General features: G+C 42.7%; 3 protein-coding genes across 4 annotated transcripts; 2 read left to right on the top strand and 1 right to left on the bottom strand.

Moving 5' to 3' along the window:
• Positions 1-6,691: 6,691 nt before the first annotated feature.
• On the top strand, positions 6,692-57,731 carry LOC311132064 (phosphatidylinositol-binding clathrin assembly protein). The gene is made up of 19 exons (XM_084165231.1): positions 6,692-7,954; positions 22,833-22,975; positions 33,740-33,815; positions 34,021-34,123; positions 35,476-35,569; positions 35,749-35,860; positions 36,286-36,392; positions 37,850-37,891; positions 39,978-40,063; positions 40,278-40,401; positions 46,176-46,312; positions 46,990-47,090; positions 47,708-47,812; positions 52,736-52,909; positions 53,438-53,468; positions 54,339-54,474; positions 55,714-55,770; positions 56,078-56,194; positions 56,457-57,731. Exons 1-19 carry the CDS (start codon positions 7,825-7,827, stop codon positions 56,469-56,471), a joined length of 1,890 nt encoding a protein of 629 aa, XP_084021357.1. The 5' UTR covers positions 6,692-7,824; the 3' UTR covers positions 56,472-57,731.
• Positions 57,732-62,508: 4,777 nt separating this feature from the next.
• On the top strand, positions 62,509-70,681 carry LOC311132298 (cysteine and histidine-rich domain-containing protein 1). The gene is made up of 12 exons (XM_084165536.1): positions 62,509-62,861; positions 63,516-63,565; positions 63,669-63,725; positions 65,456-65,607; positions 65,695-65,798; positions 66,075-66,127; positions 66,777-66,847; positions 68,671-68,773; positions 68,945-69,064; positions 69,286-69,348; positions 69,572-69,713; positions 70,019-70,681. Exons 1-12 carry the CDS (start codon positions 62,798-62,800, stop codon positions 70,162-70,164), a joined length of 1,125 nt encoding a protein of 374 aa, XP_084021662.1. The 5' UTR covers positions 62,509-62,797; the 3' UTR covers positions 70,165-70,681.
• Positions 70,682-73,261: 2,580 nt separating this feature from the next.
• On the bottom strand, positions 73,262-127,123 carry LOC311132388 (diacylglycerol kinase delta). 2 transcript variants are annotated; one of them, XM_084165652.1, is made up of 30 exons: positions 126,597-127,102; positions 118,702-118,812; positions 118,338-118,418; positions 117,982-118,086; positions 109,366-109,498; positions 108,996-109,102; positions 108,515-108,640; positions 108,188-108,290; positions 107,335-107,494; positions 106,723-106,831; positions 106,343-106,482; positions 105,942-106,026; positions 102,057-102,148; positions 101,148-101,247; positions 99,890-100,044; positions 99,693-99,769; positions 98,758-98,856; positions 98,449-98,530; positions 96,581-96,688; positions 96,280-96,376; positions 94,485-94,592; positions 94,180-94,293; positions 93,765-93,899; positions 93,353-93,516; positions 79,021-79,135; positions 78,604-78,693; positions 78,031-78,150; positions 75,935-76,043; positions 75,224-75,354; positions 73,262-73,845 (listed from the first exon to the last, which is right to left on the bottom strand). In XM_084165652.1, exons 1-30 carry the CDS (start codon positions 126,747-126,749, stop codon positions 73,771-73,773), a joined length of 3,384 nt encoding a protein of 1,127 aa, XP_084021778.1. In that variant the 5' UTR covers positions 126,750-127,102; the 3' UTR covers positions 73,262-73,770. The 2 variants fall into 2 exon arrangements, with proteins under 2 accessions (XP_084021778.1, XP_084021779.1); XM_084165653.1 differs by lacking the exon at positions 75,224-75,354 and having other exon boundaries at positions 126,597-127,123.
• Positions 127,124-144,179: the final 17,056 nt, after the last annotated feature.

The raw sequence follows: 144,179 nt of genomic DNA, 5'->3' as shown, positions 1-144,179 counted from the left end.
GAAGCAAACGAACATGAAACATACAACGGTGGCAGCTAGTACTCCGGAGACAACGAACGCCGAAGCCTGCCCGAACAAGGGAGAGAGGCAGCCTCGGCCGAAACCGTGACACCTAGAGCTGTCCTAGACCTGTGAAATGTCAAAGGGTGTAGGCGGATCGCTGCCCTAAAAGAGTTCCAGACTGTAAACTTGTTATTGAAAGTTAACTTGAAATGCTTTGGTATGGTATTTGTTTGATATGTTGAGATGTCATTGCTACAGTGAAAAGCTGAGTTGCTGAGAAATATTTGTTCTAAAAGTAACAGTATGCTGAATCATTGTTTGTCTGTTATGTTGATGCAGTTGGTGCAGTTTAAATGGTTACTTACCTCGAGTTCAAACTACAGAGCATATATTCAAAAGAAACGCTTTATTGTTCTACATATTTTTTCTTTTTTTAAAAGAAGGGGGATGTAATATTCATATGTGTCAGCATACTGAATTGTAATTGGATGCATTATACTGTGCTATGATTGGTTAAGACCACCCAGGTTGTGAGATCATTCTATGATGATCATGGCCAGAGACACATGGACATGCAAGTTATAGCTAGTTAATAAAGAGCTACGTTTATATAGATCCTGTCGTCCTGCATTTTATTATTTTGTACAAAGCATACAAAACAAGACAATCTCTTGCCCACATTCGTTTAACACTGAGCGCCTGCTCCCTCTGACCAGCAGAAACACAAACAATTATCACAAGACCACTTCTAGTTACCCTCACCGATTCCACAGCACTCAAATCTGTTGTCACCCACCCTGAAACCACAAATGGATCAGCCAAAAGGCAACTGAGAACTTTTCCAAAATCTTCACTCATCTTTATCCTGACCCTCAGTGCAAGCCTTGGGCTCTGAGAACTTCACCACACCTCCGATACTTCGCCCTCATTCACTTCCATTTCTCCTCCTGTCAACTCACTCTGCTTACACTTTCTACCATTCTTCTTTAACAAACCTTTTTTCAGCCATTTTTAACCAACTCAAGCTCACCCTTTTCCTCCCTCTCTCTCAGACCTCCTCTGCCTCTCTTTTTCCCTCCATTCGTCCTCCGTATTCCAAGTATAACTCTCCTTATGATAATACTACACTTCTCCTGACATACATCTTGTTCTTGCCTTGTCAAGGGACGCCATTAAATCGGCTGTCACAATCTCTGTACAATCTGCACAAACCCCTCGGGATGAAATGCTCAACAGAGCATCCCACTTGTAACTCAGCTGCTTCATCTTAATGTTCTTTATCAATATCTACCGGGACGCTTTTCCATTTCAAACAAGCGCGCTCTCTTTCTCCCGGATTCCGACGTGCTCAATAAACGTTGGAAGTTCTTCTCGCTTCCCAGTAGGACAGTTCACGTGCTTCCAGTTGTTTTGAGTTTTTTGCGGGGTTAGATTAAATAACTCGTCAATGGGTGTTGCTAAATCCCTTGTTCTTTGACACGTTCATTGTAAACCAACGACGCAATTAACGAGATCATTGAAATAGTTGAGGGTATCTCGCATACAACAGAGATTATTCTTGAACTGTTTCTTGTTCAAGCTTCCATTTACGCAAACATACGCCAGGACTGAACATTCCCCTGCCGAAATGAGGTAATCGGCTCGGCCTGCCCGTATATATTCGTATGCCCATATATGGTAGTAAGTCGCACCAAAGATTTTGAAGGTACCGATCAATAGCCAAGATACTCAGCTTTCCGCAGACACCCTGCTTTCAGACTGAATTGAATAAAAATAATAATAATAATAGGGTCCCCAAATATGGGAACTTTACATTTTAACAGAATGTGACAGGCAGGGTGTTGTATGTGGAGGATGCGGGCTGCGGTAGGTATCGCAGATAGGGGGGAGTGAGGCCTAAGAGGGTTTTATAAATAAGCATCAACCAGTGGGTCTTGCGACGGGTATACAGAGATGACCAGTTTACAGTGGAGAATAGAGTGCAGTGATGTGTCCTATAAGGAGCATTGGTGGCAAATCTGATGGCCGAATGATAAAGAACATCTTGCTACTCGAGAGCACCCTTACCTGCCGATCTATAAATTACGTCTCCGTAATCTAGCATGGGTAGGATGGTCAGCTGAATCAGGGTTAGTTTGGCAGCTGGGGTGAAAGAGGAGCGATTACGATAGAGGAAACCAAGTCTAGATGTAACCTTAACCTGCAGCTTTGATATGGGCTGAGAGAAGGACAGTGTACCATCTAGCCATACTCCCAAGTAGCTCTAAAACCTCAGAGTTGGTAATCAAATGAAATTGTATTTGCCACATGCGCCGAATTCAACAGGTGTAGACCTTACAGTGAAATGCTTACTTACAAGCCCTTAACCAACAATGCAGTTTTAAGAAAAATAAGTCTTAAGTAAAAAATAGACAAGTAAAAAATACATTAAAATTAAAATGAAAGAACAGCAGTAAAATAAAATAACAGTAGGGAGGCTATATACAGGGGGTACCGGTACAGAGTCAATGTGCAGGGGCACAGGTTAGTCGAAGTAATTGAGGTAATATGTACATGTGGGTAGAGTTAAAGTGACTATGCATAGATAATAAACAGAGAGTAGCAGCAGTGTAAAAGAGGGGGTGGGGTGGGGTGGGGGGACAATGCAAATAGTCTGGGTAGCCATGATTAGCTGTTCAGGAGTCTTATGGCTTGGGGGTAGAAGCTGTTAAGAAGCCTTTTGGACCTAGAATTGGCGCTCCGGTACCGCTTGCCGTGCGGTAGGAGAGAGAACAGTCTATGACTAGGGTGGCTGGAGTCTTTGGCCATTTTTAGGGCCTTCCTCTGACACTGCCTGGTATAGAGGTCCTGGATGGCAGGAAGCTTGGCCCCAGTGATGTGCTGGGCTGTATGCATTACCCCCTGTAGTGCCTTGCGGTCGGAGGCCGAGCAGTTGCCATACCAGGCAGTGATGCAACCAGTCTAGATGCTCTCGATGGTGCAGCTGTAGAACTTTTTGAGGATCTGAGGACCCATGCAAAATCTTTTCAGTCTCCTGAGGGGGAATAGGCTTTGTCGTGCCCTCTTCACGACTGTCTTGGTGTGTTTAGACCATGATAGTTTGTTGGTGATGTGGACACCAAGGAACTTGAAGCTCTCAACCTGTTCCACTACAGCCCCGTCGATGAGAATGGGGGCGTGTTGATTATTGACAAGTTTTTCCAACACTTTTGATAAACAGGGCAAAATAGAAATTGGCCTATAACAGTTAGGATCTACTTGATCTCCCCCGTTAAATAAAGGACACACCGTGGCTGCCTTCCAAGCAATGGGAACCTCCCCAGAGAGGAGAGACAGGTTTAAAAGGTCAGAGATAGGCTTGGCGATGACAGGGGCTGCAACCTTAAAGAAGAAAGGATCTAAACCATCTGACCCAGATGTTTTTTTGGGGTCAAGTTCAGTGGCGGCTCCTGAAAAAATTCTCAGGGGGGGCAATTTTTCTGATGATTTAGGTGACCTACACACATTTTAAAAAAGATATGTCCAGCAACAACATGAAGACAGGGGCAGCATATAAGTCAATACCAGAAGCATTTATTGACTGATCTCAAAAGTGTTGGCTTACCAGGGTTGGTGGAGCCCTCAGTTTCATCTTTGCCTCGCAAAGCTAACTCAAACACTCCGCAAAACTTCACACACTGGATTAGCCGGCTGAGGATGTGGCGGTTCTTGCTAATGTCGTAGTAAATATATTTGTTATAGTGAATATGGAATATGATATGTTGAGTAAAATGTTGTGCTAAGATCTATTTAGGTCAGGAGCTGGTTATAAGTTCTGTTCCTATCCAATAACAATGGACAAAAGGGTCCTATCTTGTCAGCCTTGTCAGTTTCAGTTCTCCAGTAAACTTGTGATTATCAACACTAACCTCATCGTTGTGGCGGCGGACAGCTAGCCTGTATCCCTCATCCAGTTGAGTGGGAATGTTCACTCTCCCCAAAGCAGACAATCTCAAACAGCTATCCATGTGGGTCTTTGACAGCTCATGTTTCTTAATCTTTCCTGAAAGATGGTGCATGTCCGTTACACACCAGTCGCTGTCCAAGCGGTGCTGTCTGCCGTGCCGCCTTCAGGGTGAAAGAGTAAGCAGGGGGTAGCAGAAGACTGCATTAGCTACATCGCAGCCTGCTAGCCAGGTTTTTCGTTCGTACCAATTTTTGGAAAATCCTCGGGTGTAGGACTTCCCCCCTTTAGTAGAAACCTGTTGAATTATTAAATTTGGTCTGGGAGGTCCTAATTGTTTCGTTGCCAATTTATCTTCATTTGTTCGCCGACAAAAAGGAACTTCTTTCAAAGACACAATCGAGTTGCACTGAAGCCTAGCCATTTTGATAGAAGTAGTGAATTGATTGACGCTGCTACCCGCTCTTTTCTTAGTTACGTTCATGGTTATATGTTACGTATGACGAAAGCGCGTAAGTGCAAGCCCTCAGAAACCCATAGAGATTGTATTGAAAGCTCTGATATTTGAAAAAAATAGATTTTACATGGGAGTCTATGACAGACTTCTGGGCGATTTTCAACCTGACTGAAATCGCCCCAAAAGGGGGGGGGGGGGCATTTGAAGCACGACTTTAGCCTGATTGGACATTTAGTGGCACTGTGGCAGATCAGACGTCTAGATTACAACACTGATAACTACTGTTGCCGTGATATAATTGATTAGAAAAAAAATCCCTTCCTTTTCCCGTTTGGCAGTGCGTCGCCCATATCGCCCTATTGAACACACCGCCCCTGGTCAAGTTTAAGGAGCTCCTTTAGCACCTCAGACTCAGTGACTGCCTGCAGGGAGAAACTTTGTAGCGGGGCATGGGAAAAAGAGGGAGGAGCATCGGGGCTAGTCACATTAGAAGGGGTGGGAGATTAGGTAATGTTGGATGGGCAATGAGGCATGGCTGAGTCAAATAGGAATCCTGACTTAATGAAGTGGTGATTAAAGAGCTCAGGCATGTGCTCCTTGTCAGTAACAACCACATCATCAACATTAAGGGACACGGGCAGCTGTGAGGAGGAGGGTTTATTCTCCAGGTCTTTAACCATTTTCCAGAGCTTCTTGGGGTTAGACCCACAGAGAAAGAACTGCTCCTTAAAGGTCCCCAAAGCACACACATCCCTGAGTCGCTCCTCTTTTCAGTTCGCTGCAGCTAGCGATTGGAACAAGCTGTAAAAAACACTCAAACTGGACAGTTTTAAATCCATCTCTTCATTCAAAGACTCAATCATGGACACTCCTACTGACAGTTGTGGCTGCTTCGTGTGATGTATTGTTGTCTCTACCTTCTTGCCTTTGTGCTGTTTTCTGTGCCCAATAATGTTTGTACCATGTTTTGTGCTGCTACCATGTTGTCATGTGGTGTTGCTACCACGCTGTGTTGTCATGTGTTGCTGTCATGCTATGTTGTTGTCTTAGGTCTCTCTTTATGTAGTGTTGTGGTCTCTCTTGTCGTGATGTATGTTTTGTCCTATATTTTAATTTTAATCCCAGTCCCCACAGAAGGTCTTTTGCCTTTTGGTAGGCCGTCATTGTAAATAAGAATTTGTTCTTAACTGACTTGCCTAGTTAAATAAAGGTTCAATCAAAATAAAAAGTAGGGCCTTGTAAACAAAAAGGGAGTAATGTAGAGATACTGGTCTTTAGCGAAGTCCAGCCAACCTTTTGATGATAAAGGATGCAGTGATGAGTATCAAAACTGTCACCTGTAACAAAACGAAGGGCACTATGGTAGATGGCATCCAAAGGTTTAAGAGTAGTAGCAGCTGCAGTTTGATAAATCATATCACCATAATCAAGAACAGACAAACAGGTTTACTGAATAATCTGCTTCCTACTGCTTAGAGAAACGCACGATCTGTTTCTGTAGAAAAAGCCTACTTTAAATCTTAGCTTCTTAACCAGCTCATCTATATGTTTTTTTAAACGTCAAATCCATACCAGACGTCAATGCCTAAGTATTTATATGCGTGAACACGTTCAATTGGATTACCAAATAAAATTACTTGAACCAACGTGGAATATACGTTAAATTGAAGTCAGTGGGGAGATTTGGTGCCAACGTCATTAACTGAATGCCTTTACAGATGGCACTGGCAGGCAGGATAATAATAATGCACATCATTTTGTTTCTCACGATTTTAAGGCATAGGATGTGCCATATTTAGAGCTCACGAGTCAATCAAGGACAAAGTCTAAGAAATAATTGAAACCTTACATTTGTAAAGATGACTTTGTAAAGATGATATTTACAGCGCATATATTTCCTCGAATGAAAATGTCAGATTTTGATTTGGTAAAAACACTATACAAAAAAAATTGTCCAATAAAACTTGCTACATTTCTGTATTTGTCTCAGACATTCCACAACTATCGTCACATTTCCACCTTAAATTTCAGACACATTGGGCGAGTTCGTTTTGCATGGCCCGGTGCCCCGGCTGAGTGGAGATTACACTTAAGGACCAATGGAAGTAAGGGTATACTCTAAAACGTGTAAAGGCATTCAGCTGGGTCACTTGGCCATGCAAAACGAATTCGCCCACTCTCCAAGTCCCATCCAATCAAGTATTTCTTAGATCAGCTGATTCCTACGCTGCCATTTTGTCTGCCGGACATAGGCAGCGAGAAAAGCCAAGCACCAGCCACTACACATCCAAGAACCAGAATAAAGAAAAAGCAGACGATGTGAGTTGGATGTCAAGACGCGTCGGTTAACGTTACTGAGATTTGGGGTTTGAAAGAAAATTGAAGCCAATTTTATGGATATATCGGACTAATTACGTAACACAAAGGGGTGTTCCACTCCTGGCACCAAACTCGAAGGAAGCAGGTTGAGAAAGCACCCCGAACCAACGTTCTCCGCCGTCAGCTAGCTAGATTTGAGCGGTAGTGCTAGGAGGAAGGCTAGACAGCGGGCTACTGTATTGTCTCCCTTGGGTCCGTCTGCTTCTAGTCTGAAGTTCAAGACAAGTTGGCAAGTTTGACAGTTTAATTTTGGTTCCCCTTCGTCGTTATGTGTCGCTCGAAGCCGAGGGTCTGCTCTGTTCAAGGTAGCCTAAACACACAAAACGTCAGTGGAAGTTGAAGTCAAGAACTCAGAAGAAGGATTTGATGTTAGCTAGATAACTGTTACTAGCGAGTAAGCTATCTAGCTAATGTTGCTAAATTAGCTAAACTTTGATTTGAATTCCGGGCACATAGGTAGCTCGCCAGGCAGTGGACTGCTCTAACGTTAGCTATTTCGCCAATTTAACGTTGGCATCTAGGCTGCTAGTTAGCTAGTTATGTTTATTTGTAGCCATCGAGCTGACATTTATGTTTACAAATTGCACAGTGAGACTCTTTCCTGGATTGAATGCTCCAACGGAAATATAAGTTAACACAAGCTAGCCCATATTTGTTAGCTAGATGTTTTATTATACAGAATAGCTACCTTGCTAATTATAGAGAGTTAGTTAACTGCTCACTGATTTGCCTTTTCAGGAGTACCAGGGCAGTTAGTTAGTTTAAAATTATTATTGTGCGCTGGATTTGAACTAAGTTACCGTAGTTAGGTAACGTTAGTTAGCTAATACACATGTTGCAACAAATACATTTTTCAACGACAATGGACTAGACGTCATACCACATTTTTTTGTCAAGGAAACGATTGACGTGGCCTGAAACCTCCACACACTTGTCATCACTGGTGTTACGCGCGTCAGCTAATATCCAATCGTTGGACCGTGTGTGTGTGTTGATCATCTAGCTAATTATTGTGGGGGTTGTAGCGAAACATTGAAACACAATGTCAGGACAGTCTATAACGGATCGGATCGCCGCGGCACAGCACAGCATGACCGGGTCGGCTATCAGCAAAGCCGTGTGCAAGGCCACGACGCACGAAGTCAGCGCCCCCAAGAAGAAACACCTTGATTGTGAGTATCGTGTGTGTGTGTGTGTGTGTGTGTGTGGGGGGGAGGGGTCTGTGTCTGTGTGTGTGTGTGTGTGTGTGGGGGGGGGGGGGGGGGGTGGTGTATCTCTGTCTCTGCCTGCTTGCATATTTCTGTTGTGTGTGAGTGGTGTCTCGGTCTGTCTGTTTCTCTGTGTGTGTGTGTGCACATAGTGTTTTGATCAAAACCAGACATACCAATAATGTAGCTAGCTCGCTAGATAGTTGCATTCCATCACAGTGTAGGCACTTCCCTAGCTAGAATTTCGCTGTAGCAAGCAGACACTATCTTAACTGACATTTGTCAAACATTTCTGTGGATGATTGATTATCCTCCGCTGTCCATGTTTGGACAGTAGACACTGGTCGTTAATTTTGTTAGCATGGTGGGTGGTGGTAGCTTATACCTGTCTCCCGTGTTGCCTTTGCCATTCCTTCCTGGTCATAATATTTACATTTTTTGTCTTATCCAGAGCGACTTACAGGAGCAGTTAGGGTTAATTACCTTGCTCAAGCGCACGTCGACAGATTTTTCACCTAGTCGGTTCGGGGATTCGGACCAGCAACCTTTTGGTTACTGGCCCAAAACTTTAACTGCTAGGCTACCTGCCATATGATGTGGTATGGTTGTTGTTGCATCTGCCTTTCTTACTGCAAAACCAATTTCCCTCAGGGACAATCAAGTTTCATTTGAGCTTGAGGTCTAGTCGTGTTCCAGTGGCTATTGTGCCATTATTTGTTGCTGTAATGTCACCACTGTCTATGTGAAGAGACTGAAGGTCATTGAGGAAGCAGGATCAATGAAAGCGAAGTTCAAGTATAAAAAAAGAGTTGATGAGTCAAGCCTCTGGAACAGATGTTACAGGAAGCAGAGGAGGAGACATCTTTGCAGCTGTTACAATGCTAAGGATTGCTTTATAGTTTTGTCATAACTGGTATCCATATTATAAGGGGTGTCCCCATGCTACTCTGCTATAGCAATACAGGATGTTGCGCTGTTAAAATGCTTAGTATAACTCTAGACTGGTGTAGAATGCTTAGTACAATGCTAGACTGGTGTATAAGAACTGGTGTCTCCACTCTACTCTGCTGTCAAAATGTTTAGTAGTTAGCTGTAGCTAGGCTATATTACATTGTATCATAACTGTTGTATCATAACTGGTGTTGTGTCATGGTGTTTTATTGTAACTGGTGTCCCCACAGTTGCAGGCAGCAGCCCTATCATCAGCCTAGCCTGATATATACACGTCATTGGAGAAAATAAATTGTGTTTTGAAGCCATTTCCTAGAGAGGGGGTTGGCACAATTACCATATAACAGTTTAACTGACAGTTGTTGATGAAGACAGTCACGAAAATTAAATCAGTCATTACCCAAAAACCTTTTTTTGGTGTGTGTGGAACGCACAGCTGGCTGAAGACAGGACGGCCAGGCATTCGTGTGGTTGAGTCTGTTTCTGCGGGAACATGGAATGTTCTGGCCATTTTTGACCTCAAAATCGTTGTCCAGATCATGTTACCAACTAAGGATTTTGCTGCCGACTAACCGACCCTCATTAACTGGTCAAGAAACGTAAAAAAAAAAAATCTAACAGTAAAATGGGGTGACCTATAGAAAATACAAGATGGATGCGCTTTCCATTCAGCACCACAGAGCTCCGCTGACTATACCTGTTTCGGATGAGCTTTGGCGCTGCATTTGAGGCGCTGTCCATTCAAAGGTGATGAATCCAGGCCCAGGCGCGGCATTGCATTCGCTGATGTCTGCATTCGAAGTCGGCCTTGTTGTGACTTGATGATAACTTATATTTAGAGCAGGGATCATCAACTAAATCAAATCAAATTGTATTTGTCACATGCGCTGAATACAACAGGTGTAGACCTTACAGTGACATGCTTACAAGCCCTTAACCAACAATGCAGTTAAGAAAAATAAGTGTTAAGTAAACAATAGATAAGTAAAATAACAGTAAAAATAACAGTAGCGAGGCTATATTCAGGGGGTACCGGTACAGAGTCAATGTACCGTTTAGTCAAGGTAATTGAGGTAATATGTACAGATAATAAACAGAGAGTAGTAGCAGCGTAAAAGAGGGGGTGGTGTCCGGGTAGCCATTTGATTAGCTGTTCAGGAGTCTTATGGCTTGGGGGTAGAAGCTGTTAAGAATCCTTTTGGACCTAGACTTGGCGCTCTGGTACCGCTTGCTGTGCGGTAGCAGAGAGAGCAGTCTATGAACTAGGGTGGCTGGAGTCTTTGTCAATTTTTAGGGCCTTCCTCTGACACCGCTTGGTATAGAGGTCCTGGATGGCAGGAAGCTTGGCCCCAGTAATGTACTGGGCCGTACGCACTACCCTCTGTAGTGCCTTGCGGTCGGAGGCCGAGCAGTTGCGATACCAGGCAGTGATGCACCCAGTCAGGATACTCTTGTTGGTGCAGCTGTAGAACGTTTTGAGGAACTGAGGACCCATGCCAAATATTTTCAGTCTCCTGAGGGGGAATAGGCTTTGTCGTGCCCTCTTCATGACTGTCTTGGTATGTTTGGACCAAGATAGTTTGTTGGTTATGTGGACACCAATGAACTTGAAGCTCTCAACCTGCTCCACTACAGCCCTGTCGATGAGACTAGGGGTGTGCTCGGTCCTCTTTTTCCTGTAATCCACAATCATCTCCTTTGTCTTGATCATGTTGAGGGAGAGGTTGTTATCCTGGCACCACACGGCCAGGTCTCTGACCTCCTCCCTATAGGCTGAGCCCCCATTGCAAAGAGAAACTGTCTGCAGAATCCCTGTCCTCACCTTAACCTGTGTGTGAGCCAGCACAAGGTTCACTGTGGAGCCAGCTAGGTTTTAGCAAGCAGCCAAGTGCTGGGCCCTAGACAGTGGAAAACCCCTTTTCAAACATAGGCCGGAAATAGGATAGTGCTCTGTAGTAGAGTGTGTGTATAAGGTGCGGGGGCGTGTGTGTTAGTTTCTTTGTAGTGGACTGCTGGCTAACTGTCTAGGAGCTGTGTGTGTGTGGAACATTTCAGTGCGCCTGTCCTCTACACGTGCTCACATTAGGGTATTTTTAGCCTGTCTAGCTGGGTCCTTTGGCTGTGTCTGTCTGTCGGCTTGTTGTGTACCTTCAGACTACCTTCCTCCCCTCCCCTGGCTCTCTCGCTCGCGCGCTCGTCTCACTTGCCTCGCACGAGCTCTCGCTCTCTCTGTCTGTGGCTGTCCTCAACAGTCGTAGAGAGTGGGAGTAGTAGGACTGGACGATATATCAAATTAAAGTTTTTTTTATTCCAAATGCCTATCGCAACAATCAAGGTTTTGTTATGGTCTCGTCTCTTTCGCTCCTCTGTGCTGTGTGCACCTTTTGATTTACACCAGATATCTTTATATAATGACGAGATGTATGTCTTCGCCCTAACAATGTGAGTCGTTGTCCCAAAGGCGGGAAGGCTGGCGACAAGCTTAGATCCAAAATAAGCCCATAGAAACGCATTGGCTTTTTTTTTTTGGACAGATTTTAGCGAGAGTGAAACCTCTCGCTTCGCCTCTTCCTTTATGGTTTACACACACACCAAGCTCTCCCCCACAATAATGAGACAGATATTTCACCGGAAGCATCCGGTTGGCGTTTCCTCTCACTACCAAATATGGTGGTGAGAGGAAGCCCAGTGGCCAGCAGTGGGATAATTTTCTCATCAATTAAACATTTGATCTCCATACAGTTTTCTGTTTCCAAAACTAGAATCTGTAACAGAGTGCACTAAGTTTGGTAGACTTGACTTACATAATTGTTTATAGAGATTACTTTGGTTTGGACGAGTGCACTACGTAGTGGGTGTTTTCCTAATGAACAACGTCATGCATATTCAGTAAGGCACAAATGGTACTCGTCCTCTTCTTGGCGGTAGCTAGCTAGCTTGTCCCAAGTAGATCAATTGGGTTTGTTTAAAAAAATATTTGTCTTCCCCATGCCTCTCATGCCAACAAAGTTGAGAGATCACATATTCCTCTCTGACAAGCGGTTTCAACTCTCTATTTGCATTTGAAGTTTGGTCCTACAGAATTGGTCATATGGACACGAACACATTGAGACATTGTTTTACTGTAATAGAGAAGTTCACTTTTCTAACGATACCCTTTTTATGTCTGAACTAACTCAAATTTCCCGCAGAGCAGACACTACTAAAACGAGAGTATCAAAATGAATGCTCAGTTCTTTGCGCGCGGCATTGGGGTACCGCTAGCAGCATTTTATCCAAAGACCGTTATACTAGCTGTCTAATCTGTGTTTTATAGATGTGCAATAATCATAAAACACAATTTGTATAAGGAATTGGCAACTCGTTCTCATTCTGAGAAATAAGGTAGGCCACTTGATTTCAACATCTGAACAAAGTGGGCAGGCTAACTTGCTTTTCAAGCAGTTGAAGACAGACAGAAGGGTGTGTTCATAACAATTCAACTGTTCAACCTTGTTAGCTAAAAAATAGATTCAAGTTGGCTAAACTTAAAAATATAAAGCTTAGCTGGCTAATCACCTACACGTGGGCTTGAGATTGTTGGTGAGACCTGTGTTAATTTTCTATAGCCTAATGCCTGCTACAAGAAGTTAGTCATTATTTCTGAATGTACATTATGCATGGTTCTGGTTACATTTGTAACAAAGGGCATTTCCATAGACAGACTTGAAAGCCAGATCAGTGATTATTGCATAAAAAAAACAGATTTTGATAAAATAATTACATTCTTAGTGGGTCTTATGGTTGTGGAAGGCTTACATTTAGCCTAGGTGTAACTTCACAAGCCCTGAATTCATTAAAGTATTGCTGACTGTTTGAAATGCAGTGTATTTGACCTTTAATTGTACAACAATGCTTATTTAGAGAAAACAAAATGTGAGATATATATATCGTGAAACGCCCATAAGTTTGAAAAAAATCTAGATATGATTTTTATGCCATATCGCCCAGCCCTAGGGAGGAGGTGGTGGTTTAGGGGCGGAAATGGAGAGGGGATGAGAGCACGGGAGAGCAAAGGACTGAAATGGTGAGAGAGGTGGCGATAGAGGGAATGAGAGGGGTGAATACGCCAAACTGACCTTAGATCAGTGTCTTATAAGGACTCCTTACCAGACTTCTACAGAGAGGGAGTCAGTATTCATAAAGTTTCTGAGTAGGAGTCCTGATCTAGGATCAGGTCCTCCCTGTCAATATAACCGTATTCATTATGATCTAAAAGGGAAAACTGATCTTAGATCAGCACTCCTACTCCCCTGGACTGAAGTGGTATCTCTTGGTTTGGCCTAAAGTCTGCAGCAATTGTAACCTGCTGAAGAGATTCAATAGAAGTAATGTAGATTTAGTCACATCATAGGCATAATTCGATTTGAATACATGATTCAGTTGGATTGTTAGGAAGGCAGTACAGAACAGCAGTGGCTCCAGTTCAGAATGGATTTGGCTTCTTTTTCAGCAGCTCCATGCTCTGGTTTCCTTTTCTTTCTCTCTCTCGCTGTCTCTCGCACACACACAACCCCCACCCCCCTTGATGTATCAGAGCTGAAAATAGATGATTTACTTCAATGAGCAATTGATCATTTCACCAGCGCCTGTGGTAGCATAATTATTGTTTTGGAATAAAAGGAATTATGGAATGTTCTTCCATGTTTCATCCTTCTACACAGACAGACACATTCCATTGTTGTGGAGGAATCTAGAATCTTCTCCACGCAGACGTAGTTCTTAACTCAATCACAATCATGCCTGGGTCGTCATAAGAACAGAACTGGGGAATCTAAAACGGGGAAAGACAGTCACGGAGGAGATAAAAGTGAGAGGATTAACTTTATAAACTCAAGCTATTTCTAAACCATCTGCTGTCTTTCCCTCCTCCATCTCTCTCTCTGAGGGATATGTGTATTCAAGCAGGGGAATCCTCTTTTTGGTGTGTGTTTGAGGCAGGGAGGCAGCAGGAGATTATAAGATATGCAAAGTGCTCCTCTTTAATAGTCTTCCCACTAGATAGCATAGATAGCTGACCAGATGTAGTCTGCCTTCCACCTGGTACCCTCCTCCTCTTTCTCCCACCTGCCCCGCTGTTATTAAAGAGGAGCACTTTGCATTAGGAAGGCAGTACAGAAGGCGGGGGGGGGGGGGGTGGTCCATGTTATCATGTATGCTATTAGCAATAAGCATTATCACCTGTAGCCCAACTGATGCAGCATAGTGGCTATAAATAAATATGCTTAAGCATGGGGTTGCTTATCTGCATTAGCTAGATCTCAAATCTGATCTTTTAACTAGTTAGGGACAGATTGATGAATTGTATGTCCCAAAAAACTTGCATAAGCAGTGAATATAATGTAGGCCTACCTGTTAGGGTGACTTGGTGTAACCCACCACCCGGGACAACACTTCTCACAGAAACCACTTTATGTCTCCCTCAACACTTTCCCTGCTTGCCACTACTCTTGCTCAATTAAAAATGTCATCTGTCTCATCACAAATTATTTTGAGTTAGGGTGGCATTTTACCGGAGGGAGGGATTTTGTCTCACTCCTCTTTGCATATCTTCTCCAAGTCATTAAGGTTTCGAGGCTGACGTTTGGCATCTCAAACCTTCAGCTCCCTCCACAGATTTTCTATGGGATTAAGGTCTGGAGACTGGCTAGGCCACTCCAGGACCTTAATGTGCTTCTTCTTGAGCCACTCCTTTGTTGCCTTGGCCGTGTGTTTTGGGTCATTGTCATGCTGGAATACCCATCCACGACCCATTTTCAATGCCCTGGCTGAGGGAAGGAGGTTCTCACCAAAGATTTGACGGTACATGACCCCGTCCATCGTCCCTTTGATGCGGTGAGGTTGTCCTGTGCCCTTAGCAGAAAAACACCCCCAAAGCATAATGTTTTCACCTCCATGTTTGACGGTGGGGATGGTGTTCTTGGGGTCATAGGCAGCATTCCTCCTCCTCCAAACACGGCGAGTTGAGTTGATGCCAAAGAGCTCAATTTTGGTCTCATCTGACCACAACACTTTCACCCAGTTCTCCTCTGAATCATTCAGATGTTCATTGGCAAACTTCAGACGAGCATGTATATGTGCTTTCTTGAGCAGGGGGACCTTGCGGGCGCTGCAGGATTTCAGTCCTTCACGGCGTAGTGTGTTACCAATTGTTTTCTTGGTGACTATGGTCCCAGCTGCCTTGAGATCATTGACAAGATCCTCCCGTGTAGTTCTGGGCTGATTCCTCACCGTTCTCATGATCATTGCAACTCCACGAGATGAGAGCTTGCATGGAGCCCCAGACCGAGGGAGATTGACATTTATTTTGTGTTTCTTCCATTTGCGAATAATCGCACCAACTGTTGTCACCTTCTCACCAAGTTGCTTGGCGATGGTCTTGTAGCCCATTCCAGCCTTGTGTAGGTCTACAATCTTGTCCCTGACATCCTTGGAGAGCTCTTTGGTCTTGGCCATGGTGGAGAGTTTGGAATCTGATTGATTGCTTCTGTGGACAGGTGTCTTTTATACAGGTAACAAGCTGAGATTAGGAGCACTCCCTTTAAGAGTGTGCTCCTAATCTCAGCTTGTTACCTGTATAAAAGACACCTGGGAGCCAGAAATCTTTCTGATTGAGAGGGGGTCAAATACTTATTTCCCTCATTAAAATGCAAATAAATGTATAACATTTTTGACATGCGTTTTTCTGGATTTTGTTGTTGTTATTCTGTCTCACTGTTCAAATAAACCTACCATTAAAATTATAGACTGATAATTTCTTTGTCAGTGGGCAAACGTACAAAATCAGCAGGGGATCAAATACTTTTTTCCCTCACTGTAAACGATTGCAAGAATTGTTGTACATTGACTGGTTGTCAGAATGTTTCCATCTCTATGGCACTTGTAAACTTGAATGCACCTCGAGCAGAATATTTATCTTGCATAGAACACACAACAACAAGCCGACTAGGTAAATAGATAAACTATTCTACTTTGGGGTGGTCCGATTGTTCTATTCATTACTCGTTTTCTTTGCAGAGGAAAGGTAATTCTGGACTGTTCTAGTATCTTCAAAGTGCACAATGTTTTCATGTCCCTTAATTTTTTTGGCGTGGTGGCAATGATTTTGAATTGGCGCAGCGCCACAGCAAAATGACTGCAGCGGAAACACTGGTTTGACCACAGGTCAGGGTAGCTACCAGGTCCGAAAATTAACACCCGCTACCTGCCAAATGTGGGTAGATTTTGGCATTGGCGGGTAAGAATGTCTAATTCATCAGCCACATTGGAGAGTGGTCACACTCAGGGCTCTACAGTGCGAGCATTTCATAAAAATCTGAATCGTAACGTTATAGCTATCTCACCTTGCGCAACAACACTGCCTGTCTGGGGGGCTGTGAGCATTGTGAGTGAGGTGCTGAAAGATAATTTTTTAGAAGCAATGCGCACAAGCATAAAAGTTAGTCTAATTTACTTAAAAGTCTACTAAAGCGAGACTTCGTCCTTGTGTTTTTTGGCTATTTACATTGTTTTGTTCACATGCTAGGTTGCTTTTCAATGTTTGTTTGCTTCCACTGCTAGCAAAAAGAGACATTGTCGGCCTCTACTAGTGAGATTCTCACAGGCACAGGGGATGACTGGAGTCATTAAATCGAGCAATATACCACATATTTCTTATTAGTAATACATTTCTTGCTTTAGAAACATTATTAAGTAGTTCGTTTTCTTTTTGTGTGTAATTATGGTGAAGAAAATACATATTTGGGCTGGTAAAACAATCTGATTGGCTAGTAAATTTTTTCAATCTACCTGACACAGTGGTTGGTAAACAAAAACGTTAGTTTTAGGCACTGCTAGCTACCGTGTGCTACAATTCACTACCTCTTCCTCTCCTCAACTCTTACACTAGGGCTGCATCTCAATAGTCTGAAACAGCTTCCTCCCCTACTAGGTCAGGCAGGCTAGCTACCGTGTGCTACAACTCACTTCACCTAACCTCTCCCCTCAACTCACACACTAGAGATGCATCTCAATAGTCTACAACAGCTTCCTGTCCTCGGCCCCTGACTGTACTTCATTGTTGATTTGAGCAGGATTTTTGTTATGTACACTTAGCTAGAGGCTTTAAAAATAGGCTTCAAATGCTTCCTTTGAAAGAGGATCACTTGACTGACTTCATGTCCGTTGATAGGCCTAGCTATCCTTCCTCTCTAGTTTGCGCTGTCTCTCACCCCACCACAGTCCTTTGCCTCTCCCGCTCCCAGCCTATTGTCCTTTACCCTGTGTGTGTGTGATGATGAGGTAAGAGCCTGAAGTTCAGGCCTGTACCAGGAGCTGCCCGTTACGTGTACTGACCAGTGCTATCCAGAGGGCAAAGGTCATGCCAGCCCTGTTGAACCATGCTGGAAGGAACAATACAGCTGTGTACAGACACACGCACACTCCCCTCTTTGTCTCGCACTGTCAATCTCTCCGCATTTTCGCTGTTGTGGAATCTCTCTAGTGTTCTAAAATGTCTTAGGCGTTCTAGAACAATGATTCTCAAACTGGGGTCCGCGGGTGTGCTGCAGGGGGTCCGCTGCCAGATCAGTTTTTATATGTAGTATTTATAAATATTTTATTTATTTATTGCTAGAAACAATTTGGCCAAGGGGTCTGTGAAAAGTTTAGAGCGTGCAATACAATTCAATACAATATAATATTATTCATCTAATATACCCTTAGATGCACAATAGCACCTGGGAGGCTCACAGGGATCCACAGTAAGCCAATGAGAGTTTTCAACTCAGTACTTTTTGTATTCCCTAAAAATGTGGTTTTGAACATAATTGCACTGTAATTTAATCTTTAACTGCAAAATTGTCTCTATGCCCCATGGGAAAATGTGTAGTTGCAGGAAATTAGCTTTAAAACTGCAACATTTTCTCACCGATGCGAAAAGTGGGGCCTTTAAAACGTTCTTTCACCGGGCCCGAGACGTTGTTGGTCTGCCCATGCACTGCAGCAGTCATAGTAAAACTCCTTGTATGCTATTTGTGTCACACTTTAAAGTCTGAGTTATGTTCTGATTTTGAGGGGGTACAAAAGGGGTCCCCATCCCCAAAAAGTTTGGAAACACCTGTTGTCTTTGGTGTTCTACGGTCTAGAATGTATTTGGTGTTTTAGAATGTCTATGGTGTTCTAAAATATCTGTGTAGATTTGTGACATGATGTATGATATTCAGTGTGATTGTTACACATTGCCGCCATATGTAGAGAGCCACAGAATGCGCATACACGCTACTGAGTCTAGTTGGCATGTGGATTTTCACAGTAGCTCTTGAATACTGGCTGGTGGCTGGCCAGAGGGGGGGGGGAGAGAAGAGAGGGGGGGGGAAGAGAAGAGAGGGGGGGGGGGGGGGGGGAAGAGAAGAGAGGGGGGGGGGGAAGAGAAGAGAGGGGGGGAAGAAAAGAGAAGATGAGAGGGAAAAATAGGAATTGTTCAGCCATGCATGGGCAGGGTTTCTGCAGATTGCAGGCTGTATAAGATGAGATCCACCACGCCCCAGATGGAACTAGCCAGTCTGGCCCGCTCTGCTCACCATGCAGACACTCTATATGCTGTACTCTATTCTCTCTCACTTTCACTTGAATAGGGTTCCATTTGAAATGTGCTGTTTTCACATACAGTTGGATCCCTTGATAAAGACGAGCAATACAATTGCTAAGAAAAATAAATTTTGAGTATGAATAAATGTATGCACTCACTAAAACTAAGTCGCTCTGGATAAGAGCGTCTGCTAAATGACTTAAATGTAAAATGTAATTTTGGTTAACAAGTAAAAAATAACAATTAAAAGATGAGGGTCAACATTGGATGTGTGCTTGGGGTTATTGTCTTGCTGGAAGATCCACTTGCGGCCAAGTTTCATCGTTCTGGCAGAGGCAACCAGGTTTTTGGCTAAAATGTCCTGGTACTTGGTAAAGTTCACAATGCTGTTGACCTTAACAAGGGCCCCAGGACCAGTGGAAGCAAAATAGCCCCTAAATCAAAGATCCACCACCATATTTTACATTGGGGACCAGGTATTTTCTGTGTTGTTCTTTTGAAGGCCAAACCCACCATTGATGTGCGTAGTCAAAGAGCTCTAGTTTCATGTCATCTGACCATAGCACTGCTTAGGGGAAACGCTGTATATGAAATGATTTATTTTTTATTCTATAGTGTGTGTGTGTGTGTGTGTCTCAGTAGCTAGGTTTCTATCCTATTTGCGACAGATTTTCATGCAAATATTCAAAAATCTGCATAAAATAACATGCGCATTTTTACACCAGAGATGTTTCCATCAAACTGACTTATTACGGATAAAAGTCTGTGCGTGATGACGTAGTGCACATAAAAATGTTTGCGGTTAAATTCCCATGTATCGGATGAAAAATACAAGTTAAATGGGTTTCCATTGCATTTTCAGCTCTACTGATGGGGTTGTCACAAAAACTGTTGTGCCAACAGCTTGCCGATACAGTGGGGGTAGGCTACCTACATTAGGAGATTATTATAAGAGCGATATTATTTTTATTTGTCAAACAGCAGCCAACCATCAATCATCATGTCACCAGAATAAGACCTCAATATTTATCACAAAAGAGCATCAAGCTCATCAGGCGCACTTTCACCACCCTGTGAAGTTCATCATAACTTATTTAATCTGTAGCTAATAAACTGCATGGTTTCCCGAGTCATAGTGGGAGGATCTCACAACATGTAGTCGGTTATTTGAAGAACGCAGGTAGAGAGGCCAAGAATACCGGGAAAAATGAGTTTCGTTCTTAAAGTTGTCTAATTCAAAGATGTTACTGTAACTAATCTGATGTACATATGATGTGTGCTGTACCTGCCAGACCGTTTTTTTTGTGTGTTCTGCAATAAAAATGTATTTAAAATAAACTGGCCAAACTGAGCAATCGGTGGAGAAGGGCCTTGGTCAGGGAGGTGACCAAGAACCCGATGGTCACTTTAACAGAGCTCCAGAGTTCCTCTGAGGAGATGGGAGAACCTTCCAGAAGGACAACCATCTCTGCAGCACACATAAAATGCCTTTATTTTAGAGTGGCCAGACGGAAGCCACTCCTCAGTAAAAGGCACATGATATCCCGCTTGGAGTTTGCCAAAAGGTGCCTAAAGACTCTCAGACCATGAGAAACAAGATTCTCTGGTCTGATGAAATCAAGAGTGAACTCTTTGGCCTGAATGCCAAGCGTCACATCTGGAGGAAACCTGGCACCATCCCTACGGTGAAACATGGTGGTGGCAGCATCATGCTGTGGGGATGTTTTTCAGCGGCAGGGACTGGGAGACTAGTCAGGATCGAGGGAAAGATGAACGGAGCAAAGTACAGAGAGATCCTTGATGAAAACCTGCTCCAGAGTGCTAAGGACCTCAGACTGGGGCGAAGGTTCACCTTCCAACAGGACAATGACCCTAAACACACAGCCAAGACAACACAGGAGTGGCTTTGGGACATGCCTCTGAATGTCCTTGAGTGGCCCAGCCAGAGGCCGGACTGGAACCAGATCAAACATCTCTAGAAAGACCTGGAAATGGGAAGAATGGGAGAAACTCCCCAAATACATGTGTGCCGAGCTTGTAGCGTCATATCCAAGAAGACACAGTACTGAGGAAAGGGTCTGAATAATTATGTAAATGTATTGTTTTTATATACAATTGCAAAAAAATCGAACAATCGGTTTTTGCTTTGTCATTATGGGGTACTGTGTGTAGATTGATGAGGGGGAAAAAAACAATTTTAATCAATTTTAGAATAAGGCTGGAATGTAACAAAATGTGAAGGGGTCTGAATACTTTCCGAATGCACTGTATATCAATATTTGGGAATAAAGGCGTTTCCATCGCCATTTCTCGCATAGTTAATTTTACAGACACAAAAGGATCCCACCATGTCGAATGAACAAATTGTCTGTTTCCATCAGCACGGTCGTGTCATGCGTCAGGTAATTCATCCACAGGAAATTGTTGGATTGAAACCTGGTTAGTGAGTGATTTACTTTACCTATGTTTGTCATGTTCAGAGATAGACGCCCATCTTATATACAAACCCCACATCTACATTAAGAAGATTGTGTGTCCAAGCCCAATGGGGCAGACTTACTATAGTTTAACAAGGCGTAACCAGGTGTGTGAGTAGTGTGTACCCCATAGTGTCCCACAGCATGGAACAAAACAGATGAAAGAGAGGGAGAACCGAGGGAGGAAGGAAGGATGGTTTACCATCGAAATAGAATGGAAATAGCCTTATTATAAAATCCACATTATTGACACGCACAGAATGAGTTGGTGGCAATAAAAGTTGTTGAAAAATGTAGGCGCGCACACAGAAATGTAGGAGCACAAAAAAGATGAGGTAATAAAGCTAGAATTTTGCTATGCGTGCACTGGTGCTTGTTACGGATACAGGTATCCTGTGTCTTTTTGTGTTTTTCCTCTCCTTCTGCCCTAATCACAGGTGTCCTGTATGTTCCTGATTGGTGGTCGTTGGGGTGTCTGCTGATTGCTGAGGTGGACCAATCAGTGGACATTCCTCTGCATTGCACCACCTGTTTCTGGTTTTTCAATCACACATCCCATTGTTTAAAAGCCAGTCAGTTGTGTTTGTAGAGAGAGACTATTTTCTGTATGTGAGTATGGATACTGTGGTGTCCTGTGTTTTGTGTACTCACTCATTTGCTGGTTACTCTGTTTGGTAACTTTGTTGTGTGTTTCTGGGAAAAGGGGGATTTAAGCAAGTTGCCCTTGGGCATACATTACCCGTAGGAAGAAAACTGTCTAAAAACACTAGTTAGACCTGAGCGGACCACCCACTGTAATTTTTGTATGCTTAGCGGTTCTTGAGGCAGGCAAGATCAGTTTAGGAGTTTTTTACACTATTGTTTCATTTCTTGGGTCCTGCTCAGCCCTTTTTCCCAAACCTTTTACAGTGTGTTCAAAATAAACATTTTATGTTTGACGGTAGTTTATGGTTCTCGTGTAGTTTTTGTTCTCACTGTTCCATGTCACGATTCTAATTTGCATGATTTATGTTACGGGTCTCTTTTCCATCCACCCTAGACATTTAAAGCCACGGGGTTCGTAACAGTGCTCCTAAATTAAAAAATCCATGTTACACAGCAGAATATTTAGGCCCATACAGTGAGGGAAAAAAGTATTTGATCCCCTGCTGATTTTGTACGTTTGCCCACTGACAAAGACATGATCAGTCTATCATTTTAATGGTAGGTTTCTTTCCATGGATATGATACTATTGTTGTTTATGTAGAGTTCTGTTTCATTGATCAGGCTAGCTCTACATCAAACAACATTTTCTCATCATTGGACATCGTTGTCCTTATAGCACACACACTGTGGAGCAATACTATGATACTACTTCTGCCCTTTAGGCCTATAGGCTTATGTTTAGCCACTGTCCATTGTACTGTATGTGTTTGTCTCTGGACTGTGCTGTGTGTGTCCGACAACACGCTTGTGTGTGTGTTCCTTGTCCTGTGAAATCCCCTATTACCGCCTTTGTCCTTAATTCTTAACTATCATACAGTTTCACGGTCACACTACTGTGTGTGTGTCTGAGCAGGTTAGTGTGAGAGCGTTTTTGTCCTTGATTTCTAATCTGCATACTGTCCCTGATCTCACCACCTCTCTCTTTGTGTGTGTGTGTGTCTGTGTACAGTATCTTACTCTGTGTCTGGGTTTATGTGTGCCTTTCCACTCTGTCTCTCCCTCCTCCAGACCTGACCTGAATGAGATGAACATGACGTGTGTGTGTGTTTGTCTGACTGTGTGTCCCTATACTGTGTCTAACCGCCTCTGTGTGTGTTTCAGACCTGATCTACTGCACCAATGAGATGAATGTCTCTGTCCCCCAGCTGGCAGACACACTGTTTGAGAGAACAGCTAATAGTAGCTGGGTGGTGGTTTTCAAAGCCCTCATCACTACACACCACCTCATGATGTACGGCAATGAGGTGAGTGGAGCACACACATACACACAAGGTGGCAGGTAGCCTAGTGGTTAGAGCATTGGGCCAGTATAGAGCATATACAGTGCCTTGCAAAAGTATTCATCCCCCTTGGCGTTTTTCCTATTTTGTTGCATTACAACCTGTAATTTAAATTGATTTTTATTTGGATTCCATGTAATGGACATACACAAAATAGTCCAAATTGGTGAAGTGAAAATGAAAAAAACTAGTTGTTTCAAAAAATTCAAAAGAAATAAATAACAGAAAAGTGGTGCATGCATATGTATTCACCCCTTTTGCTATGAAGCCCCTAAATAAGATCCGGTGCAACCAATTACCTTCAGAAGTCACATAATTAGTTATATAAAGTCCACCTGTGTGCAATCTAATTGTCACATGATCTCAGTATATATACACCTGTTCTGAAAGGCTCCAGAGTCTGCAACACCACTAAGCAAGGGGCACCACCAAGCAAGTGGCACCATGAAGACCAAGGAGCTCTCCAAACAGGTCAGGGACAAAGTTGTGGAGAAGTACAGATCAGGGTTGGGTTATAAAAAAAATATCGGAAACTTTGAACATCCCATTGTAAATCCATTATAAAAAAATTGAAAGAATATGGCACCACAACAAATCTGCCAAGTGAGGGCCGCCCACCAAAACTCACGAACCAGGCAGGGAGGGCATTAATCAGAGAGGCAACAAAGAGACCAAAGATAACCCTGAAGGAGCTGCAAAGCTCCACAGCGGAGATTGGAGTATCTGTCCATAGGACCACTTTAAGCCGTACACTCCACAGAGCTGGGCTTTATGGAAGAGTGGCCAGAAAAAAGCTATTGCTTAAAGAAAAAAATAAGCAAACATGTTTGGTGTTCACCAAAAGCCATGTGGGAGACCCCCCAAACATATGGAAGAAGGTACTCTGGTCAGATGAGACTAAAATTGAGCTTTTTGGCCATCAAGGAAAATGATATGTCTGGCGCAAACCCAACACCTCTCATCACCCCGAGAACACCATCCCCACAGTGAAGCATGGTGGTGGCAGCATCATGCTGTGGGGATGTTTTTCATTAGCAGGGACTAGGAAACTGGTCAGAATTGAAAGAATGATAGATGGCGCTAAATACAGGGAAATTCTTGAGGGAAACCTGTTTCAGTCTTCCAGAGATTTGAGACTGGGACGGAGGTTCACCTTCCAGCAGGACAATGACCCTAAGCATACTGCTAAAGCAACACTTGAGTGGTTTAAGGGGAAACATTTAAATGTCTTGGAATGGCCTAGTCAAAGCCCAGACCTCAATCCAATTGAGAATCTGTGGTATAAAGATTGCTGTACACCAGCGGAACCCATCCAACTTGAAGGAGCTGGAGCAGTTTTGCCTTGAAGAATGGGCGTGGCTTGATATGCCAAGCTTAAAGAGACATACCCCAAGAGACTTGCAGCTGTAATTGCTGCAAAAGGTGGCTCTACAAAGTATTGACTTTGGGGGGTTGAATAGTTATGCACGCTCAAGTTTTCTGTTTTATTTTCTTGTTTGTTTCGCAATAAAAAATATTTTGCATCTTCAAAGTGGTAGGCATGTTGTGTAAATCAAATGATACACACCCCTCAAAAATCCATTTTAATTCCAGGTTGTAAGGCAACAAAATAGGAAAAATGCCAAGGGGGTGAATACTTTCGCAAGCCACTGTAGGCCTAGGCTGTTGTAAAAAAAAAAAAAAAAAAAAAATATATATATATATATATACAGTGAGGGAAAAAAGTATTTGATCCCCTGCTGATTTTGTACGTTTTCCCACTGACAAAGAAATGATCAGTCTATAATTTTAATGGTAGGTTTATTTGAACAGTGAGAGACAGAATAACAATAAAAAAATCCAGAAAAACGCATGCCAAAAATGTTATACATTTATTTGCATTTTAATGAGGGAAATAAGTATTTGACCCCCTCTCAATCAGAAAGATTTCTGGCTCCCAGGTGTCTTTTTATACAGGTAACGAGCTGAGATTAGGAGCACACTCTTAAAGGGAGTGCTCCTAATCTCAGTTTGTTACCTGTATAAAAGACACTTGGGAGCCAGAAATCTTCAATCAATCAGATTCCAAACTCTCCACCATGGCCAAGACCAAAGAGCTCTCCAAGGATGTCAGGGACAAGATTGTAGACCTACACAAGGCTGGAATGGGCTACAAGACCATCGCCAAGCAGCTCGGTGAGAAGGTGACAACAGTTGGTGCGATTTATTCGCAAATGGAAGAAACACAAAATAACTGTCAATCTCCCTCGGCCTGGGGCTCATTGCATGATCTCACCTCATGGAGTTGCAATGATCATGAGAACGGTGAGTAATCAGCCCAGAACTACACAGGAGGATCTTATCAATGATCTCAAGGCAGCTGGGACCATAGTCACCAAGAAAACAATTGGTAACACACTACGCCGTGAAGGACTGAAATCCTGCAGCGCCCGCAAGGTCCCCCTGCTCAAGAAAGCACATATACAGGGCCGTCTGAAGTTTGCCCATGAACATCTGAATGATTCAGAGGAGAACTGGGTGAAAGTGTTGTGGTCAGATGAGACCAAAATGGAGCTCTTTGGCATCAACTCAACTCGCCGTGTTTGGAGGAGGAGGAATGCTGCCTATGACCCCAAGAACACCATTCCCACCGTCAAACATGGAGGTGGAAACATTATGCTTTTGGGTGTTTTTCTGCTAAGGGGACAGGACAACTTCACCGCATCAAAGGGACGTTGGACGGGGCCATGTACCATAAAATCTTGGGTGAGAACCTCCTTCCCTCAGCCAGGGCATTGGAAATGGGTCGTGGATGGGTATTCCAGCATGACAATTACCCAAAACACACGGCCAAGGCAACAAAGGAGTGGCTCAAGAAGAAGCACATTAAGGTCCTGGAGTGGCCTAGCCAGTCTCCAGACCTTAATCCCATAGAAAATCTGTGGAGGGAGCTGAAGGTTCGAGTTGCCAAACGTCAGCCTCAAAACCTTAATGACTTGGAGAAGATCTACAAAGAGGAGTGGGACAAAATCCCTCCTGAGATGTGTGCAAACCTGGTGGCCAACTACAAGAAACGTCTGACCTCTGTGATTGCCAACAAGGGTTTTGCCACCAAGTACTAAGTCATGTTTTGCAGAGGGGTCAAATACTTATTTCCCTAATTAAAATGCAAATAAATTTATAACATTTTTGACAGTATTTTGTTGTTATTCTGTCTCTCATTGTTCAAATAAACCTACCATTAAAAGTATAGACTGATCCTGTCTTTGTCAGTGGGCGAACGTACAAAATCAGCAGGGGATCAAATACTTTTTTCCCTCACTGTATCTCAATCAATCAATCAATCATTGGGCAATATAAATTTGTAACAGTGCAAAATGGGTCTATCAACTGTAAAATGTGAGCACAACAGAGCCACAGTTACAACTGAAGTATCTGATCATCAATAGAAAAAGCAAGTTAGTTTTTTAACACAGCGGCCACATATCATCAGGTAGGTCCTTCTTAAATAGCCTACGACATGTTGTTGAAATGTTAAAGCTTCTTACAATAGCCTGCTGATTTATTTTATTTTAATTATTATTATTATTTTGTTAATTTTTTTTGGAGCGGGCAGAGCGTTTCGCAAAGACCGCTCAGTGAGCGATGGAAGGGGTTTCCGACCACTCAACTCCGATCACATATTCTGTTGCAGGTGGTTCGTTTGAATTGACTAAATGCTCTGGTATTAAATAAAATTAAATGTTTTACTCCATGAAGTAATCCAACAATGTGTACGCCGCCATCTTTTCTATTTCAAATCTTCTCATTGATTGAGACAGGTGGCCACCCCAAAGTGCCGCATGTCATGAGCGCGACTCAGAAATCAAGCTTTGGGTTGAGTGACACTCTGGCCTGGGGACGTTTTGGAAACCCTCTGGGCCAGTTGATCATCCCCGTCAATGGCCCCCACCAAACAGCTGATTTGTTGCGTGGAGCAGTTTACCGAAGGTCGACAGCGGTAGGGGTAGGAAGGCAGGAGGAAAGATGTTCCAAGTTAAGATATCTACCAGTAAATGCTAAGGCAAGAATGGGTATGCAACCAGGTATTTAAAAAGTTTTGGTTGAATATTTGTGATATGCAATTCAGTCATGAAATAACCTACCTTAAAATTCTGACATTTCCTCTAGGCTATTTGTTCATTGAAAGGGCATTGATGTTATGGTAGCCGATTTAGAAGTTCTACTGCTCTTTTCTCTAACCTGCCAAGTTTTTCTCTTTCTTCATCTCGCTCTCTTTTTTTCTTTCCCTCTATCTCTCACGTTCTGTCTCTCTGTCTCTCTCCCCCCCCCCTGAGGTTTTCTCTATAAAGCTCAGCCAAGAAACAGTCCCCATGCATTCTTTGGGGAATGTGTTGTCATGCCGAATTAAGGTGCAGTCAATATCTTATTAGATCAAGGGTGTTTTCCTGTTGTGCACGGAAATGTATGTACACACGTGCACACACTGCTACCAAGGCTAGTGGGGTGTGTATACAGTCCCCTGAGAGTGTTTGTCCCAGTCGTCTCCTGTGTGTGTGGCGAGTGTAGACAGACCCCTTTGTACCAAAACAAACATATTACAGGAAGCCTATGACAATGAGCAGGACAGAGTCAGACCCAGAGACCGAGAACCATGGCTGGCTGTGCAGGAGGGAGGACACTAATAAAGTGCTGATGCTAAGCACATGCTCCTGTCTCCCACCTTGAGAGAGGGGGGCGTTGTGAATGTGCGTATTTACTGAGGGAAAGATAAAGTAGTGTGCGCATGTTATATACTAACACTATATGAGTCACCTCCCTGCTGTCCCAGATACTGAATGGACCAATCTGCCTCAGTGACGGCACTGGAAGAGTGTTGTCAATACTACTAATAACCCTCGGAGTGATTGGGGGAGGGAGTGAATGGAGGAGAAATGGAGAAAAGGATGGGATAGAACTGAAGGAGGGAGGTGGAAAGAGATGAGGGAATGAATGGAGGAGAGAGAAAGGGACATATTGTGAGGGAATTGATTGAAGGGGAGAGATCGAAAAGAGTGAGACAGAGGAACAGTGAGTGAGGAAGGTAGAGATGGTGAGAGAGAGGAAGAGATAGGAGGGAGAGTGTAAAAAAAGTGCTGTAGAAAAGTGCTGACAGTGAGTGTTGTCAGAGGGAAGATGGAGGAGAGCTCTGAGAATCTGTTATTGTGTGTGTAGGGTCAGACTGACTCTAATGGAGGTCACCAAGCACAATCATCTAGTGACCTTGCGCATATTGCATACTGAATGGTAGGGTGGACACAAAGTGGTGTGGGGTGTACAGGAATGATTAGTCAACAGGATATCCTTATCTGTGTAGCACAAATATGTCTCTTAAGGCATCAGCATGCTTCAGTTCGGTTAAGATACACTATATATGCAAAAGTATGTGGACACCCCTTCATGTTAGTGGATTCGGCTATTTCGGCCACACCCGTTGCTGACAGGTGTATATAATCAAGCACACAGCCATGCAATCTCCAGAGACCAACATTGGCAGTAGAATTGCCTTACTGAAGAGCTCAGTGACTTTCAACGTGGCACCGTCATAGGATGCCACCTTTCCAACAGGTCAGTTCGGCATATTTCTACCCTGTTAGAGCTGCCACGGTCAACTGTAAGTGCTGTTATTGTGAAGTGAAAACGTTTAGGAGCAGCAACGGCTCAGCCGCGAAGTGGTAGGCCCCACAAGCACACAGATCGGGACCACCGAGTGCTGAAGCGCGTAGTGCATAAAAATGGTCTATCCTCGGTTGCAACACTCACTACCGAGTTCCAAACTGCCTCTGGAAGCAACGTCAGCACAATAACTGTTCGTCGGGAGCTTCATGAAACTGATATCCATGGCCGAGAATGCCAAGCGTCAGCTGGAGTGGTGTAAAGCTCGCCGCCATTAGACTCTGGAGCATTGGAAACGCGTTCTCTGGGGGTGATGAATCACGCTTCACTATCTGGCAGTTTGACGGACGAATCTGGGTTTGGCGGATGCCAGGAGAACGCTACCTGTCCCAATGCCTAGTGCCAACTGTACAGTTTGGTGAAGGAGGAATAATGTTCTGGGGCTGTTTTTCGTGGTTCTGGCTAGGCCCCTTAGTTCCAGTGAAGGGAAATCTTAACGCTACAGCATACAATGACATTCTAGACAATTCTGTGCTTCCAACTTTGTGGCAACAGTTTGGGGAAGGCCCTTTCCTGTTTCAGCATGACAATCCCCCCCGTGCACAATGCGATGTCCATACAGAAATGGTTTGTCGAGATCGGTGTGGAAGAACTTGACTGGCCTGCACAGAACCCTGACCTCAACCCCATCGAACACCTTTGGGATGAATTGGAACGCCGTCTGCTAGCCTGGCCTAATCGCCCAACATCAGTGCCCGACCTCACTAATGCTCTTGTGGCTGAATGGAAGCAAGTCCATGCAGCAATTTTCCAACATCTAGTGGAATGCCTTCCCAGAAGCGTTGATGCTGTTCTAGCAGCAAAAGGGGGACCAACTCCATATTAATGCCCATGATTTTGGAATTTGATGTTCGACGAGCAGGTATCCACATACTTTTGGTCATGTAGTGTAACCAAAGAAATCTGTAATTTATTTAAATGTTTTTGCTGAAGAGATCTGAAGAAAGCGTAATTTTACATTGTGGTCCTCTGTAGCTCAATTGGTAGAGCATGGCACTTGTAATGCCAGGGTAGTGGGTTTGATCCCCGGGACCACCCATACCTAAAAAAATATGCACGCATGACTGTAAGTCGCTTTGGATAAAAGCGTCTGCTAAATGGCATAATATTATCATTATTATATAAGATGTTTGGTGCAGTATATTTTTTAATCAAAAAAATTGCATGAAAACGAGTCGTGACAAAGACTTTATTGAAGAATCTTTACTGTTGACCAATCACTGACCTTCGGCTCCGAACTTCAGCTTGCCTCCAGAAAAGAAATGTTGTGCCCGAACAGCCGAAAAAACCCTCACCGAAGTCCAAAACGAACAAAAACGTCACAATGTCACTATAATATATGCACAAACTCTACCAAACTGTTTCTGCTGGGAAGCATGTGGATGCCTTTAGGCTCCAGGCTAGCTCGGCCCAGCAGGAGGTCCACGCACATACAGTGGAGACGTTTGATTAGTGTTGTTCTGCAAGTTGTAGAAGTCAAAAGTGCAGCGCTGTATTCCAGCACTAGGTTCCTGCATACAGATATTTCGATTAGTTATGTGAGGGGAGTACATTTGGTTTCCCCACACACTCACAGCACTTTCACTAGTGATGGGGGGGCCCACATTTATTTTGCTAGGTAGTTAATGTTAGCTAGCGCTAGTCGTCTGTACCTGCGCCATAACTCCAGTATTTCTCCTTCTCTAGCTTGTTCTCTATCTTCTTTTTAAATGGTGAGCCAACATTCTTTCAGCACTTATTTCCATGACTGATCAAAACTTTTCTCATGGCTCTCTCTTGTCCCTCTGCAGCAGACATGGTGAGCAATATGTTTGGAACATCGAATCGCAATAAAATCACAGTATCGAATCGCAATACATCGAGAATCGTGAGAATTGCACTACATATCCTATCGGCACGGTTTGCTCCCTCTCACCATTTCTATAGGTGGCTCTCTTTGCTACAGAGTAATTATTCAAGAGTAAATGGGCCGTTGCTTGGTATTCTATAGGGGGGTAGATAAAGGTGTGTAGTGGTGTAAATCAGCATCACAAACGGTGAGTCATAATGTTTGGCTGCATCATTTACCCTCTTGTACAGATCCATCTACCAACGTGTGAGTGGCTGTTTGTCGTCGTACAGATCAACGGTAGTTCTGCTTTGTGACAGCAGGAGCCCACGCACCATTACTCCCCTGTCACTACTACACACACACACACACACCTTGTCGCACCGTCCGGTGAACAAATTATTTATAAAAGCTGTCCATCTCTTTCCCTACCCGCACCCTCCGTCTCACTCTCTACCACCACTCTGTTTCCCTCTTTTTTCTTTAGATCTACCCCACTCTTTTTTCCTCCATCTCTTTTACACTATCTCTGGGGCGGCGCACAATTGGCCCAGCGTCGTCTAGGGTAGGGGAGGGAATGGCCGGCAGGGAGGTAGCTCAGTTGTTAAAGCATTGCGTTTGCAACGCCAGGGTTGTGGGTTCGTTTCCCACGGGGGGCCAGTATAAAAAACAACAAAAAAAAAACATGTATGCACTAACTGTAAGTCGCTCTGGATAAGAGCGTCTGCTAAATGACGTAAATGTAAGCAGCCAATGCAATGCCTTTTGAGTCTCACTAACTTGTATGTGTAGGGGTGTGAAAAGGACACAGGGGTAGGGAGGAAGCAAAGAAGACCCTCAAGTTTGGGGATTTACCCCAAGAGACAAACAGTGGGAGATAGACAGAGTGAGAGTGTGGTTGGAGGAGAGCTAGAGAAAGACAGTTTGGAGGAGCTTTAGAGCTTTCTCAGTGAAGATTCAGTAGATTTATTAATAATAGATGGGGTTTTTCTCTGACATAGTCGACCGTTATGCTAACATTAATTATTTGATGGGCTAGCAGACTGCTGCTCAGCTTGTTTCTCCTCTCCTCTGAATCCATCTTTATCTGCAGTCTATGGCAGTACATGCATGTTCTCATGTCTCAACTTTACTCTGATTTCCTATATTCAAGTCGTCTTGATTTAATTTGGAACTATTCAACCCATTTGATATGAGTAAATGAATGCTCTCATGGTCTGGCCTATTGTGTGTAATAAGCAAGTCTGTGTGGTCCTGCTGTACTCTGTCTCTCTTTCCTCTTGCTCTCTCTCTCTGAGCCCAATTGATGTTTTTTGGGAGCAGCAAATCCAGGTGAAAGCTATAATCCCTTACTGATGTCACCTGTTAAATCCACTTAAATCCGTGTAAATGAAGGGGAGGAGACTGGGTAAAGAATAATTTTTAAGCCTTGAGATAATTGAGACATGGACTGTGTATGTGTGCCATTCAGAGGGTGAATGGGCAAGACAAAAGATTGAAGTGCCTTTGAACAGGGGTATGGTAGTAGGTGCAAGGCACACCGGTTTGTGTCAAGAACTGGAACGCTGCTGGGATTTTTGCACTTAACAGTTTCCCATGTGTATCAAGAATGGTCCACCAACCAAAGGACATCCCAGCCAACTTGACTCAACTGTGGGAAGCGTTGGAGTCAATATGGGCCAGCATCCTTGTGGAACGCTTTCGACACTGTAGAGTTCATGCTCCGACAAATTGAGGTTGGTCTGAGGGCAAAAGGGGGGGGAAGGTGTTCTTAATGTTTTGTACACTCTGTGCTCTTACAGCGGTAAATGAGTGTCATTTTTCCACACTGAATTCTCAGAAATTGCCATCCAAAAGCAATTGTCCAATAACTATTCATACATTGTGACAATAATGACACATCATGAGAATGGCTGCAAGAGTTCAGATAAGCATGAGATTCCCTTTTTATATCGGTAGAGTTATCGGCTGATACGATATAGCATTAGAAGGCCAATATCGACCGATTTAGTATCGGTGAGCCGACAATATCGGTCGGGCTCTACTCTCGATCTATCTTGCTCTCGCTCTTTTTCTCGCTCACTCGCTCGCTCTCTCTCTCTGCCTGTTTGTCTGTGTGAACTGACCTGTTTTAGCCTTGTTTGACACACGCCACATTCTCCACTGCAATATAGAGACCAAATGTCCCCAAAAACAACCACTCAGGTGTACGTCCCAAATGGCACCCTATGAGCTCTGGTCAAAAGTATTGCACTTAATAGGGAATAGGGTGCCATTTGGGATGCAGAAGGGGGTTAAGAAGTTGAACTGCCTGGCCCAATACTTTAAAAGTTAACTTTGCCGCTGGCCAAATGCTTAGCCAGCCACACACACACACACACATACAATCTGCAGAGCACATTTTATTGGCTCTTAAACCAGTCCTTAAAAAAATAATCATGACAACTGCTCTTCCTCCCTACCCTGAGAAATGCTGAAGAGAGAATATGATGGATGTTAGTTTTCCTTCCTTCATTTAATGTTTTCTTCGGAGAGTTCCAAATCACCAAGACATTGTTTCCCCCTTCCTCTTTCTAAAAGTAAATTGAGTTTTTCTCTCTCGATTTCTTCTCTTGACTCCTAAGTGGGAGAACACAAGAAAGCCTGCTAGTTGTGTGTGTGTGTGGGGTGTCTGTTTTTTTTTAGTATGTGTGCTCTCTCTGTCACGGCAGTGTGACAGATAATGGAAAGCGTGTCAGCTAGCGTAGCGTGAATCCCCCGCATTCTGAGATGCTCCGTTAGAACTGGGAACACCAGCCTAGATGGGGATCGTCAGCCAGGAATGTCCACGTTCAGGCCTGCTGATGTCTCAGCAGAACGCTCCTCTTTCTGGGAATTCCCATCACTGAGGAAGAGGCCAGACAGAGTGTTTGTGTGTGGGTCCCTCATCCCTGCCAATTGAATCTAGACCATGTTGATATTACACAAGATGGGATTTATCCCAAATTGTACCCTGTTCCCTATATAGTGCACTACTTTTAGCAAGAGCCCTATGGGGCCCTGGTCAAAATTAGCGCACTACATGGGGAATAGGGTGCCATTTGGGGCAGTGTATGGGATTATTCCGACCCTGTTTAGTCAGGAATTGCTTATTTATCTGACCTGAGACTTATGGCTTATCTTTTAATTTTTTCTTCCATTCTTTCTCTCTGTTTTTCTCTCCTCAGCGTCTCATCCAGTACCTGGCCTCTAGAAACACCCTCTTCAACTTGAACAACTTCTTGGACAAAGGTGCTTTGCAAGGTATGGTATATCTTAAAACAAACTCATACAATACTAGCGCATGATTAGACACACACTGCTTTGGTCTCAGATTCTCTCCTTTTGTTTTTAGTGGGGTGGGGGAAGGTTTTACTGGGGGGGGGGGGTTCTGTGGTGTTTTTTGTCAAATGAGGATGGTTCAAAGTCTCGTCTCTCTCTCTCTCTCCTTCCTTTCTCTCCCTCCCAGGTTATGACATGTCTACATTCATCCGTCGGTACAGCCGCTATCTGAATGAGAAGGCCATGTCTTACAGGCTGGTGGCTGTGGACTTTACCAAGATGAAGAGAGGGTAGGATGCACAATATTTCATACATCTAGTCTACAGTACCAGTCAAAGGTTTTCTTTATTTGTACTATTTTTTTACATTGTAGAATAATAGTGAACACATCAAAACTTTCCTTCTTGGTAAAATAAGCCTTACACAGCCTGGAGGTGTTGGGTCATTGTCCTGTTGAAAAACAAATTATAGTCCCACTAAGCCCAAACCAGATGGGATGGCGTATCGCTGCAGAATGCTGTGGTAGCCATGCTGGTTAAGTGTGCCTTGAATTCGAAATAAATCACTGACAGTGTCACCAGCAAAGTACACCCACACCATCACACCACCTCCTCGATTCTTTATGGTGGGAAATACACATGCGGGGATCATCCGTTCACCCACACCGCATCTCACAAAGACACGGCGGTTGGAACCAAAAATCTCACATTTGGACAAATTTCCATCGGTCTAATGTCCATTGCTCGTGTTTCTTGGCCCAAGCAAGTCTCTTCTTCTTATTGGTGTCCTTTAGTAGTGGTTTCTTTGCAGCAATTCGACCATGAAGGCCTGATTCACACAGTCCCCTCTGAACAGTTGATGTTGAGATGTCTGTTAGTTGAACTCTGTGAAGCATTTATTTGGGCTGCAATTTCTGAGGCTGGTAACTCTAATGAACTTATCCTCTGCAGCTGAGGTAACTCTGGGTCTTCCATTCCTGTGTCAGTCCTCATGAGAGCCAGTTTCATCATAGAGCTTGATAGTTTTAGCGACTGCACTTGAAGAAACTTTCAAAGTTCTTGAAATGACCTTCATGTCTTAAAGTAATGATGGACTGTCGTTTCTCTTTGCTTATTTGAGCTGTTCTTGCCATAATATGGACTTGGTCTTTTACCAAATAGGGCTATCTTCTGTATACCCCCCTACCTTGTCACAACACAACTGATTGGCTCAAACGCATTAAGAAGGAAATCAATTCCACAAATTAACTTTTAAGAAGGCAAACCTGTTAATTGAAATGGAGGAGAGGATTGAAATTTGTTTAACACTTTTTTGGTTACTACATGATTCCATATGTGTTATTTCATAGTTTTGATGTCTTCACTATTATTCTACAATGTAAAAATAAAGAACTTTTGACTGGTACTGTATTTCACACTGTCCTGGGCTGGCCTGGTTCCACAACCACCATAGTTCCTGGAACGTGCTGGAAAGGAAAATGTGAAAAGAAAGTATCCAAGCAGCTTAGGACGTTTCAGGTTGGTTCTATAGTGTGATTCGGGTAAAATATTCCTTAGCAACCCGTCAGAACCAGCTAATCCAGTTTTTTATTCTAGAAAGAGAAAGACTAAGTAAAAAATGTTGGTGTGTGTGTATGTTCCAGGATTGACGGTGTGATGCGTACCATGAACATAGAGAAGCTCATAAAGACCCTTCCTATAATCCAGAACCAACTAGACGCACTGCTAGACTTCCAGGTAACAGGGTGTGTGTGTGTTTGTGCGTATAGAGGAGGCGTGTGTGTATTCAATGGAATGTGTGCGTTTCCAATGGTGGACATGGGTGTCAGGTGTGAGATGAAATGTTTAAGTTATTGATGTTCTTTAGAGGTTGAGATTATTTTTTTTTAAATGCCTCTCTTCCACCCTCTGTCCAGGCCAACCCTAATGAGTTAACTAACGGGGTGATCAACTCAGCCTTTATGCTGCTGTTCAAGGACTCCATCCGTCTGTTTGCTGCCTACAACGAGGGCGTCATCAACCTACTGGGTAAGGACTGGTCTAGAATCAGATTTAGATCCTCCAACCTCCTGGGTCAGGACTATTGGGACTGGTGGGTATTATCATAGTATAATAGAATGGTTCATTCTAATTCTATGGGTGTTATCCTATTCATATTATGTGGGTTCTTCCAGGGCATAGCACAAGGTTCTTGTATCAATTTGATATGATTAATTATGTGATGTTAGCCTCAGACAGTGAATGCCCTGTACAGTGTTTTTATAGGCGGCTGTGGCTGAGTGTCTTTTGACAGGTTGAGATGTATTTTTGAAGTGCTAAGTGTTCCTCTGTCTCCTATCACTCTCTACTAATGGCTTCTTTGTACTCTCCTCTTCTCACTCATTCTCTGTCCTTTTCTCGCATTCTCTTTCGCTCTCTCTCACACTTTCTCTCTGTCACTTTCTCTCTCTCAGAGAAATATTTTGATATGAAGAAGGGTCAGTGTAAAGACGCATTGGACATCTATAAGAAGTTCCTCTACAGGATGACCAAGCTGTCAGAGTTTCTCAAAGTAGCAGAGGTACACACACCTGCATGCACGCGGACACACACGCTCAACAGTTTCCCGTGTGTATCAAGAATGGTCCACCACCCAAAGGACATCCAGACAACTTGACACAACTGTGGGTGGGTGCGCAACTTAATATTAGGAAGGTGTTCCTAATGTTTGGTATACTCAGTGTACATACTTTAACTTATTTACTTGTATCTCTTTTTTGCCCTTTTAAGGCAAGTCAAAACACATAGCCTGCCGGGACATACCCTATTATATTTTTATGTCACGTGTAGCATTCTTAGACAAAGATGAAATCATGTATGAGGAAGTTGTCTGTAGGTTGTTTTTGTCATATCGACTCGTGCTGGAATGTTGCTATGTGACACAGGGCATCATGCATGCTAATGTGTTTCCCTAAATATATGTTGGAAACTTTCCTGGCACTTGGAGCCAATGAAACTGAATGAAATGATTTGAATAGTTATGCTTCTTGATTATATCTTGTATTACATAATCTCACCCACACACATAAACATAGACATCATACAGGCACACACACCCACCCTCTCTCTCTCTATACTCACACACACAGTCTCGGTCCTGATTTAAATGTACTTGTAAATCAGAGACAAGGTTTAAAGATTGCTGTCCATCAGATTCTCAACCAAATTTACTGAGCATTTGCAATTATGACAAAATCAATGGATATATGATGCCCTAACAGTTGTGCAAAGTTGGTAGAAACTTATTCAAACTTATTCACAGCTGTAATGGCTGCCAAAGGTGCATCCACCAAGCAATCAATACATCTAATTTTGTATTAAATTGGAAAATGTTCGATAATATTTCTTTCACTTTGAAAATGTGGAGTAATCCAATTTAATACATTTTTTCATTTAATATTAAGCCTGTGCAATGGGTGTGTAAACTTTCACTGTTCCAATGTTGTTTTGGGCTCCAGCCTCACATTATTTCAATGTTGTTTTTGGGCTTTTTAAATGTCTGTTCAATTGCTCACCATTCATTTGCCACACCCACACCATGTCTCGTCTCTCATTGGTCAATCACAAGACACTCAACATTGTCCAATCATATTCATCGATCCAGTTGTCAGCATGTTTGATGGAGACCCTTGTTTATTTCCGTTGTGTTTACGTTGTGTACAGAGGGTGCGTCCCAATAATCTCTTCTTTCTCACGAAGTGTGCACTTGTTGGATTCCCTTCATGGATTTGAAGGGAAATGACTGGTATATGGAAACGCGCTTCAGCCCATGCCTACACCAATCTAATGCGTATACATTTTTGTGGAGTGGTGTACGAGTGCACACTTCAGGAAGAAGGAGAGGTTATTGGGACGCACCCACAGTAGTCACTGCATGGAAGTAATGATTCCTTTTATTTATTTTATTTTTTCTTATCCCCCTGTTGTTTTTTCCGTTGGCCCGTTTGTTTGTTTTCCGTTGGGTGTTTGTGACAACAGCAAGTTGGAATAGATCAGGGCGATATCCCCGATCTCTCACAGGTCAGTGTACATTTCCATCTCTTTCTCTCTTCTGGCTCCACCTACATGCTTTCATCCCTCCATTGATTCATCTGTCTATCCATCCATTCATTCATGTTACAGCCGTCAGCCTCTTTCTTACTGTACATATTCACTCCCTCTCTCCTCCTCTCACTTGCTCTCGCTCTTTTCTCTGTACTCACTAAATCATTCACTCATCTTTCTCTTTGTCAAACTCTTAACAAGTAACCATGTCTTCTAACTTCGTCTTCTACTTTCCCTAGGAATCTGTTGGTTCAATCGATTTAGTATTTATTTTTCAATGGAGTATTGACAATGTAGGCCCAAATAGGCACTTGTAAAGAAAGTACTTTACTGGCTATATAAATACCAATAACTTAAGGCATCAAGCTCGATAGTGATGCGAAATTAAATATTGGATTTTGAATTAAACATAATTCCCATTCCCAGTATACCATTTAAAATAGTTCCTTTATCATTCTCCTCCACAGACCATTAAAGGATCATGCATTGTAGGTGGTGGGTTACTTATTGTAATGCTCTTAACCCTAGCATCCCTCCCCCTAAAGACATTTCACTGTACTAGTGCACGTGATATTCAAACTTGAAACTATTATACTGCATCTCCCCTCCCCATACAGTATATACTGAGTTACAAATTGTTGACTCACCATAGCTTGTGCTCTCTGGCATTTTGACCTACCCACCTGGGTTTGCATGTAGCCTTCGCCCCCTCACATGCACGCATGTAGCCTTGCCCCCTCTTACACGCACGTGCACACATGTAGACAGACACACTTTGGCCCCGAGTGGCGAAAAAGGTCAACCATATGAATGAATTATGGGAAACGTATCCTCTCCTCCTCCCACCATTCAGACATAGGCCTATGATAAAGAAAGCATTTTAGGGATTTTTGACGTATTCATTTAAACTATATTTGACCCCCTGATTATTACATGAATGTATATGTATGCTATGCATTAACGCATCATCATAGTCGTAGCTATGGAATCAAAAGATTTCTTTCTTCAAACGTAACAGATCTGGTTTTGAAACATCTTGAAAGATTGTCGGGGGAAGACTAGTGATCAAAAAGGAAAAAAACTATTCCCCCCTTTTCTATTACTTTGCTCCTTTGTTCTCTCTCTCGCTTTCTTTCCTCTCTGTGTGTCTGGTGGAATGTTTGGGGAATACGTACAGGGTTCAGTCAGAGTTCTGTGCTCAGTCTGTTCTAACTTCTGTGCTTTTTTTGTAAGAGGGAATAGAATAGTGTGTGTGTCTGTGCTAATATTATTGACGTCTGATTTGGTTTCTAAACAATCTAAAGATGGTCTACTTTTGACAACAGCCCCATAGATCTGTCACGTTGATGTCACATAGGGCTCCAGTCAAAAGTGATGCACTACACAGGGAATAAGGTGCCATTTGGTACGCAACCTCCCATTTGAATGAATTTTCTCTTGGAATGTGTCTCAAATGGCACCCGACTCTCTCTCTATAGTGCACTACTTGTGCGTAGGGTGCCATTTGGGACGTACCCTTAGTAAAAGGCAGAGCACCAGCCTTGCCCAACTAGGCTATGCCCTCTCAGGATGTTGTTTAGATGTTGGTATGAACCAGACAGGACAGAATGTGATGTGTCTGCATGTTTCTCAACAACCTCTACTCCGTTCCTTCCACTCCTCTATTCCGTTCTCTCCTCGTTTTTCTGTTTCCCAAAACGTGTTATTATTAACCTACTAATACTGAGCGCCCTATTCCCTATATAGTGCCCTATGGGCCCTTGTCAAATGTAGTGCACTACGAAGGGAATAGGGTGCCATTTGGGCCGAAGACTTAGTTGTTCTATTCTGGGAAAGTGATTCATTGTGGGTCGACCTCTGGGACTAACAACCATGTGTGCGTGTGTTTATCAATGTGTGTGCGTGCGTGTGTTTATCAATGTGTGTGCGTGCGTGTGTTTATCAATGTGTGTGCCGTGTAAAGAGGTGAATGAGTGCGTCATGTCATATGAAAGAGAGGAAGAGCTGGTTCTGTCTCTCACCCCCCTCCCCTCATCTATTTCTCCCCCTCTCCTCCTTCCAGGCTCCTAGTAGTCTCCTGGAGGCTCTGGAGCAGCACCTAGCCTCTCTGGAGGGGAAGAAGACCAAGGAACTCACCGCTGATACCAGGTACTGGACTGGCTAGACACAACTAACACTTGGTGATATACTTTACCGTAAAAACTGTTAAAGTAGCACACCTAGTTATCTTACTGTAAAACTTGTCTCCTCCTAATACCTCTCTTCTCGCCTCTGTCCACTCCTCGCCTCTGTCCAACTCGGTGTCACACACCTACACACAACTCTCCTATAACCTCTCTACAATTCTCTGCCCCCACCATAGAGCATCCACCCTGTCCAGTGCGGTGTCGTCTCTGTCCAGTACAGGCATGTCCTTCAGCCGCATGGACGAGAAGGAGAGACAGCAGGCCCTAGAGGAGGAGCAGGCCAGACTGCAGGCCCTCAAGGTACAGGTAACACACCATTACACTAATACATAAAATGATACTACACCGATGCATAATTTTACACAGCTACCCTAACCACCACTACACTGGTGGACAGGGGGAGTTAAATATGTTACTACATCGTTACAACAAATTACACTTCTACACAAAATGACACAACACCCTTCATATTCAGATTTAACTGCCTGAAAACAGGGTGTCCACGTGCCCTTAAAAGGTCTTACATTAATTTCTGATTTAAATCTTTAAATGTCTTAAGTTCAGTTTTCAAAGGTCTTACAAAATGTGACGGTGATGACTAAAGTGTTTCCGTTATATTGTGCTTAATTGTTGCTACCCAGACAAAAAATTTAAAACTATTGAACATCAAACAATACTCTAGGCACATTTGCAAGATGTTGGAGAGCTATTCAACCATATGTGCGCCTCTGTGTGTATACGTAATGTGCGTGTGCCAGTGTGGTTCGGACCATTGCCAGAGGAAAGCGCAAGGCAGCCTATAATTTGATAGACAACAACACTAACTAGAGTTGGGACGATAAACTGACATTTACTGACACCGACATTGCCCTCTTACCAAATACATTTTGGTGATTAGGCTACACAATGTTCCTGCTGATTTTTCTGGGTTAGAAAATCATTATTTGGTCAACAGTAATGTGCATTAACCTGCTTCCTGCAATGAAAGTATCTGCCGTTTCGCTTCTGGCTCTCACTCCCACTACCCCCGTGGCGTGGGGGGAGAGAAGCGCAAGCATACTGATAGTTTAGCAACATTTTCGAATGTAATTGCGGAAAACACCGTTTTTATGTCTCAGCTTTATGTGAGAAATTACACCACTTTACAAACTGAGTACAGTACCAGTCAAAAGTTTGCACACACCTACTCATTCAAGGGATTTTCTTTATTTTTACTATTTTTTACATTGTAGAATAATAGTGAAGACATCAAAACTATGAAATAACACACATGGAATCATGTAGTAACTAAAAAAGTGTTAAACAAATCAAAATATACTTTATATTTGAGATTCTTCAAATAGCCACCCTTTGCCTTGATGACATCTTTGCACGCTCTTGGCATTCTCTCAACCAGCTTCACCTGGAATGCTTTTCCAACAGTCTTGAAGGAGTTCCCACATATGCTGAGCACTTGTTGGCTGCTTTTCCTTCACTCTGCAGTCCGACTCATCCCAAACCATCTCAGTTTGGTTGAGATCAGGGGATTGTGCAGCACTCATCACTCTCCTTCTTGGTCAAATAGCCCTTACACAGCCTGGAGGTGTGTTGGGTCATTGTCCTGTTGAAAAACAAATGATATTCCCACTAAGACCAAACCAGATGGGATGGCGTATCGCTGCAGAATGCTGTGGTAGCTATGCTGGTCTGCCTTAAATTCTAAATAAATCACTGACAGTGTCACCAGCAAAGCACCATAACACCACCTCCTCCATGCTTTATGGTGGGAAATACACATGCGGAGATCATCCGTTCACCCACACGCGTCTCACAAAGACACGGCGGTTGGAATCAAAAATCTCCAATTTGGATTCCAGACCAAAGGACACATTTCCACCGGTCTAATGTCCATTACTCGTGTTTCTTGGCCCAAGCAAGTCTCTTCTTCTTATTGGTGTCCTTTAAATCAAATCAAATCAAATCAAATTTTATTGGTCACATGCGCCGAATACAACAGGTGCAGACATTACAGTGAAATGCTTACTTACAGCCCTTAACCAACAGTGCATTTATTTTAAACAAAAAAGTAAGAATAAAACAACAACAAAAAAGTGTTGAGAAAAAAAGAGCAGAAGTAAAAATAAAGTGACAGTAGGGAGGCTATATATACAATAGAATAAAGTGACAGTAGGGAGGCTATATATACAGGGGGGTACCGTTGCATAGTCAATGTGCGGGGGCACCGGCTAGTTGAGGTAGTTGAGGTAATATGTACATGTGGGTAGAGTTAAAGTGACTATGCATAAATACTTAACAGAGTAGCAGCAGCGTAAAAAGGATGGGGTGGGGGGGCAGTGCAAATAGTCCGGGTAGCCATGATTAGCTGTTCAGGAGTCTTATGGCTTGGGGGTAGAAGCTGTTGAGAAGTCTTTTGGACCTAGACTTGGCACTCCGGTACCGCTTGCCGTGCGGTAGCAGAGAGAACAGTCTATGACTAGGGTGACTGGAGTCTTTGACAATTTTGAGGGCCTTCCTCTGACACCGCCTGGTATAGAGGTCCTGGATGGAAGGGAGCTTTGCCCCAGTGATGTACTGGGCCGTACGCACTACCCTCTGTAGTGCCTTGCGGTCAGAGGCCAAGCAGTTGCCATACCAGGTGGTGATGCAACCAGTCAGGATGCTCTCGATGGTGCAGCTGTAGAATTTTTTGAGGATCTGAGGACCCATGCCAAATCTTTTTAGTCTCCTGAGGGGGAATAGGCTTTGTCGTGCCCTCTTCACGACTGTCTTGGTGTGTTTGGACCATGATAGTTCGTTGGTGATGTGGACACCAAGGAACTTGAAGCTCTCAACCTGTTCCACTACAGCCCCGTCGATGAGAATGGGGGCGTGCTCAGTCCTCTTTTTTTTCCTGTAGTCCACAATCATCTCCTTTGTCTTGGTCACGTTGAGGGAGAGGTTGTTGTCCTGGCACCACACGGCCAGATCTCTGACCTCCTCCCTATAGGCTGTCTCATCGTTGTCGGTGATCAGGCCTACCACTGTTGTGTCGTCGGCAAACTTAATGATGGTGTTGGAGTCGTGCCTGGCCATGCAGTCATGGGTGAACAGAGAGTACAGGAGGGGACTGAGCACGCACCCCTGAGTGGCCCCCGTGTTGAGGATCAGTGTGGCAGATGTGTTGTTACCTACCCTTACCACCTGGGGGCGGCCCGTCAGGAAGTCCAGGATCCAGTTGCAGAGGGAGGTGTTTAGTCCCAGGATCCTTAGCTTAGTGATGAGCTTTGAGGGCACTATGGTGTTGAATGCTGAGCTGTAGTCAATGAATAGCATTCTCACGTAGGTGTTCCTCTTGTCCAGGTGGGAAAGGGCAGTGTGGAGTGCGATAGAGATTGCATCATCTGTGGATCTGTTGGGGCGGTATGCAAATTGGAGTGGGTCTAGGGTTTCTGGGATTATGCTGTTGATGTGAGCCATGACCAGTCTTTCAAAGCACTTCATGGCTACAGACGTCAGTGCTACGGGTCGGTAGTCATTTAGGCAGGTTATCTTAGAGTTCTTGGGCACGGGGACTATGGTGGTCTGCTTGAAACATGTTGGTATTACAGACTCAGTCAGGGACATGTTGAAAATGTCAGTGAAGACACTTGCCAGTTGGTCAGCACATGCTCGGAGTACACGTCCTGGTAATCCGTCTGGCCCTGCGGCCTTGTGAATGTTGACCTGCTTAAAAGTCTTACTCACATCGGCTACGGAGAGCGTGATCACATAGTCGTCCGGAACAGCTGGTGCTCTCATGCATGCTTCAGTGTTGCTTGCCTCGAAGCGAGCATAGAAGTGGTTTAGCTCGTCTGGTAGGCTTGTGTCACTGGGCAGCTCGCGGCTGTGCTTCCCTTTGTAGTCTGTAATAGTTTTCAAGCCCTGCCACATCCGACGAGCGTCAGAGCCAGTGTAGTATGATTCAATCTTAGACCTGTATTGACTCTTTGCCTGTTTGATGGTTCGTCGGAGGTCATAGCGGGATTTCTTATAAGCGTCCGGGTTAGAGTCCCGTTCCTTGAAAGCGGCAGCTCTACCCTTTAGCTCAGTGCGGATGTTTCCTGTAATCCATGGCTTCTGGTTGGGGTATGTACGTACGGTCACTGTGGGGACGACATCATCGATGCACTTATTGATGAAGCCAGTGACTGATGTGGTGTACTCCTCAATGCTGTCTGAAGAATCCCGGAACATGTTCCAGTCTGTGCTAGCAAAACAGTCCTGTAGCTTAGCATCTGCGTCATCTGACCACTTTTTTATTAGCCGAATCACTGGTGCTTCCTGCTTCAGTTTTTGCTTATAAGCAGGAATCAGGAGGATAGAGTTATGGTCAGATTTGCCAAATGGAGGGCGAGGGAGAGCTTTGTATGCGTCTCTGTGTGTGGAGTAAAGGTGGTCTAGAGTTTTTTCCCCTCTGGTTGCACATTTAACATGCTGGTAGAAATGAGGTAGAACGGATTTAAGTTTCCCTGCATTAAAGTCCCCTGCTACTAGGAGCGCTGCATCTGGATGAGCGTTTTCCTGTTGATTAATGGCCTTGTACAACTCATTCAGTGCAATCTTAATGCCAGCATTGGTTTGTGGTGGTAAATAGACAGCTATGAAAAATATAGATGAAAACTCTCTTGGTAAATAGTGTGGTCTACAGCTTATCATAAGATACTCTACCTCAGGCGAGCAAAACCTTGAGACTTCCTTAGTATTTGATTTTGTGCACCAGCTGTTGTTTACAAATATACAGAGACCGCCACCCCTCGTCTTACCCGAGTCTGCCGTTCTGTCCTGCCGATGTAGCGTATAGCCTGCTAGCTGAATGTTGTCATTGTTGTCGTTCAGCCACGACTCCGTGAAACATAAGATATTACAGTTTTTAATGTCCCGTTGGTAGGATAACCGTACTCTTAAATCGTCCATTTTATTCTCCAAAGCTTGAACGTTGGCTAATAGGATTGATGGGAGAGGCAGTTTACTCGTTCGCCGTCGGATCCTTACAAGGCACCCGGATCTGCGTCCACGATATCTCCGTCTCTTCCTCACGCGAATGACGGGGATCTGGGCCTTGTCGGGAGTCTGTAGAATATCCTTCGAACGCCTCGTTGAAGAAAAAGTGTTCGTCCAACGCGAGGTGAGTAATCGCTGTCCTGATATCCAGAAGCTCTCTTTGGTTATAAGAGACGATGGCAGAAACATTATGTACAAAATAAATTACAAATAACGCGGAAAAACACACATAATAGTACAATTGTGTACTATTCACACGGTCTCTGTATTATTCAATTGTGTACTGATTCACACGGTCTCCTCTGAACAGTTGATGTTGAGATGTGTGTTACTTGAACTCTGTGAAGCATTTATTTGGGCTGCAATTTCTGAGGCTGGTAACTCTAATTAACTTATCCTCTGCAGCAGAGGTAACTCAGTCTTCCGTTCCTGTGGCGGTCCTCATGAGAGCCAGTTTCATCATAGCACTTGATGGTTTTTGCGACTGCACTTGAAGAAACTTTCAAAGTTCTTGAAATGTTCCGTATTGGCTGACATTCATGTCTTAAAGTAATGATGGACTGTCGTTTTCTCTTTGCTTATTTGAGCTGTTCTTGCCATAATATCGCTGAACGTTTCACATACTCAAGCTGTTATTACGAGGCAGTGGGGAAAAGTAAAACAACTTCCTGGGCACCGCAGGTTCTGGGTTCTGGGTCGTTTTGTGCTTGATTGATATGACCGCTGTGTGTGCATTTGTCTGAGTTTAATTTCATGGGTCATGAAAGGCCAATGTATCAGAGAGTTACAGTCTAGCTAGCGAATAGTCCTGCAGAAAAAGCAGAAATGTTTTGACATTTCTGCTCAAGGTTTGTGTGTGTGCCTTGGAGCACTGACTCAGTAAATTACTTGGTCCCCACCTACCTACCTACGTACCTACCTACTGCATTCTTTAAACTGTGTGAGGTGAAAACATATTATGTAACGCTAGCCAACTCTTACTCAATATGAAAGCAGTATTGTAATGTTTGAGAAGGGTTTGGTAACTGTGTGAGTGTTTTTCTGTGTTTCTCCAGGACCAGCGTCTGAAGGAGATTGGCATGTCCACTCCTCCATCTGCCTCCCCCAGTTCACAGTCTATGGGCAGTGTCAACAACAACCACCACAACACCAATCAAGGCATGGAGCTATTCAGCGCACCCTCCACCAACAGGTACTGCTGTTATGACATGGTTACGACAGGTCATAGGAGGTTATATAGGGTTATAAAGGTTGTTATAACAGTCTATGGGCAGTGCCAACAGCAACAACTTCCACAACACCAACAGGTATTCCTACTGTTATTACATGTTATAACAGGTAATAGGTATGTTATAACATAATTAATAATAGGTAAAACTAGTATATAACAGTCAATTGGTAGTGACAACAACAACAACAACCACAGTTCTTAGTACCTAATATATTAGGATCATAGTATGATCAAATCAACTAGACAGAATATATTGAAAATTGTGAAAACTCCAACTACCAAATTTGGTTTTTAAGTGTTTTTGAGCAAGTTACTGCTTGCTGTGCAGCTTTGCTAACATCGGTTCGGTTGTTTACATTCATGAATTGTGATGATGCTAATACGCTAACTCCTGGCTGTGGCGGAAGTAAAACATTCATTATTGTGGATTCTGTCACTATGGGCCTTAATACACAACACAAGTTAAGGGTAAATCCACCGAAATATAAGTTTCACCTGAACTATCTCTTTAATTGTTTTGAAGATATTGATTGTTTGTGCATAGAGGGGCAATTGAAATCACATTTATTTACTCATTGATTTTCTTTCTCTCTCCCTCCCTCTTCCCTATCTCCTCTCTTCTTTCTCTCTCTCTCTAGCATGCCCAACCTCAGTAGTGATCTCTTTGACCTGCAGCCAGCCTTCCTACCTGCTGTCCAGAGCACTCCCTCTATCTCTACAGCCACCAGTGCCTGTGGAGGTAGGTCACACACACATTTGGACACACACACATGCATGCACACAATATACACATGGATATACACACACACACTCACATACAGTTTCCGTTGTTTGTTTTTGTTCACTTAACCTCCTGAACTTCCGGTTCAGATCAGGGGCAGAGATGTATAATGTTGATTAGCTGTGTATTATGTCACACACTACACAAGTTTAAGTTATGTCACACACAACACATGTAAAAACGGTTGTTCAGGCTGTCTTCTGACAAACCTTTAACTTTAGACTCAAGGTATTTTATCTCTGTCTTTAAAGTCAGGGTGCTTTTCAACTGTAAGAATGTAAAAATTCATTTCCTGTGTATTGGAGTTCACTCTATTCATGTATTCAGTCATTAATGTGGTCATTCATTCATCCATCCATTCACTTGTTTCATCCACTTATTGTCCATTCATTCAGCCATCACTTTCTCATCCGCTAGAAACACTGAAACGGTTACAATATTATGTTGAACATTTTGTCCAATAAACATTATTTTAGAGAACATATGGTTCGACAGACACAGATACCAACCAACCCAGAGGTTGAAGAGAACCTTTACAATAGTAATATGTAGCCCTTATGACCTTTGTCTCCTAGGTGCTGCTGAGCCAGCTGAGTCCTCCATGAGTGTAGATTTTGACGCTGTTTTCGGGGGCAGGGCTAGAGGACAGGCCAATAACAACGTACAGCCTGCCACCGATGGTAAAGACACACAACGGCTACGTCCCAAATGGCAATCTATTCCCTTTATAGTGCACTACTTTAGACCAGGGCCCATAGGGCACTAGATGGGGAATAGGGTGCCATTTGGGACACACACAACACAACAATACCAACCCTAAATAAACCTACTAAACAACCTCTGGCTTAGCTTACTGCTCCTCTATAACAAATATAATCAACTACTTTTAGTGCTGGGTCAGATTTCTGATTTGGTTTTGCTAATGGCTGGTAAGTAAATCAACCTTTTCACATCTGGGCCTGTATCCACAAAGCGTCATAGTTTTTCCTTTTAGATCATAATTAATGCAATTATATGGACAGATCCTAGATAAGCACTCCTACGCTGAGATGCTTTGTGGATACCTGCCCTGGTTTAGGTTTCTGGCTGGGTTTTGCTATGGGCCAGCTAATCCTTAGCTACAGCTTTAGGCCTGGGGTTTCTACTACCACAGTTTCAGTTTGTGTGTGTTTTAAAGCCTTCAGTAGGAAGTTCAAGGTGGCCATCTCACTCCACTCTATTCCATCTGTTTGTAACTCATCTCTTTCTCTCTCTGTGCATAGTTTGCCATCTCATTCCATTCCCATCTGCCTGTCACTCATCCATTTGTCATTCACTCCATCCCACACTCTACACAGACAATCCATCTCTTTGGAGGCACTGAGGTGCTACCTTTCCATCTGTTCTCCTCTCTTCATCTCTTTCCCTCATCTGTCCTCTACTCCTTCCATTCTCCCCATCTCAGCCTCTCCAAACACTTAGCTTAACGGTTATTAACTCCTCTTTCTTCGTAAAATGAACTGTCTTTCTTTCTTTCCTGCACTCTGCTCTGTATGTTCTGGTGAGTGGGCTAGTTTTCTGATTATTTCAGATTCGTTCCTTCTCTCTCCCGCCCTCCCTCCTCGCTCTCTCTCTGAGTGTGCTAGGTTTCTCTGATCCTTCCCTTCTGTTTCCTGCTTGCAAAGCAGGAAGTTCTTACTTTATGAATGTGGCTCATGACTACGTCCCAGATGGCACCCTATTCCCTATAGTGCACTACTTTTGACCAGGGCACTATAGGGAATAGGGTGCCATTTGGGATGCAAAGCTATGTCAGCACAATGTCCAGAAGCTAGACCCCACTTCGTAAACAAATATTATTCCTCCTTTTTTTTTTCTCTCTCCCTCACTTTTGTTCTGTGGTGGGAGGATAAGAAGGGATGGGAGGTGGCAGCTGTCTGTGCAGCTATGTTGCGCTCCCTGGCTCTCTTTTTTTGCCCTTTTTCTCCCCTACACTACTTTGTCTTGCCCTCCTTCGATCGGTCTTTCTCTTCTGTCACACTCTGACGACCCTTATTTGTCTCTTTCCTCTCTCCCTCCCCCCTCCTCTCCCTCCACCAACCCTCTCCCTACCTCTCTCCTAGTAGAGGGCAATGTGTTCCCATTTTTAGAATGACTGTTGACAGACCAGACCAGACCAGGGTGGTACTAATGTAATGTTTGCACAGTGAATTACTCCATGGCTGCATCCCAAATGGCACCCTGTGGGCCTTGGTCAAAAGTAGTGCACTATATAAGGAATAGGGTGCCATTTGGGATAGAGCCATGCAGTGTAACCAGACCAATCAGCCCTGTACAGTACAGTATCACAGTAGTATACCACACACCCACCGGTCAGCCTACAGTACAGCCTCTAAGTGTAATGACTCAACAACATGACACCACAAGCACATACATCCATCATAACACAAATATAGCTACTGCGGCTGAGCCTAGAAATGGAAGGAATGGAACAAACATCAATTTCTCATACTTCTGCTACTGAGGCTGACTAGAAACTGAAGGAGTGCACATCAACTGTTTTAGTCTAGATTTGGAATTAATATAATCCATCAGCATAATGACTCCACAACATGTCAGCCACAGTGCCTTCAGAAAGTATTCATACCCCATGACTTATTCCACATTTTGTTGTTAAAGCCTGAATTCAAAATGTGTTAAATAGATTTCTCACCGTTCTACACACAATACCCCACAATGGATTTTTTGCAAATGTGTTGAAAATGAAATACAGAAATATCGAATTAATATACAGTACCAGTCAAAAGTTTGGACACACCTACTCATTCCAGGGTTTTTCTTTATTTTTACTATTTTCTACATTGTTGAATAATAGTGAGGACATCAAAACTATGAAATAACACATATGAATCATGCAGTAACCAAAAAAGTGTTAAACAAATCAAAATATATTTTATATTTTAGATTCTTCAAAGTAGAGGGCAATGTGTTCCCATTTTTAGAATGACTGTTGACAGACCAGACCAGACCAGTGGTACTAATCTTGATGACAGCTTTGCACACTCTTGGCATTCTCTCAACCAGCTTCACCTGGAATGCTTTTCCAACAGTCTTGAAGGAGTTCCCGCATATGCTGAGCACTTGTTGGCTGCTTTTCCTTCACTCTGCGGTCCAACTCATCCCAAACCATCTCAACTGGGTTGAGGTCGGATGATTGTGGAGGCCAGGTCATCTGATACAGCACTCATCACTCTCCTTCTTGGTCAAATAGCTCTTACACAGCCTGGAGGTGTGTTTTGGGTCATTGTCCTGTTGAAAAACAAATGATAGTCCCATTAAGCGCAAACCAGATGGGATGGCATATCGCTGCAGAATGCTGTGGTAGCCATGCTGGTTAAGTGTGCCTTAAATTCTAAATAAATCTCTGACAGTGTCACCAGCAAAGCACCATCACACCACCTCTATGCTTCACGGTGGGAACCACAGATGCGGATATCATCCTTTCACCTACTCTGCGTCTCACAAAGACACGGCGGTTGGAACCAAAAATCTCAAATTTGGACTAATCAAATCAAAATGAAATGTTATTAGTCACATGCGCCGAATACAACCGGTGTAGACCTTACAAAAATAAATAAAAGTAACAAATTATTAAAGAGCAGCAGTAAAATAACAATAGCGAGGCTGTATACAGGGGGTACCGGCACAGAGTCGATGTGCGGGGGCACCGGTTAGTCGAGGTAATATGTACATGTAGGTAGAGTTATTAAAGTGACTATGCATAGATAATAAACAGAGAGTATGGCATGGGGGTAGAAGCTGTTTAGAAGCCTCTTGGACCTAGACTTGGCGCTCCAGTACCTCTTGCCGTGCAGTAGCAGAGAAAACAGTCTATGACTAGGGTGGCTGGAGCTTTTGACAATTTTTAGGGCCTTCCTCTGACACCGCCTGGTGTAGAGGTCCTGGATGGCAGGAAGCTTGGCCCCAGTGATATACTTGGCCGTACGCACTACCCTCTGTAGTGCCTTGCGGTCAGAGGCCGAGCAGTTGCCATGCCAGGCAGTGATGCAACCAGTCAGGATGCTCTCGTGGTGCAGTTCTAGAACCTTTTGAGGATCTGAGGACCCATGCCAAATCTTTTCAGTCTCCTGAGGGGGAATAGGTTTTGTCGAGCCCTCTTGGTGTGCTTGGACCATGTTAGTTTGTTGGTGATGTGGACACCAAGGAACTTGAAGCTCTCAACCTGCTCCACTACAGCCCCGTCGATGAGAATGGGGGCGTGCTCGGTCAGCTTATTTTTCCTGTAGTCCACAATCATCTCCTTTGTCTTGATCACGTTAAGGGATAGGTTGTTGTCCTGGCACCACACGGCCAGGTCTCTGACCTCCTCCCTATAGGCTGTCTCGTCGTTGTCGGTGATCAGGCCTACCGCTGTTGTGTCATCAGCAAACGTAATGATGGTGTTGGAGTCGTGCCTGGCCATGCAGTCATGAGTGAACAGGGAGTACAGGAGTAGACTGAGCACACACCCCTGAGGGGCCCCCGTGTTGAGGATCAGCGTGGCGGATGTGTTGTTACCTACCCTTACCATCTGGGGACGGCCCGTCAGGAAGTCCAGGATCCAGTTGCAGAGGGAGGTGTCTAGTCCCAGGGTCGTGAAGCATGGTGGTGGCAGCATCATGCTATGGGGATGCTTTTCAGCGGCCGGTACTGGGAGACTGGTAAGGATAGAGAGAACAATGAATGGAGCCAAATACAGGCAAATCCTTGACGGGAGCCTGCTTCAGAGTGCCAACGACCTTAGACTAGGGTGAAGATTTACTTTCCAACATGACAATGACCCCAAGCATACAACCAAAGCAATGCTGTAATGGCTTCAGAACAAGAATGTGGAAGTCCTTGAGTGGCCCAGCCAAAGCCCAGACTTGAATCCCAATTGAAAATCTGTGGAAAGACTTGAAGATTGCTGTTCACCACCGCTCCCCATCTAACTTAACAGAGCTTGAGGAAATCTGCAATGAAGAATGGAAGGAAATCCACAAATCCAGATGTGCAAAGCTTATACAGATATACCCAAGACGACTCAAAGCTGTAATCGACACCAAAGGTGCTTCTACAAAGTAGTGACTCGGGTGTGAATACTGCAAAAATTAAGAAAAACATGTTTTTACTTTGTCAATATGGGCTATTATGTGTAAATGGGTGAGGTGGGAAAAAATCAATTTAATACATTTTGAATTCAGGCTGTAAATTGAATATGTCAAGGGATATGAATACTTTCTGAAGGCAATGTAAATCCAGTATAACACAAATACTGCTGCTAAGCCTAGAAATATGATACATAGATTGGACACAGCTACTTAGCCCTGAGCGTAGAATTAAAAGCAACCTTTTGACTGTATGACTCTGTCATGATACTGAACAGATGGATTGCGATCCCACAACCTGATCTTGCCTCCCAAGTCCTCTTTTCTCTTGAGTCAAATCTTTCCTGCATGTGCGTTGCTTTTCTTTTAACCTCATATCCCATCTGTGTGTGATCCTGGCCTATGCTTTGTGTTTGTCTAATCTCTGTGTATGTATAATGCAATTAAATGTATGTCTCCTGTGGACCTATCCTCCAGGGTTTGACGCTCTAGGGGACCTGCTGAAGCCCACAGTGCCCAGCCACAACCAGGCTCCTCCGATGGCCCTGCACCACCCCGGCCATCCCCACCCCGGTCACCCCCATCCAGGGCACCCAGGAGGCAAGCTGCTGGCCAATGACCTCGACTCGTCCCTTGCCAACCTCGTAGGCAGTGAGTACTGTACAGACATACATATTGTTCTTTTGGATCCTCTCATCTGTCTGTTTCCACCTCTTTCTCCCTTCTGCCTCCATTTGTTTCAGTTTCTTTCTCTTTGTGCATTCTCCTTACTCCTCATGTGACTCTCTTTTCTCCCTCCCTCTTCTCTCCCCCTTGGTCTTGCCCTCTAGTGAATATCTCTGCCCGTGGTAGAGTTGTCAATAGAGACATTTGAGCCAGGCTAATGGTAGTGGATGGCCTATCTGCCAGAGCTCTGGCCAGAGAACTATTGGCAGGCAGGGAGAGGACACAGAGAGAGAGGAACCCAGTAGGGAGGCACTGGTCTCAGTCTACAGTATGTTTAGGAGCCTTCACTACCAGCCAGGGCTGGCCGGCTCTCTTTCTTTCTGTCTCGCTGTCTTTTAGATACTCGCTCACCTTCTTTCTCTCCCTCTAATGCTTTTGCTCTCTCCCTCTCTTCTCTCTCTTGCTCTCCTCTTTCTCTCTCTGTCTCACCATCCCTCGCTCTCTCTTCCTCAGATCTGCAGTTCGGAGGAGCCCCAGCCAAGAAGTAAGTGTAGTAGTTGTGATGTGTGTCGCATGCGTGCGTGTGCGTATATGAGTTGGGAAGTGATGTAGTGCCAGACTACTGCAGCATTTCCCCTAGATAATGGAAGGCTATGGCGGGCTGCCATCCTACAGTTCTCCAGTCCCAGGCAGCCCCTGCTCAAAACACACAGTTGTCTGCTTCAAGACATGAAACACAGAACTAAAATAAACTTGAATAAGTATTTAGTGCACGGAAGTTATACTAGTGTTTTTAATTACAAAACAATAATGTTTTGTATAACCAATCAACAATGGAACAGACTGACTGCAGTGTTTTCCCTAGACGATAGACTATATGGCGGACTGCCATCCCACTCTACTGTACTAGGGCGAGCCGACTCAAAGCCAACGCTGAAAAGCTTCTGTGCTGCTCAAATCTGTTGAAAAAGAAATTGAAACTAAAATAACTTGCCTGCATTATTCAAATCTGCAGGATTTTACCTGTAACAAGACACACGTTGAGACCTAGTGAAGAACTCGAGCTACAATATTGTAATAATATATTTTATTTGTAACACGCTTTTCAAAAACACACACAGTCTTGTGTAACTAACCAATTCAGTCCCTTTCAAAATCCTGTTTTCCCTAAAACTAACCCTAGCTCCTAAACCTAATTCTAACCTTAACCCTAAACCCCATTAGAAATAGTATTTGACCTTGTGGCGACTAACAAAATGTCCCAAGTTGGTCAAATCTTTGTTCGTTTACTATTCTTGTGGGGACAAGTATAGTTAAACACGTCCACACCTGTATAATATCCATGGTAACAGTTGATTAACGAGTGTGGTGTTTTTGCGCGGTGCATTTTGTCGCTGTGTGCTCCGGTGTTCAGGCCAGACATGCAGTGGAGTCAGCCTGGAGAGAAGAAGCTAACTGGGGGACACAACTGGCAGAGCAAGACCATGACTACCACCACGGCATGGAACCCTGCTCCCATGGCCCCTGCACCCATGCCTGTACAACACATGGTGAGTAGTAGTGTGTTTGTGTGTTATGTATGTTATCTGTTTAGAGATGATGTCCAGGTGCAGTAGAGATGCTCTAGCCAAGACTGAGTGCTGAGCTTGCCAATAGATGATTGTCCTCCTGATCTCTTCTACAATACTGGCTGATTGTGGAAATCTGTCACTAACCCCTGGCTTCTTCTCTTCCTCCTTCCTGCCCTCCCCTCTGTCTCTTTGTCTCTTTGTCGTCGCTGTAATTATCGTCTTCTGTCTCTGGCCCGCTCGCTTCTTTCTCTATCACTCGTTTCTCTCTATCGCTCTTTTTTTCCCTTTCTTTTGAAATATCCTGTTTGCGTTGTCATCCTCCTTCCCCTTATCCTGTTTTTGCTGCGTTTAATTAACCTTCCTCATTCCCTCTCTCTCTCTGTCTCTCTCTCTCTGTCTCTCTATCTCTCTGTCTGTCTCTCTGTCTCTGTCTGTCTCTGTCTCTCTGTGCGTCCTTGCCATGCAGAATGGGATGTTCTATGCCAGTTATGTAAGTAGTAGGTTATGTCCCAAATGGAAGCCTATTCCCTATATAGTGCACTACTTTTCACCAGGGGCCTATCTAGTCTGTTTAGAGAGATTTCTGGTCTTTGTTACGATTCTCGACCCAGAAGTGTATACTCGTTGTGAAGTGTACTCTCACTCCTCCTTATGCATTTTATAGCATCCGATTGGTGCAAGCATGGCTGAAGAAAGTTTCCACCATATTTCTTACACCAGTCCATTTGTTTTAAATCCATGAGGGGGAGTGTATTGAGTGTACACCCCGGGTCAGTATCAGCTCAGTGCGATCTCTGCCTCCTGCATTCCTCCCCTACTTGTTGTTTGTTTTAAAAGATAAGAGGGTTTTTTCCTTGTAGTTGAAACGGTTTCCTCACCTTACTGCCACCTGCCTTTATTTCTACCAGGGAGAGGCAATCTACTGTTCTCGTTAGGTGCTTAACTGATAACAAATTAGCCTAGTGCAGTATTTTAAAGGAACACTGCTCTAGTCAATTCGATTTGTACAACCTCACTTCCATGCGTGTTATTTTACCTGTGTTTATCTGTAGTTGTTTATTTTACCTGTGTTTATCTGTAGTTGTGAATGTGATGGTGTCCATGAGCATTAGTGATGTCATTACCTGTACCGCCTTCCCTGTATAGACTCCCCTTTTAGCTCCTCCGCTGCACTCTTTTTGAGTTGCTAATCAGGTCTCTCTTTCTTTTCTCTAACAGGCTCCAGCTCCTATGACATTCCCCATGACGACACCGCAAGTGCCTATGTATGGAATGGTCAGTACTGCTCAATGCTCACACGCTACAAGACACATTTAACTTTACATGTATAACCTAGGATGTATTGTGATAGGAGAATTACCATGGCCTGGGGTGGTCTAGCAGTTAGGGCCGCTCAAATCCGACGCAAATCTCTCTCTCTCGCTCTCTCTCTCGCTCTCTCTCGCTCTCTCTCGCGCGCTCTCTCTCGCTCTCTCTCTCTGCCTCTCCCTTTTTTCTCGCTCTCTCTCTTTTTTCAAAAAAACTAAAGTGTAACCAACAAAGAGACAACCTACTTGAGTACTGGAAAATGTTTCTATCTCAGGTCCCTCCTCAAATGGGTCAGATTGGGGGTGTACAGTTGATGGCCCCCCAGCCCATGATGTACAACCAGCCTGTACTCAGACCCACAAATCCCTTCGCCCCCATGCCTGGAGCCCAGGTAACCTCTCACCATTTCTACAGCCCGACCACCTTACACCATAATACCACACCCCTTTACACCCCACAAACCTCTGTCACCATCCCTAAAGCCCAGGGAACCCTCCCCCCAACCCTTTAGTTCAGATTGGCCCCCGTCCATATAGTTCAGGCACAACCTAAACGCCTGCCCTAACCAACCTTTACTTCCTCTTTGACAAGTCTTCTTTTTGTTAAACCCTGTCGTCTGTCTTTATTTCTGACTGTCTTTCTCCCTCTTTCAGATGCAGTTCATGTAATCTCATGGGGGGAGCAGAGTGCCGAAAGCAATGGCAAAAACACACACAGCGAACCAACGAAGACTAGATGAACGAAGGAATGACAGACACAGAAGAAAGGACAGACTGAAGAAAAACCAACCAACACCAAATACTAGAGGAGAGGAAGAGCGAAGAGAAAGAAAGGGAGGGTGAACCCGGGAGATGGCGGATAGACGGAAGGAAGGATAGAGGACGGAGGAGGGGATATGTCATAATAAAGGCTCATCTCTCTGTCTGAAACAGCCCCCCTCACTAAAAAAATCTAAAATAAATACTGTATATTTAAAAAACAACCGCTGCCGAAATAACGGAAGCCCATTACTGGGTTTAAAATGACCTAAAACCTGAATGTGTAGGTCGTTTTGAGTCGACAGTGTGAAGGGATCAGGGGTTAAGAGGTCCTACGTTTATTGCACTTAGGACCAGTGTATATATTATGAAGTCTCTTTGTTGGGTTAGTTTGTCCTCTGTTACATTCTCTGGTCGTTGGTGTACATAGATAGATAGCCTAGGCCCTGTTACAGTTACTGGGACTCTTTGTGGTTGTATGTATGTTACTAAGTTGATATTGAGCAATTTGTCACACAGAGTAAAAGAGCGAGGACGGGAGAGGTGAGGATCTAGCCGTAGGCAGAACAGACGGGTTTGGATAGAAATAGATCTGTAGGTTAAAGTTGCATCCACCCTCTCTGGATGGTGAGTTAGTTACACACTGGTTGGAAGACGTAGATGTTTAGATTCAGTTGTTCTATTTGTAAGCACTTGTGTGTGTGTGCGTGCACACTGTTTATAAACCATTTATTTGTGAGCTGGTCTCTACCTTCTTTCTTAGCCAACGGTTTCTAGAAATCTTTATTTTAATTCTCCAACTTTCTCACCGTTACTGATATCGATCAAACGGGTGGAACCAAAGTCACACAGTACTGCTTGTCCCTGCTCGCTTTCCATCCTTGACTGTTCGGTAGTTAAGAAAAGCACTTAAGGTGTGTATGTTACCCAAGGGAGCTGTTTCAGACACGGAGAAGCCTTCACCACGTGCAATCAGACTAAGTATAAAACATTAAGGACAGCCCTCTACCCTCATCCTCACAACCACCATAATCTTACCACCAGCCCAACCCTCATCTGCTTCTTATGTCTACTCTATTTGTCCATGAAGAGCCACTAGAGAACTGTTGTAAAATGTTTTTAATCCCTCCTCTTTATTTGTGTGTCTTGTAAAAAGTGTATTCTTCATCCTCAGTGTGTCCTTAAATGTTGGATTCGCACGCACACACACAAAGCACGTTATACACACCCACACGCATTAACGTGCAGACACACACACACCTCCATCCTGCGAAACAATGTTTGATTTCAGAATAGGATAATTCTGATGGTTGATGTCACAATTTGTGTTTCCTCTATCATAATGTCCATTACTCATGATGGTGTCTTATTGTTTTTAAAGCCATACAGTCATTTTAAAGCCATACACAGTCAAGATGGGTAAAATGAAAGGATGTCAAAGTAACTTTTGGTGTCAAAGGAAGGATGATATTGTCAAACTGTTGACGAATCAACAGAACTGTTTCATGATTTTATTTTTAACAGATAAATGTGCCAATAAGGTTGGTACTGGTTAGCGCTGAATTAAACTTAATTGCCAAGGGTTACTTTATTGTTAAATATTTGGGGCACATAGAGTTGAAATGGACAACCCAATACTGGTTTGAGCATACTCTAGGTCCCATATGCTTTATAAAAAGATGTCAATGTAACCACTATTGGTGCCAAAGGTCAAAACAGGTATAGGGTCACAGTTGCCATAGTTTTCACTGTCTAATTCCTCTGTATAACACACATTCGTGTGTGCGTGTTTCTGTAACACTCATGCCATGTGTTTTTCATTGAGGGCTGTTTTCTGTTTACCTATATCTTGACGCTGAAACCAATAGCGAGTTATGCCCCCTAGTTATGTTACGTGCACATATATGTTGTCATTTATTATTTTTGATGAACAAGCTGAAATGTTGCACTGATATGACCTCATTCAGAACCTGAATGAAAGGAAAGAATTGGTCATAAATTGATCAAATCAAAGTTTATTGGTCACATACACAGATTTGCAGGTGTAGCGAAATGCTTGTTGTGAATGCACATGCAGGTCCCTAAGACAAACCCTTCCCCTTGTCTCGGTCCACATCACCAGTGAGTTGTTGAGGACTGTGGAGCGTCTAACTCTGATCCCGTTCACTTTCTAGTAGACCTAGCTCTCTAGAACCTTCTCTTAGCATATTTGCAGCTAGTGCATATAGCTCTATATTCACCTGTTGGTCACTTGCCAATTGCCATTGTCTTCAAAATTATCTGGGTGGCTCGTCACTGGCTAGTAGACCTAGCGCTAAATTCCACTCTTAGCCTCTTGTCACTGTCTAGTATGTATAGCTCTAGCTTCTCTTGGTGTTTCTTTTACTGTCAATACGTGTCAAACTCATTCCACGGAGGGGCGAGTGTCTGCGGGTTTTCGCTCCACCCTTGTACTTGATTGATGAATTAAAGTCACTAATTAGTAACAACCCTCACCTGGTTGTCTAGGTCTTAATTGAAAGGAGAGAAAAAAAGCGCAGACACTCGGCCCTCCGTGGAATAAGTTTGACACCCCTGGTCTATTGGATATATCTCTAGAATTGTCTCCAGTAACACTATATTCCCCTTCTGACCTCTTTTTCATTGTCTAGTAGAACTAGATCTCGATAGAATCTCCTCTAGTAGAACTAGATCTCGATAGAATCTCCTCTTAGTCTTCACTGTCTAGTATGTATAGCTCTGGATTCTCTTCTGGCTTCTGCTTTTGTAGATAACTTTACAATTCCCTCTGTCTTCTAACTTCCTGTTTCTTCACTGGACTCTGTCGTAGGCCTTCACTACTCATGCTGTGAGTGGGCGTGTCCGCCATCTTTAAACTTAAACGGTCTCTGATTGGATCATATGCATTTTATGTCCAGTCTTGTCGGTGAAACTGAACTACCCACAATGTCTAAGGGAGATTATATACTCAGTGAAGAATTAAGTCTGTAGTCCTGAAGTATTTGAGGTTTCTGGTGGCACTAGTCTCTGTCTGAAGGATTGCCAGTGTAAAATCGGTTTGAGAACCAGTGTTGGTCATTTTGGAAGTTTAATGTCCGATGCAGCTGTTTTTATCTCAATATCAAATCATTTCTGGGTAACAATTACGTAGTTTTGATTGATTTCAATTAAAATGGTAAAAAATTAACAAAAATAGCTTCTTAGCAAAGAGCCATTTCTCAAGCAATCATTTTGCTAGGACTGTCAGGGGGTGGTCTGAGTGGGGAGGGGAAAACGGAAAACTAGCTGTTATTGGCAGAGAGGTTTGGAACTCTATTTCTTATTGTCTACTAATTTACTGCCTGGTGATGTTACCAGGCAGGCCAAAACTATCCCACCAAAACAGGCTGACATTTGACAGTCTTCAAACCGCTCTTACACAAAATTTGCACAATATAACACTATTATTCCAACTTTATAGTGTGGATATATATTTAAAAACACAGGAAAATCATGTTTTTGACTGCACTGGGCCTTTAAGGACTCCTCCCAATCTTTGTGTCCCAAAACTGAAGCCCTTCTCTGGGCTGCTCGTACTGAGATAGTCATTACTCAGGAGGGTATGATGCTCTGGGTAGAAGTTGCTCTTTAGACACATATCTAGGCTCAGAGAACCCTTACCTCAACCATTAGGGGAGAAATACAAAACTGACCTTAGATCAGTCTCTAGGGACAACTATAATTGCATCCCAAATGGCTCCCTAGTCCCTATGAAGGCCTCTGGTCAAAAGGAATAGGATGCCATTTGGGATGCAACCCTTCTGTTTGGCACGCAACCCTTCTGTTTGGCACTGAAGTTGATGAGCACAGCTTTTTATTTTTCTCTTGAATTTATCATGTCTTATGTTCTCTGGTTCTTCAGTAGTTTCTCGTATTTTCTCTCTTTTTGTGTCATTTTTTAACTAGACTGTTGTTCTGCATGTTATCCTGCCTGAACTGGTTTCAAAATAGTGGGAGAAGAGCAGAGAGTGAGAGTGACAGCGTGGAGACTACAATGTTGATTGTCCTATTATAGTCTTTGGGGGTGCATCTCAATAATCTTAAGTGGCTTTCTCTCATCTCCTAAAACCAGAAGAATGTTAGCTTCCAGAGCGAATGCCAACAATGTCGAATCACGCAGATGGTCTGTTTATGGTCGGCTTTTCTTCCCCTGTTTATGAGTGCATGGTCGTGATGATGTCGTGTTGTTTCTACAGATGCCCTTAAAAGCATGATCTGATCTACTCTGTTGTCTGTTTAAACTCGTTCAAGTGTCCGGGTTGTTTCTGATTACATGCTGCAAGGACAGGCACCCCTAACCATAGATCTAGGGTGAATCTCAATAGGTTTTCCTTGACTCCTTGCATCCTCTGTCCTCAACGCATTGGTGGAGGAGGTCTGAGGGGTGTAGCCAAACCCTTTTACTTTTCCAAAGATGCCACGTTACTTTTTCTCTTTTTGAAATGGGTCTTTTTGATCATATCTGCAAGTGTAGTACCCTCTGGTGGTGAGCCTGTAATAACTCAGTAATTGAAGATGTCATCAACCTGAAATGAAAAAGGAAGGGGGAAATAGAGGAATGGCTTTTTGGGGTTATAAACGGATACATTTGGATACATCTCTCCATAAAATGCATCCATTTATCCGTTTATAAACTGATAAATTCCCTCATTTTCAGTCGGTGTGTTTGTTCAACAAACTTTTTTTTTTCTATATGTTTTTTGGAAACAACTACCCTTCTGATAGCTGCCTGGTGATAACTATGTAAATAGAAGTAGAAACACACAAACACATACATACATACATACATACATACATACATACATACATACATACATACATACATACATACATACATACATACATGTATGCATCCCAATCCTAATCGCTATAGTGTACTATACAGGGAATATGGGCTGCGTGTACACAGGCAGCCCAATTCTGATCTTTTGCCCAATTATTGGTAAAAGAGCTGGTCTGATTGGTCAAAGACCAATTATTGTATTGTGCTGCCTATGTAAACGCAACCATGGTGTTATTTGGGAAGGATCCATACACATCTGCCATTAATTGTTATTTTTGTCTTTTTGTATTCTTTTTTTTCTTTTTCTGAACATGCTATTTGAATTATACAGTATATAGATATGATATTATAATACCCAATGGGGGATTAAACGTATGAAGAATGGGATTGGCTGTATATCTGTAGGTCACCAATGGATGTCATTGATTGATTGTCAATGATGCCAAATGATTCAGAGAATCACACCTTCGTCTCTGATTCTTCTTGTTCTTCCCCCTCTCTTTGTACATTTTTATTTATTTATGCAGAAGTATAAGGATTTTATTAAGCATGGAAATAATACAAAACGAACGTTACAGAAATACAAATAAATCATGGGCTTTTATTTTACTTACTGTGTTTATTTTTGTTTATTTTAGGGTTTTATCTTTTTTTGGAAGAAATAAAGTCATTTTCCATTCCTGAAGCATTTTGTGATTTTAAATTTTTTTTGAGTTTGGAGTGTCTGCGCTGAGTCAAATGTTTGTATGCTGTTCAAAACAACCTCCACCTACATTTTAGCAGACGCTCTTACATTTTACGTTTTAGTCATTTAGCAGACGCTCTTATCCAGAGCGACTTACAGTAGTGGGAATGGAACCCACAACCCTTGCATTGCAAGCGCAACTGAGCCACATGGGACCGGTTGGTGTTACAGTATACGGTTTGCCGCATGGTAAGCAGCTTTTTCTGACAGCTCTTCGCCCAGTTGATTTTTTGAATCAGCTGTGTAGTGCTAGGGCAAAAACCTAAACGTGCACCCCTTTGGGAGACCCTGTCTTAGCCCCAACTGCCATGCCAGGACACACCTACACATATGCTTAGCGCAGTACACACACACAGCCAGGAGAGAGGAATGCAACCACTAGATAAGGACTGACAGCTGAAGAGGGAGGATGACTGGTGGCTATTTTTATCATTCATTCAGCCAGGCCAAGCAGAGACCCCCTCTCTTTCCTCTCTTAGTCCCCCTGGATCTCTCTCGTTCTTTCTCTCATTCTCTTGCTTCTTCTCTTCTATCCGGGAGAAAGTTCTGGAAGACAGGGTGGGATTCAAGTTTCGAAGCCCCTCGAAGAGGAGAAAGAAGAGCGAGGGATAGTTGAAGGAAAAGTTAGGTGGAAGAGTTACGGGAGGACTAACTAAATACTAGGCCAATATGGCTCTTCTTTGCTACAACAAAGGCTGTGGAGAGAAGTTTGATACTGACAAGAACAAAGACGGTAAAACGATTTACTACTCTAACTTGAACACACGGTTTATTATTCACTGTTGTACTGCGGTAGTACACAGGTTGTATTGAATGCACTGTAGTTGACAGAGTTAGTTAGGAATAGTATTATTGGATTAATTGCATGTTGCAAATATTGCAAGGTGTTTGCGTTTTCAGTGTATTGTAGACTAATACAGTTTTTAAATGGCCAAATGTAGAGGGGATAATGTGTATTATGGTAATCGTTCTGATAGTCTAACAGACTCCTGTGGGACAGAGAGGGGAATCGACAGGTGTCTTTAGCAAAACTGAAAGGGCCAGTTTCCCAGACGAAGATTGATCCCATGCAGAGATTCCGGATTGAGAGATTGTATTGTAGGCACGTGTGTGACAGATGTGCAAATGAGAGAGACAGATACTGAGAGAAAGCATGCGCCGACATAATTCTCCACGTCTTTAGGTCTGCTGAGTAGAGGTCTCATCTTCATAGCAACTGTTAGGTTAGTTAATGCTGTATATGGGCCCAACCCCCTTCCCCTTATGACCAGACCCCTATGACGGCTGTCTAGGAGACCCTGCTTATTGTGTATGTGACAGGTTACAACGTTTGTGTCTGACAAATGCCAGAGCCCACAATCACTTTTTGTTCTCTGTCTCTCTCTAGATGCCTGTCTTCATCATCCTGGTGTTCCCATCTTCCACGATGCTCTGAAGGTATTTAAATAAACACTTTTGAGAAACGCACAGATGAGAATCAATAAATATGAAACTATCCTCACAGTACTTGATTGAATTGATAAACGATGTGTGTGTCCAGGGTTGGTCTTGTTGTAGGAAGAGGACCACAGACTTCTCTGAGTTCCTTTCTATCAAGGTAAGGACAACGTGGGACCAACTGGGTTTGAACTCAAGACTGTTTTAACCCACTGAGATAAAGCCTATAGGCATAGCTCAGGTAACAGTATTGATCAAGTACACTACCAGTCAAAAGTTTGGACACACCTACTCATTCAAGGGTTTTTCTTTATTTGTACTATTTTTTACATTGTAGAATAATAGTGAAGACATCAAAACTATGAAATAACACATATGGAATCATGTAGTAACCAAAAAAGTGTTAAACAAATCAAAATATATTTTATATTTGACTAATTCTTCAAATACCCACCCTTTGCCTTGATGACAGCTTTGCACACTCTTGGCATTCTCTCAACCAGCTTCATGAGAGTCACGTGGAATGCATTTCAATTAACAGGTGTGCCTTCTTAAAAGTTAATTTGTAGAATTGATTTCCTTCTTAATGTGTTTGAGCCAATCAGTTGTGTTGTGACAAGGTAGGGGGGGTATACAGAAGATAGCCCTATTTGGTAAAAGACCAAGTCCATATTATGACAAGTACAGCTCAAATAAGACATGAAGGTCAGTCAATAAAGAACATTTCAAGAACTTTGAAAGTTTCTTCAAGTGCGGTCGCAAAAACCATCAAGCGCTATGATGAAACAGGCTCTCATGAGGACCACCACAGGAATGGAAGACCCAGATTTACGTCTGTTGCAGAGAATAAGTTCAATAGAGTTACCAGCCTCAGAAATTGCAGCCCAAATAAATGCTTCACAGAGTTCAAGTAACAGACACATCTCAAATTCAACTGTTCAGAGGAGACTGTGTGAATCAGGCCTTCATGGTCGAATTGCTGCAAAGAAACCACTACTAAAGGACACCAATAAGAAGAAGAGACTTGCTTGGGCCAAGAAACACGAGCAATGGACATTAGACCGGTGGAAATGTGTCCTTTGGTCTGGATTCCAAATTTGAGATTTTTGATTCCAACCGCCGTCTTTGTGAGACACGTGTGGGTGAACGGATGATCTCCGCATGTGTATTTCCCATTGTAAAGCATGGAGGAGGAGGTGTTATGTTGTGGGGGTGCTTTGCTGGTGACACTGTCAGTGATTTATTTCGAATTCAAGGCACACTTAACCAGCATGGCTACCACAGCATTCTGCAGTGATACGCCATCCGATCTGGTGTGGGCTTAGTGGGACTATCATTTGTTTTTCAACAGGACAATGACCCAACACACCTCCAGGCTGTGTAAGGGCTATTTTACCAAGAAGGAGAGTGGTGGAGTGCTGCATCAGATGACCTGGCCTCCACAATCCCCCAACCTCCACCCAATTGAGATGGTTTGGGATGAGTCAGACGGCAGAGCGAAGGAAAAGCAGCCAACAAGTGCTCAGCATATGTGGGAACTCCTTCAAGACTGTTGGAAAAGCATTCCAGGTGAAGCTGGTTGAGAGAATGCCAAGAGTGTTTTAAAGCTGTCATCAAGGCAAAGGGTGGGTATTTGAAGAATCTCAAATATAAAACACTTTTTGCTTACTACGTTGATTACATATGTGTTATTTCATAGTTTTGACGTCTTCACTATTATGTAGAAAATACTACAAATAAAGAAAAACCCTTGAATGAGTAGGTGTGGCCAAACTTTGGACTGGTACTGTATATGCAGTAGTTCGCTGTCAGGGTACTCTGTACGCAGTATTCCTAAGTATGAGAGGCTGTATCCTGACATTACTTTTCTATTGGACTTTCCTATTGTAGGGCTGCACCCAGGGGCGTCATAGCAACAAAATGCCCCAGGAGCCTATGCAGCCGACAGTGACATCAGACAAGAACGGCGTGAGAAACAACAGAGAGGAGATCATTTACCAGGGGCCCAAATCAGCTGAGGCACTGCAGAAAGAGAGACCCAGGTAGGGTCTGCTTGCTCAGATGGCTGATTTGGTGTTTATTTATTAATTTTTTTGTGTATTTATTTATTTATTTATTGTCCTTTACAGTTCAGATGAGGATAAGACCAAGCTGAAGCTGAAGGTGTCTGCCTCTCTGACTCAGGTTCTTGGGAAGATGGAAATCAGCAGCAAGGCAGAACTGGAGAAGAAAGGTAAGTGTGTGTGTGTGTGTATCCCTCCCAAACCTTCTTCTTTGTTCTGTTTCCTCTTGTTGCTCAAATCGTTGGTTTCTATATAATACCAGGGCGTTTCAATGCCTCTGTTGAATAATACCAATACTTCTCTGATGAAATATAACATTATTTTGAAACGACTTTGTTTATTTTGCAACGTAAGATTTCAGCAGTAAGTTTAACCCCACCCTGTCTTTCTGACCCTCCCTCTTTCTCTTTCTCCTCTCTTTCTTTCTCTCTCTCTCGCCCTCACAGAGAGTGCAGTTGTCATGCAGGGAACGCGATGCAAGAACACAGGATGCAAAACAGTAGGTGTCTCTTTTGTGTGTGTCTGTGTATGCGTGTGTCTTTATCCATGTGTGTTTTTGTCTGTGTGTGCGTGTATGCGCTCGTGTGTGTGTGTGTGTGTGTCACAGAGAAGGGAGTAAAACATTTGAGGTGCAGTAACTCCTGTCTTTGTAGATAATGCATCTGTTGCATTCTGCTGATGGCTAACAGCCTGTCTCAGACAGTGTTAACTCTTTCCCGTAATTCAACAGTTTGTACCAGAACCTAATATTTTAGAGTTCGGTCGACTTTACGAATGTTGAATATTGTTCTAATTCTAGACATTCAGTTGCATATCATTATTTAAATGTTCCCCATGTAATGTTAATGGTGTGCTAACATGGCTGCCATAGAATGTTGTAGTATCATGTAAATGCATCATAATACAGAAACCTCAATGGCCCAACTCATGGCTCTCCATAACCAACAAACACTGCCAAAGCATAGGAAGTATAATCATTTCAATTCTTACTGAGGAATTGAAATTAGTGCCAAATCAGTATAGCTACCTGATTGTGTTCCCACTGACTTTCATTCAGGTTTTCTCAAATTGTTGTTAGCATGTTAGTTATCTCCCTACCTGAGAGGATAATAATTCAGTGGTTAATTGTTGTTTGTTGTTGTTGACAGCAATACCAGGGCCCAGAGACCAACGGAGAGACCTGTACACACCACCCTGGAGTGCCAGTCTTCCACGAGGGGTAAGACAATGACTGTATTATACTTACAGTGCATTCTGAAAATATTCAGACACCTTCCCTTTTTCCACATTTTGCTACGTTACAGCCTTATTCTAAAATGGATGAAATACATATTTTTTCCTCATCAATCTACACACAATACCCCATAATGACAAAACAAAAACAGGTTTTTTAGAAATGTTTGCTAATATATATATATTTTTAAGTATTCAGACCCTTTGAGATAAGACTCAAAATTGAGCTCAGGTGCATCCTGTTTCCATTGATCATCCTTGAGATGTTTCTACAACTTGATTGGAGTCCACCTGTGGTAAATTCAATTGATTGGACATGATTTGGAAAGGCGCGCACCTGTCTATACAAGGTCCCACAGATGACAGTGCATGTCAGAGCAAAAACCAAGCCATGAGGTCGAAGGAATTGTCCATAGAGCTCCGAGACAGGACTGTGTCGAGGCACAGATCTGGGGAAGGGTACCAAAACATTTCTGTAGCATTGAAGGTCCCCAAGAACACAGTGGTCTCCATCATTCTTAAATGGAAGAAGTTTGGAACCACCAAGACTCTTCCTATAGCTCGCTGCCCGGCCAAACTGAGCAATCAGGGGAGAAGGGCCTTGGTCAGGGAGGTGACCAAAACCCGATGGTCACTCTGACAGAGCTCCAGAGTTCCTCTGTGGAGATGGTAGAACCTTCCAGAAGGACAACCATCTCTGCAGCAATCCACCAATCAGGCCTTTATGATAGAGTGGCCAGACAGAAGCCACTCCTCAGTAAAAGGCACATGACAGCCCACTTGGAGTTTGCCAAAAGGTACCTGAAGGACTCTGACCATGAGAAACAAGATTTTCTGGTCTGATGAAACCAAGCTTGAACTCTATGACCTGAATGCCAAGCATCACGTCTGGAGGAAACCTGCCTCCATTCCTACGGTGAAGCATGGTGGTGGCAGCATCATGCTGTGGGGATGTTTTTCAGCGACAGCAACTGGGAAACAAGTCAGGATCGAGGGAAAGATGAACGGAGCAAAGTACAGAGAGATCCTTCATGAAAACCTGCTCCAGAGTGCTCAGGACCTCAGACTAGGGCGAAGGTTCACCTTCCAACAGGACAACGACCCGAAGCACACAGCCAAGACAACACAGGAGTAGCTTTGGGACAAGTCTCTGAATGTCCTTGAGTGGCCCAGCCAGAGCCCGGACTTGAACCCGATCGAACATCTGTGGAGAGACCTGAAAATAGCTGTGCAGCGACGCTCCCCATCCAACCTGACAGAGCTTGAGAGGATCTGCAGAGAAGAACGGGAGAAACTCCCTAAATACAGGTGTGTGCCAAGCTTGTAGCGTCACACACTAGAAGAATCGAGGCTGTAATCGCTGCGAAAGGTGCGTCAACAAAGTAATGAGTAAAGGGTCTGAATACTTACGTAAATGTGATATTTAAGTTGTTATTTATATACATTTGCAAACATTTCTAAAAACCTGTTTTTGCTTTGTCATTATGGGGTATTGTGTGTAGATCGATGAAGAAAAAAACGATTTAATCAATTTTAGAATAAGGCTGTAACCTAACAAAATGTGGAAAACGTCAAGGGGTCTGAATACTTTCCGAATGCACTGTATACATGCCTGTATTAATACAGCACTGCAATATTCTGCAGCAGGTATTATACAATACAATTATATACTCTTCTACAGGTATAAGTACTGGAGCTGTCGCTGTGTAAAGACCATAGACTTTAATGCTGCTTCATTATAAACTACTGAAATGTAATATTCATGTAATACTATAGGTATAATACGGTGCTGTAATTCTAACCCTACAGGTATAAGTACTGGAACTGTTGCTGTGTGAAGACCATAGACTTTAATGCTTTCCTGGATCAGAAAGGTTGTACCAATGGCAAACATCGCTGGGTCCAAAAAGTGGTCAGTGTCAGCCCTCCTCTCTGTCTTTGACCTTTTCTTAATGTCCGGGTTTTGTTCTGTTCCTGTTGCCAATTGTGCCTTTACATGAAAATCACTTAGACATTTTGCTGTAAACCGTGAACTGTAAACTCTGGGGTTATTGTCTTTCTCTCTGAATGTTTGTGTGTGCAGAACAATAAGAAGGTAGCGTGTAGACATGACTGGCACCAGACAGCCACACAGGTCTACGTGACCATCTATGCCAAGAACGCCAACCCTGAACTGTCCTACGTCGAGGCTAACCGCACTGTGGTAAGAACGGGCTACACACAAACGCAGACTGACAGACATACAAGAACGCCAACCCTCAACTGTCCTACGTCAAAGCCAATCACACAGTGGTAACACACACTCATGCATATTGACTTTTGGCATATACTGTTTTCCCGCTGGTGTTTTGAGTAAGGTTGTTAATGGTGATTAACATCTCTCTTTCTCTCTCTACCGCCCTGTCCCTATCTCTATTCCTGTAGCTGACCTGTCACATCCAGTTTGAGGAAAACAAGATTTTCCATAAGGACTTCCATCTGTGGGGGGTGAGCGGCAATGCTTTTACCGTTATAATTTTTTTTTCTCTCCTCTTGAATTGTTTTCCCTCTATTTCCCTCTCTCTTTGTACTGTACATTACTCTTTCTTTCTCGCTTGTGTTTCTGTTTTCTATTTCCCTCTTCCTGTGTTTCTACTTTCTCTCCTCTCTAAACACCAACAAACAACTATCCCCACCATAACCCCATATCCCGCTTCCTCCTCTACTCTAGGTAGCGGATGTAGCCAACAGTGGGGTCAACATGGTTCCCTCTAAGGTGGAAGTGTCGCTCCGTAAGGCAGATGCTGTGGCCTGGGGAAAACTAGAGGACCCCAAGTTCAAACCAGAACCAGAACCCCAGGACCTGGACATGGGTACTATAAACATCCCTCTTTATGTTGTTTTTATCTTGTGATTATAAGGAAGTGTATATTCCACCGGCAGAACGAAAACGTACATTTAGGCATTGGGGTCGAAATAAATTTAGGTTAGGATTAAGATTAAGTTTAGGAACAAGGGTTAGGTTAAGGTTAGGTATGGCTTCAGTGAGGTTAGGTTAAGGGTTAGGGAAAGGCATAAACTTTAACATTGGGTTAGCCACCATTCATTTTCTGCCATTCTATACACTGCCATAATCAAAACATTGACTGGATTCACAGTATTGCTCACTGTATTACAGGTTACACAGATGAGGCCGACGACCCCAGTCAGTGGGACAGGGACATCGACGACGATGACATCAGTGATTCAGATGAGGAGTGGGAGAAACCGCAGCTTATCCAGAATCCTCCAGAAGAGAATGATATGCCCGTGTTAGAAGGTTAAATTGATGAGTTGATTTATTGATTACGTCTACTGTCAGTCAAGACGGTCTGACTGTTTGTGAGATTGTTGTTAGAAGAATACTTTATTGTCCATTTTCCTTACAGTCCAAGGAAATGGTATGGCTGTAATATTGTTACTGGTTTTTAATTTATAAAGAAATTGTACTTGAATTTGTTTTATGTATTGATCTCTACTGTATGCACGGATACAAATAAGAAATATCAACCTGTTATAGATTAGTTTTCATCGTCTTCTACCCCCCAGTACGTTGTCCATATTAGGCCAATATCAGGCAACAGAAGTCTGTTTTCAGACAAATTTGGGACAGAATCAATGTCCTAATATGGACACCGTACTCTGGTTTCATTGTAATTAAATAAGAAAAGCCTACTGTATTGAAAAGTATCTGTCCATTCTACATCTTTGCTGTTTGAATGTGACTTGTTTGTGATGCTAAATGGCCTGCTGTGCTGTGATATTCATTAAAACAAAGGAGAAACTCCATCTTTCTAACGTGCATTGTGTCGCACTTGGGACACACACACACACGACTCCAACAGCGATGGACACGCTTTATTTCAGCCTCCTGCTAGCAGCCAGTGAATGCTGTCTCTTTCTCTGGGTTCAGGGACATGGATGAATGGCAGTTGGATAGCGCAAATAAATAGCCTAGCGCCGGAATTCAATCGAAGGCCTGCTGTCACGATGGGTGCTGCACGCTTGATAGTGGCTCAAGCTTAAATTACCTTTAAAAGTCAAGTGCAGTGCGCTTTTTCGACAACACGCCTTTGATTCTATCCCGGCCTAAATTCACTGATGATACTCATATGCAGTAAAACAGTAAAATCATAGCCCGCATGATTCCTGTCTTATTGGCAACAAACATTTTTGTCGAGTTAACTGTCAAAATAACGGTTAGGCTCTGAGATGGAGCATAATGTATATACATTTGGAACACTCAATCAAGTTCAATACATGATGAGTTCAAAGTTTCACAATTCAAGATTTGATCACAATTCAAGATTCAATTCAAGATTTGATTCACAATAACATCCCTCCTTATCAATTTATACCATTAAATAGTATAATATACAACATCTTGACACTTAGGACTTTAAGGAATAATTTTTAGGCCCAAAGGCTGACCTTCCAGCCTGGTTACAGAGATCAACCAGTACAACAAATTAACAGCACAATATTATTATTATTAAACATCTTTGAACAAACAACGTGCAACATTGAGTCCAGCTTTGAGCATTGCACAGCAGAGTCCATCCAGTGCAGTTTGTAGGAGTGCGTTCACAAAAACTTGCCGTCAAATACTGTTACACAACCGTGGCATATTTCATGTTACATTGTTGTTGCGTTGTTCTCCATTCCTCTCAGTACCTTGGCAGTTGACCACTATATATTTTATGTCACACAAGATTTCAATACTGTTCAATACCGATATCCTAGCAGCTAAGGAATCGTTGGCATAGCATTGGAGTAACGTTGTAGCAACATTTTTCAGAATCCAGTCTTCCATAAGATTAGGATGTGTAAAGTGAGAACATAAGGGTTGCAAAATTCTGGAAACTTTCCCAAAATTCCCGGGTTTCCAAAAATCCTCAGAGGATTTCTGGGTTTTCTGCGTATTCCCTTCTGAAAATCTGGAAATCTTGTGAAAACCTGTGAATTTTGAAAAAGTTACCGGAATTTTGCAACCCTTAGAGCATGTACATGTACAGTAGAACAACCACTGACAAGTGAATAAACATATTTAATATATATATATATATATATATATATATATATATATATATATATATATATATATACTTTAACATTCGTTTGGTTATATTTATATATTACATATTATTAACACACATTAAATCTCCGCATAGATTTGTCATAAATACAAGGGAGAGGGACCATTTTCATAGCAATAAAAACACAAGTGAGCGATCACTTTACAACATACACGCACACATTTTTTCTTTAAGTTTCGCTTTGTAAAGTGCAAGGCAAGATACAATAAACGTATTTTAAATGAACGACACGCACACAGTGTCGTTTGCGCGCACACACACAATCGTCATGTGTCGTTTAAAACTTGGCACACGTACATGTACATCACTAAAGCCTCTAGCAATAACAGCAGGACAAGCACGCTATTGGTACAGTAGGACAATCATAGCTAACACTGTATCTGGAAGGCTGATAATTAACTGATAATAAACACCATTACTTAGCTATTAAATGGCTAATACATAGCTTGTTCAGTATTGAATGAATTAAATACATGTTATTTTAACTTAATTATACAACTTAACTTATATCTGTTGTTCATGGTTTAGCTATATATGATTCAGCATACTGGTCTTTGTAATATATATAGTTTTCATCCGAAACTACTATTATTCATAAAGACATGAATACATTATATAGAATGATATAGCGGTTAACTAATGGTTAAAAAACTATATATGAACTATCTAGTAACAGTTTATAAGCAGTTTATAACCAGACCTTCAAAATAAAATGTTACCCAATTTCTACAACAGAAAAATAACAAAATCTCACTGCATATATATTCCAGCGTGTTAGGGAAGGTATAAGTTACCCCTAACCACAGACCTCCCCAAAACCTAAGCATAACCATAAGGAGGGATAATGCAAACCTTAGACAGACCTTAGATCAGTGTCTAGGGGCTACTTCATCCAACTCGGAAGGCATGCAGGGACACATTGATGGTCATAGTGGCTTAGATATTACAGTAAGTACTGTAGTAGCTAGCCATAGATATTACAGTGAGTACTGTTGTAGCTGGACATAAGACGCTACAGTACATATATTTACATTTTACATTTACATTTTAGTCATTTAGCAGACGCTCTTATCCAGAGCGACTTACAGTTAGTGAGTGCATACATTTCTCATATTCATATATTACAGATATTATGGTAAGTACTTTAGCAAGGCCAATATATTAGTACCATTTTCAGTCCACATGTATTACATTCCTCAATATGACCCTTCAATAAATATTTTAAGTCTCCAGTTCAGCAGGTGAGAATAAATTGAGCTGTTGTTTACATTGTTGTTTTTTGTTTTCGTTATTGTTGTTGTCCTCAAACTTCAGATTTCTCTAGGAAACTAAAAAGTCCTTTAAGTTGCGCCGAAAGTCAAGAAAGAAAAAGAAAGAGAGAAAAGAAGGGTAGCCTAAACCCCAAAAAGAGGAGTTATCTAAGAATTATAATAAAAACAAAATGTCCGCTCCCGTCATGCAAAGGACAGCGCCGCCTACGTAAACACATTGCGTCGTCAAGGAAACAAAAGTTGCTAAGAAACTCTCTCCTTTCCTCTTCTCTGATTGGCCATTTGCCTATCAAGAAGCCACGCCCACCTCCCTGGTCAGCAGGTCAAACAGCACCAATAACAGAACACCAAACAGTGATGCAAATGCTAAGCCACGCCCCCTCATTAAAAACAGCTCCTCCCTGATTACAAAATGGAGAACATTGAGAGTCAAGGGGGAGGTGATAGCTGAATGGGGAGAGGGTCATTGAATCATTGAATCATTTATTCCCCCCTCTCTGGTTGCCATAGTGACAGGTTTCTGGTTAAGCCTCCTCGTTAAGTTCCTCAATTGCCTGAAGGATCCGTCTCACATGCCCCACCTTTAATATCCCAAGATCCTGTGGGAGAGAGAGAGAGACAGACAGACAATCAAAGTGTCTCCTTTTTACACAATGTTTAATGAATGTTTCACTGTTTTGCAAAATCGTTTGTTTTCATCAACTTTATATCAACTTAGGTAACTTGTGCCGCGTTCAGGGGCATCATGTACCCTAAAAATCTGAGGTGGCACAAAGTACGTGAGGATGGCTGGGGGTGGTCCGGAAGGGGGGCTAAGCCCCTGTCCTTAAGTTGGGCATGACGCCTCTTTCCGCGTTCACATCACGTCGGAAACTCAGGAACTCCAAGTTAAAATGAACGTGAGATATTTGCGTAGAGAGCTTCCTATTGGTTGATTCTGATACTTCCGAAGTGGGGAATGCGGATATCATCTTTCTACAACGAGTAAGCAAGTAATTGATAGAAAAGTAATCGATATATATTGAACAAAAATATAAACGCAACATGCAACAATTTCAACTATTTTAATGAGTTACAGTTCATATAAGGAAATCAGTCAATTTAAATAAATTCATTAGGACCTAATCTATGGATTTCACATGACTGGGAGCAAGGCCCAGCCAATCAGAATATGTTTTTCCCCACAAAAGGGCTTTATTACAGACAGAAATGCTCCTCAGTTTCATTAGCTGTCCGGGTGGCTGGTCTCAGAAGATCCTGCAGGTGAAGAAGCCGGATGTGGAAGTCCTGGGCTGACGTGGTTACACGTGGTCTGTGGTTGTGAGGGGCCGGTTGTACATACTGCCAAATACTCTAAAACGATGTTGGATGCGGCTTATGGTAGAGAAATGAACATTCAATTATCTGGCAACAGCTCTGGTGGACATTCCTGCAGTCGGCATGCCAATTGCACGTTCCCTCAAAACTTGAGACTGTGGCATTGTGTTGTGTGACAAAACTGCACATTTTAGAGTGCCATTTTAATGTCCCCAGCACAAGGTGCACCTGTGTAATAATCATGCTGTTTAATCAGCTTCTTGATATGCCACACCTGGCAGGTAGATTATGTTGCCAGATAATTGAATTACTTGGCAAAGGAGAAATGCTCACTAACAGGGATGTAAACGAATTTGTGCACAACATTTGAGAGAAATAAGATTTTTGTGTGTATGGAACATTTCTGGGATCTTTTATTTCAGCTCATGAAACATGGGACCAACACTTTACATGTTGCATTCATATTTTTGTTCACTATAAAACGGTATACCTTACATTCATAAGGCATAAATGTCACTTAAATTGATTACAAAATCACACACTCAAGAAGGCCATGCACAGTTCCAGTGTAACAGGAAATAACACTGCGCCTTAGACCCAAAATGGCTGCCTAGTCCTATACCCAAAATGGGAGCCCAGTTTCCTATGGTCCTCCTGTACCTTGAGGTTGTGCCGCTGCAGCTGTGAGAGCTGGCAGCCCTGGATGTCCCTGGAGAGAAAATTATCTCTGTACTCCCCTAACCCCAGAGAGTCCAGCCACGCAGCTACCTCCTCACTTTCCCACCTCTCCACTATAGCAACACACACAGACACCCACACACACACACACACAAACACAGACACAGACACACACTCATGCACACAGACAGACCAGCGCAAAGAAACACACAGAAACAAAAGATATAGAAAAATAAAAAACAGACACTGAAAGTTCACATACTAGAAGAGGCTGGTGAGGGGAGGACGGGCACATAATAATGTCTGGAATGGAATCAATGTGTTTGATACAGTTCAATTTATTCCATTCCAGCTGTTACTATGAGCCCGTCCTTCGATTTAAAGTGCCACCAGCCACCACTGACAAGGACACTGAACGTTCACGAATCTACGAGCATGAATAGGTGAACTCAAAGAGAAACAGAATCAAACAAGAGACAATAAACATACAGAAGCTACAATATACAGCTACACAGCATTTAGAGCAGGCCAGGGGTATTCATATCTGGTGTCTGGAGGTTCCCAGCATGGCGTGTAGCAGGGGACTCACCTAGACTCTTACCTGACAGTTGCACCAGGCCACAATGTACTAAGCTGTGGCTGTGGTTGTACGGAGGTTAGCCCTCAAAGCAGGGGGCTCGCCTGGATCCTTACCCGACAGAGAGCTGTTGGACCTCTGCTTGTGGAGCTTCTCTCTCTCCTTCCGCACCTTGGGCATCATCTTTAGCTTCATACTACTCTTACCACTCACCCTCACAGAGTCCTGGAAAGAGGGAGGGAGGGAGGAACAGAAAAGGGAAGGATAGAGGGAGGGAGGGAGGAACAGAAAAGGGAAGGTTAGAGGGAGGAAGATAAATAATGGTGTGGTTGAATAAAAATGACTTCTGCTGTTGTCGATCCATGTACAAATCAGACCTGGGTTCAAATACTATTTTAGGGATTTCAATTACTTTTCAATACATTTCAAAACAAGTATTTAGATAACCTTAATTAAAAAAAAAAACAAGTAGTTGAATATTGGAATGTATTTGAAAATACCATTTGGAAAGTATTGGCATGTACTTACAATTACTTCAAATACATTTTGTTGGAAGTATTTGAAAGTTGGTATTATAAAAAAAATATTTGAATGTATTTGACAATAGTTGTGAATGTACATAGTAGTTTTATTTGAAATAACAAACAAACTTAACATGTATTGGTCTTATTTCACTGTTTCATCACAATATGCAGCCCATACTTTATACTTTGGTGTCTCATGAAAGAGGACAAGATGCTATTTACATTTTAAAAACATCAGGGTTTCAAAAAGCTCGTCGGACATTGAGCTGCGATCTGGTCTGAAGATACGCCCTCCAATGCTGAAAAGCTGCTCCACAGCTGCGGAGGATGCTGTGATGTGTAGATATTCAGCAGCAACTCTGCTCAGTGTTGGGTATGTGTGACTGTGTATCTTCCAGTGTTGTGCTGGTGAACTTTGTGGCAAGATCATTGATGTCTGTAGTAAGTGCAGCCTTCTAAGTGGCATTGCACCGTGCCAGTTTAAATTGTGAATCCAAAACTGAGGTAATCTGGTATGGTTTCTTATGCTCATAAACAGTCAGGCGCTTGTCAACTTCTTCCAGGTTTTTGACAAGCTTTCCATTCTACCTGGTAGAGCAAGTAGAATGATGTAGCTGGCTGTGACAATGTCAGATCCTTGCACTCTATCTGTGGCAACCTCAAAGGGGGTTTGGATGTCCACAACATCAGTGAGGACATACTTCTCGTGTATAGATAGCTTGGTGACAGGCAGTGTGTCAAGCTTTTCTTCATTCGCATTGAGAACTGAGCGAATAATTTTCAGTTGAGAGTTCTACCTTCTGGCTGGTTGCAGACGATTCTCCCCTTCAAGGAGATCCTGTGCAAATGTTGACTTGCTGTAGTGGGAGACATTGTTGGAGGCTTTGGAGATGGCTTTGTTGTGGTTATCTACAGATTTATAGCCATCTTTCATGGTGCGCTGTAGTGTGTGAGAAAAGCATATTTCATGCTGTGGAAAGTGAACTTCATCAAGGTCAGTGGAACTTACAGGTTGCAGACCTTCCTCCACTTCATCATCAGTATCCTCTTCTTCAGAGGATGTGTCGTCTTCAAAATTAGCAAAGGCAACAACCATGTTATTGGCATTATCGTTGACCACGGTGTTGACTTTGGTTGAGATCTTGTAGTATGGCAGCCTTTGAACCGTTTACATGCCAGCATAACACCGTGAAGAGTCCAATCCTGTAGGAAGTGCCCTGCCTTTAAGAGCAGAGTATTTGAGGGTATTTGAAATATGTTTGGGGGAAATATATTTGAAAAGGGTTTCAAATAGTATTCCAGGAAAGTATTTGAAAATGATAGACTATTTAGTTTTTACAAATAACCCTTCAAAAACTCAAATAAAAGTAGAAAAAATACACAAAAAATATATCTTAAATAACAAATACTCAAAAACACATGTATTTGAACCCAGGTCTGTTACAAATTGAGCAGAAAACTTTACCAAAGACACACAAACATACCCCCATCCCTTACACCAGGGTTTCCCAAACCCCGTCCTCGGGACCCCAAGGTCTGCACGTTTTGGTTTTTGCCCTAACACTTCAGCTGATTCAAATGATCAAAGGTTGATGATTAGTTGATGATTTGAATCAGCTGTGTAGTGCTAGGGCAAAAACCAAAACGTGCACCGAGTTTGGGAAACCCTGCCTTACACACAAACTCACATCCACTTCCTCTGAGCAGTGCATGGCAGGGCAGATCCAGTGTATGTCGTCTAGCTTGTGGAGCTCAGCGCTCAGAGAGTTGAGAGTAGAGAGAAGGTCCTCTTCCTGGGGAGAGTCCAGCTAAAATGGGGGAGGGGGGGGGGGGGGGGGGGGGGGGGGGCAGGGAGGAGAGAGGGAGGGGAAGAGACCAATAAGACATACAGATAAGACATACATACATTATCTATCAGTAAACCTTTTTCACACTACTGAGCCAAACCAAACAGAACCGAGCTAATTAGCCAATCTGCACTGGGTTGGTTTGTTTACGAATTCACCATGTTTGCTGGGACGGACAATGTGAAAATAAAATGTCTGATCCAGCACAGTATGGTTTGGGTTTAGCCTGTGTCCTGGGAACTGTTCTGCTATCATTCCACTCCTTCCCACTCCTTGTCATGCAAAACCATTTGGCAATGACAAGGAGTACAATGAATGGAATGTTAGCAAAACAGGTTCTGGATTTCAGGCTAGTTGGGGTTGGTCCTGTAGTGTGAATCAGGCTATAGTGTGGTGGTAGAGTTTATAGTATACCAGTAGTTTCCCCTCCAGCAGCATCCTGGTCTCCAGCTGAAGGACTTTACTGCTGTTCACAATCTCCACTGCTGTACTGCGACTCAGACACTGAAGAGATAAAACATACACAAACTATTGTATTGTGTATGACAGCATTTCAACTATTATAGGTTAGGATTAGGAGTTAATCGTAACCCATGGTAGTGTAGTTTTGTGGCCCCTCAGTGTTTCCCCACAGTAGCTGCTGGGTAGTGTAGTTTAGTGAGTGCTGCTGGGTAGTGTCATTGTGTCTTCCCCAGAGTGGCTTCTGGGTAGTGCAGTTTTATGTCCCCATGGGTGGCTGCTGGGTAATGTAGTTTATGTTCCCACGGGTGGCTGCTGGGTACTGCAGTTCATTGCATTTAGAGAGGCTGCTGGGTAGTGTAGTCGTCTTACCTCAGGGCTGGATGGTTTGGATGGGAACGCTTCAGTGAGGACCATGGCACTAGCATTGACAGCATGGGCTAACTCCTGTTCCACCAGTTTATGGGTCTTAGCTGCCTCTCTTATCCTACAGGAAATAAACATAACATTGTATTAAATATCAAAATAAAAACAAATATAACCGAAAAAAGACTTAATGACTACTTCTTGAATTGTAAGAGCTCTATTTTCCAACATATTTACATTTTAGAAACATGTATGTAATCATTTGGGTAGCACTTTATAATAACTCCATGTAATAAAGCATTTATAATGAATTAGTAAATAATTTATTTATAATTTATTAATCATTACTCCCACATTTGTAAATGTTAATAACCTAGTTATTCACACAATCATAAACAACTTTTAAAGTATTTAATAATGATTCATAAGATAATACATAAGATGTTTAATGTAGGTCCTTATAAACCATTTACTAATCATTAGTTAAATATTTTTGTGTGGCCTCATCTAAAGTGTGATCTATTTATACTTTAGAAATACTTTAGAAATGTTTTGAGTGACCCTTGTAATTTCTCAGAAAAAGATGGACATGCTATTGGTAGACATTCCAGCAGTACCTGATGCTCCTTAAGGATTAAACAATAAACACATAATACAGAGGATGCTTAAGAAAATATATTAAACATTTCATTTCAAAACAGTCACACTATTGTAATAGTGTGATGTTTTTAGTCCGAAAATGCTAACATATGTTTTTTGGCAGTGACTTTTCTACCAAAACCAAAGTGTGTATTGCAGTCACTCCATAGAGCAGTGTAATCTCGGTTAACCCAGAACTCAAATATTGCGTAATTTGGTCAGCTGCATGATTAAGTGTTAGAAATGGTGAGTTCCGCATTTTCTCCACGACACGTGCAAAGCAGTCAAAGTTTAAGCACTGCCTTCACCCAATCCTGGTATGCCCAAATAATCAGTGATGAAAACCCAAACAACGGAACTCGTTATCTACACATTCCATCCAGTCGCAATAGATTCCGATTTACACGCAGAATCTGTCCACGAGAGATTAAGTGCAGTGCATAGACTGCTTAATAGGTAAGGAAACAAATATTTGAATACATTATTTTGCTGAACTATCACATTACGTTTAAAGAATTACTACCTTTAAAGGCCCAGTAAAGGTGGCGCCAAACAAAGTCGTGTGAAAATAGTCTGCGGTTAGAAAACTGAAGCATTGGAAGCATTTAACCTCTTAGATGTTAAGTCCTCTATATGGGTGTACAAAGTTCTCTGTGAACGTCGTAGGGTCACGTGCCTTATAGTGCCAGAAAGCCCCATCTGTCTGCTCTCTGCTACCACTCTCTCAGCGGAGCAGACTTGTAGTGTCAGGTTTCAGACCTCAGATTTGCATCAGGAGTGGCATGTCAAATTTTCTGGCCTATCCAGACAAAGAATAGATTTGCTCTTCCTCTGAGCGAATGGAGCCCAGTCTGGGAGACGGCATATGAAAGGGGACAGTCTAGCAAATCCAACAGTTGTGGTTTCTCAGCCGGAGTTAGAGCTCTCACCCTTTCATAGAATTTAAACAAGACCACTTTATCTTGGTCACAGATGGACGAAATCACTTCGTGCTTAAAGCTGAAGTTGTAACGAGTCTGCATACATTTGAATTGTGTCTCTGCGCCGCTCAGTGGACGTTTATGATAAAATTCTCTGTCGTCAGTTATATAAAATGGTGCCAATATTGTACTGTCACTAAGTACTGTATAGTCGTAATTATTTTACAGTTATAACAAAGGTGAAATCTGGACGAGCTCCGTTCGAGAATATCCTATCAACGGGACCCAAGTCGTGGCTGATCAAGGACATGGATAATATATGGTTTTTCAATGCATCGTCAAGACCGGACGGAAGCCTCGGGTAAAACGAAGGGGGGAGGGGAGTGTCTCTTTGTTAACAACAGCTGGTGCGCGATCTATAATGTTAAAGTTTTTGCTTGCCTGATTTAGAATACCTCATGATAAGCAACAGACCATACTATTTACCAAGAGAGTTTTCATCTATATTTTTCGTTGCTGTCTGTTTACCGCCACTAACCGATGCTGGTATTTTGTATTTGTAGTTATTAGGGATCCCCATTAGCTGCTGCCAAGGCAGCAGCTACTCTTCCTGGGGTCCAAACATATTAAAACACTTACATTACATATAAAACAAAATATAAAACAGTACATCATATAACATTATTACACCACTACCTATCTACAATAGAAAATGTTTAATGCCACCATACAACAATATCACAATGTGTGCATATGCATGTGTCTATACCTTTGTGTCTGTCTTTTCACAGTCCCCATTATTCCATAAGGTGTATTTTTACCTGTTTTTAAAAATCTGATTCTACTGTTTGCATCAGTTACCTGATGTGGAATAGAGTTCCATGTAGTCATGGCTCTATGTAGTACTGTGCGCCTCCCATAGTCTGTTCTAAGCCAGGAGAGACATGCATGTCATTAATGTTAGCTCTCTGTGTACTTTTAAGGGCCAGCCGTGCTGCCCTTTTCTGAGCCAACTGCAATTTTCCCAAGTCCCTCTTTGCGGCACCTGACCAAACTACTGAACAGTAGTCTAGGTGCGACAAAACTAGGGCCTGTAGGACCTGCCTTGTTGATAGTGTGGTTAAGAAGGCAGAGCAGGGCTTAATTATTGACATACTTCTCCCCATCTTAGCTACTGTTGTATCAATATGCTTTGACCATGACAGTTTACAATCCAGGGTTACTCCAAGCAGTTTAGTCACCTCAACTTGCTCAATTTCCACATTATTCATTACGAGATATAGTTGAGGTTTAGGGTTTAGTGAATGATTTTACCCAAATACAATGCTTTTAGTTTTGGAAATATTTAAGACTAATTTATTCCTTGCCACCCATTCCGAAACTAACTGCAACTTTTTGTTAAGTGTATAGTAGCTGACGTGTATAGTGTTGAGTCATCCGCATACATCGTTAGTAAAGATGAAAAAAAGTAAGGGGCCTAGACAGATGCCCTGGGCAATTCCTGATTGTACCTGGATTAAGTTTGAGAGGCTTCCATTAAAGAACACCCTCTGTGTTCTGTTAGAGTAGTAACTCTTTATCCACATTATAGCAGGGGGTGTAAAGCCATAACACATATGTTTTTTCAGCAGCAGACTATGATCGATAATGTCAAAAGTTGCACTGAAGTCTAACAAAACAGCCCCCACAATCTTTTTATCATACATTTCTCTCAGCCAATCATCAGTCATTTGTGTAAGTGCTGTGCTTGTTGAATGTCCTTCTCTATAAGCATGCTGAAAGTTTGTGGTCAATTTGTTTACTGTAAAATAGCATTGTATCTGGTTAAACACCATTTTTTCCCAATAGTTTACTACGGGTTGGTAAAAGGCTAATTGGTCGGCTTTACTATTCTTAGGTAGCGGATGTCACGCCCTGGCTCTGGGGACTCTTTAATGTTGAGCCAGGGTGTTAGTTTCTATGTTTTGTGTTTCTATGTTGGCCGGGGTGGTTCTCAATCAGAGGCAACGTGAATCAGCTGTTGCTTGTTGTCTCTGATTGGGTACCATACTTAGGTAGTCGTTTGGCATTTGTGTGGTGTGGTATCGTGTTCCGTGTAAGGTTTGTGTTTGGTAACCTTGGACTTCACGTATCGTTTGTTGTTTTTGTTCGTGTGTGGTACATCTAATAAATTATGTACGCATATCACGCTGCGCCTTGGCCCGCTTCATTAAATGACGATCGTGACAGAAGATACCACCTCGACTGGGTCAAGCAGCGTGAAGAGGAGAGAGGTTGAACTTGGGAGCAGAGGATGGAGAGTCTGGCGAGAGCCATGGAGGCCATATCCACGGGGGAGAGACAAGCCCAATACATTTTTAGGGGGGGGCTCACACCGTGGACGACGGGGCTGCTGGAGGCAGATAAGGGGCGAGTTTGTGGACAAGGAGAGAAGGCCACCGGGTTACGGGAGCCATTGGTGATTAGAGGGAAGGAAAGTGTAGAGGCACGGAGAGAGGTACTGAAGTGTGTTGCCAGTCCGGTCCGGCCAGTTCCTGATCCCCGTATAAGGCCAGTGGTGTGTGTTCCCAGTGCGGTCCGGCCTGTTCCTGTCCCTCGCACCAAGCCTGTGATGCACGTCGCCAGCCCGGCCCGGCCTGTTCCTGCCCCTCGCACCAAGCCAATGGTGCGCGTCGCCAGCCCGGCCCGGCCTGTTCCTGCCCCTCGCACCAAGCCTATGGTGCGCGTCGCCAGCCCGGCCCGGCCTGTTCCTGCCCCTCGCACCAAGCCAATGGTGCGTGTCGCCAGTCCGGTCTGGCCTGTTCCTGCTCCCCGCACCAAGTCAATGGTGCGCGTCGCCAGCCCGGCCCGGCCTGTTCCTGCTCCCCGCACCAAGCCTATGGTGCGCGTCGCCAGCCCGGCCCAGCCTGTTCCTGCTCCCCGCACCAAGCCTGTGGTGCGCGTCGTCAGCCCGGTCCGGCCTGTTCCTGCTCCCCGCACCAAGCCAGTGGTGCGCTTCGTCAGCCCGGTTCGGCTGATGTACGCATATCACGCTGCGCCTTGGCCCGCTTCATTAAATGACGATCGTGACAGCGGAATGACTTTTGCTTCCCTCCAAGCCTTGGGGCACACACATTCTAGTAGGCTTAAAATTGAAAATATGGCAAATATGAGAGGCAATATCATCCGCTATTATCCTCAGTAATTTTCCATTCAACTTGTCAGAACCCGGTGGCTTGTCATTGTTAATAGACAACAATACATTTTTCACCTCTTCCACACTCACTTTATGGAATTCAGAATTACCATTCTTGTCTTTCATAATTTGGTCAGATATACTTAGATGTGTAGTGTCAGCTATTGTTGCTGGCATGTCATGCCTAAATTTGCTAATCTTGCCAATGAAAAAAAATATTAAAGTAGTTGGCAATATCAGTTGGTTTTGTGATGAATGAGCCATCTCATTCAATGAATGATGAAGCTGAGTTTGCCTTTTTTCCAAAATTTCATTTAAGGTGCTCCAAAGCTTTTTACTATCATTCTTTATGTCATTTATCCTTGTTTCATTGTGTTGTTTCTTCTTCTTTTTATTCAGTTTAGTCACATGATTTCTCAATGTGCAATACGTTTGCCAATCGGTTGTGCAGCCAGACTTATTTGCCATTCCTTTTGCCTCATCCCTCTCAACCATACAATTTTTCAATTCCTCATCAATCCACGGGGATTTAACCATTTTTACAGTCATTTTCTTAATGGGTGCATGCTTATTAGTAACTGGAATAAGCAATTTCATAAATGTGTCAAGTGCAGTGTCTGTTTGCTCCTCATTACACATCACGGGCCAACAATCATTCAACAACATAGGAATCACTACAAAATGTATTGTATGACCTCTCATACACAATATTAGGCCCAGCCTTAAGAACTTTGCCTTTCCTAGATATGGCTACTATGTTGTGATCACTACATCCAATGGATTTGGATACTGCTTTCAAACAAATCGCTGCAGCATTAGTAAAGATATGATCAATACATGTTGATTATTTAATTCCTGTACTGTTTGTAACTACCCTGGTAGGTTGACTGATAACCTGAACCAGGTTACAGGCACTGGTTGCAGTTTGAAGCTTTCTCTTGAGTGGGCAGCCTGATGAAAGCCAGTCAATATTTAAATAACCCAGAAAGTATACCTCTCTATTGATATCACATACATTATCAAGCATTTCACACATTATCCAGATACTGACTGTTAGCACTTGGTGGTCTATAGCAGCTTCCCACCAGAATTGGCTTTAGGTGAGGCAGATTAACCTATAAGACTGAGAAACCAAGATAAAGAGGCCTCCCAATTTAGGGAGGAGAGAGACTATGATAAGAACATGTGTGTGTGTATGTATGTGTGTGTATGTGTATGTGTGTATGTGTGTGTGTGTGTATGTGTGTGTGTGTGACCTGATGGTCAGGAGAGCAATTTTCAAGTGGAAAACTACAACCCGCCTAAAGAGGGGAGGGATTTTTGTATGACGTGTGTGTATAAAAGATGGACTATGAAATTGTGATAACAGAATTTTCAATGAATAAAGGCCTGACTATTCAGACCGGGACTCTGTCCGTTTCTTGATCCAAAAGCCTTACAACCTTTTGGGAGACGCACAGAGAATTATTGAACTGTTTGTTAAATAATTCACATAACAGCTTGGTCCTTCGAGCCGCATTCCAATACCTGCATCTGTCATTCCAGGTAACTCTGAAAACCGTCGACGGGCGAATGATACATTCGTAAATAGAAAGACCTGCCGTTTGACATTAAGGGTTAAGACAGGCCAGAGGACACCTGATTAATGATAGAGACGGTGACGGAATCCAAACCTACATTGAATCTCGGCTGCAAGGAAAAGGTCGGTAGTCTTTATTCATTAATTGGGGCAGTCTGGGATTGCTCAGGGTAGGTCCGTAATGATTCACGGTAATAGGCCATTACCAAAATAAACTACCCTGTATTCAGAGAACCTGTAGTAGATTATAGAACAGTCAACAAAATAATCTGGGATAAAGAAATACAGTGAAAGAGTGAAGTGAAGAGAGGGTTAATATAATTGAGTAAATTTGGACGGTTAAGATCACTAGGAGAGGGAGAACCCATTTCTGTTGTATGAGACTGTCAGAAATTGTCAAGATTACATTTGAGGGGATAAATTCCTCTGTAACGGTATGAGATAATTCTGGGGGACTAGTCAAGACTACCTATACAGGGAGGGGTGATTCCAGGTGTTGTGTGAAACTGTTTTGAATTACTTGTTATATACAGTGAGGGAAAAAAGTATTTGATCCCCTGCTGATTTTGTACATTTGCCCACTGACAAAGAAATGATCAGTCTATAATTTTAATGGTAGGTTTATTTGAACAGTGAGAGACAGAATAACAACAAAAAAATCCTGAATAACGCATGTCAAAAATGATATAAATTGATTCGCATTTTAATGAGGGAAATAAGTATTTGACCCCCTCTCAATCAAAAAGATTTCTGGCTCCCAGGTGTCTTTTATACAGGTAACGAGCTGAGATTACGAGCACACTCTTAAAGGGAGTGCTCCTAATCTCAGCTTGTTACCTGTATAAAAGACACCTGTCCACAGAAGCAATCAATCAATCAGATTCCAAACTCTCCACCATGGCCAAGACCAAAGAGCTCTCCAAGGATGTCAGGGACAACATTGTAGACCTACACAAGGCTGGAATGGGCTACAAGACCATCGCCAAGCAGCTTGGTGAGAATGTGACAACAGTTGGTGTGATTATTCGCAAATAGAAGAAACACAAAATAACTGTCAATCTCCCTCGGCCTGGGGCTCCATGCAAGATCTCACCTCGTGGAGTTGCAATGATCATGAGGACGGTGAGGAATCAGCCCAGAACTACACGGGAGGATCTTGTCAATGATCTCAAGGCAGCTGGGACCATAGTCACCAAGAAAATAATTGGTAACACACTACGCCGTGAAGGACTGAAATCCTGCAGGGGCTCAAGAAAGCACATATACAGGCCTGTCTGAAGTTTGCCAATGAACATCTGAATGATTCAGAAGAGAACTGGGTGAAAGTGTTGTGGTCAGATGAGACCAAAATCGAGCTCTTTGGCATCAACTCAACTCGCTGTGTTTGGAGGAGGAGGAATGCTGCCTATGACCCCAAGAACACCATCCCCACCATCAAACATGGAGATGGAAACATTATGCTTTGGGGGTGTTTTTCTGCTAAGGGGACAGGACAACTTCACCGCATCAAAGGGACGATGGAGGGGGCCATGTACCGTCAAATCTTGGGTGAGAACCTCCTTCCCTCAGCCAGGGCATTGAAAATGGGTCGTGAATCGGTATTCCAGCATGACAATGACCCAAAACACACGTCCAAGGCAACAAAGGAGTGGCTCAAGAAGAAGCACATTAAGGTCCTGGAGTGGCCTAGCCAGTCTCCAGACCTTAATCCCATAGAAAATCTGTGGAGGGAGCTGAAGGTTCGAGTTGCCAAACGTCAGCCTTGAAATCTTAATGACTTGGAGAAGATCTGCAAAGTGGAGTGGGACAAAATCCCTCCTGAGATGTGTGCAAACGTGGTGGCCAACTACAAGAAACGTCTGACCTCTGTGATTACCAACAAGGGTTTTGCCACCAAGTACTAAGTCATGTTTTGCAGAGGGGTCAAATACTTATTTCCCTCATTAAAATGCAAATCAATTTATAAAATTTTTGACATGCGTTTTTCTGGATTTTTGTTGTTGTTATTCTGTCTCTCACTGTTCAAATAAACCTACCATTAAAATTATAGACTGATCATGTCTTTGTCAGTGGGCAAACGTACAAAATCAGCAGGGGATCAAATACTTTTTTCCCTCACTGTAGAAGAGGTGGCTAAGGGATTTTTAACAGTACCAACCATGGGGGGCAAATCCTCACAAGAGGTCCCAGAATTTACTGGGGACGAGAAATATATGGAAATGCGAGACAAACGGAATGTGTATTATGGACCTAATTGGAGAAAGAAATATGGCTTTACTGGGCGACTTGATGTAATTAAACTAGTCCATGATTAAACAAATGCATGTAAAGTGTGGTACTGATCTAAAGAAACAGAAAAGAGAGGGCTTAGAAACAGCCAGGGTGTGGCTAGTAGAAGCTAGAATGCGGGAAGAAGGCAGGAAGAAAAGAGAAGTGAGTGAGAGTGAAAGAGAAGTGAAGGTCTCAGTGCCTCCCCCAGAGCAGAGGGCAGGAAGGTTATATCTAGTCCTGGTAGAACAGGCTTGGAAAGAGAACCCAGATGATGGGGTTGTTGTGTATAGAAGAAGAGTAGGACAGATCCCCGCACCTCCCCCGTCATATGACGGCAAAGCCAGAATGTTGAAGGAGGAAGGAGCGGGGGGGAGGGGGAACTCAGAAAACTTAGAGAAAGAAGGGGGAATAATAGACAGGACCGAGTAAGAAAATAACAGAAGGGAGCAGAGTATTTAATAGCCACACTAGGCGAGATAGCGGGTAAGGGTAGAAACCCAGGAAAGAGTGAAGGCTACAACGGGGGGAATAAGTGCTTTAACTGTAACAAGGGGGGTCATTTTGCAAGAGAGTGTAAGGCACCTTGTACTTACTGTAATAAGACAGGGCATCAATCCCGACACTGCAGAAACATAGGAAAAAGCAGACAAGGGGAAGGAAAAAAATAAAAGAATAGGAGGGATATGAGAAATCTTGTTGGAGAAAAAGATCACGTGTACGGGGTTGAGCATATGACGTCAACACATTGTATTTCGGTCAAGCTTCAAGGGGGTAATTAGATTTGAGAAATGTTGAAAAGTAATGTTAGATGGAAAGTCAGCAATAGAGGATAGAGATTGTACAGGGTTTCCTGTGTGAAAAAAGTAATAGAAATTGGGTGATGAGAAATGTTGAATTGCATTGTTTAAGCAAGAATGGTATTAAATTCATGCTTTCTAGTTATGTGTATGCAAATATGTTATTCGTTTTTGGTGGTGTGTGGATAGAATTTACTAATGCCAGGATTTAGTAAACGAAGCAGAGAGATGTAGTGAGAGCAGTGGAAGGGATACCCCACCCTAATACGGGGGTACACCAGTTCAGAAGAGATATGGAAGAGCTGACCGCCAGCTTTAAGCTGAATACAGGGGAACTAGAGAGGGCAGTCAGACAGATAGTGTTGAAGGACTGGGCGGCAGTAAGGGGAAACTGGGTTCCCGGAGATGGGAACGCGCCGGTGTTAGAGTGGGAAGAGGGAGGGGCTTATGGAGATAAATTGGCACAACTCTGTGATAATCTGAGAGAATATTATCACAGACATGCCGACTTCTCCAAAGTCCACGAGTGTAAGCAGGGAGACAGTGAGACTATTGGTCAATACCTAGAGAGACTGAGAGATGTGTTCAATGCAAACAGTGGATTTATTAAACAATAGGTTTATATTTTAATAAATTAATGCAACAGGTTTAAATCAGTAGATTACCGGAAGGTGGTTATGGGCTTGTTATTTATAGGTTTAGTGAATTTAATGAAACATGGAGTTATCCGATGTGTTCTGAGGGGGGATTTTTTTATTTTTTATTATTATTATTTTTCAGGACTGAGGAACATCCCCTACAGTATATGTTAAGGGACAGTAGGAGTATCATAAAAAAAAAAAAATAGGTACCTGGAATAAAATATCACTGCTTACTTATATGAAGTAAGGGATTATATTGACAAATGAGTGAAATATGACATTAAGAAGGGTGACAGGAACACTATACGGGGAAACAGATATTTCCTATGTTCTTGATTATATTTTACATTTTGGCCATTTGGCAGACACTCTTATCCGGAGCGACTTACAGTTAGTGAGTGCAGACATTTTCATACTGTAAAGAAAGGGGCAATCATACGAGATAATGTCTGGCATATTACATTTATTAAGTCACTGTTTTGATATGGGTAAAACAATGTGTCAATAGGGTGAATGGTAGAGCAGGTTAGATGGTAGAGCAGGTTAGGAAACACTTTGTGGCCTATGGTATAACGAATTACAAAAAAAACTAAAAACTAAAATCACCAAGATAGACAGAGAGCACCCCAGGGGAAATATCCCCCTGGCAAAATATCCAGTCCAGCAATTGGAAATTGATTTTATAGAGTTATCACGGAGTGAAAGGAAGAAATTGGGTACAATGTCTACCGATAGTATTAATGAACACCAGATAAATTGGGTTGTCCCCCTTTGAGAAAGTGTTTGAAAGACCTTACAGAATGCCACAGTTGGCAGGACCAGAACAGGCAGACATAGAACTAGAGAATACACTAGCAGAACACATGAGAAAATTGTTTGTTAACCATACCCGTATGTCTAAGGATTTGTGTCCTACAGGAGAATTGAAGGAGAAGGTGACTCATAGTAAACAACCTGGAGACTGAGTGTGGATCCAATCGTTGAGGAAAAAGGATTGAAAGCAGTCACGCTGGGAGGGACCATACCAAGTCCTATTGGTAACTGCCTTTGCTATATGAATAGCTGAGAGAGCCACTTGGGTCCACGTTACCCACTGCAAAAAGGTAGGCCCACATACTAACACCGTTGAACACACACAGAGTTAAAGAGAAGAACTGACCCACTAGGGTTCGGGGGTAAACTCTGTTAACGAAGAAACCCTACCCCAACCTTTCATCACTGTGGGGTGTTTATAGAGGTGTGGGTATGGGGAAGTACCAGGCAGGTGGGTCAGGGACAGGATTGGGATGGCGGTTTTGGGGATTTTGGGGGACTCTGAGCTGCATCATCGTGTTAACCATATTATGGATTAATCCAGGTCAACCTAAACAGGGAAAATATGCACTGATTCGATCTCGTAGAAATACTGAAACCAAGAAAGACTATTGGGGGAATGATTATTTTATAGTTAAAGTCAGTTTAGGACAAGATGGCGGATTCAAGATACCATTTGACTTCTCCCATGAAGAGATAGGAGGTTTTGGGTGCTTTGTTAAGAAGGGGGCGTGTACAAGAAAGTTAGGTCCTAGAAGGTATGGTAAATACATTTGCACTGGGGAACGCTCATGTCCTTGGGCAAGGGTGTTTAAACAAACCTGGGGAACATACTATGAGAATGGAATGGACGCAGCACACCGATGGGGAATTAAACAAACCCATGATAAAGGTAAAACGGAACTGGTGATAACGGTAAAGTCAATTATGCAAGATGACAGAGCAAGGAACTATTGGGTCTGTGTTGATGATGTTGGGGCAAATACATGTGTGAGGTTCATTTTTCAAGAGAGAAATGAATCTTCCACCCCCGAGACAGAACAGCAGGTAGATCTAATGTTACCACCAGAGGTATCAAAAACGAGTCTAATACCCCTTGGAAGGCCCTCAGAAGGAATCCTAAATAGCACTAAACCACCAAGGGTAGAATATTTCCTCTTGCAGGAAATGAACCAAGGAGAAGTAGAAGGAATTTCAAATGAGAACTTCTGGGTAAGGTGGATGAACTACACGGCTAGGGCATTGGGTCAAACTAATTGTTATGCCTGTTCAACAGGTAGGCCAACCCTTCTAACTGCACCTATGCCTCAGACCATGTTCTCTTGTGTGATAGATTTGGGATCAAACCAAACCTCACCTAATTGTTCTGATATTAAAATAACCACTCTTAAAAAGGATAATACTAAGGCACCCCAATTCACCATTATCCCCGGAGATTATCAATGTTATAGACACCAAAGTAATGTGAATCACAGATCAAATTGGAGAAGGGTTTACAACAACGTTTTTCTGGTGGGTTACAATTAATAAAAATGTTGACTGGATTAATTACATCTACAAAGGTTTGTTAATTAGACAAGGGATGCAGTGAAGAAAATCTCAGACCAACTATCCGCCACCTCACTCATGACCTGCAGAATAGTTTGGTTCTCGAAATGCTTTTAGCAGAGAAGGGCGGATTTACAAGATGGTGGGAGGTCATTGTTGTATGTTTATCCCCAACAATACAGCCCCAGATGGTACAGTAACTAGAGCACTGGCAGGTCTCACTGCATTGAGTAAAGAATGGGCTAAGAACTGGGGGGTGAATACATCAATGACTGGTTGGTTTGATAACATGTTTGGAAAATGGAAAGCTATTGTTGCAACTTTTCTGGGTGCAGCTATAGCTTCTATGGGTATGTTTGTTCTTTGTGGATGTTGTCTTATTCCCTGTGTCCGAGGGTTGGTGAGCAAAGGCGTTGGAGAATGCAGTTTCCCAACAGATGGTGAGATACGGCCCAATCCCGGACTCCGACCTAAGGAATGAAGAATATGACCCACCAGGCTTGGTGGAGGATGACGACGATTCAGATAGTTTGAGACTGGATGTTTTCCTAGAACTATAAATCTCTAGTTTAAAAGTAATTGTAATGATTTTCTGTGTATTAAAGTGTGGATAATTTAGTCAAAGGGTGGATTGATATAGAAATTAAAATATATACAGGTTAAAAGTAATGACTAAATGTTTCACCCTTAAATATAGTTGTGAAATGTTCTTGTTTTAAGTATGATTAGTACTTTCTTAGTAGTGACTAATTATTACACTCTGAAACTGTGTGAGATGTGTTAGAATCTACTACCTGGAAACTGTGTGAGTGTAGGACCAGTAAAGATTATGACATTGAGCTACTATTTAGCAATGTGAGTAAGAGTTAGGCCAGACAACAAAGGACAAGGAGAACTGTCTACAGACAACTGAGAAGCCAAGATAAAGAGGCCTCCCAATTTAGGGAGGAGAGAGACTATGATAAGAAGACGCACAGAGACACTGAAATAGTTTGTTAAATAATTCACATAACATTCTTACACCCTGCACATCGATTCGATACTGGTACCCTGTGTATATAGCCAAGTTATCGTTACTCATTCTGTATTTATTCCTTGTGTTATTATTTTTCTATTTTTCTCTCTGCATTGTTGGGAAATAAGCATTTCACTGTTAGTCTACACCTGTAAGATTTCTACCTGCAAATCATACATGTAACATTTCTACCTCAATGATATATAATAGTAATGAAAGAATAGAAATCCACTACAGCAAAACTGTCCCGTCCGGCCAGCTGTTGTGTGTAGGCTCTCTCCTTGTTTTATGAGTATGCGTTCGCAAGGTTGACACCATTAGCAAAATATTCACATTGAAACTCTTCACATTGTCCACAACAGTTTTTGTGAATAAAATGTTCAATATATTTCCTTTAACATCCTTGTATGCTTATTATTTTACCATTGATATGTTTCTAGGCTTTTTTGAGACCTTGAAGGTAGATTCAGCGAAATGACGTTGCCACAAGCAGCACCACAGATATCACCATGAGTGAGATGCAAGACTTCGCTCCCACACAGTCACACACAGTATCTGCGCATGTGCATGGGTTCGCTTCACTCTATTAGAGCGTGGTAGGTACAGGACCTAAACAGCTGAGAAGTTTAGCCTCGCACTTCAACGATCTTAGTTGTTGCGGAAATTTACCCACTATGCTGTTTACTTTGTCCACCTACAGTATGTCATATTGCTGAGTCTACCTTTAAAATGACGCTCCAGAACTTTTGTTTAATTTCAGCCAAGTGATGAATAAACTATTTACTAATCCATTATAAATGCTTTTTTACATGGAGTTATTATAAAGTGCTACCAGAATTTGTTCTTGATTTACATGCCTGGTTAGATAAAGGTTCAATAAATTCAAATATATATTTCATATTTTCTCAATGAATTTTTCATAAAATATTTAATTGAATACCTAGTGATGAGTGTGTCGGCCACCATCCCTAGCTGCTGTACTTGAGCACATTCCTCCTCTGTGAGGTATTCCATAGACTGCTGAGAGTTGAGGCGGGGCCTGGAGGAACGGTACGTGTCAATCTTCCTCTTATCCTCCCATGATGTTAGAGTCCTCTCAAAGTTCTGGAACGTAGAAATAGAATGTAGAAATAGAATGAACAGAATGGACATGACGGATGCGTAGAGGTTTATTAGATACATCTGTTGCCCTAATGCAGTGTTCCTCAATCCTGGTGTGCAGGCTTTTGTTCCAGCCCAGCACTCAATTTGACAAACCAAACTATTATTCGATAAATTGAATTAGGTGTGTCAGAGCTGGCCTGGAACAAAAGTTTGCCAATCCACACACACCCTCCCAAACACACACGTACCCTGTCTCTGGTAAGCATCTGAGCTCTGTTCTTGTGTGTGATCTTGACTATCCCTGGAGGTTGGATCCATGCTTCTCCATCCACCTGTACTGGTACACCCTCCTCCCCTAGGATAGTTATCTTCACCTGACGACACTGGAGAGAGGGAGGAGAGGGAGGGGGAGGGGGAGGGGGGAAGGAGGAGGGGAGAGGGGGAGAGGGGGAGAGGTATGGGGGAGAGAGAGAGGGAGGGGGAGAGCAAGAGAGGGATTCAGTATGTGTATGTGAGTGTGGTCAATTCAATATAATTCCTACTGACTTTAGAACTTTATAATGTGACTGTGATGCATGTATTGAAGGTTTGTGTGTGTTAGTGTGTGTGTTGTTACCTGTGCAATGCGGTGGGGTGTGCAATGCGGTGGGGTGTGTGTGTTACCTGTGCTATACGGTGGTGTTGGATGTTGATGACTCTGGATACAGCCATCTGCATACTGCCAAACACAGCCACCACCTCTAACTTCTTATCATCAAACGATGGAGCGCCAAAATTCTGAACACAAATAACCAAAAAACGAATTACTTGTACAAATAAAAAACAATAAATGCATCATATAAGAGTGCGACTTGTTGAAATTAATTCTGATCCACAGTTACCAGGTAAGACAGTATACCAGCTAAAAGTTGGCTGCAAAGTGTAAACATTATTTTTTTGGTGAATAAGAAAAGTGTATGTTAACTCACGTTGTCCTCTTTGGTACCCCCCCAAAAGTTGATTCCCCCTGCATAGCTGGGGATGTTGAGAACAGCTAGACCCTGAAGACTAGGCAGACACATAGGTACACCATCACACTGGAGAGAGAGAGAGAGAGAGAGAGAGAGAGAGAGAGAGAGAGAGAGAGAGAGAGAGAGAGAGAGAGAGAGAGAAATAACATTTGTTTATCATACAGGTCACAGAACCAAGGGTAGGATAATTTGATACACAAAAAAACATCTTATTGTCAATCACTCTCTCATATGTACTGATAGTATTAGCGATAACTACAGTACCAGTCAAAAGTTGGGACACACCTAATCATTCAAGGGTTTTTCTTAATTTTTACATTGTAGAATAATAGTGAAGACATCAAAACTATGAAATAACACATATGGAATCATGTAGTAAGCAAAAAAGTATTAAACAAATCAAAATGTATTTTATATTTGAGATTCTTCAAATAGCCACCCTTTGCCTTGATGACAGCTTTGCACACTCTTGGCATTCTCTCAACCAGCTACACCTGGAATGTTTTTCCAACAGTCTTGAAGGAGTTCCCACATATGCTGAGCACTTGTTGGCTGCTTTTCCTTCAGACTGCGGTGCCACTCATCCCAAACCATCTCAATTTGGTTGTGGTCGGGGTATTGTGGAGGCCAGGTCATCTGATGCAGCACTCCATCACTCTCCTTGGTAAAATAGCCCTTACAAAGCCTTGAGGTGTGTTGGTTCATTGTCCTGTTGAAAAACAAATGATAGTCCCACTAAGCCCAAACCAGATGGGATGGCGTATCGCTGCAGAATGCTATGGTAGCCATGCCGGTTAAGTGTGCCTTGAATTCGAAATAAATCACTGACAGTGTCACCAGCAAAGTACCTCCATACCATAACACCTCCTCTCCAATTTGGACTCCAGACCAAAGGACACATTTTTACCGGTCTAATGTCCATTGCTCGTGTTTCTTGGCCCAAGCAAGTCTCTTCTTCTTATTGGTGTCCTTTAGCAGTGGTTTCTTTGCAGCAATTCGACCATGAAGGCCTGATTCACACAGTCTCCTCTGAACAGTTGATGTTGAGATGTGTCTGTTACTTGAACTCTGTGAAGCATTTATTTGGGCTGCAATTTCTGAGGCTGGTAACTCTAATGAACTTATCCTCTGCAGCAGAGGTAACTCTGGGTCTTCCTTTCCTGTGGCGGTCCTCATGAAAACCAGTTTCATCATAGCGCTTGATGGGTTTTGCGACTGCACTTAAAGAAACTTTCAAAGTTCTTGACATTTTCCGTATCGACTGACCTCAAACGCATTAAGAAAAGAAATTCCACAAATTAACTTTTAAGAAGGCACACCTGTTTGTTGAAATGCATTCCAGGTGACTACCTCATGAAGCTGGTTGAGAGAATGCCAAGAGTGTGCAAAGCTGTCATCAAGGCAAAAGGTGGCTATTTTGAAGAATCTCAAATACAAAATATACTTTGATTTGTTTAACACTTTTTTGATTACTACATGATTCTATATGTGTTATTTAATAGTGTTGATGTCTTCACTATTATTATACAATGTAGAAAATAGTAAAAATAAAGAAAAACCCTTGAATGAGTATGTGTGTCCAAACTTTTGATGGTAGTGTACACCACAACGTCAGAGAAAGATGTTGGAGCGCCATTTAGCAGAAATCACACTAGACTAGAACACACTTCCTCATTCCTTAGAAGTGTATATTTGTTTGCCTTTGTGTGTGTGTGTGTGTACTTATTTGTCATTCGACCGTGCGTGACCTTACTTCCAACAGTACTCGTTGTTCCAGGTTCTTGTATGTCTTATGTACCAGTTCCTTGGTGCCCATCACCCCATACCACAACTTGTTCTTAGTACGACTACTGCAGTGAGCCAGAGAGAGAAAAGGATGTATTTTATAACTTTCATCAAGTACCATGATATGCTAAAACATTTAACCATGAAGAAATATTCTCATTATAACTTCCATTTACCTTTCATTGCCTTGGTGCAAATTGTACACTATTTTGCAATATACAGTACATGTATCAATAAAGTCTGTATTTGAATAAGAGGATATTATGTACCTGCATTTCTTGGGATGTTCGTCTCTCTTGTTGTTGAACTCCAAGGAGATCTTAGCATCCAGACCGATCCCAAAGTAGTTGTTCATTACACACTTCTCTGAGCACTGACTATAGAGGGACACACAGCATAAGAAACATTAATATTCTCCAATATCAATTATTGATTGGCCTATACAGTGCATTCGGAAAGTATTCAGACCCCTTGACTTTTTCCACATTTTGTTACGTTACAGCCTTATTCTAAAATGGATTTAAAAAATTTAAATCCTCATCAATCTACACACAATACCCCATACTGACAAAGCGAAAACAGGTTTTTAGAAATTTTTGCAAATGTTTTAAAAATATAAAACAGAAATACCTTATTTACATAAGTATTCAGACCTTTTGCTATGAGACTCGAAATTGAGCTCAGGTGCATCCTTTTTCCATTGACCATCCTTGAGATGTTTCTACAACTTGACTGGAGTCCACCTGTGGTAAATTCAATTGATTGGACATGATTTGGAAAGGCACACACCAGTCTATATAAGGTCCCACAGATGACAGTGCATGTCAGAGCAAAAACCAAGCCATGAGGTCGATGGAATTGGTCGTAGAGCTACGAGACAGGATTGTGTCGAAGAACAGATCTGGGGAAGGGTACCAAAACATTTCTGTAGCATTGAAGGTCCCCAAGAACACAGTGGCCTCCATCATTCTTAAATGGAAGAAGTTTGGAACCACCAAGACTTCCTAGAGCTGGCCGCCCGGCCAAACTGAGCAATCGGGGGAGAAGGGCCTTGGTCAGGGAGGTGACCAAGAACCCGATGGTCACTCTGACAGAGCTCCAGAGTTCATCTGTGGATATGGGAGAACCTTCGAGAAGGACAACCATGTCTGCAGCACTCCACCAATCAGGCCTTTCTGGTAGAGTGGCCAGACGGAAGCTACTCCTCAGTAAAAGGCACATGAAAGCTGCTTGCAGTTTGCCAAAAGGCACCTACAGACTCTCAGAGCATGAGAAACAAGATTCTCTGGTCTGATGAAACCAAGATTTAACTCTTTGGCCTGAATGCCAAGTGTCACGTCTGGAGGAAACCTGGCACCATCCCTACGGTCAAGCATGGTGGTGGCAGCATCATGCTGTGGGGATGTTTTTCAGCGGCAGGGACTGGGAGACTAATCAGGATCGAGGGAAAGATGAACGGAGCAAAGTACAGAGAGATCCTTGATGAAAACCTGCTCCAGAGCGCTCAGGACCTCAGACTGGGGCGAAGGACAATGACCCTAAACACATAGCGAAGACAACGCAGGAATAGCTTCGGGACAAGTCTCTGAATGTCCTTGAGTGGCCCAGCCAGAGCCCGGACTTGAACCCGATCAAACATCTGTGGAGAGACCTGAAAGTAGCTGTGCAGCGACGCTCCCCATCCAACCTGACAGAGCTTGAGAGAATCTACAGAGAAGAATGGGAGAAACTCCCCAAATACAGCTGTGCCAAGCTTTGTAGCGTCATACCCAAGAAGACTCAAGGCTGTAATCGTTGCCAAAGGTGTTTCAACAAAGTACTGAGTTAAAGGCTCTGAATACTTATTTAAATGTAATATTTCAGTATTTTTATAAATTTTTATAAATTTGCAAAGATTTCTAAAAACCTGTTTTTGCTTTGTCATTACGGGGTATTGTGTGTAGATTGAGGGGGGGGGGGAAATATTTAATCAATTTTAGAATAAGGCTGTAACGTAACTACTGTAAAACCGCTCACTGTAATATTGTATCAACAAAGACTGATTGATTGTGAACTGTGCTAAATTCAATCAAACTTGCATTGAGGTATTTTATGTAATTTCTAGATCAATATATTTTTTTAAACACACACTACTTACTCTTCGTTGAAGGACGGAGGGCTGAGACTCTCTGGTTTCTCCAGGAAGATGGTGGAGGAGGAGGGGCTTAAACTGACGTGACCTGAGAGATGCATTATGGGTAAATGGACCATGAAGTGTGATTTTAACTAACATCTTTATTTAAATTGAAACATTTACAGGGCCCTCCCACTCAGTAGTGTGGCCCAAACATGTAAGGGCCACAATGTTGACTGCAATTGGAAGTTAGAATGTATCTTTAGAGTAGGATTCAAAATGTTGAATAAAAAATGTTTGTGTGAGTGCGTGCGTGTGTCTGTAGTAACTCACATGGCTCTGCCTCTTTCAGTTCCTCACTGTTCTCTCTCTTGATGGAGGAGGAGGAAGACATGCGCTGGAGATGAGTGTGTTTGTTCTGTTCATCCACCACTGGAGAGAGAGAGAAGGAGTGAGAAAGAGGGAGAGAGTGGGGGGAGAGAGGTAGAGAGAGCAGTATATGTGAGCTTTTATGTGGGCGTTTGCATTACATGAGCGCTTCTGTATGTGTGTGTGTGTTACAGTGTATATATCTATTCATTATACACTCAATGACTAAAAGTATGTAGACACCTGCTCATTGAACATGTCATTCCAAAATCATTGGCATGAATATGGAGCTGGTCCCCCCTTTTGCTGCTATAACAACCTCCACTCTTCTGGGAAGGCTTTCCACTAGATTTTGGAACATTCCATTCAGCCACAAGAGCCATGGAAACCCATTTCATGAAGCTCCCGACGAACAGTTCTTGTGCTGACGTTGCTTCCAGAGGCAGTTTGGAACTCGGTAGTGAGTGTTGCAACCGAGGACAGACAATTTTTACGCGCTACGTCTTCAGTACTTGGCGGTCCCGTTCTGTGAGCTTGTGCGGCCTACCACTTCGCGGCTGAGCCGTTGTTGCTCCTAGACGTTTCCACTTCACAATAACAGCACTTACAGTTGACCGGGGCAGCTCTAGCAGGGCAGAAATCTGACGAACTGACTTGTTGGAAAGGTGGCATCCTATGACAGTGCCACGTTGAAGTCACTGAGGTCTTCAGTAAGGCCATTCTACTGCCAATGTTTGTCTATGGCGATTGCATGGCTGTGTGCTTGATTTTATACACCTGTCAGCAACGGGTGTGGCTGAAATAGCCAAATCTACTAATTTGAAGGGGTGTCCACATACTTTTGTACATATAGTGTATGTGTGTTTCTATATATAAGTGTTTGTGTGTGTGTGTTGTACCTTGCTCAGCCTGTTCTATGATCTGTCTCAGTGCTTTCTTCAGACTGTTAGCTCTCAGCATCAGCTGTTCTCTGGACCTATAGCAAATTTGGAGACAATTCAAATTCAAGTAAGTCAATTCTTACATTTTTTAAATTTTAATTTCAAATCACTTCCTCCATTGAGTGACGCATACTTGAATTGACCCCAACCCTAACCTGTATGGGGGCCGGGGTTCTCCTCCGGGGGTGTCTGTACCCCTCTCCTGGTCCCCGTCCTGGAGTGGCACACTGCCGGCTGGGACTACCTGGGCATCAGCCTCCTCACTAAGAGCCTTTACCAGGCTGTCCAGCTTCTCATTCAACAGGGCACACTGAGGGAGAGATAAACATTACAATACATACTAGTCCTAACCCTAACCCTTCATCAGGCTGTCCAGCTTCTCATTCAACAGGGTACACTGAGGGAGAGAGAGACAGAGTGAGAGAGAGAGAGAGAGAGAGAGAGAGAGAGAGAGAGAGAGAGAGAGAGAGAGCTCAACAACTTAGCTCGGTTCAACTCAGTTTGGATGAACTGTATACTGCGGCATGATATCATAAAAATACAATACAATAGGTAATTTATGTAAATATTGCAGAACCAGGATCCACTAAATTGGAATATATTAATAAATGTGGACGTTTAAAAATATTCAGAGTAAAACATACTGCATATTACACTTTGCTTCCAGACAGTTAGACAGGAGAGAATGCCTCTGTGTCATGACTTCCGCCGAGGCTTCCCCCCCTCCTTGTTCGGGCAAGTTTCGGCATTCGTCGTCACCGGCTTACTAGCTACTGCCAATCCCATTCTCATCACTCCACTCGTCATGTCTTGTCTTGTCAATCACACACACCTGGTGCTCATTCCCCTAATTAGTATGTGTATCAGCGTTCCCTCTGTTCCCCTTGTCTTTGTGAGTGATTGTTTATTGTGAGAGCGAGTAGCTCGGTTGAGATACTCTTCCATGTGTATTTGCCAAGGTGGATTATTTTTCCCTTGTTAGTTTCGTTATGACGCTGGGTGCGTTTTATTTATGTGAACGGAATAAACTCTGGACTTCTGTGTTTTACCTCCTGTGCCTGACTCCTTCATTCACACCTCGTCACACTCTGTCTACGTCCCAAATGGCACCTTATTCTCTATATAGTGCACTACTTTTGACCATACAGGTCAAAAGTAGTGCACTATAAAGTGAATAAGGTGCCATTTGGAATGAAACCTCAAACCTTTTGATTTTCTATTGACCTAGATGCTCCTCTACCACTACCCACCTCTCTCTGCCCACTGGTTATCCGCATTATACAACCTGTTACGTAAGACACACACATTTATGCACGCAGAAACACACACACGCACGTACACACACACACACACACACACACACACACACACACACACACACACACACACACACACACACACACACACACACACCTTCTTGGCCATAGTGTCTGCCTCCTCCTTGTTCTCTGTGGCTTTCTCGTATGCTCTCCCCACCTCCGCTACAAAATTATTCACCGTTCCACACAAAAACCTGCAGGAGAGAGGGTGAGTGGGATGGAGGAAGAGAGAGAGAGAGAGAGAGAGAGAGAGAGAGAGAGAGAGAGAGAGAGAGAGAGAGAGAGAGAGAGAGAGGGAGAGAGAGAGAGAGAGAGAGAGAGAGAGAGAGAGATGGAGAGGGATGGAGAAAGGGAGAGAAAGAGAGAGAGAGGGTGAGTGGGATGGAAGAAGAGAGAGAGGAAGAGAGCGAGAGATACAAGTGTGAAATATATTTCTCCATTCCTGTATTATGTATGTAAATTCAATAAACCATACTGTACTTCACATTTCAGGAGAGAGAGATAAGTACACAATATAAGCATAGAGCAGACATGTCATTCCCTATTGCACTGACGATGTCCCCTAGGTAGTACACTCTACAGCGCTAAGGAGGCCCCCAAAGTAGTGTCTCTAGTCTAATGCACTTCAAATGTCCCCCAAGTAGTGTACTAAGTAAGGTTTAATCTTGTGTAAGGACCCAGCTGGCAGAGGGACTGAGCAGTGTCCTTGGGGGAGGAGAAAATCAATACAGAGAGACACACAGACACCCTCCCACTCTCCTCTCTCTTCTAGCCTTCCCCACTCCCTCCCTCTTCAGAGACACTCCCTCGCTCTGCTTTACTCCCTCCTCCTTCACTCCAGACATCCTCAAGACATTCAGACATGATCCAACTCTCCCCCTCTCTCAATCTTGCCCTCCCTCCTCCCGCTCATCCTTCATCCTTCCCTCCCCCATATCCCTCCTCCCTCCATCCCCCCATCACATCTGGAGGACTGGGCTATCCCAGCATACATTGCACGTACTTGGCAGAGGATATGACATCTGTATGTTTGTCAGAGTCCAGGATCTTGGTGAGGTGGGAGGCCACAGAGTCTGCATACTGAGTGATGTGGACCTGAGGGGAGAGGAATGACAATTTCATTAAAAAGCCTGTGTATTGTGAGAAACTGTGGTGTCATTTTGGCTAAGAGAGTAAAAAGCAGTTAAATGTAAAAGCCTGTGTATTTTGAGAAATTGTGTCGGTACTTCAGCTCAAACTGGAGCCCTACGCATACTGACTGATATGGACGTGAGAGGAGAGGAACAACCAGTTTCATGATAAAGCCTGTGCATTTACTCAGAGAGTAGTAGTGTTAGTAGAAGTATTTATTGGGATCCCCAATTAGCCGCTGCCAAGGCAGTGGGACTCTTCCTGGGGTCCAAACAGGAAACAAAACACAACAAATGAAATACATAATATATAACATAATATACATAATATACTGTACATAACACTACACCATACTACATAATCCTGCTTTGCCTCACGCTTCAGAACCAGGCTCCTGCCCTATGAGCCATTCCAGCTCGCACAAGCCAAGGATTCGTGCAAGGCGACCCACCTACAGTTGAAGTCGGAAGTTTACATACACCTTAGCCAAATACATTTAAACTCTGTTTTTCACAATTCCTGACATTTAATCCTAGTAAAAATGCCCTGTCTTAGGTCAGTTAGGATCACCACTTTATTTTAAGAATGTGAATTGTCAGAATAATAATAGAGAGAATGATTTATTTCAGGTTTTATTTCTTTCATCACAGAAATGTACATACACTCAATTAGTATTTGGTAGCATTGCCTTTAAATTGTTTAACTTGGGTCAAACGGTTCGGGTAGCCTTCCACAAGCTTCCCACAATAAGTTGGGTGAATTTTGGCCCATTCCTCCTGACAGAGCTGGTGTAACTGAGTCAGGTTTGTAGGCCTCCTTGCTCGCACATGCTTTTTCAGTTCTGCCCACAAATGTTCTATAGGATTGAGGTCAGGGCTTTGTGATGGCCACTCCAATACCTTGACTTTGTTGTCCTTAAGCCATTTTGACACAACTTTGGAAGTATACTTGGGGTCATTGTGCATTTGGAAGACCCATTTGCGACCAAGCTTTAACTTCCTGACTGATGTCTTGAGATGTTGCTTCAATTTGCTTCAATATCAATTTGCTTCAATATATCCACATAATTACCCTTCCTCATGATGCCATCTATTTTGTGAAGTGCACCAGTCCCTCCTGCAGCAAAGCACCCCCACAGCATGATGCTGCCACCCCCGTGCTTCACGGTTGGGATGGTGTTCTTCGGCTTGCAAGTGATCCCCTTTTTCCTCCAAACATAACAATGGTCATTATGGCCAAACAGTTCTATTTTTGTTTCATCAGACCAGAGGAAATTTCTCCAAAAAGTACGATCTTTGTCCCCATGTGCAGTTGAAAACCGTAGTCTGGCTTTTTTATGGAGGTTGCAGTTGCTTCTTCCCTGCTGAGCGGCCTTTCAGGTTATGTCGTTATAGGACTCGTTTTACTGTGGATATAGATACTTTTGTACTTGTTTCCTCCAGCATCTTCACAAGGTCCTTTGCTGTTGTCCTGGGATTGATTTGCACTTTTCGCACCAAAGTATGTTCATCTCTAGGAGACAGAACGCGTCTCCGTCCTGAGCGGTATGACGGCTGCGTGGTCCCATGGTGTTTATACTTGTGTACTATGTTTGTACAGATGAACGTGGTACCTTCAGGCGTTCGGAAATTGCTCCCAATGATGAACCAGACTTGTGGAGGTCTACAATTACTTTTCTGAGGTTTTGGCTGATTTCTTTTGATTTTCCCATGATGTCAAGCAAAGAGGCACTGAGTTTGAAGGTAGGCCTTGAAATACATCCACAGCTACACCTCCAATTGACTCAAATGATGTCAATTAGCCTATCAGAACCTTCATAAAGCCATGACATCCTTTTCTGGAATTTTCCAAGCTGTTTAAAGGCACAGTCAATTTAGTGTATGTAAACTTCTGACCCACTGGAATTGTGATACAGTGAATTATAAGTGAAATAATCTGTCTGTAAACAATTGTTGGAAAAATTACTTGTGTCATGCACAAAGTAGATGTCCTAACCGACTTGCCAAAACTATAATTTGTTAACAAGAAATTTGTGGAGTGGTTGAAAAACAAGTTTTAAAGTGTATGTAAACTTCCGACTTCAAATGTTTTGCCTAATTTCAGTTTATGTGTCAAAACAAGCAAGTATAGTGTAGAGAATCATTGTACCATCTAAACCGCTGTGAAATATATTTTCCATAACCCAAAATATTGTATTTTCAGCTGTTTGAAGCTGGTGTACAAAACCGAAAGTAAAAGACGCAAAAATGAAACTTAGGGACGGGAAGCATAGAAATAGCGCACACAGAACAGATATTCCACTTAGATTTGCTTTCAATGATAATGACAGATCATAAATCACATTTCTATGTGAATTTGGTCAGGTCGCCCAAAAAGTTACATATTGCAGCTTTAAAGAAAACTCTTTGTGTTCTATTAGATAGGTCACTTTCAATCCATGATAAGGCAGAGGACGCAAATCCATAACACCTACGTTTTTTCAGCAATAGGTTATGATCAATGATATCGAAAGCGGCACTGAAGTCTAAGAAAACAGCTCCCACAATCTTCTTACTATCATGTCTTTCAGTCTTTCATGTATTTCAGCCAATCATCAGTAATTTGTGTCAGTGCCAAGCATGTTAAGTGCCCTTCCCTATAAGCATGCTGAAAGTCTGTTGTTAATTTGTTTTCTGTAAAATAACTTTGTATTTGGTCAAACACAATCTTTCCAAAAGTTTGCTAAGCACTGGTAACAGGCTGATTGGTTGGCTGCTTAAACCATTAAAGGGTGCCCTGCTATTCTTGGGCAGTGGAATGACCTTTTCCTCCCTCCAGGCCTGAGGGCAAACACTGTCTTCTAGACTTAAATTGAATATGTGGCAAACAGTAGTCTCAATGTATTCTGCTACCAACCTCAGCAATTTACCATCCAGGTTGTCGGTAACAGGTGGCTTGTCCTTATTTATAGATAGCAACAATTTCTTCCAAACCCACTTTGCGGAACTCAAAACTTCAATGCATGTCTTTCATTATTTGGTCCGTTATGCATGAATATGAAGGCTCAGCGTTTGTTGTTAGCATGTCATGCCTAAGTTTGCTAATCTTGTCAACAATGAAGTTATTAAAGTGGTTTTCAATATCAAAGGGTTTTGTTATGAACAAGCCATCTGCCTCAATTAAGGATGGAGCCTAGTTCATTTTTTTCCCTAGATTTTAATTAAAGGTACTCAAGAGCTTTTTACTATCATTCTTTATATCATTTATTTTTGCTCCATAGTAAAGTTTATTCTTCTTTTTTTTTAGTTTAGTTACGTGATTTCTCAATTTATTGTATGTTTGCCTTGTATGATCGCTTATACACAATTTTTAGGTTATTTAGTTCCTGTTCTGTTTGTACTGTAAATACTCTGGTAGGTTGACTGATAACCTGAACCAGATTGTAGGCAGCTTGAAGCTTCTTTTTGAGAGGACAGCTTGATGACAACTAGTCAATATTAAGGACACCCAGAAAATATACCTCTCTGTTGATATCACATACATTATTGGGCATTTCACACAAATAGCCAAAATACTGACTTATCAGCAACCAGTTTCATGATGAAGCCTGTGTATTTAGAAAAACTGTGGTGTCATTTTGGCTCAAAGAAACAACTTGTGTATTGTGATAAACTGTGGTGTCATTTTGGCTCAACGAGAAACAGACGGTTTCATGTTAAAGCTTGTGTAATTAGAATAACTGTGGTGTCATTTCGGATCAAACCTGAGCCCTAGGTACCTGTAAGGGGGAGTCGGGACTAAAATCGTCTTCCTTCACCATGGGATAGTGTTTGGTAGGCAGCTCGTATGTCATCACACTCCACCTGAGAACACAAACACAAACACACACTGATGTCAAATTCCAGGAAATCGCAGCATATCAACCAATGAGATCGGGACAAATGACACTGACAGTTATTCTGACTCACTCAACATATTGACATCATTTATTAGATTATTTTGTAGACTAAACAGATTACCTTAATCCTTCTCTAGTATGATAACCATAGAGAAAGTTGCTCATCCAGTCTTAGAAGATACGGTTTTGGAAAGTCCAGATTGTATGTTATCACTTACAGTTTATACCTTTTAGATGGTAAATACCGTTCAGATAGTAAATACCTTTCAGATAATAAATACCTGTCAAGCATCTTGGTGGTGGCTCGCTCCAGCTTCTCCAGGATCTGTAGCAGTTGAGCATCATCATCACATAGTCCTCCCCATCCCAGGACCCTGGCTAGGTCATTACCTGTACCCAGAGGGAGGACACCTAGCTGACACTGGAGGGAGGGTGGTGAGGGGAAGATGGGAGAGAGAGTGGAGGGGTATGAAACACACAGAACAGCTATCAAGACATATTTGAAGATATATACACACAGACATATGAAGAGAATGTTACTGGTCAGAATCTCTCTCTCTCTCTCTCTCTCTCTCTCTCTCTCTCTCTCTCTCTCTCTCTCTCTCTCTCTCTCTCTCTCTCTCTCTCTCTCTCTCTCTCTCTCTCTTTCTCTTAGACTTACTTGTTTGTGCAGGTTGAGTTTATCCAGTTCAGACAGGACCCAGCCAACACTGCCGTCCCCGCCACACACCAAGATACGAAACGTAGCAAACTTCTGGAACACACGCAGACTAGAGAAGAGAGGGAGAGAAACAGAGGATAATGGGAGAAAGGAGAGGAGAGAGGTGGAATCAGTGGAGCACTTCTCATAGCCAATAGTCAAAGATTGTTACAAATGATCAACATTAATAAGAAAGATTGGTAATACTTTACTTAAAGCAGGTATAATTACTTATAATTTTTGTTGTTGTTGTTTATCTGTCAGGGACTATGTACAACATGCTATTGCACTAGATTTAGCTAGATAGCTAACTTTCATCTGTAGTCCCTGATGCCTTTATAATGCATTAAGATGGGCATCATGGGCATGTATAACCTCCTTTTAATGTCATAATATCATCTCATAATGATCCTGACTAAATACCAGTATTATGAACCTTCAATAGACATTATAAAGCCACATATGTGCTTTTAACAAGTTATAAAGCCTTATACCTGTAGGCTTAAAGTAAAGTGTTACCCAAAGGTCATCAATCAAATACATTATAACACAACCAGGATGTCTCACTCTTACCCCAGCTGTGGTCCTCCGTTCATCAAGTCAAAGACCTGTGCAGGGTTGAGCAGCTGTTTGAATTTCCTTAGAAACTTAACCCCTTGGTTGTCTCCGCTCTTAGAGTTACACAGCACCAGGAGAGGGGAGGTGCAGGAGGGAGAGGTGGCCTTCCAAAAGCCTGAAGAGAAAGATAAAAAATACAGGTTTAGTTTTGGGTTGTAGGTGTGTGGTTGTCTTCACTCTTAGGGTGTGTGGTGGAAATTCAACACCAGGGACACCTGAAGTCAATATTAAATGAATAACTCTTTATTATCAGAGAGGTTACAACAAACACACGTACAAAGTACAAGTCTGCCACAAGCTCTGCCAGGGTGGTCCCTTCATTCCTATTATATACTGCTACACAAAAAAGCTACATAGGCATGGTTCATAGGGTTGGTTCCTGTAGGTAACTGGCTGTTATCATGTGGGCTCAGTTTCCCAAGAAACTGAGCAATATCTCCTATCTTAACTTCCAGAACATATTCTGGGTGTTCTGCCAATTGGTCTGAGGAGGAAGTTACAGTCACCTGCATAAACCAAGATAGAGCAGAGAAGATACTGTGTACAATTCAAGGCTATCTCTTCAGACAATAATATTTTCCCTTACAGGTGCATTCGGATTGTTTCTGAGATTTGGCCTTTTTTCCTTTCCTGGCAACTTTACCTTGACCCTGGTTTGAAAACGTTACAGAGTTCAAGGTCAAGGGAGGAAAAGTCACAAAGGAAAAGCGAGAAGAAGAAGAAGAAGATAGCGTTTGAATGAATCCGACCATCCTCGTTTGTGTGTGTGGGTATGAGAAAGAGAGAAAGTGTGGCGTGTGTGTCTCACCGTCAGAGTCGATACTATTGAGGGCTGTGGGAGGAATGATTGACACCCGACATTGACCCAGAGGACACGCCTTTCCCATCTGCTCCTTACAGCTGCTGTGCACCTATACACACACACACACACACACACACACACACACACCATGAATCAGGGGTGGTATTTAGAATGTTAGAAAGGTGACATTTTCATCCAATGACCTTTTAGATCTAACACTTTCCCAGAATCCTGTAGCATCACTATGGATACCACAGCTTATGATGGAGTGTGTGATGTGTTTTTGGCTTAAAGCGTGACGTTCAGATACTGTGTGTGTGTGTGTAGACTCACAATAGCCTTGCACCATAGACATCTCCAGTCCTGCAGTCTCCTGACACTGCCACAGTTCCTGTCGCACACCACACACTTTGCACTGACTGGCAGGTTCCCCTCTAACCACTGATGAGGCATGGAGACCTGTGAACACACACATATCGAATATGCACACATGTAAGATATCTTTTACTTTTCATTCCTTTTTTAAAGCCTTACTGTATGACAGTCCCACTTCTTTCATATTAATCCATATTCATTAGAAAGGTGAGTGAAATACTGACAGGAAATGTAGGAGGAGTGGGAGAAAGGATGTACTAGAATAGCAGTAAATTTGATTCGAACCCACGCTTGCACTGATAAAATATTGTGGAGGCAGCGGCTTAGACCAGCTAGGTTGTTTTACTTGATCAGTGTTTTAATGAGCATAAGAAGAGGGAATGATGCTGCTAAGTCAATGAAAAAACATTGCGGTATAAAGAGACTTTGTGTTACCCACCCCTTCGTCATCCTCCATGATGTCGTTTCCTATGGAGGCCAGCGTGGTCCATTTACAGGTGTTGGTGGAGCGCACCGCACAGCGCTTATGGGCTTTGAACTTACACACTGGGGGAGGGAGAGAGAATGAGGCAAAGAGAGAGAGAGCGTTTGTTTGGAAACCAACAAACTAGCTACAACTTTTGTCCAAGTAACCATCTAATTTTAACCTGTTTCATTGCTTTGAATTAAAGCTGTGGATGTAAAGTTGCATGAATGAAAATAGTGTGCTTGTGTGTGTTTCTTCACAGGACAGTCCGTGGGAGGTGAGTCTGGAGAGGGCCTCTCTACAGACATGACAGAAGGTGGTGTGTGTGTGTGTGTGTGTTTACCTTCGCAGGACAGTCCATGGGAGGTGACTCCAGAGAGGGCCTCTCTACACACATTACAGAAGGTGGGTCTGGCGTGGGAGCAGGCGTACCAGTTATGCATCCCAGAAAAATGTTCCATATTGAATAGACTGGCCTGCAGAGAGAGATGGAGGGAGAGAGAGACAAAGGAAGGGAGAGAGAGAGGGGGAGGGAGAGAAGAGAGAGAGAATATGCAACTTTTACTCAAATCCACTTATAATGAGTAAATAAATGTTTAAGAATGAGAGAGAGAAATACTGCTTTCACATAGGATTTATGTTTTTTTTTTAAATAAATTGGCCGATGTTTATATGACCCCCTTACAAACAGGTCCATCAATACCATATTCTTGCCTGCATACGCCTTTTATACCTCCCGTACGAATGCAGGCATGCCGTGACGAGTGGTAGCAGTGATGTGCAGATGTGGGTGGGCCTCTATTTGATTAAATCCATTGAATATACACCATCAATAAAAAAATCCATTATTAATTTGATTAGGCAGGTCCTAAGAAACATTAGAAGACTAATAAAATATATTTTCAAAACAATAGACTGGCATATTTTGTGTTTAGTTATGTTACATCCAAATGAATTAAATCAGTAGTTGTGTTCATTAAACAGACAAGACATACTTGCCCCGATCACAGTCAACACACATACACTCACACAGTTTATTAGGTACACCACCCCGTTTACGAAAATGGTTAGTTCCTACAGACATGCAGGCAGACAGGCATCGAGGCATTCAGTTACTGTTCGATTGAACGTTAGAATGGGCAAAACGAGTGACCTAAGCAACTTTGAGCATGGTAAGATCGTCTGTGCTAGGCGCGTTAGTTCCAGTATCTCAGAAACGTCCGGCTTCCTGAGCTTTTCACACACGACAGTGTCTAGGGTTTACCAAGAATGGTGCGACAAACAAAAAACATCCAGTCAACAGCAGTCCTATGGGCGAAAACAGCTTGTTGATGAGAGAGGTCGAAGGAGAATGGCAAGAATCGTGCAAGATAACAGGCGAGCCACAAACAACGGTGCAGTACAACAGTGATGTAAAGAATGGCACCTCGGAACGCATAACTCGTCGGTCCTTATCACGGATGGGCTATTGCAGCAGACGACCACACCGGGTTAAACTCCTATCAGCTAAAAACAAGAAGAAGTGGCTCCAGTGGGCACACGATCACCAATACTGGACAATTGAGGAGTGGAAAAACATTGCCTGGTCCGACAAACCCTGGTTCCTGTTGCATCACTCTGATGGCAGAGTCAGGATTTGGCGTAAGCAGCATGAGTCCATGGCCTGTCTGGTGTCAACGGTACAGGCTGGTGGCGGTAGTATAATGGTGTGGGGAATGCAACGTTTGAACGCCACAGCCTATCTGAACATAGAATCTATTCCCCGAAGAATTCAGGCTGTTCTAGAGATAAAGGGGGGTCTGACCCGGTACTAGATTGGTTTACCTAATAAACTGGTCACTGAGTGTAAATGTTGTAGTAAGAATATAATGGAATATAAAATAATAAAATACTATTCATATTTTTCCCACACAACTTGTGTCACGGGAATGTGTGGATCCGCTGTCATATAACAAAAGTGATATTTGGAAACAGAGCCCAAGCCCATGCTTTTTTGTCCACGTTTCATCTCTTTCTTACCCTCACTCCACTTTGTTAGGGAGCAGGCGTAGGATCTTACATTGAGAGTATCTTCATCATGATACTGACAGAAAATAATATAAATTCTATTTTCGAAAGCATCTGAGTCTCGTGTTCATATTTCACAACCTCCGCAGGCTTTTGGAGTTGCCTACACGCGAGCAAATAAATCAAATCTACACTTGATTTGGGCTACATTATTGCATGCTAAATGTTTCTGATCAGTGATAGATGAGCAAACGAATAGGTGAGCTATACCACGACCACTTACACTACATTACCAAAAGTATGTGGGCACCTGCTTGTCGAACATCTCATTCCAAAATCATGGGCATTAATATGGAGTTGGTCCCCCCTTTGCTGCTATAACAGCCTCCACTCTTCTGGGAAGGCTTTCCACTAGATGTTGGAACATTGCTGTGGGGACTTGCTTCCATTCAGCCACAAGAGCATTATTGAGGTCGGGTACTGATGTTGGACGATTAGGCCTGGCTCGCAGTCGGCGTTCCAAATCATCCCAAAGGTGTTCGATGGGGTTGAGGTCAGGCTCTGTGCAGGCCAGTCAAGTTCTTCCGCACCGATCTCGACAAACCATTTCTGTATGGACCCTGCTTTGTGCACGGCAGTATTGTCATGCTGAAACAGGAAAGGGCCTTCCCCAAACTGTTGCCACAAAGTTGGAAGCACAGAATCATCTAGAATGTCATTGTATGCTGTAGCGTTAAGATTTCCATTCACTGGAACTAAGGGACAGCCCCAGACCATTATTCCTCCTCCACCAAACTTTACAGTTGGCACTATGCATTCGGGCAGGTAGCGTTCTCCTGGCATCCGCCAAACCGTGATTCATCACTCCAGAGAACGCGTAAGAGTCTGATATAACGTCTTCTGGAGTAGTTATGAGGAATTAGATTGAAACAAACGATTATTGATGTTTATTTTATTTTATACAATTGTGTGCCGCCCTATGGGACTCCCAATCACGGCCGGTTGTGATACAGCCTGGAATCGAACCAGGGGGCCTGTAGTGACGCCTCAAGCACTGAGATGCAGTGCCTTAGACCGCTGCGCCACTCGGGAGCCCAGGACAGTGTATAGGACAGTGTATATCTGCATCATGTTTTGTGTGTAATTACTATTTTTGGATTGCTGATTATAATTGAATGTTAACGAAATGTATACTTTCTCTTCCAGGAAAATTGGGATTTCCTTATCTCTCATTGAGATGTTTCCTAAGTCTGTGGGCTAGGGGGAGCAGTTAGTAGAATTCGGCAGTCTTATAATAAGGTCGTAAGAGGGAGCTACCAAAATAAATAAGGCCTGGCTATTTTTGTTTGTTGTTTTCCAATATGTTTTTTCAAATAACCACACACAATCCACCTACTATAATGGTTATATATGGTTTTTATTTTTATTTTAGGGGGTTTTAACGGGTCAGTGATGATAAGTCTTAAAGGAACACACACAGAACTTTCAGAAGTTTTTTGTTTTATGAGTGAGTTTTGACTCTTGTTAATGATTAGTCTATACTATAGAATGGAACACTTCTTTGAAGGGTTGAATGACCTCTGAACTATGTCCTGACTTTCTAGTGCGAATTGATCACCCACACTGGAAAGCCAAGAGGCATGGGAGGAGGAATTTAAGGTAATTTATTATACCGAGTTGAGGGTAATTTATAATACTGAGAATTTTGAAGAAGTTTATAATTTCGCAATAGTCCTATATATGATTCGGACCATAACAAGGTCAGAGTGAGAGAGCTAGTCCTGAAAGAGGAACACCTGGCGCTAGTCAATTTTGATATTACTTGAATTACTTTATGAGATACAATTAAGTTAAGGTATTATCAAAAGTTGTCATTTTAATCTCATTGTTGTTTTGTTTTTTTGAACGCATGAATCACGATGTGAGTCATGTGTCCAAAGGGGGGAAGTACTGGTCGCATGAGGCTTTTTGATAAATATGCAAATTGTATTAAGAATATGAGCAGTAGTAATTAATGTGTTATGGGTTAGATAAGTGTATTTGTGGTAGGAGGCAGGGTGTAGAGGAGGCCTGCCTATGAAACTAATGACCTATAACAAGCTGCAAGTATGTGCACTTCCTAATATCAAGGCGTCTCCAGACTGATAAGAAGACAGTGTATAGTAGCATACGGTGTCGCACCTAACAATGTTGTTAAGACTTTCTTCCCATGGGTGAAGGCTTCTCTGCCATACCTAACAGTAGAATCTGGGAATTGTCTGCGCCCTGGAGACTGGCGGTAAAGGATTACAGAAGTAAGAGATGGACAAAACCCAGGTGGGGAGGTCAGTACTAGGTGTTGCTGGCTACCTCGGTGGAGGGGAAAGTAGCAGAGAGAGATACCTGCATCTATGTGACCCACTGTAGGACTGTTCCAACCCAGAGGAGGAAGATTGCACCGCCACGGCGGAGCATTGTTTTATTTTGTGTCTGTCTGTGTCTGTGTGTCTTTGCAGCAGGGACTCTCAACTTCCCTATTAGTACGCTGCCAGAAGGACACACTCCACAGAGCGACATTGAAAAATGGAGAAGGACTCTGCATGATCCTAGACCCTAGTGACGGAAGAAGGTTCAGAGCTAAAAGGACCATACATCGTCACCCAGTCTACACGAACGGATGTACGGATAGAGGGGAGATCGACCTGGTCATCTAAACCACTGCAACAGAGTACTACGAGGAAACCGACGACCTAGAGATGAGGGAGCTGAGGATGCTGGAGCTGACAAGGATCAGGAGATGGGAGATGATGGCAAGGGGAATGCTACTGATGAGCTACGTGTTCTGTCTGATTCCCTCGGCGGAGGGACAGACCTCCAAGAAATTCAAGATTTTCCAGAATTTCAAGAATCACCTGACTTTCACACCATTAATTTATCTGTCTATGGAGGGTTTCCCTAACAGAAATTGGGGAGTATATTAGAAATGTGTATTAAGAATAATTGGTAAAACATAATAATTTGTCATATAGTCAATGCTTTATGGATTTATTGGATTAGAAATTAACTCAATTAAACTGTTATGTTCTGTCTTCTATTGAGGTAAATACAGATGGTGTCTTGATGCATAGCAGGGATAATTTGGCCTAGAAGGGTGTGAACCTAAAAAAAGAAACAATCTCTGAACCGGCTGAAGATTAATATCAGAGGCGTTGAAGATGTTCCTATACAGCACCACTTTTACCTGCAACTGGTCTACAACAGCCAATCGAAGCTATCAACTGATTTTTTTCATGTTTTTTTATCTCGAGGGAGTGGGACAAGAGTCCACCATTGAGTGAGAATGGAGAAAGATCTGTTCAAATACAACATTTCTCATGTTGTTGGTATACTAGTTGGCAAATGGACAAGACACAAGGGGGTGTAGAGATGGTGGTGACTCGGATGAGACATTGAAGTTGGGACATTGTCATGGGCAAGTCATTTTGAACTATGAAGCTGTCTGAAGAAGATCATGAAGAGACGCCAGAAGATTTAAGTGCCGGGGAAGGAAGGGGTTGGTTAGCTGTGTCGATAATACATTTGGATTTATCTACATTTGCTAATTTGGGTAGTACTAAGAATGCATTGAGATAATGATCTGTAGTTATTCTCAGGATGAGGAAGGTCATAATAGAATTATGGATATTTATACTGTATGTTAATATACGTGTTCACTCTGACAGTTGGAATGGGTGCTAAAGTTGAGGGTTTTAACTTTGATTGATAAGGACCAATGTGAATCACTAAGAATTGTAATTCTAAATTTGGTTGAGATAAGTAATTTGGTTTTGGTTATAATTTATAAGATGACTGAGTGATTTAAGTAAATCATTAGTATATATTAGTAACTAAAGATGTTGAAACTATTTTCAGCAGGAAGGGTATTGCTTGTACAAATGCGAGATAACTGTCTTAAATAGATATTATGGTTAAAACAGCGATACCTTATTGTAATGTCTTAGGATACACTTATATGATTTATTTCGAGTAGAACTGTTTGAATCTTACTGTTTGAAACATGTAAGTTAATGTAAGGATTGTGACTGATATCATGAACATGTTGATTATTAGGTTACTGTATTCACATGTTAGTCACTATATACATTTGAAGTATTTGTAGGTATTGATATGGGACTATGTATTCCCAAAGAGGGGGGATTGATGTGGATGTTTAGAGTGGTACATATCTCTGTTGCTAGGCAACAACTTAATTGGTTCCTATCATGGGGTTTTGTGTGTGTGACCTTTGGTTGAATTCCTCAATCCTAACTAGTCCAAGGCTGTACTGATTTAACAGGGACTGAAACCAGAGTGTTATTCTTTGTATCTCTCCTCAGTCATATTATGGGAACAGAGTCAGGGTTGAACAGAGTTGAATATTGTAACTATTAACAGTCTTGGATTTTCAAGCAATTGGGTCTGAAATGTCACTCATTGGACACTATGCAATTGATAATCACATAGCATTGGATGCTATTACAGTAGATAAAGGGGGAATGTATGCGATTATAGAGGCAGATGCATTTGTACATACTTGCCATCAGAATAGGAAGGTTTTGGGAAATTAACTAAAACTATGGGAAATATATTAGAGAAAGACAGGATTGAAAATGTGGAAACAAGACTACCTCAGTCGATATTGTAGTCTACATGTAACTTACATATTGTCATGAATCAATGTATTTTATGGAATGATGTCAGGAGGTTAGGAATTCATTTGTATGTTTTGTTTGTTTGTTTCAAGTAATGTTATATCTGTGGAATTTCACTTACAACAGCAAAATAATGAAAGGGGGGATTGATATAACGACTTTTTATACAGTATTGGTTAATGTCGTTGATCTCATATAGAGAGGATAAGGACACGCCATGTGTTAGTTATGTTACTGGTGGGTGACAGAAGGTCTGCGTGCCAAGATAGATTGGGGGCCACTGGTGCTAATCTTAGAAGGAGTATGTGATGGAATGGCCTGGCTAGGGTGCCACACGATACCATGTAGGGGGATCCTATTGTAGGAGATGAGTGGCACTCAATAATGGTTGGCAACTGGTGGATGGAATTAGCTCCGAAAGCATTATATAAACTGAGAGGTTTTCTATGTAAAGTAATTTGGATGACAATAGGCTACGCCCGTACCGCTTGTCATACGAATCCAGTACTGTAACCATTAAATAACTATGAATCAACTCTCCATCTAAGTGTTTAAATATTCTCTTACATCCTGAAGTACGAGATACCAGAGAAACTCGTCATAACAGAGTCCAATGGCGGCGAGCTTACACCACTCCAGCCGGCGCTTGGCATTGCGCATGGTGATTTTAGGCTTGTGTGCGGCTGCTAGGCCATGGAAACCCATTTCATGAAGGTCCAGACGAACAGTTCTTGTGCTGACGTTGCTTCCAGAGGCGGTTTGGAACTCGGTAGTGAGTGTTGCAACCAAGGACATACGATTTTTACAGACTACGTGCTTCAGCACTCGGCGGTCCCGTTCTGTGAGCTTGTGTGGCCTACCACTTCGTGGCTGAGCCGTTGTTGCTCCTAGACGTTTCCACTTCACAATAACAGCACTTACAGTTGACCGGGGCAGCTCTAGCAGGGCAGAAATGTGATGAACTGACTTGTTGGAAAGGTGGCATCCTATGACAGTGCCACATTGAAAGTCACTTTGATCTTCAGTAAGGCCATTCTACTGCCAATGTTTGTCTATGGAGATTGCATGGCTGTGTGCTCGATTTTATACACCTGTCAGCAACAGGTGTGGCTGAAATAGCCAAATCCACTTATTTGAAGGGGTGTCCAGATACTTTTGTATATATAGTGTATTTGCCCAGCCAGAGAATTAACCAAATATACAGATGGAGATTCAGTGAAACAAAATCATATTGATTGATTAAGACAAGTCACAGGCTTTAGGTCGGGAGGAGGCCTAGGCTACTAGGAGACTGCGAGTGATGAGCCAACTAGACAAGATGATCATGAACAGCACTCACCTCAACTTAGCTAACATTTCCACAGCCTAATTGTAGCCTAACCAATATCCAAACGGAGATTCAGTGAAAAGACAAATCTGACATTGATTAATTTATCAAGACAAGTCCCCACAATTGTCTCAAAGCAACGGAAACAGTGCTGAAATAATTGAACATACGCAGGTAAGCTATTGCTTCAAATGTATTATAACAATTGGATGACTTTGGGAGTTTCAATAAGCAACAATTTGATACCTTCAATTGCATTAGCCTACTTTAGTCCAATATTTATTCCCACAGTAATTCTTTATGGATCCATCTAGTTGTGGTTAAGAAAATAGTGCATGTGGTGGGCTATGCAAAGAGATGGGTGAAGTGACACGCCTCACAATGTTTAGAACTGGCAGAAGGATAGTAGTAATGGGTGCTGCCTAGCAACCATCAAGACCTTAAGAGCGTAGTCCATGCCAATGCTGCCTCAGCATTATGGCTACATTTCATACTAAGCTGTAGGCAGAACTTTACCGCAATCATGACTAGGTCAGTTGGCGGAAAGAAAAGCAGAGGCTTTGTCCCGGCAATACCTTACATATATAAAGAAAAGTCTGCAAAAAGTTGGTGGGATGCTAAAGTTGGAGGAAAAATTTATTGGTTTGAAAGGTGTAAAATAGATAGAGAGTTTTCACCTTTCTGTATGAAAGCAAATACAACACTGATGCATCATTTTGTACCAATGGTACGAAATGGCTAAATGCTAAATGCTACCAATTGAGTTGATGAGAAGTACCCACTGTTACCAATACATCTATTCGAAATGAACAGGCAAATACCAGAAACAGGACTATAGAATAAAACAAAAGTACAGTCAAAGGCAAAAGGGTGAGAACGAATGAATGAATGAAAGAATGAAAAGATAAAAGCTTGAGGGGATGGCGGATGGAGGGATGAGAGGATGAGTGCTTACCTCGTAAGTTTCCCATTTCTGTACAGACTTCAGAGCACCGATCCAATCCTCCATCTCTTTCCTGCTCTCAGCACACAGCATCAACTTCCTGAATGGAGTGATCACCTAGAGAGAGAGAGGGGGGAGAGGGAGCGAGAGCGAGAGAGAGATAGGGAAGGAGGGAGGGAGGGAGGGACAGGCTGTATAAGAATACATAGTACTGTAGATGTACAAAGACATACCAAGTCCTATAGTTTTGCAGTGAAGCAGTTTAGAGTGTAATAAAATTGGAATAAAGGTGTAGTCATGGTGGTCATTATGGTTACTGTGTAGCTGTAGTCATGGTTACGGTATAGGTAGGGTGTCGTCATGGTTACCGTGAAGCTGTTGTTGATGTTCTTGGTACTCGTCTCAGCCACGCTGGCGTCTGATAGGTCCACCTCGTCAAATATCAGAGACTGATGGACAACCCAAAAAAATGGAACCGAGTTAAACAAACCAAAAACAAAACAGACAGCATCTAATCATCCTCTATGAATGAAGAAAAAAGTCGTAAAGGCCCAGTGCAGTCTAAAACAGAATTTTCCTGTGTTTTATATAGATTTCCACACTATGAGGTTGGAATAATACTGGGGAATTGTGAAAATTATGATTATGCCCTTTTAGTGTAAGAGCTGTTTGAAAAGATCCCCAAAAACTATGCCAAAAAACAATTGGAGTAATAAACACATACACAATTACCTTGGAGTCTTTGGCATAGTAAAGTGTCCGGCCTCTCAGTTTGAAGTACCTCCTCTTCCATCTCTGGAAAGAACTGGTCTGTTTCAATAGGATCCCTTCCTTTACACTTTTCTATGGACAGGACAGAGAGAGAGAGAGAGAGAGAGAGGGAGAGAGAGAGAGGGGCTTGAGACTCGGAGGGTGTGTGAGTGTGTGTGCGTGTGTGTGTGCATGTGTGCATGTGTGTGTGTGTGGGTAGAAAGAGAGGGTGGGTGTGTGTGCCTGTATGATGTCTATGTTTATGTGTGTGGGTGAGATAATGTAATACAATATATAATCAAGAAGCATAACTATTCAAAGCAATCAGTTTCATTGGCTCCAAGTGCCGGGAAAGTTTCCAACATATATTTAGGGAAACACAATGGCATGCATGATGCCCTCTGTCACCTAGCAACATTCCAGCACGAGTCGATTTACAAAAACAACCTACAGACAACTTCCTCATACATGATTTCATTTTTGTCTAAGAATGCTACACGTGACATAAAAATATAATAGGGTAAGTCCCGGCAGGCTATGTGTTTTGACTTGCCTTAAAAGGGCAAAAAATAGATACAAGTAAATAAGTGAAAGTACACTACCAGTCAAAAGTTTTAGAACACCTGCTCATTCAAGGGTTTTTCTTAATTTTTACTATTTTCTACATTGTAGAATACTAGTGAAGACATCAAAACTATGAAATAACACATATGGAATCATGTAGTAACCAAAAAAGTGTTAAACAAATGAACATACAGTGGGGAGAACAAGTATTTGATACACTGCCGATTTTGCAGGTTTTCCTACTTACAAAGCATGTAGAGGTCTGTAATTTTTATCATAGGTACACTTCAACTGTGAGAGGCGGAATCTAAAACAAAAATCCAGAAAATCAAATTGTATTAATTACATTAAGTAATTAATTTGCATTTTATTGCATGACATAAGTATTTGATACATCAGAAAAGCAGAACTTAATATTTGGTACAGAAACCTTTGTTTGCAATTATAGAGATCATACGTTTCCTGTAGGTCTTGACCAGGTTTGCACACACTGCAGCAGGGATTTTGGCCCACTCTATACAGACCTTCTCCAGATCCTTCAGGTTTCGGGGCTGTCGCTGGGCAATATGGACTTTCAGCTCCCTCCAAAGATGTTCTATTGGGTTCAGGTCTGGAGACTGGCTAGGCTCCAGACTCCAGGACCTTGAGATGCTTCTTACGGAGCCACTCCTTAGTTGCCCTGGCTGTGGTCCCAGCTCTCTTCAGGTCATTGACCAGGTCCTGCCGTGTAGTTCTGGGCTGATCCCTCACCTTCCTCATGATCATTGATGCCCCACGAGGTGAGATCTTGCATGGAGCCCCAGACCGAGGGTGATTGAGCGTCATCTTGAACTTCTTCCATTTTCTAATAATTGCGCTAACAGTTGTTGCCTTCTCACCAAGCTGCTTGCCTATTGTCCTGTAGCCCATTCCAGCCTTGTGCAGGTCTACAATTTTATCCCTGATGTCCTTACACAGCTCTCTGGTCTTGGCCATTGTGGAGAGGTTGGAGTCTGTTTGATTGAGTGTGTGGACAGGTGTCTTTTATACAGGTAACGAGTTCAAACAGGTGCAGTTAATACAGGTAATGAGTGGAGAACAGGAGGGCTTCTTAAAGAAAAACTAACAGGTCTGTGAGAGCCGGAATTCTTACTGGTTGGTCGTCTCTCACAGTTGAAGTGTACCTATGATAAAAATTACAGACGTCTACATGCTTTGTAAGTAGGAAAACCTGCAAAATCGGCAGTGTATCAAATACTTGTTCTCCCCACTGTATATTTGAGATTTGAGATTCTTCAAATAGCCACACTTTGCCTTGATGAGAGCTTTAAACACTCTTGGCATTCTCTCAACCAGCTTCACCTGGAATGCTTTTCCAACAGTCTTGAAGGAGTTCCCACATATGCTGAGCACTTGTTGGGTGCTATTCCTTCACTCTGCGGTCCAACTCATCCCAAACATCTCAATTTGGTTGAGGTCGGGGGATTGTGGAGGCCAGGTCATCTGATGTAGCACTCCGTCACTCTCCTTCTTGGTAAAATAGCCCTTACACAGCCTGGAGGTGTGTTGGGTCATTGTCCTGTTGAAAAACAAATGATAGTCCCACTAAGCCCAAACCAGATGGGATGGCGTATCGCTGCAGAATGCTGTGGTAGCCATGCTGGTTAAGTGTGCCTTGAATTCTAAATAAATCACAGAAAATGTCACCAGCAAAGCACCCCCACACCATCACACCTCCTCCTCCATGCTTTACGGTGGGAAATACACATGCAGAGATCATCCGTTCACCCACACCGCGTCTCACAAAGACACGGCGGTTAGAACCAAAAATCCAGACCAAAGGACACATTTCCACCGGTCTAATGTCCATTGCTCGTGTTTCTTGGCCAAGCAAGTCTCTTCTTATTATTGGTGTCCTTTAGCAGTGGTTTCTTTGCAGCAATTCGACCATGAAGGCCTGATTCACACAGTCTCCTCTGAACAGTTGATGTTGAGATGTGTCTGTTACTTGAACTCTGTGAAACATTTATTTGGGCTGCAATTTCTGAGGCTGGTAACTCTAATGAACATATCCTCTGCAGCAGAGGTAACTCTGAGTCTTCCATTCCTGTGGCGGTCCTCATGAGAGCCAATTTCATCATAGCACTTGACGGTTTTTGCGACTGCACTTGAAGAAACTTTCAAAGTTCTTGAAATGTTCCTTATTTTCTGACCTTCATGTCTTAAAGTAATGATGGACTGTCATTTCTCTTTGCTTATTTCAGCTGTTCTTGCCATAATATGGACTTGGTCTTTTACCAAATAGGGCTATCTTCTGTATACCTCCCCTACCTTGTCCCAACACAACTGATTGGCTCAAACGCATTAAGGAAAAAAATTCCACAAATTCACTTTTAAGAAGGCACACCTGTTAATTGAAATGCATTCCAGGTGATTACCTCATGAAGCTGGTTGAGAGAATACCAAGAGTGTGCAAAGCTGTCATCAAGGCAAAGGGTGGCTATTTGAAGAATCTCAAATCTCAAATATATTTTGATTTGTTTAACACTTTCTTGGTTACTACATGATTCCATATGTGTTATTTCATAGTTTTGATGTAGTTACAACGTAGAAAAACCCTTGAATGAGTAGGTGTTCTAAAACTTTTGACCGGTAGTGTATGTACATTGAGTATACCAAACATTAGGAACCCCCCCCCCACCCCCACCTCCCCCTCCCCCCAAGGTGTCGAAAGCATTCCACAGGGATGCTGGCCCATATTGACTCCAAGGCTTCCCACAGTTGTATCAAGTTGGCTGGATGTACTTTGGGTGGTGGACCATTCTTGATACACATGGGAAACTGTTGAGCGCGAAAAACCAAGCATCATCGCAGTTCTTGACACATACCGGTGCGCCTCGCACCTACTACCATACTCCTTTCAAAGCACTTAAATATTTTGTCTTTCCCATTCACCCTCTGAATGGCACACATAAACAATCCATGTCTCAATTGTCTCAAGGCTTAAAAATCCTTCTTTAACCTGTCTCATCCCCTGCATCTACACTGACTGAAGTGGATTTAACAAGTGACATTAATAAGGGATCATAGCTTTCACCTGGATTCACCTGGTCAGTCTATGTCATGGAAAAAGGATGTTTTGTACACTCAGTGTATATGCAGACTAAGACAGAGAGGGAGAGCGAGAAAGGGAGAGAGAAAGAGAGAGAGGGAGAGAAAAAGAGAAAGAGCGAAAGATTGAGCGAAAGAGAGAGAGAGAGAGAGCGAGAGAGAGAGAGAGAGAGAGAGAGAGAGAAAGAGAGAGGGAAAGTGAGAGAGAGAGAGCGACATCAGTGACAGAAGGCTTAACAGTGGCATGCTGCCCTGTGTGTCAGCACAACCCCTAAATATGTCCTGAGGGAACCAGACACACAGACAGGTGGGTTCCCCACCATAGCGAATCACTATGGGTGAACACACACAAACTGACAGGTTTGACAGCGCATGTGTGAGTGTGTGGTGTGTTTGACTATCCTGGTGGACAAGGTGAAAATGGCCCCATATGTTTCACAGCGCTGTTCACACCTTCACTGTGTGTGTGTGTGTGTGTGTGTGTGTATGTGAGTGTTCAATGCTGGGCACTGCTCAAGGGACTCTGCTCGGTGGTAAGGGTAGATACGTCAGACACACACACGCGCCAGTTAAGCCTGGTCCCCTTTATAAAGGGAATTTGCATAGCAGATTGGACCTTTTAACTGTCATAATTCAGCTATCTATCCTGGCAAACAGACACACACACACACACACAAACACACACACACACACACACGTCTAGAGACTGGCTCTGATGTCATGACAGCTGATATACGGTGCTATGAAAAAGTATTTGCCCCTTTTCTAATTTTCTCTACTTTTGCATATTTGTGATACTGAATGTTATCAGATCTTCAACCAAAACCTAATATTAGATAAAGGGAACATAAGTGAACAAATAACACAACAATTACATATTTATTTATTTTATTTCATAAACAAAGTTATGCAACACCCAATTCCCCTGTGTGAAAAAGTAATTGCCCCCTTACACTCAATAACTGGTTGTGCCACCTTTAGCTGCAATGACTCCAACCAAATGCTTCTTGTAGTTGTTGATCAGTCTCTCACGTCGCTGTGGAGGAATTTTGGCCCACTCTTCCATGCAGAACTGCTTTAACTCAGTGACGTGTGGGTTTTCAAGCATGAACTGCTCGTTTCAAGTCCTGCCACAACATCTCAATTGGGATTAGGTCTGGACTTTGACTAGGCCATTCCAAAACTTCGAATTTGTTGCTTTTTAGCAATTTTCATGTAGACTTCATTGTGTGTTTTGGATCATTGTCTTGCTGCATGACCCAGCTGCGCTTCAGCTTCAGCTCACAGACGGATGGTCTGACATTCTCCTGTAGAATTCTCTGATACAGAGCAGAATTCATGGTTCCTTCTATTAAGGCAAGTCGTCCAGGTCCTGAGGCAGCAAAGCGGTTACTGGCACAACGCTCTTAACCACTAAGCTACCTGCCGCCCCCATAATATTATATAACATTAATCTCAGGGATATTGTTATCAAAATTGAACAGGATTTATGAACTTCAATTTCTTCTTACATACATTCCACTAGGCCTATAGTCTAATACATAAAGAGTCCGAATGGGAACAAATTAAAAGCATGCAAGAAAGGGGAAAAGACCAGTGACAATCTGAGCTACTGGTGGTTACTAGGAGTCCCATTACTAGTACCCACAGTGCATTCAGAAAGTATTCAGACCCCTTCACTTTTTCCACATTTAGTTTTACGTTACAGCCTTATTCTAAAATGGATTAAATGTTTTTTTCAATCTACACACAATACCCCATAATGACAAAACAAAAACTGGTTTTTAGAAAAGTTTGCTAATTTCTTAAAAATAAAAAACGGAAATATCACATTTACATTTACAGCATTCATTGCTCACTCCTACCAATGATGCATTGGCATCAGCCAATACCATGGCAATTCAAGATGGTGCTACCCATACCTCTAATAAACGTTGTTCATGATCAAATACTTAAAATATAGATGTCTCTATGTTACAAGCACATGTTTAGTATTAGTGGATTGAATACATCTCTTTGCTCAGCATTACTTCCTGAAGTGTTTCCATTCCCCTTTAAACAATTGCGGTGTCCTTCATAGGGCTTAACTCTATCTTGTCTTTTCAACAATGATCCCCTGATAAAAGTGTTTGGGCATGCATACAAGGGAATGACCTATATGTGTGTGTGTGCTGGAGAGAGAGGGCAAGACTGAGAGAAAGAAAGAGAGAGAGACAAAGAGAAGAGAGAGTGAAAGGGAGAGGGACAGTCTATTACAAATGTATACAGACATAGACTAGATAAACGTGTCTAGTCTCCTTTTTGACAACGGCTAGAAGGAGTGGTGAGGCACAGAACACTTCCTCTTTCTGTCTGCCTCTCCCGATGATATGCTGTATACCAAGGAGCAGCCTCTCTCACACACACGTCCTTCTCTCTATCTCCCTTCCTTCTATCTGCTTATCACTCTGTCTCATCCCACCTCTTCCTTCTTTCACCTTGTATCCGTCTCCCTTCCTCAGTCCTTCCCACTCTTCCTTTTCTCGCACCTCTCTCCCACCTATTCCATCTCTCTCACTGTAGCATATAGCAATAAGCTCTCGCTCTCGTCCCACCTCTTTTATTTCTCTCCCTCTCTCTCATTAACAGTAGCAGTGATTGTAATAAGACAGACAGGCACCTCTGGTCCAGCAACGAATTCATCGCTCCATCACGGCATACACAATCTAATTCCCAGAGTGTGTATGTGTCTGTATGTGTGTGTGGGTACAGCTGTAGCTGTATTTGTGTGTAGTAGGGTCATCACACAAATTCTTATTATCCTCCTGTGTGTTTGTGTGTGTGTTTATTTGTGTGTGTGTGTGTACGTGTGTACAGCTGTAGCTGTATTTGTGCCCCCAGGTAAAAAAACACAGGCAGAATCTCAGCATCTTATCAGCTCATACTGCCAGACAGAGAGAGAGAGAGAGAGAGAGAGAGAGAGAGAGAGAGAGAGAGAGAGAGAGAGAGAGAGAGAGAGAGAGAGAGAGAGAGAGAGAGAGAGAGAGAGAGAGAGAGATAGAGAGAGAGAGAGAGAGAGAGAGAGAGAGAGACCCCACAGATCCCTAAGACAACAACACATTTAGACCCAACCAAATCATGAGAAAACAAAAAGAGAATTACTTGACACATTGGAAAGAATTTACAAAAAAACTGAGCAAACTAGAATGCTATTTGGCCCTGAACAGAGAGTACACAGTGGCAGAATACCTGACCACTGTGACTGACCCAAACTTAAGGAAAGCTTTGACTATGTACAAACTCAGTGACCATAGCCTTGCTATTGAGAAAGGCCGCCGTAGGCAGACCTAGCTCTCAAGAGAAGTCAGGCTATGTGCACACTGCCCACAAAATGAGGTGGAAACTGAGCTGCACTTCCTAACCTCCTGCCAAATGTATGACCATATTAGAGACACATATTTCCCTCAGATTACACAAATCCACAAAGAATGCGAAAACAAACCCAATTTTGATAAACTCCCATATTGGGTGAAATACCACAGTGTGCAATCACAGCAGCAAGATTTGTGACCTGTTGCCACAGGAAAAGGGCAACCAGTGAAGAACAAACACCATAGTAAATACAACTCATATGTATGTTTATTTATTTTCCCATTTGTACTTTAACTATTTGCACATTGTTACAACACTGTATATATTCATAATATGACATTTGAAATGTCTTTATTCTTTTGGAACTTCTGAGTATAATGTTTAATGTAAATTTGTATTGTTTATTTTCCCCATGCCAATAAAGCCCTTAAATTGAATTGAATTGAATTGAGAGAGAGCGAGAGAAAGGGGGGGGGGGGGAAGGACATGAGACATGACAACAAACTGGAACGAAAACAAAGACAGACAATTTACTGGTGTGTAAACGAGGTGAAGTCTGAGGTCAACCCTTGAGGCTGGAAACTCATAGACAAATAAACACAAAACTATGTCATCCATCTCACCCTCCCTCAACCTCTCCTTCAGACTCTGTCAGTCCTTAGTCACCCATTCATTCCGTTCTCCTCTCCTTCTCCCCTCACTCTCTTTCTCAGTCCAGACTGTGTCAGTTGGATCTTGTCAGTCAACCAGTCAGTCAGACAGACGAGGCTAGTCATTAAAGTAGGACTAATCACATTTACTACCATTTAAACCCTATCTAACCCTGTGGGCTCTGTTAGTGGGCCTGCTGCAACACATACACACTGACATACCTGTATGTTATAGCTCTGTGGTTTCTCTGTGTAGCTGGTCTCCAGTTCGTCTCCGTGACTGAGTTGGCTATCGTCCCCGTGTCCTGCCCCCACCTCACAGTGGAACAGCAGGGGGGACAGACAACACACACTGCTAGGACACCACTTGAGCATGATGGCTCTCTGTCTGTCTGCCTATCTCTCTGTATGTCTGTCTGTCTGCCGCACATTGATGTCCTCACTTGCAGTTAGCCTGTTAACTACAATAGGGAGACACTACTTTCCGCTTTACTTTTCTGGGACCCAGGACAACAGAATCAGACGTTTCTCTGTCTGTCTCTGTCTCGCTCTCTCTGTCTCTCTCTTTCTCTCTCTCTTTCTGCCAATCTCTCTCTCTCTCTCTCTCAAAATCCTAAGCAAGACTACTGAAGTCCTCTCTCCTTTTTAATGTCATCAAACTTCACTTCCTTCTCTGGTGTTCTCTCTCTCCGGTAACTGAACAGTCCAACATTGCGGTGATTCTCTCTGTGTTAACTGCTGATCCAACTAAACTGTTTCTACATACTCCCTGTTTCGCTCCAGGCCTTAGGATTAAGGCACTCCCACACAGGTGTGTAAGAGGACACACCTTTACCAGGATGACATGCAGATCATCTACCCTCCTCCTTTTCACTCTCTCTTAATTTAACCTCATCTCTTTCAGCTATTTCCTTTGCCAAACACTTTTGATTCAATTCAATTTCAATTCAATTTCAATGTAAGGGCTTTATTGGCACGGGAAACATATGTTTACATTGCCAAAGCAAGTGAAATAGATAATAAATAAAAGTGAAATAAACAATAAAAAATGTACAGTAAACATTACACTCACAAAAGTTCTAAAAGAATAAAGACATTTAAAATGTCATATTATTGTCTATATACAGTGTTATAATGATGTGCAAATAGTTAAAAGTACAAAAAGGAAAATAAATAAACACAAATATAGGTTTTATTTACAATGTTGTTTGTTCTTCACTGGTTGCCCTTTTCTTGTGGCAAAAGGTCACAAATCTTGCTGCTGTGATTGCACACTGTGGAATTTCACCCAATAGATATGGGATTTGTTTTAGAATTCTTTGTGGGTCTGTGTAATCTGAGGAAAGAATGTGTCTATAATATGGTCATACATTCGGCAGGAAGTTAGGAAGTGCAGCTCAGTTTCCACCTCATTTTGTGGGCAGTGTGCACATACCCTGTCTTCTCTTGAGAGCCAGGTCTGCCTACGGCTTCCTTTCTCAATAGCAAGCATAGTCAAAGATTTCCTTAATTTTGGGTCAGTCACAGTGGTCAGGTATTCTGCCACTGTGTACTCTCTGTTCAGGGCCAAATAGCATTCTAGTTTGCTCTGTTCTTTTGTAAATTCTTTCCAATATGTCAAGTAATTATCTTTTTGTTTTCTCATGATTTGGTTGGGTCTAATTGTGTTGTTGTCCTGGGGCTCTGTGGGGTCAGTTGGTGTTTGTGAACAGAGCCCCAGAACCAGCTTGCTTTGGGGACTCTTCTCCAGGTTTATTTCTCTGTAGGTGATCGCTTTGTTATGGAAGGTTTAGGAATTGCTTCCTTTTAGGTGGTTGTAGAATTGAACAGTTCTTTTCTGGATTTTGATAATTAGCGGGTATCGGCCTAATTCTGCTCTGCATGCATTATTTGGTGTTTTACGTTGCACACAGAGGATATTTTTGCAGAATTCTGCATGCAGTCTCGATTTGGTGTTTGTCCCATTTTGTGAATTCTTGGATGGTGATTCTCTTTCTCTCTCTTTCTCTCTCTCTCACACACACACACACACACACACACACACACACACACACACACACACACACACACACACACACACACACACACACACACACACACACACACACACACACACACACACTCCCCTTTAAGGTGTGTATTCAGGTAGGAAGTGGGAGGGGAGAACAGGTAGGACCTGTTAGACTGGTTACTGTAGATGGGAACACACACACACATTTTGTCTCTGTTAGATATTATACTGAACAAAAATGTAAAAGCAATGAGATGAAATAAAAGATCCCAGAAAGATCCCAGAAATTTTCCATACGTACAAAAAGCTTATTTGTCTCAAATGTTGAGCACAAATTTGTTTACATCCCTGTTAGTGAGCATTTCTCCTTTGCTAATATAATCCATCCACCTGACAGGTGTGGCATATCAAGAAGCTGATTAAACAGCATGTACATTACACAGCTGCACCTTGTGCTGGGGACAATAAAAGGCCACTCTAAAATGTGCAGTTTTGTCACACAACACAATGCCACAGATGTCAATTGGCATGCTGACTAGGAATGTCCACCAGAGGTGTTGCCAGATAATGTTATGTTCATTTCTCAACCATAAGCCACCTACAACATAGTTTTAGAGAATTTGGCATTACGTCCAACTGGCCTCACAACCACAGGCCACGTGTAATCACGTCAGCCCAGGACCTCCACATCCGGCTTCTTCACCTGCGGGATCATCTGAGACCAGCCACCCGGAGAGCTGATTAAACTGTGGGTTTGCACAACCGAAGAATTTCTGCACACACTGTGTGCTCGTTGTCCTCACCAGCGTATTGACCTGACTGCAGTTCGGCGTCGAACCGACTTCAGTGTGCAAATGCTCACCTTTGATGGCCACTAGCACGATGGAGAAGTGTGCTCTTCACGGATGAATCCCGGTTTCAACTGTACCGGGTAGATGGAAGACATGGCGTTGTGTGGGCGAGCGGTTTGCTTATGTCAACGTTGTGAACAGAGTGCCCCATGGTGGCGGTGGGGTTATGGTATGGGCAGGCATAAGCTACGGACAACGAACACAATTGCATTTTATCGATGGCAATTTGAATTTCCCCAAAGATACAGTGACGAGATCATTGTCGTGCCATTCATCCGCAGCCATCACCTCATGTTTCAGCATGATAATGCACAGCCCCATGTCACAAGGATCTGTACACAATTCCTGGAAGCTGAACATTTCCCAGTTCTTCCATGGCCTGCATATTCACCAGTGTGTTTGGGATGCTCTGGATGCTCACGGCCCTACTTCATTTTTTTTTTACCTTTTCACAAGTCAGTTGCAAATATCTCTAATGGTTGCCCCAGCGTGAGTTGTTTTATGCACGTGATGTCAGAATGCACTCACTGTTCCAAAATGTGATTGTTACACAACAGGACAGTTAACAGGCGCTGCCTGCTAATTATTTATAGACTATGTTTCAACTTGTCAATTACAAATGATTTCCTAACAAGTTTTATTTTCTAACAACAGTTTGAATTGAGGTGTGTTCCGCCTCCTCATTAATTCACATAGAAGTAGCCGATTTCAGTGTTGCGAACAATTTATGTTTGAGGCTTTACTGAGCCGGACAAACTTCTATCTTCGAGGAGAGCCCAAGCACTTCTGCAGTGTTTCCGCAGATCAAGTATGCAGACATTTGCGCAGTCTAGCACGAACTGGCATATTTTCTGGCTGGTGCTCGCATTGCCGTCATTGTTGTTTTCCTACAAATAATAACTTTGGACAGGTGAGCATTCCTATCAACGTAAGTGCCTTATTTTCTGTACAGTGAGGGAAAAAAGTATTTGATCCCCTGCTGATTTTGTATGTTTGCCCACTGACAAAGACATTATCAGTCTATAATTTTAATGGTAGGTTTATTTGAACAGTGAGAGACAGAATGACAACAAAAAAATCCAGAAAAACGCATGTCAAAAATGTTATAAATTGATTTGCATTTTAATGAGGGAAATAAGTATTTGATCCCTCTGCAAAACATTACTTAGTACTTGGTGGCAAAACCCTTGTTGGCAATCACAGAGGTCAGAAGTTTCTTGTAGTTGGCCACCAGGATTACACACATCTCAGGAGAGATTTTGTTCCACTCCTCTTTGCAGATCTTCTCCAAGTCATTAAGGTTTCGAGGCTGACGTTTGGCAACTCGAACCTTCAGCTCCCTCCACAGATTTTTTTATGGGATTAAGGTCTGGAGACTGGCTAGGCCACTCCAGGACCTTAATGTGATTCTTCTTGAGCCACTCCTTTGTTGCCTTGGCCGTGTGTTTTGGGTCATTGTCATGCTGGAATACCCATCCACAACCCATGTTCAATGCCCTGGCTGATGGAAGGAGGATCTCACCCAAGATTTGACGGTACATGGCCCCGTCCATCGTCCCTATGATGCGGTAAAGTTGTCCTGTCCCCTTAGCAGAAAAACACCCCCAAAGCTTAATGTTTCCACCTCCGTGTTTGACGGTGGGGATGGTGTTCTTGGGGTCATAGGCAGCATTCCTCCTCCTCCAAACACGGCGAGTTGAGTTGATGCCAAAGAGCTCAATTTGGGTCTCATCTGACCACAACACTTTCACCCAGTTCTCCTTTGAATCATTCAGATGTTCATTGGCAAACTTCAGACGGCCCTGTATATGTGCTTTCTTGAGCAGGGGGATCTTGCGGGCGCTGCAGGATTTCAGTCCTTCACGGCGTAGTGTGTTAACAATTGTTTTCTTGGTGACTATGGTCCCAGCTGCCTTGAGATCATTGACAAGATCCTCCCGTGTAGTTCTGGGCTGATTCCTCACCGTTCTCATGATCATTGCAACTCCACGAGGTGAGATCTTGCATGGAGCCCCAGGCCGAGGGAGATTGACAGTTCTTTAGTGTTTCTTCCATTTGCGAATAATCGCACCAACTGTTGTCACCTTCTCACCAAGCTGCTTGGCGATGGTCTTGTAGCCCATTCCAGCCTTGTGTAGGTCTACAATCTTGTCCCTGACATCATTGGAGAGCTCTTTGGTCTTGACCATGGTGGAGAGTTTGGAATCTGATTGATTGATTGCTTCTGTGGACATGTGTCTTTTATACAGGTAACAAGCTGAGATTAGGAGCACTCCCTTTAAGAGTGTGCTCCTAATCTCAGCTCGTTACCTGTATAAAAGACACCTGGGAGCCAGAAATCTTTCTGATTGAGAAGGGGTCAAATACTTATTTCCCTCATTAAAATGCAAATCAATTTATAATATTTTTTACATGCGTTTTTCTGGAATTTTTTGTTGTTATTCTGTCTCTCACTGTTCAAATAAACCTACCATTAAAATTATAGACTGATAATTTCTTTGTCAGTGGGCAAACGTGCAAAATCAGCAGGGGATCAAATACTTTTTTCCCTCACTGTATATCATGTTGTTGTTTCCACTGTTGATGGCGTAGCAGTGCGGTCGTGTATTCTGTAGTGTCCTCATGTAAATAGCCTTTTTTTTTTTTTGGGGGGGGGTCTTTTTCGTATATATTTCTCAATCTCACTTTCCATCCTTTAACTAAATATACTTTCCTGCAACCCACCTCACCCAATGTGGAACGGATTTTATTATTTCTTTATACCTTTTATCTAGAACCTCCGGCTGAAACTAGCCAGCTAACTAGCTACTTGCTATTAGCCACCATTAGCGGTCTTCACCATTGTCCGTGGCCTGCACTACCTACCAGCCAGCTCTAGCCTGGACAATTATCGGCCAGTCTGCACAGCGCGCTATCGACCAGAGCATATCGGATTAGCTAGCTGCAACCGAATGGCTTTTGTTGTTGTTGGCTAATCACCACTGTCCGATGCAAGCACCAATTAGCCTTGAGCTAGCCTCGAGCCAGGCCCATCTCCTGGCTATCTACCTCTATGTCAACCGGAGGGGACCTCATAGTGTTGACACGGAGCCCCGCCGATCCATCACGACTGGTCTGCCGACGTAATCGTCTGATGTGGTTTCAACAGGCTTCCCGTTGCGACGACCATGAAGATCCATCTGCTAGCCCCGGCCCACTAGCACATGCAATCAACAGCCGTGCCTCCTGCTCGCCTGTACCGTAGCAGCCACCGAACTGCTCCCGGACTCACCTATTGCTGTTCACTGGACCTTATGATCACTAAGCTACACAGCTGATGCCTGCTGGACTGTTCCTTTATACGGTACCCCATCCTGTTTATCTGTTTAGCCTCAGCCCAAACTTTCGTCGCCATTACCAGCTGTTGTCTTAGCTCTCTTGAATAACACCTGTGATTGCTTTATGCCTCTCTCCCATGTCAATATGCCTTGCCTATTGCTGTTTCGGTTAGTTCTTATTGTACTATTTCACTGTAGAGCCCCCAGTCCCGCTCAACCTGCCTCACATAGCTCCTTTGTCCCACCCCCCATACACGCGGAGACCGGCTCAATCAGTGCCTCCAGTGATGCTATCTCTTTCATCGTTACCCAACGCTTAGGTTTACCTCCACTGTACTCATATCCTTCCATATCCTTGTCTGTACATAATGCCCTGAATCTATTCTACAACGCCCGGAAATCTGCCCCTTTTATTCTCTGTACCCAACGCACTAGAAGACCAGTTCTTAAAGCCTTTAGCCGTATCCTTATTCTATTCCTCCTCTGTTCCTCTGGTGATGTAGAGGTTAACCCAGGCCCAGTAGCCCCCAGTATCACTCCTACTCCCCTGGCGCTATCATTTGTTGACTTCTGTAACCGTAAAAGCCTTGGTTTCTTGCATGTTAACATCAGAAGCCTCCTCCCTAAGTTCGAGTTATTCACTGCATCAGCACACTCGCCAACCCTGATGTTCTAGCACTGTCTGAATCCTGGCTTAGGAAGGCCACCAAAAAATTCTGAAATGTCCATTCCCAACTACAACATTTTCCATCTAGATAGAACTGCCAAAGGGGACGGAGTTGCAATCTACTGTAGAGATAGCCTGCAGAGCACTATCATACTATCCAGGTCTTTGCCCAAACAGTTTGAGCTTCTACTTCTAAAAATCCACCTTTCCAGAAATAAGTCTCTCACTGTTGCCGCTTGCTAGAGACCCCCCCCAGCCCCCAGCTGTGCCCTGGACACCATATGTGAATTGATTGCCCCCATCTATCCTCAGAGTTCGTACTGCTTGGTGACCTAAACTGGGATATGCTAAACCCCCCGGCCGTCCTACAATCTAAACTAGATGCCCTCAATCTCACACAAATTATCAAGGAACCTACCAGGTAAAACCCTTAATCCGTAAACATGGGCACCCTCATAGATATCATCCTGACTAATTTACCCTCTAAATACACCTCCGCTGTCTTCAACCAGGATCTCAGCGATCACTGTCTCATTGCCCGTGTCCGTAATGGGTCCGCGGTCAAACGACCACCCCTCATCACTGTCAAACGCTCCCTAAAACACTTTAGCGAGCAGGCTTTTCTAATTGACCTGGCCCAGGTATCCTGGATGGATATTGACCTCATTCCGTCAGTAGAGGATGCCTGGTTGTTCTTTAAAAGTGCTTTCCTCTCCATCTTAAATAAGCATGCCCCATTCAAAAAATTCAGAACTAAGAACAGATATACATTTATATTTACATTTTAGTCATTTAGCAGACGCTCTTATCCAGAGCGACTTACAGGAGCAATTAGGGTTAAGTGCCTTGCTCAAGGGCACATCGACAGATTTTTCACCTAGTCGGCTCAGGGATTAGAACCAGCAACCTTTCGGTTACTGGCACAACGCTCTTACCCACTAAGCTACCTGCCGCCCCATATATAGCCCCTGGTTCACCCCAGACTTGCCTGCCCTTGACCAGCACAAAAACATCCTGTGGCGTGCTGCATTAGCATTGAACAGCACCGCGATATGCAACTTTTCAGGGAAGTCAGGAACCAATATACACAATCAGTTAGGAAAGTAAAGGCTAGCATTTTCAAACAGAAATATGCATCCTGTAGCACTAACTCCAAAAAGTTTTGGGACACTGTAAAGTCCATGGAGAATAAGAGCACCTCCTCCCAGCTGCCCACTGCACTGAGGCCGATAAATCTACGATAATTGAGAATTTCAACAAGCATTTTGCTACGGCTGGCCATGCTTTCCACCTGGCTACCCCTACCCCGGCCACCAGCTCTGCACCCTCCGCTGCAGCTTGCCCATGCCCCCCCCGCTTCTCCTTCACACAAATTCAGACAGCTGATGTTCTGAAAGAGCTGCAAAATCTGGACCCCTACAAATCAGCTGGACTAGACAATCTGGACCCTTTCTTTCTAAAATTAGCCGCCGAAATTGTCTCAACCCCTATTACTAGCCTGTTCAACCTCTCTTTCGTATTATCTGAGATCCCCAGAGATTGGAAAGCTGCCCCGGTCATCCCCCTCTTCAAAGGGGGTGACACTCTAGATTCAAACTGTTACAGCCCTATATCCATCCTGCTCTGCCTTTCGAAAGTATTTGAAAGCCAAGTTAACAAACAGATCACTGACCATTTGGAATCCCACCGTACCTTCTCCGTTATGCAATCTGGTTTCCGAGCTGGTCATGGGTGCACCTCAGCCACGCTCAAGGTCCTAAACAATATTATAAACGCGATCGATAAAAGACAGTACTGTGCAGCCGTCTTCATCGACCTGGTCAAGGCTTTCGACTCTGTCAATCACCGCATTCTTATTGGCAGACAAAATAGCCTTGGTTTCTCAAATGACTGCCTCGCCTGGTTCACAAACTACCTCTGGCAGTGTCTATGGGGGTGCCACAGGGTTCAATTTTTGGGCTGACTCTATTCTCTGTGTATATCAATGATGTCGCTCTTGCTAATGGTGACTCTCAGATCCACCTCTACGCAGACGACACCATTTTGTATACATCTGGTCCTTCACTACATTTGCACACTGTATATAGATTTTCTATTGTGTTATTGACTAAATGTTTTGTTTATCCCATATGTAACTCTGTGTTGTTGTTGTTTTTATTGCACTGCTTTGCTTTATCTTGGCCAGGTCGCAGTTGTAAATGAGAACTTGTTCTCAACTGGCTTACCTGGTTAAATAAAGGTGAAATATATATATTTTTTTAATGTATGTATGTATGTATGGAGCATAATGTATTTACAGTTTTATTCACATTTTTCAAGTCATGGATAGATTGCAATGGACACCTATGATGTGTGTAAAATACTTTTTTGAAGGTTGTACTGATTATAATGAGCTAACGCTAAGCTATTTGCCAGCTATGTGTGGCGCCATGTTTGTTGACATTATACAATGCATTCTGGGTGTCACGTAAACGTCTGTCAGACCAAAGATGTTATAATGAGGTGAAGGAAAGGTTCACTCATCTTTCGAGTAAACTTCAGGAATTGAATGAAGGGAAGTGAATGATCGTACACTTATTATCTTTGGTTGACGCGAAAAAATAAACATGGCGGCGCACACAAACTACCCATCGTCGGATTACTTTCGATTTCTAGAAAGTGTTTTACTCAATTATTTAGATCAATTAATTATAATTGGTATTAGCTAATTCATATTGTGGTTTCTGTCAGCCGAGAGTTATCTAAATATGACCACTTGTGTTACGTCAATCTTTCCTCAGTTAGCGCTAGGACTAATGTAGCCTACATTTTCCGGTTTGGATGATTGTGTTTGCTGTCGATACTTCTGTGAATGCCTGAACATTGCATCCAAAAATAAACTGGTCACATTCAGGACATAACTTTGTAATGACTGTGTTTGTGAAAAATGTTTCTGTGAAAAAACAGTGTGGCTAGCTCAAATGCTGAATGTTGCGTCAATCGAAACTGGACATTCTAAATAAGTGCTCTATTCACACCGGTTTGAGCGTACGCTGCAGGGACCACTGTAGAATGATCACACCCATTTGTTGGTACGTGTGTCACAATAGCACAGAAGGATTTCCATTATACAGAGAATAATACTTCTATACATACACTACATCACCAAAAGTTGGAAGCACAGAATTGTCTAGAATGTCATTGTATGCTGTAGCGTTAAGATTTCCCTTCTCTGGAACTAAGGGGCCTAGCCCGAACCATGATAAACAGCCCCAGACCATTATTCCTCCTCCACCAAACTTTACAGTTGGCACTAGGCATTGGGACAGGTAGCGTTCTCCTGGCATCCGCCAAACCCAGATTTGTCCGTCTGACTGCCAGATGGTGAAGCGTGATTCATCACTCCAGAGAACGCGTGAGCTTTACCCCACTCCAGCAGACGCTTGGCATTGCGCATGGTGATCATAGGCTTGTGTGCGGCCGCTCGGCCATGGAAACCCATTTCATGAAGCTCCCGATGAAAAGTTGTGCTGACGTTGCTTCCAGAGGCAGTTTGGAACTTGGTAGTGAGTGTTGCAACCGAGGACAGACAATTTTACGCGCTATATCCTTCAGCACTCGACGGTCCCGTTCTGTGAGCTTGTGTGGCCTACCACTTCGTGGCTGAGCCGTTGTTGCTCCTCGACGTTTCCACTTCACAATAACAGCACTTACAGATGACCGGGGCAGCTCTACCAGGCAGAAATGTGATGAACTGACTTGTTGGAAAGGTGGCATCCTATGACGGTGCCAAGTTGAAAGTCACTGAGCTCTTCAGTAAGGCCATTCTACTGCCAATGTTTGTCTGTGGAGATTGCATGGCTGTATGCTCGATTTTATACACCTATCAGCAACGGGTGCGGCTGAAATAGCCGAATTCATTAATTTGAAGGGGTGTCCACATACTTTTGTATATATAGTGTATCTGTGCCCAACAGATGTGTTTCTGAATTCCCAGTCATGTGAAATCCAGAGATTAAGGCCTAATGAATTTATTTTAATTGACTGATTTCCTTATATGAACTGTAATTGAAATTGTTGCATGTTGCATTTATATATTTTTTCAATGTAGGAATGTCTGACATCATCAGTGGCGCGTCATGAAGTCTTACTGAACAGGATAAGTAGCGCTGTGTGTGTGGTGTGTGTGTCAGCTAGTTCCGCCAAACGTTGTCACCCCAATGCATTGACTGTCAGATCACTTTGTCATGCTGTCAGCCTAAATTACCCTCTGTCTGTGTGCGTGCGTTCCGGGTGTGTCTGTGTGTGCCTCTCTCTCTCTCTCTCTCTCTCTCTCTCTCTCTCTCTCTCTCTCTCTCTCTCTCTCTCTGAAAAATGTCCGCTTGGGTGTGGGCAGGTCAATTATACAGTTGAAGTTGGAAGTTTACATACACTTAGTATGGAGTCATTAAAACTTGTTTTTCAACCATTCCACACATTTCTTGTTAACAAACTATAGTTTTGGCAAGTCGGTTAGGAAATCTACTTTGTGCATGACACAAGTCATTTTTCCAACAATTGTTTACCAACAGATTAATTCACTTATAATTCACTGTATCACAATTCCAGTGGGTCAGAAGTTTACATACACTAAGTTGACTGTGCCTTTAAACAGCTTGGACAATTCCAGAAAATGATGTCATGGCTTTAGAAGCTTCTGATAGGCTAATTTGAGTCAATTGGAGGTGTACCTGTGGGTGTATTTCAAGGCCTACCTTCAAACTCAGTTCCTCTTTGCTTGACATCATGGGAAAATCAAAGGAAATCAGCCAAGACCTCAGAAAAAAATGTATAGACCTCCACAAGTCTGGTTCATCCTTGGGAGCAATTTCCAAATGCCTGAACGTACCACATTCATCTGTACAAACAATAGTACGCAAGTATAAACACCATGGGACCACGCAGCCGTCATACCGCTTAGGAAGGAGACACGTTCTGTCTCCTAGAGATGGACGTACTTTGGTGCGAAAAGTGCAAATCAATCCCAGAATAACAGCAAAGGACCTTGTGAAGATGCTGGACGAAACAGGTACAAAAGTATCTATATCCACATAAAACAAGTCCTATATCGACATAACCTGAAAGGCCGCTCAGCAAGGAAGAAGCAACTGCTCCAAAACCGCCATAAAAAAGCCAGACTACGGTTTGCAACTGCACATGGGGACAAAGATTGTACTTTTTGGAGAAATGTCCTCTGGTCTGATAAAACAGAAATAGAACTGTTTGGCCATAATGACCATTGTTATGTTTGGAGGAAAAAGGGGGTGACTTGCAAGCCGAAGAACACCAACCCAACCGTGAAGCACGGGGGTGGCAGCATCATGCTGTGGGGGTGCTTTGCTGCAGGAGGGACTGGTGCACCTCACAAAATAGATGGCATCATGAGGAAGGAAAATTATGTGGATATATTGAAGCAACATCTCAAGACATCAGTCAGGAAGTTAAAGCTTGGTCGCAAATGGGTCTTCCAAATGGACAATGACCCCAAGCATACTTCCAAAGTTGTGGCAAAATGGCTTAAGGACAACAAAGTCAAGGTATTGGAGTGGCCATCACAAAGCCCTGACTTCAATCCTATAGAAAATGTGTGGGTAGAACTGAAAAAGCGTGTGCGAGCAAGGAGGTCTACAAACCTGACTCAGTTACATCAGCTCTGTCAGGAGGAATGGGCCAAAATTCACCCAACCTATTGTGGGAAGCTTGTGGAAGGCTACCCGAAACGTTTGACCCAAGTTAAACAATTTAAAGGCAATACTAACAAATACTAATTGAGTGTATGTAAACTTCTGACCCACTGGGAATGTGATGAAAGAAATAAAAGCTGAAATAAATCATTCTCTCTACTATTATTCTGACATTTCACATTCTTAAAATAAAGTGGTGATCCTAACTGACCTAAGACAGGGAATTTTTACTAGGATTAAATGTCAGGGATTGTGAAAAACTGAGTTTAAATGTATTTGGCTAAGGTGTATGTAAACTTCCGACTTCAACTGTATGTCCATAATATGTTTGTTATATTTAGACATCAACTAAGAAGCTTCAATTACTGGAGAACACTGAATCCAGCTAATATCTATTTGAGGATCAACCATCCATCAATTCTTGAGTAAGAAGTATCTTCACTGTATAATGCTGATACATTTCAATGTTAAACAAATTGCTTTAAACATTAACACTACAATTAAAATGGCTGCTGCAGTTGTGGCTATCTCCAGCGATGCAAAAACCGATGTCAAGGAAATTAGACCTGGAGCAAGGTTGTGGGACGAAATCCCCAAAGGAGACTGTTTTACCCATTTTTATCATGGAAAGAGAAATCCTGCCGAAGGAGGAGGACATAGCCAACCCCATTAAGGAGGAGGAGCTCTACCACTGTCTCATACATGAAATTCATCCAAACTACTTGAGGTTAGTACAGAGAGTATGTGCACTCCAGCGTATATTTATTCTCAGTAAGGAAGCAAGGACAAAGCTTCTGATCAGAGGAATAACAGTCAGAGGAAAACATGTTGTGTTCAAAGAGAATAATCCTTTCAGTTTGAAGTCGGGCATGGCTGACCAGAACTCAATTCAAGTTACAATTAAAGAACTACCTGATTCAGCAGATGATAGTGGTGTGACTGAGTTTCTGGCTAAAGCTGGATGTAAGGTGGTGGGGAGGGTGATGAGGCGCATAATAAGATTCAAGGGTCAACTCACAAACTGCTCCAATGGAGATTGTTTTGTATATGTTGAAGCAGCACCCATCACTCCCATAACACGGTCTGTAAAGATTGGCCCTCACTGGATCAGGCCCTGCTCGTAGACAGGACTGGCAGACACAATCCCACTCTAGAGGGGGTCATGAGATGGTAGAGTACAGTCCTACTACACTGGAAAACATAAGGTGCAGAGAGGAAACTTTCTTACACTATGTGAAGGACAACAATCCTGTCCCCATGAGTAGGGCAAATGTATCACATATCCCAGCTGAAATGACAGAACGTTGAAGAGGATAATTTCTGAGGTTGAAGAGGATAATTTCTCTGCTCCCAAGGACAAAGGTGGAGTGAATGAAACATTGGAGTTGGTACCTGGTGAGCCAGTGTCTACAACAATGACCTCTTATTCCAAGAAAAATAAGAAGAATAAGAGGATTTTTTTTTTATGAAGCTGGGAAAGTGGCTACTGAGACCAGTGACAATCATAACCTAATAGAAAACTCTGAGGATAATAAGGGGCCCCAAATGCGGTGCAACTCTCTGGGGAATACAAAAGAAGGCAGCCAAACATCAATGCTGGCCTTCATTCAAACAATCCGGAATCAACAAACACCTAGGCGGCCCAGGGTACCAAGCTCCCCATCAGAGTCTAGAGTTAGGACACTTGCAGAATAGAAGGCTGATATGGAGGATGTAATTCTGGGAGAAGTGGAGAAAAGTCCCCCTAATTATCCATCCAGAACAAAATCATTAATGAATGGTGGAACATGAATGATTTAAATCATCTAGATTTGAGTAGCCTATGTTACCTGGTTCAGAGAAGGACATTCTTTGTATGTGAATATAACCTCTGTCACTGACATGGCTTTTCAAGAGAATGAGCAATCTGCAGATAATCTCATTTTAATGCAAACTCTTGATACATGTCCCAAACAAAACCTGCCTTCGAGACAGAAACTCAGTTCCCCTAACCCTGCTATTAGAAAACATTGTACCATTAACTTTTTTCAAACCGTTAATCAGACTAAAATGCTCTGGGACCCTCGTCCCAAGCCTAAAGGAATATTAGGAGGTAATCTGAATATTTGTAGCATTGTTTCTAAGCGTGAACAGGTGGAACATTTATTGACTGACTCTAATCTTTTCTCTGAGACATGGCTGAAGTTATCTTCTCCTATTTCTGCCTTTAATGTCCCTGGATATTCCATATTCAGAAGGGACAGGGGAGAGGGCAGAGGGGGTGGATTGCTTATGTACATGAAAGATAACTTTCATGTACAGTAGCATCATATGGAAACATGCCAATGACCTTGAATGTACAGTACGGGGCTGAATGTCTTCCTCTCCCCTCATATGTTTCTCACTATTATTGGTTTATATCGACCACCAACATCTGATACCTCGTTTTATGACCATCTAAATGCCATGCTTAAAGAATGTGATCATAAGAAGTAGAAAATCTTCATGGGCGATTTCAATATAAACTGGGAAAGCAAAACTTTCAGGAAAAAAATCAAAAAGATCACAGACCATTTCAACCTGACTCAAATAATACAAGGACCAACTAGAGTAACACAGACATCCCAGACTCAAATTGATCTAGTGTTCACTAACAGATCTGATCGATTAACTAAGGCTATTAACTTACTAACTGGCATATCTGACCATAATGCTACATTAGTGGTTAGAAAGCTCACTAAAAAGAGATTTAAGAACCATATCAATGTGCAACAGTACGATAAAAAAAATCCAGAAAAGTGAGCAGAGTAACTACGATGCAGCTATAAGTCAAATTAACTGGTCTGATCTGTTACGCAATGAAGACCCAGAGTCTGGATACAGAACATTTCTGTCAGCTATTGACAAAGTGAATATCTCTTTTACCAGGAAATTTTAATGTAAGCCAAGACGTAAAACCTCTCTACCATGGCTCAACGAGGGCCTCTGGAGGCAGATGAGAAAACGGGATCTTTCCTTGAAAAAAGCACTAAAGTCTGGTCAGAATGATGACAGACATATATTCACATCACTGAGAAATACGGTGGTTTAGGAATATAAAAAAAAGCAAAAGCAGAGTTCTTCCTCAGAGTGATCAATGACGCAAAAGGAAATGGCTAAGTGATTTGGGAAAATCTCAACAAACTAACATGGAGAGGAGCTGAAAAGTTCAAAAAGCATCCTGAATGAAAGGTTAATGGGATTCTAATTCAAGACTCCAATTTCATATCCACCACCTTTAACCATTTTTTTGTTGACTCTGTCAGGGAACTGGCTCAAAGATTTTCAACCAAGACCACAGTTCTCACTCCCATGGATAATAATAAACCAATATTCAGAATTCCTGAAATCTCAGCGTCAGCAGTGGACAGTATTATCAGCTTCTTCAGGAGCTCTAGAACAAAATATGTATTTGGTCTGGACACTGTATTCCTGAAGACACACAAATATTCTCTGATTGCCCCTATTGCACATCTAGTTAATCTGTCCATCAAATATCGGTTCTTCCCCAATGCTTGGAAATCTGCTGCAGTGATACCTGTTTAAAATCTGGTGACCCAACAACGGTGGAACATTACCGACCTATAAGCATTCTTCTAGTTCTATCAAAAGTAGCTGAAAGATGGGTGGCTGATCATCTGACTGATCACCTCAATCAGGGCAACTCCATACATCAAATGCAATTTGGATTCAGAACTAACCATTCTACCGAAACAGCCAATTGCTATTTTCTGGAGTGCATTACATCTAAATTGGACATATGTGGTGAAGTCGGCACAGTCTTTTTGGATCTTAAAAAGGCCTTTGATACTGTGAAGTATCATGAGGTCCTCTTATCCAAACTATCCTCCCGTAATGTGTCCGCTGAAGCCATTAGTTGGATGTATTCCTATCTGACAAATAGAAGCCAAAGGGTTCGTCTGGGGGACACTAAGTCGGACTCTCTTTACTATAACATTGGGGTCCCATAAGGGTCAATATTAGGCCCCCTTCTGTTTACAATCTACAGTATATAAATGATCTCCCACTTGCTTGCCCACAAGTTAACATGGAGATGTATGCAGATGATACAGTCCGGTATGTACACTCAAAAAACAGACAATAAGTTGTTAACAAGTTAACTGAAGCTATGGTACACGTTTCTTAATGGATGACTGATTCTTACCTGCATTTAAATATTGACAAGACTGTTTGTATGCACTTCTCTAAGAAAACCATTGATTCTTCCCAACAAGCAGTTCTTGTCAATGGAGAGAATCTAAAAGTTGTGTCTAACATCAGGTATCTCGGCGTCATTTTGGACTCCAACTTGACATTTAAGAAACAAGTGAAGTAGGTGGTTAACATGGTCAAGTTTGGGTTATCCAACTTTAGGTTTATAAGATGGGTAAAATGGCCGCCGTTGTTCTTGTTGTCAGGGGTGACACAATTCAAGCGAAGTGGTGGTCCGCCTCAGGTTGCCTCACACTGTCAATTACATCCATAACCACTGAGCTTTGACCACAGTGACTGACCACAGAGCAGCAACTGACATACTTATAGGGATAGCTATAACCCGACACCTAAGTCTTCCCTTTTCACATCGTAAAAGTGGTCTAATGTCGAGTTGAATCCATATAACACATGATCTGTGGTGTAGATTTGTAAGTCGCTCTGGATAAGAGCGTCTGATAAATGACGTAAATGTAAATGTAAAGACCTTATCTTCCCCTGGAGGCCGCCAAATTATATATGCATACTATGATCTTATCACATCTGAGATATTGCCTCACATGCTGGTCACAAGCAGGAGCTACTATTCCGAAACAAATGTAATCACTCTACAAACTCTTAAGATTTTTGATAACAAACCAAACAGTTACCACCAATGTCACATCATTCACAAACATAATTGATTCAGTCTGGACAGCTTTAAGCAGTAAGTAGATGCAAGCCTTGTCTTTAAGATCCTGCATGGTCTTGCCCCTCCACCGCTATGTCGATATATCATGCTCAAGGAAAGCACCTCCAGGATAACAAGGGCAATAACTAGAGGGGATTGCGTTGTCCCTTTTCGACACAGTACACTCGGTCAATCGGCCTTCTCCGTTAGAGCTACAATATACTGGAATGCAATGCCCATGGACTTTAGAAACTGCATTGATTATTGTACTTTTAAATGTAAATTGAAAACATGGCTCAAATCTATCCAAACCTGTACACATGAGTTATCTGTGGTTCCTCACATGTAAGACGACAG

The sequence above is a fragment of the Coregonus lavaretus genome, assembly GCF_964263955.1.
Source record: "Coregonus lavaretus genome assembly, chromosome: 7".
Classification (NCBI taxonomy): domain Eukaryota; kingdom Metazoa; phylum Chordata; class Actinopteri; order Salmoniformes; family Salmonidae; genus Coregonus; species Coregonus lavaretus.
Note: the sequence above shows the minus strand (reverse complement) of the source record. Positions and strands in the feature narration are given on the sequence as shown.

Bases quoted from the DNA above. Each gene is read 5' to 3' on its own strand.
- LOC311132064 (XM_084165231.1), top strand. From the start codon at position 7,825: ATGTCAGGACAGTCTATAACGGATCGGATCGCCGCGGCACAGCACAGC. The intron at 7,955-22,832 runs GTGAGTATCGTG...TGTGTGTTTCAG, and splicing joins CAAGAAGAAACACCTTGATT to ACCTGATCTACTGCACCAAT. The intron at 55,771-56,077 runs GTCAGTACTGCT...TTTCTATCTCAG, and splicing joins AAGTGCCTATGTATGGAATG to GTCCCTCCTCAAATGGGTCA.
- LOC311132298 (XM_084165536.1), top strand. From the start codon at position 62,798: ATGGCTCTTCTTTGCTACAACAAAGGCTGTGGAGAGAAGTTTGATACT. The intron at 65,608-65,694 runs GTAGGGTCTGCT...TGTCCTTTACAG, and splicing joins CTGCAGAAAGAGAGACCCAG to TTCAGATGAGGATAAGACCA. The intron at 68,774-68,944 runs GTCAGTGTCAGC...TTGTGTGTGCAG, and splicing joins ATCGCTGGGTCCAAAAAGTG to AACAATAAGAAGGTAGCGTG.
- LOC311132388 (XM_084165652.1), bottom strand. From the start codon at position 126,749: ATGCTCAAGTGGTGTCCTAGCAGTGTGTGTTGTCTGTCCCCCCTGCTG. The intron at 96,689-98,448 runs GTAAGTAGTGTG...GTCCCTCTATAG, and splicing joins CCTCCGTCCTTCAACGAAGA to TCAGTGCTCAGAGAAGTGTG. The intron at 78,151-78,603 runs GTATACTATAAA...CCCCCATTTTAG, and splicing joins TGCTGGAGGGGAAACTACTG to CTGGACTCTCCCCAGGAAGA.